The following is a 144,179-nucleotide window of genomic DNA, read 5'->3' as shown; positions in this document are numbered from 1 at the left end:
AGTTCATGCAGAATCAGACAGGGGAAGAGAGAGCTGTAACTTTAATGTACCATTCTTCTTATAGCATGCATTGCTCTGATTAATAAACAGATGGTGACCTTTAATTTTTTATCCTATTCATATCTTCTTCAGTTAAAACACTCTTTATGGCTAGGGATGGTATGAACAAACATTGTGCAGGAGGAGGAAATCATTGTAATCACATCCGTCTCCAACAGATAACGCCATACTGATGTCAACATTCTCAGTCCTTTGCACTTGTAGTGATTCTCATCTTAAGGGTTACATCAACCATACAAATGCAGCATAGCCCACTGTGTACCACCCTGTCTCAAAGTGCAGAGGACCTCTGCAGGTAACACAGGCTTTATGACAATTCATGGAAGGTGACAGTTCACAAATTCAGCAGTTCCTGCTGATCACATCTGTTTTCTAACTATGCTTAAGAATCCTATCTGCTCATGCCACAGAAAAACCTTTGCCTTCATTTTACTCCTGTTAGCATTACACAGACAATACAGCATAAAAAGGGTAAAGCACAATCTACTTTTTCCTTGTGCACCACTAACACTACTTGGATATCATTTTCAGTCTCACAGGCAGTGTGGAAATTATAAATATGAGTGCTCTGAGGAGCCTGCTTTGGCAGTTGATGCTTGTTCTGAGCAGATTATGTAAAACAACTCATCTTTGTTCTCTATTTCCAGGATGAAATCCTGGAGTTAGCAAACAATTTTCAACTAGTAAATGGCCTGTAGTGTTACTGAGCCACAACTATCCTGAAATCTTCATTTCTTGGTTGTAACTACTTGCTTGCTACAATGAGAGTAAGACTGCTGTAAAGCCTGGTGTGAAAGAACCTCAAAGTAAAATGCCCAATACTACATCAATTTGAAGGGGACAAAAAACATGACCAGGCTCTTTCATCTGGGATTCATGTACATTAAAGCTGATAAATATGCAGTCTTGCATAGCTTTATTCTGTAAACAACGTTTACCTTGGTGAATAAAGTCAACACTGGCTTATTTGCGCTGGCTGAACAGAGGTGTCTCCTCAGTGGACTGCATGAATACCTTCCTAGTTCCAGTGCTCTGCTCAGAAAACAAAGCACCATTGTCCTGTTAAGACAAAAATAAAATGTTTAACTGTTTTGTGGCAGGTTATAGCTCATGAAATTTAATGATAACATACATGTGATAATTAAATTGCAGTCCTAAAATACAATCAAACCATTTTCCCAGGATTTTTATGTACACGGTATCAACACCTTAATCAGAAAAATGGTTTACTATACAGCATGCCAGAACCATTACATGGCTCAAAAAGTGTATTCCATTTTAAAAATTACCCCTATGTTTTCTTGCTGAAATGCCTCTTTTAAATTCCCTGACACAAATGCTGAGATAAATGCATTACGCTGTTTCAACTACATAGATGCCAGTAAGAATTACATGATATTAGCAAATTGCAAAATGCTGTGCTTTGAACCTCAGTAATCTTGCTGCAGTGCTTGACATATTCTACTTACTAAAATTATTCCATCAAAAAACTAATCTGTACTTAATCAGAATATAATGCTTTCTGCAGTGAACAAAAAGCTGCAGCCAAGACAACTGAACTTGGTAATATCAAAAGCATGCACATTGCTGAGTCCTTCCTGCAACAGTAAATTAATTTATGAAAGATGTTGATGGGTTTGTAATTTCTGTGGAAGAGTTTAAGTAAATTTAGTGTTGTTGAAGGGTATAATATTGGAGTCTTGAAGTCACCTATTTGTAACACTAATAACAACAGTACTTCCTTTAAATTTCTGTCTTAATGAGAAATTTACATGGCATTTTAGGACTGAAATGGAAAAACCAGAAGCAACAGACAGTCTATATGGAGACCGTTGGCAGATGTGACATTTAACATCAGAGTTTACACTGGGGAAAAATCAAGTCCTTTTTACATAAAGTCAAACTGCTTTTGTTCAGACATGACTTAACCATAGTTCTATTAACTAAAGCTAACCACAAACACACAAGGTAATGGCACAAGTTTAAATAACGTAAGTAGCAGTAGGACTACATTACAACTGATAAGCATGCTTTAGGAAGTTCAGTAAAAAAAGAGCCTAGTGCATTCACTGAATCTCTCAGTACTAACATTATATAGTTTTGTTCAAAGAGAGGCAGTTTAGCCAGCATAACTTCTAAGAAAGAACAAAACATTGCAGTGGACTCTACAGTTAAGGCTACTTGACTGCTGTGTTTCTAAGCAACAACTACAAGATAAACCAAATGGGTAACACAACACTGCTCCACCAGCCTTTCTGCACTGTCAAATACACTTTTTTTTTTTTCTAGAAGACTCTGGTAAAGGTAACTTGCCATGTTTCTAGAAGTCGTTTCAACAGAGAAAATACAAAGAAAAGGTATTACCCTTTGAAAATAATAGCCTGAATTATCAAATTTCAGCTGCTACGAAAGAATCAGAACTTTTTTCTTTGACCACATAAAAAATAAAGTTGTCTAAAACAGAGTACTCCGCAATGAACAGGCTTTGGGTTTACTGTTTAGTTTGGGTCAGAAAAGGTTCTTCATCTGTACACGTCAGGCTTGATACCAGTACGAGCCAGCTGCAAGGGCAGAGCAGTACACATGCTGTCACTGCAAAGTTGCAGGCGACTGGTTCAGCACACACTGCCATAGCCCACAGTCCTGGCAGCTACTTCATTTATTTTACTTAGCCAGGTAGAAATCTAATTGTCTGGGATTTTACATAAGGGATACAAAAATAAGCTTTGAACCTTTTGGAAAAACGCAAATTTGGATGACAGTAAATAGCCTCAGCCACACTTAGAAATGTTTACATCCATAGTAAATAGGTGCCCAGAATGGATGTGGTTTTAGCATAAAAAAATGTAGCATGTTGAACTGCTCACATGCAAGAATAAAATGCCAAAACAAGTAGTCTGCAATCTGGCAACTTTTTAAATGAATGCTTTTGTTGCCAGCCTAGGAAGCCAAATTTTGTGCCTTCAAAACAAGGAAAATGCCTCCAAATTGTTCTGTGAACAGCAGAATGGATAATGGCTAGATTTCAATTTATCTTATTCCTCCATATATACACTTGTACAAAATGGCCCTGGTTCACTCCTTCATATACCCTTTTTTGACCCCTCCATCCTCTAGTAAATTTTAGTCCAGTGGACAACTCCTGCCACAACAGCAACTGAAGGGGAATGGATAAAACAATATCACTATCTAAGCTTCAAGATCTCACAAAAAGAACTAAGCAGTGTCTTACTTCCTCACCAATTTTAACACTGTATGGAATTCAGCAGCAAATCTTCATTGACCAATACTACCACTGAAGCAAGTCTGCTGTTTCCAGAGTTAGCAGAAAACTGGCTGAATGATTTTACAAATAACCTAAGTAAAACAGAGTCCTGGCTGTCAATTTATTCACCCATGTAGAATTATACTAAGGGCATACTGTAAAGCCAGTTACAAAAACACTTGAAGGACTAATCCTGATTTACAAAATGACCCCAGTCTCCACCCAGGGCCCAGTCATGCTCTGCTCTTCCATCAGCATAGAATCATAGAATATCCTGGGTTGGAAGGGACCCACAAGGATCATCGAGTCCAGCTCCTGTCCCTGCACAGGACAACCTCACAATTTGCACCATGTGTCTGAAGACATTGTCCAGTCTCTTCTTGAACACTGTCTGGGGCTTGGGGCTGTGACACCTCCCTGGGAGCCTGTTCCAGTGCTCCACCACCCTCTGGGGGAAGAACCTTTTCCTAATGTCCAACCTAAATCTCCCCTGGCACATCTTCCTGACATTCCCTTGGATTCTGTCGTTGGTCACCAGAGAGAAGAGATCAGCGCCTGTCCCTCCTCCTCCCCTTGTGAGGAACCTGTAGCCACCATGAGGTCTCCCCTCGTCTCCTCCAGGCTGAACAAACCAAGTGACTTTAGCTGCTCCCCACAGTTTCCCCTCCAAACCCTCCACCAACTTTGTAGCCTTCTTCTGGACACTCTCCAGTAGCATAACATATTTTTTATCCTGTGGTGCCCAGAACTGCACACAGTGCTCCAGGTGAGGCCGCACCAGTGCAGAGCAGAGCGGGACAATCACCTTCCTCGCCTGGCTGGCAATGCTGTGCTTGATGCACCTCAGGACACGGGTGGCCCTCTTGGCTGCCAGGGCACTGTTGGCTCACATTCAACTTGCTGTCAACCAGAACCCCCAGATCCTTCTCTGCAGAGCTGCTCTCCAGCATCTCATCCCCCAGTCTGTATGTACAGCCAGGGTTGCCATGTCCCAGGTGCAAAATTCAGCACTTGCCCTTGTTGAACTTCATAAAAAATAAAAACCATTAAAAAAAAAAAGGCGCATAAAAAAGCATAAAGCAGTTTGAGACATCTAGCCCTCAGGGAGGGTGAGATACTGTCAGATGGCATCATGTTCCCACAGTAAACATGATACAGCTTGATTTCCCTAGGCTTCCAAAGCCCACAGTTGCCAGAAAGCATCACTGGGAAGGAGAGCAGTGAGACCTGCTACATTTAACCAGGGATAAAGCATAGTGCAACTTCAGCTTCACAGGACTGCCACTAAGACTCTGCCCCCATAGAAATTTGCTTTTAAATCAGTAGAATTTACTAATCGTATTTTACCGGGTTAAGTAAAATAAGATGTGGAAAAAACTAAATAGCAGTGGTTTTGCACAAACACTGAAGACTTCTAATATTACAAAGGTTTAAGTATAGTCGCTATTGATCAGGAACTGGTGAAAGTGAATATCTAATCACTCACCAGTCAAATCTACTGCAGCAGCTCAATTTGTCTGAATAGCATTCCAGAGCCACACAGGTGTTTCTTGTGCACAAGCAGGTTCCCAACATTGACCTGCACTAAGATGAGGAACATTTCTGGAATGCAGAGCTCCAGCCTCAGAGGTCACTTCCATGCTGGTTTCATCACTGACAAAAAGTGTTGCACAGATGCCCCACGACATTCAAGTCCTATTCACATCTGTATCATATCTGTCTTTTGTTATGAAGAGACTAACATGCTACGAACACACACAGAATTTTTCAACATGATTTTTCAGGAGCTCTCCTTAGCCTGTCCCCAAACAACTATAAAGATTTGTCTGAGGAACAAAATTAATATTTAAAAACGATGCTTGCAAACTTCTGAACTTACCCTTTTGTATACTACAGAATGATTTAACAAATGATGCTTCTAAGTCTGGACTTGGCCCATGCTCTGCTTTGCAGAGCCAAATTGGACTAATTTCCTGGTAAAAGAATTTCCATCACCTAATAAATCCTCATCTGCTGGAAAAATAAAATGTGACACTAAAACTAGCCATTATTTAGATGAGATAATAATCTGTATAAACCTTATTTTAGCATCAATCAAGGAGAGGTAAGCATGGCTGTTTTTTTCTCCAACTCTGTCCCCAGCGATGTTATATACTCTTAAATAATCTCACCTTCAAATCACTGATATGCTATTGTCTGTGGTTCTGAATGTTTTATATGCCAAATGATCAACATATATGGACAGGATTATGTCTTATTTTCCATGGATTTGTATACATATACAACAGGATGAAATTATTATGACTTTGCAGGCATTTGTCTGTATACAGTTGACATTCATGCAGAATTTGATTTTGGAACCTTAACCTGGGTACGACAGCAAAAAGGGATTGCCTGACAAATCACAACACCTCTTTCTGCAAGGTAACGGTAATACATCAGGAACATCGAAAACATTACATTGAAAATGTCCTAGACATTTTTTAGCCATTTGTCTTAAAGAAACTTAGTCTCTATTAAACTGACCCTTACCCGCCATTTGATGCTCATTCTAGTACGACAGACAATGAGGAAAGCAACCATATGCAAATGTAAGAATATGTGCTGATGGCCCACATCAGTGGTGGTTTAAAACAGCCTTTTTTTGTTGTCCTTTATTCAAAACCAGCTATGGTCATCAAGGAAAACAAACTTGCTGGGTGAATGCTGCTATCATTTTGATTCCTTAGCAGGGAAACACTGAACAAAAAAATGTGGTGCCACAGCAAGAGACCAAGGAGGACGTGTGAGTAAAGACACCAAATCCTGTAGTATTTGAGATCCCCACATGGTTTTTACTCCATCAGCCTCTTTTCAGAGAAGGCATGCAAAATACAGGAGAATCTTGAGCCTCTTTTTGCAAATACACATAACTCTAAAGGTCTTTAAGGAAGAATCAGGTTTTTACATCATCTCAAAATTAAAAAATATCAGCAGTAATACCACTTGTTTCTGTGAGGTAACGTTACATATCAATCAATGCATATTTCTATACATTTTCTCCTCCAAACTGCAGTAATCTGGGGTAAATACCACAAACCCACAGCACTCCATCCCAGAAAATATTAAAAGCATAATTTCATCCCATTGTGCAACCAATTTTTTTTAGTGATCACTCCAGAGGTATCCATTCTGGACCGTGGTCCAGGGCCTGTAGTCCAAATTTCTGACAATATAAAAGGCAGTCAATAGATTGCTGTAATGGCCACAAGTCTATTTCTAAACACTGAAGAATTTGCACGTGCAATGGACCATTAACGTAAAGTAAAATTATAACAGAGTTTGAAAGGCTGTTATACACATCTCCATTTGAAAACTTTTCAGCTAAACGCCAAGGGCCGGGGTGGAGCCAAATCGGGTAAAGAATGTATCCAAACGTCTTCCCATTGTCTCCTGTAACGAGAAAGCCTGATGTATTTTGATGCTATTTTCTAAACCTGTAATGCCCTCTACAGATTCAAAGTACACGCAGAAACGGGAGCGCAGGCGAGTCGCAGCGCCGGCCGCCCGGGGCTCGGCCAGCGGCGCCCGATACCCTCTGCCCGGCTTCTGCTTCCCGGGCGGCCTCCCCAGGCCCGGTGCCGGTAGGGAACTGCGGCCCGGGCCCGCCGGGCCTGCAACGCCAGGGCCGGGGAGGCCCCGCGGCCCGAGCTCGGCACCAGCCGCCGTTAACCCGGGCGGGCCGGGGCCACTCACAAGGCTCCGTACTCCGAGCCGGGCCTGCGGCAAGGGCCCGGGCTGCGCTCACCCACCTGACGCGGGCTGCCGGCGAACGGCGAGGGCGGCGGGCGGAGCCCGGCGCGGGCAAGGCGGTGAGGCCCCGCTGGGCAGGAAGCAGCGCCCGCCGCCGCTGCGGCGCCCCCTGCTGGTCGCCCATCTGCCCCGCCCGCCCCCATGTCTCCCCTACCTCCTGCCGCGGCCGTGTGCCCGGAGCCCCTTCTTGATGGCTCCCAGCTCCCCCCGAAGCCTCTGTCTCGCCGGGTGAGACTCCGTTCTGTGAGATGCAGCCGGCGGAGACGGCTGCCCTGGCTCCCGCGGATGCCCTCCCCGAGCCGGAGCAACTGTGGGTGTAGGGCGTGAAGTAGTGGGGTTTTGGTTTTGGTTTTTTTTTGTCATTTTCATTGCTGTTTTTCTATCAAACCGCATGCCTGGAATTTACTTGTCGCTACAGGAAACGTATGTACTTGGATGGGTATTTTGGCAACCTTTTAAGTTTTGTAAGTGTAGTTTTCGGCTGGAAACTGCGAACATGTGTACCCACAATGGATCTGTATTCAGGGGATCAAAGCTGATGTGCACACGGATGCAGAGAAGCAAGGTGACCGCAGAAAGCCGTCAATGGCAGTGACGGTTTGTAGGTGGGAAGGGTATCCTGGCAGTCATTCTAATTCTCACAGATCAAGAAAAATCACACAGGAAATTTCTTAAGGTGCATGAAGCAAGGAATTTCTGTGCTATTTCCATATTTTGCATGGTAGCTCCTCCTTCTTAAAGCTGCAGAGCCATTTCAAAACACTAGCAAGAGAAGTTCCATATTCACTAATTCCTTCTTTTATCTTTCTCTTTTGAATAACTCTGATTGAGAAGAATGCTGTACTATTTAAATTGAAAACATTCACAGAGCTTGGTGAAAGCAAGTTAAAAGAATAAGTATTCTGAAGTTCTGGAGGTGTCAAAGTAACATTGAGGTGCATAACCTTGGTGCTAGAAAAATGCATACATTATATGGTATATTTTCTTGAGCATATATTTACATGTACCCCTTAGTACATGTTCGATTGCATGCATACCAAGCAGTTAGCAGAAGTAATCCGTATGAAAATGTGTAGTCACCCATTTTCAAAAGTCACATTACAAATTTTGTCTAATAAACGGAGAGTAAAATGCTAACATGCATACTCAGATTTGCTGAATGTGACTCCAGGTCAAATGCTTCTTGCACTGGGTCACACTGGCAATTAGAATATATAATGCGTGAATGCTGAGAAATAAACACCACCATCCATGCCAGACACAGCCTGGAATCTGGATTAGACCACAGGGCCTCTCCACTTGGTCTGACCTCCTAAAATGAGACTGTTTAGAAAATTGCCTTCAAGAGACTACTCCAGGTCCACATGACAGAACTGCACTCACTGGCAAAAACCACAGTGTTGTTCTAAGACCCAGTCTACCTACAGTACAGAAAAAGCAGGACATCACTATCTGATGTAATTTCACTGTCTCAGCACAAATAGGAAAGGATTAGAAGTAAGTGATGCAAGCAGTCATAATTGTACAAGTTATTTTTAAATCCTGGCCTTTGCATCCCTAACTGAAACACTGAACATAATTCCATTTTGGATGGAGGAAGTACATGAGAAACTTTTTTTTTTCCAGAATTATACTGTCAATCATATAATCACAGAATCAAATAATAGTTTGGGTTGGTAGGGACATTCAAAGGTCACCTAGTCCAACCCCCTCTGCAATGAGCTGGGACATCTTCAACAAGATCAGGTTGCTCAGAGCCACATCCAGCCTGGCCTTGAATGTCTCCAGGAATGGCACATCAACCACCTCTCTGGGCAACCTGTTCCAGTGTTTTACTGCCCTCAGTGTAAAAAAATTTTTCTCCATGTCTGACCTGAATCTCCCCTCTTTTATTTTAAAACCATTGCCCCTCATCCTGTCACTACAGGCCCTGCTAAAAAGTCTGTCCTCATCTTTCTTATAGGCCCCTTTTAAGTACTGAAGGGCTGCAATAAAGTCTCGTTCTCTTTTCCAGGCTGAACAACCCCAACTGTCTCAGCCTGTTCTCATAGGAGAGGTGTTCTTTCCCTCTGATCATCTTGGTGATGTCCTCTGGACCCTCTCTAAGAGGTCCATGTCTTTCCTGTGCTGAGGGCTTCAGATCTGGACACAGGGCTCCAGGTGGGGTCTCACCAGAGTGGAGCAGAGGGGCAGCATCTCTTCCCTTGACCAGCTGGCCACACTCCTTTTGATGCAGCCCAATATACAATTTGCCTTCTGGGCCGTGAGGGCACATTGCCAGCTCATGTTCGGTCTTTCATCCACCAGTTCCCCCAAGTCCTTCTTGGTAGGGCTGCTCTGAATCCCTTCATCCCTCAGCCTGTATTGGTACCAGTTGCCTGCCAGGTGCAGGACCCTGCATTTGGCCTTGTTGAACCTCATGAGGTTCTCATGGGCCCACTTCTTGAGTTGTCCAGGTCCCTCTGGATGGCATCCCATCCCTCAGGCCTGTCAACTGCACCACTCAGCTTGGTGCTATCTGCAAGCTTAGTGAGGGTGAACTTGATCCCACTTTCTATGTCGTTGATGAAGATATTAAACAGTAGTGATCCCAATACTGACCCCTGAGGGACACCACTAGTCACTGGTGTCTATCTAGACACTGAGCCATTGACCGTTACTCTCTGGATGGTAAGATCCAGCGGGTTCCTCATGCACCAAACTGTCCACCAATCAAATTCATACCTCTGCAATTTTGAGAGGATATAGTGGCTGATCATGTAAAAGGCTTTGCAGAAGTCCAGATAGACCAGAAAAATAAACATAATCTGTACCGAAAGCATTCTTACCAGCTCGTACAACTGCCCATGATATATTATTTCTGTTAATGGAAGTGGAGATGTGGGATTTTGTTGTTGTTCCCATGTGAACAATTTGTTTTAAAGCTGGGGATTTTTTAATCCTTGAAGACAAGGGCAACACTGGGTAAGTACTCACAAATAAGGTCAAGAGGACTGAACAGTTCCAGCTGGAACTGAAATTAGAAGACCAGCAGAGGAGAGAGAAAATATTTATCCTATAGTGTAATGGTTATGTGTCTTTCCTAGCAGTCCTAGATTTCAGTCCATTTACTTAGTAGCAGAAACAGCACCTGTGTTGTACATCCGCATGTATCCTAGGAAGGCTTATTAGTATAAGCAGAGCAGAATTGTTTCTTTTTTGCTTTCTATGATCAATATGAAGTTATTAGAATAGAGTCTTTACACAACTCACACACTTTCACAGCATCCCAGAAAGGCTGAGGTTGGAAGGGATATCTGGATGTCACCTTGTCAAGGCTGCCTGCTCAAGCAGAGATGGCTGAAGCCGCTTACCCAGGATCACGTTCAGGCTGCTCTTCGATATCCCTTCTCCGGTCACCAGGTGCCGCTGGAAAGAACCTGAATCCATGGTCTGCAGGATTGGGTAGTGAGGTCGACTGTGAAATGGCTGAAGAAAAGAAGCCAGAGAGTTGTGGTCAATGTGGCAGAGTCCAGTTGGAGGCCTGTATCTAGTGGAGTGCCTCAAGGGTCAGTACTGGGGCCTGTATTATTCAATATATTCATCAATTACTTGGATGAGGGAACAGAGTGCACTATCAGCAAGTTTGCTGATGACACCGAGCTGAGAGGAGTGGCTGACACGCCAGAAGGCTGTGCTGCCATCCAGTGAGACCTGGACAGGCTGGACAGTTGAGTGGGGAAAAATTTAATGAAACATAACAAGGACAAGTGTAGAGTCTTGCATCTGGGCAGGAACAACCCCAGGTTCCAGTATAAGTTGGGGAATGACCTGTTAGAGAGCAGTGCAGGGGAAAGGGACCTGGGGGTCCTGGTGGACAGCAAGATGATCACGAGCCCGCACTGTGCCCTTGTGGCCAAGAAGGTCAATGGCATCCTGGGGTGTATTAGAAGAGGGGTGGTTAGTAGGTCCAGAGAGGTTCTCCTTCCCCTCTACTCTGCCCTGGTAAGACCACACGTGGAATATTCTGTCAAGTTCTGGACCCCTCAGAAGGGAAAGGGAACTGCTGGAGAGAGTCCAGCGTAGGGCAACAAAGATGATTAAGGGAGTGGAGCATCTGCCTTATGAGGAAAGGCTGGGGGAGTTGGGGCTCTTTAGCCTGGAGGAGTCTGAGGGGCAACCTCATTAATGTTTGCAAATATATAACAGGAGAGTGTCACAAGGATGGAGCCAGGCTCTTCTCAGTGACAACCAATGATAAGACAAGGGCCAAAGTGTGCAAACTGGAACATAGGAGGTTCTGCTTAAATATGAGAAGAAACTTCTTCACAGTGAGGGTGACAGAGCACTGGAACAGGCTGCCCAGGGAAGTTGTGGAGTCTCCTACTCTGGAGACATTCAAAACCTGCCTGGACACATTCCTGTGTAACCTCATCTAGGTGTTCCTGCTCCGGCAGGGGGATTGGACTAGATAATCTTTCAAGGTCCCTTCCAATCGCTAACATTCTGTGATTCTGTGATTCTTTGCAGCCTCCCTTCAGACCCTTTTTATACATTGATCTAATCCCTTCTTCACGAGGCTAAACAGTCCCAGCTTGCTGAGCCTTTCCTCGGAGGAGTTGCTCTGGTGCCTTAAACATCTTCATGGCCCTTTGCTGGACTCTGTCCAGTGCGAGCATCTCTCTTTTGCACTGGGGAGCCCAGAACCAGACACAGTGCTCCAGATGTGGCATCACTAGTGCCAGGGAGAGAGGAAGACTCACCTTCCTCAACCTGCTGGCAAAACTCCTCCTAGTGCAGCCCCTGAGACTGTTATTCTTCTTTGTGGCAAGGACACATTATTGGCTCATGATCAGCTTGTTGTCCACCAGGAGCTCCAGGATGTTTTCTGTAAAGCTGCTTTCCAGCCAGCCCCTCAAGGCATGTGCTGGTGCCCGAGGCTGTCACTCCCCAGGTGCAGGGACTTTGTGCTTCCCCTTGTTGAACTTCTTGGGGCTCCTGCCTTGGCAGGGTACAACCCTGGGGTGATGCAGAGAGCAGCACCAAGTTGTGACTCTTACGCAGGAGGAGGGAATTGGGCGCTGCTGTAGTAAGGTTGCACCGTCAGTGCAGGCGGGTAGGAGAGCAGAGCCCCGAGATGTGGGGGCAGAGGCTACGGTGAGGAGACGGACAGGCCAGGGGTGACCAGCGGTGGGGCACAGGCTGGCCCTGGAGATCCCCCAGCTGGAAACATTTGCCCCAGGACCAGCTGCAGAGATGAAGGCCTGAAGCTGGGCACCACTTGCCTTCTTGGGGAGCCGTGAAATAGTACCCAGCACATGTTAACCCCTCAGTGTTAACATTCCACCCCTCCTGGGCAGGGGCTGCACCACTGCACTCCCTCTCCCACCACACTGTCCCCACGGGGTCCAGCAGAGATGTGAGGAAAGGGTGGGTATAGCACCAGGAAAAAGGGGAGAAAGCACAGGTGGTGAAAGTAACACCAGTTGCAATGTTAGTGACGCGAAGGCTCTTTCTGTGATTTTCAAGCATTTATTTTCTTCATAGATCTAGAGCACAGAGAGCCTCCTGATGGACTTTCAGGCCAGCATGTGCTCCAGATGCTGCACAGCCCTGGTTGTGGCAGCTCCTCAGGCTTGGTTCTACTTTTGCCATTGGTGTGGCCTCTTGGGAGTCTGGGAAGAGTCCTGGGAGCTGCCGACCCTTCTGTTCAGGGCTCGCCACCTCCTCCCAGGTGAGTGATTTCTGTCCCAGCTGGGAGTGGAGGGACCTGCTGCAGCCTCCCACAAATCCTCATGTGGCTCTTCCTGCTCCCCACGGGTGGGAACAGGGGCCTCGGGCGGGCTTCTGGGACCCCCATGGAGAACAGCAGTTGAGGTGCTGGGTCGCTCCTCTTGGTTGCCTCCAGCAGGGCTGCCAGAGGGGTCTGGGCCATGGGCAGGAGACCCCCTCTGGGAGGCAGCAGGATGGGGAGCTGGGGGGCTGCTCTCCCGCTCCTCGGCAGCTTGCCCATCCTCGAGGGCCAGCAGACGGTAGGCCTCCCCGCTGCAGCGTTGCACAGCGATGTTGATAAGCTGCGGTACAAATGTCGCTGTCTGGTTTTGGAGGCTGTCATGCAGCACCTGGAGCAGGATCTCTTCGTGCAGCCCAAAGAGGCTCAGGGCAGACACAAGGGCATCTTCCACCATGGCTACACGTGGAGACCTGTTCCCAAAGATCTGTCGTAGCTCCTGACGCACCCATGGCAGAAGGGGCTGGAGGAGAGCTGGTTGGTCCCGAAAGAGGAATGCCCAGGTGATGGGCTGAAGGTTGCCCAGAGAAGCCCCATGCAGCTGCTGCTCCACAGGCTGTTGTTGTGTTGCTGCAGAGGTGTGGGCATGTGGATGCCCAGGACCTCCTTCTGCCTGGTGGCCAATAACTGACGCCACTGCAGATGATGTGATGACATATTCTTCAAAGTCATTGTCTGCCAACACTGAGTGTAAGATGGAAAGGATCCTCCTCTTGCAGAGGGGACACTCAGGCTTACTCTGTGCCCACCGCAGGATGCATGCGTAACAGAATTGGTGGAGGCATGGCATCACGTAGCTGGCCTCCTCCCAGCTGTCCAGGCAGATGGGACATCGGTTGTGCAGCTCCACGGCCATGCTGTCCACTTGCTGCGGTGGGCTGGGGGGAGCTGGGGATGTGGAGCTGCTCCCTCGCACCAGTGCTGCAGCAGCCGGTGTTGTGCTGGAAAAGGAAGAGAGGCCACGGTCACTGGCTGGCCCGATGAGGGGTGGAAGGAATGCCCAGGTGCTTCCAGAAGGAAACCCTCCCAGCTCCCCAGGGTGAGGTGTCCCTGCCCAGCTCACCTCTGCTGCTGCGAGCTGTCTCCTGGGTGCCCCGGCTGCCTGAACCTGGCAGGGCCGGGGAAAATCCTCCAGTGGCTCTGGGGTTGTGCACTGAGAGCTGCAAGAACAACTGCCCAAGCACAGCACCAGCACCGACAACAGCCTCGCTCAACACTCCAAACCTTGCAGACTCGCTTGGCTGGAGTGCGGTCACAAGACGGCTGGGTGAGACTCAACGCCCAGATATAAGCAGTGAGGGCTGCCTGGTCACAATTGATTACTCGGGAATGTCATAGTCCATCACTAGGTGACATCAGAACTTGTCGCTGAGGGATGTCACTGTCTATCTCTTGGGGACACCATGACAGACCATCTTTGCCCACAGCACTCACCCAGCAGCACTGAGGCCCCAGCACGCGTGTCTGGGGTTGCCACAGAGCCACTGCCCACTCTGTTCTCCCATCTCTTGTCTTGTGCTTGGCATCTGTGTTTCACACCAGTCACTGAGACCTTGGCCATGTCTTCCCATGGCCCCATCAGGTTGCTTTGGTTGTGACATGCGTCTCCATAAGGCAAGAGGGTTCACTCAGTAAAACCTCGTGCCTCCCTGGGAGGCTGCAGGACAAAGTCACACAGGCTTTCCCCACAGCCCAGCCCTGCTGGCCAGCCCTCTGGGCTCCCCTGATTCCTCCCGCGGGGGTATTCCATCCCATTAGTGTCATGCTTCATATTTAAGGAGAGCTGGGAGTTGTACTCTTCTGTTTTCTCTTCTGCTCTTTCTCTTGCCCTTGCTTGCTCTGGGGCGCAGCCGAGCAAGTCCGGTCCAGATGTTTAGCTCAGCCTTTTGCCATTTTGCAGAGGCCTCTACGCTTTTCTGCCTTTTTCCTCTCTTTTATCTCTCTGGGATTGGCTTTGGGACCAGGTGCTGTTTCCTGGGACTGGCTGCTCAGCGTGTTTGTGAGGAATTGCCTTGAGTATCTTTTATTTCTATTATATATATATATATATATTTACTAGTAGTGTATTAGTATTTTGTTATTTTATTAAACTGTTTATCTCAATCCAGGTTTCTCCCTTCCCTTTTGATTCTCTCCCCTATTCGGAGGGGTAAAGGAGGGAATGAGTGAGTGGCTGTTGTGGTTGTATTGCTTGCTTGGGTTAAACCACAACAATGTGATGGTACTAGAATTTTTTCATAGATGAAGGGTCTGACCTTTTGTATAAAGTTTGTGTTACCAAAAAATGTTTTGAGCTGTATGATCTTAATTGTATAGGCATCACAAGGGTCTGGTTTCACAGCTGCAAAAATCAGTTTTGGTATGCTGCATGGAGCACTGAGTGGGCTGGTTGTTCAACAGTATTCAAAGCAAAACTTCTAATAACGGGTACCTCCCTAACATGCAGGGCAATACTGCCCTGATACTACAGAGAGGCACAGGATGGACTAACTCATACATTGGGTGTTGCTGTAATTATGACGCCATGGCAAAGAAGTTGCGAAGTGACAATGATGGTGACACCTGATTGTTGCAGCTGATGTAAAGCTTCTCATTATGCTTTGTCAGTTGCCCTGAGATTGTTCAGAAAGTAAATACACAGAAAAGATGCCAGCTTTATTTCAGCAAGATTGCGTAATTAAAGCAATCCTGTGGTAATTTGTGCACAGATGCTATCAAATACGAGCTTTTCATTCTATTCCTAATCAGCGCAGGTATGTCAACCCCCACTATTCTTTCTGTTTGACTTAATTTCACTGTACTTCTGTGACTCCCTTAATTGCTCTCATTGAACTGTTAGAATAAACTGGCTAACCTACAACTTAAAAAAACAGCATGCATATGCTCAGAGTAGGCATTTTGTCCTTTTCATCCAAAAGTCAGGATTCTATCCAACAGTAAGATTCAGCAAGACTGTTGTTTTTTTCAGTACCCATGAGGGAGGATGGGAGAAAGAATTTATTGTTTTCTAATCACTCTTTCAGCATTGGCTGTTCATCTCCTGATCAGCTTGTGCGTTTATGCATGTGTGCATGTGCTAGCACGTTGAAAATAGGTAAGATCCCGCAGTATTCACCGCTTTGTTTCTCAGCACTAGTTTCTCTGTGAGTGATTGAATCCTCAAACACAGATGCAGCTACTGTTTAAAATGGAAAATTATTTCTTCTGGACCTCTTTCTACTGTCTCAATGAAATCGTAGCTGGTTAAGTAACTTTTTTCCCCCTATTTGTTTAGTTGTTAGTTCTGCATGAGTAACGCAACATTAATCTCCCGCTGAGTTTTCCATTACCGTATTTTTTCCGCTGTCCCTGTGGAATATCACCACAGTGTGTGTTACTCAGGCTGATAACTAGGAAAACACTTCAGACCTCTCAGTTGTTACTTCTCTGGTCTGTCTAGACCTGATCACACATGTTTGTCTAGTCCATGGCCGTTCCTATTTGTATTTGTAGCTATGATTCTTGCCAATTTACGGCTTGGTTTCTGCAAATGCTTTTCTTTGTACTTGAAAAGATGAAAGATGCAGTCTTGTCTCCTATGCATCTATTCTCAATGTAAATAGTATTTTCTTAGTCTATTATTTTCATCATGTCACCTGTCTAGTTTCATTTAACCCATGACTCTTGCTCTCTGACATGTGAAATACAAGTGTTCTCCTTACTTACGCAGTCCTCAAAGCTTACCTGTCATCTCTGATTTTAAATATAATTTAATATTTTATATGTAGTCAGTATTCACTTTATTGTGAAGATGGCCTGTTCAGTCATTGTCCATGCTTTTCCAGCTATCCATATTTATTTATTTACTTATGTCTAGGGATGCAGCTTCTGCTGACAATCAAAGTTCCGTCGTCTTCTGTCTGGAACCAAGTCTAGGGCCCTTCTTTCCTGAACTAGGCAGAAAGTTCAAAATTCACAGCTTGTGGCCTAAGGCTTACAGCAAATATAGTTACTCATGCAAAGTGAGTTATGCTAAGTAAGATCTACATGAGTGGTTTCTAAGCAAATTCTATAGGCAGCAGTATATCAAATAGTTCAATAAGCTAAGGTCTGAATATAGGCTGACAGCTTGTATGTCCTTACTGTAATGTTCTCACAGCAGTCAGTTTCTCAACTCTGCTTAAGACAATAATGCAGTTCATTAGAACTACTTTCTAAAGAACAGCCTATTTGTGTTGAAGACAGCTATTTTCATTGTTTCAGAAACTAACCAGGCATATCTATTCATATCTGTACCCTCATTTTCCATGGTTTTCTTCCACTTCCTTCAACTGTTGTTTCGTATTCAAGAAAAAAAGAACCCTGCTGTTAGGCACCTTGTAGCTTCAAGAAAAATTTTGGCTATCTTCTTGGTCCAGCTGTATGATGCGAAACACAGCTGGAATGTGGCTGCATCTAAATAATACAGTAGATATTCAACAAGATTGATATCTGAGAACACTTGCAGAGGCTTCTTGCAGTTACAAGACTTCATTTCAATATGGTATGTTACATTTTACTTATTTTTGGTGAGAGGAAGAGAGGGAAGGATATTGAGTTGTTCTTAATAAGTAAAAGTATCCTGAAGTAGGGAATGGAAGATTAATTAGCTACATTTTAGTGCAGCAATTGAAAGGACAAGCTAACTTTATCTAAGCAATACAGGCAGAAAGATGTAAAAGAAAATGCATGACTCTTACTTTGGCTTCAGTGGGGCTGTGTAGGTAGGGATTTGATAAGTGAGACTACACAGAAAAGGAGTTCCATTAGGGCTTCCTCATGAAAAATTGTTTACCTACTTGATTTTTTATTTATCTAATTTATTAATCTCTCAGACATGATGCAAAACTTATTATTTTGGGTCCATTTTTTGAAGAACTCCAGTCTTGTTTTCTTAACTTTACTAACTTAACTAACTAGTGGAAAACCAGTATGCAGGGAAAACAGTGGTAAATATGTAAAGAAGGAGTTCAGGCTGCTTTACATATTTTTAATTCATAATTAGGTACTAAGGATAGTGCGTGAGTACTTACATGATCAATGTAATATTACTGATCAAAGAAATTAAATAACAGATGATCTAGCAACTCTGGATTTATAATGATAAACTTCAAGTGCAGTATTAGTAATTTCTTGTAGCCACTTCTTTCTTTGCTGGTGTGAGTGAGATAAAGCATTCAGAATCTCTTTTAAAAAGTTTTCCTTATGTTTCAAGAAAGTTCAGTTTTGATTTGGAAGATATGCTCTGATATTCCTTTGGTTTCAGCTAAGTGGAGTGCTGCTCAGGAAGGAAAATTGAGCCTCAGGGCTTTGTATATAATTATCTGTTCAAGGACTTCCAGTTTGTCAGAACAGAAAAATACACCATTATTCAAAGGCTGTAGCCAGTACAGATATAAGTATTTTAAAATGTGCTTATGATTCTTTAGGCAGGCAGTATAAATCCATCAAATACTTTGAAACAAGGAGTCAAAGTTTGCAGGTGCAATATTTCATTTTGATTAACAGTTCGTCACTGTAATGAGCTTCTGAAAGTTTCTTGTATTTGTTGAGTTTTCGTAGAGCCATAGAAAGTTTGAAGTACTTTAAATCTTAACCTTTAAATCATCATTACAGTGTGCTAGCATGGATATAGAATTACATCAGCCTTGCAGACATTTCATTTGGTTATAAATTAACATTTTCTGAAAAACTGGACAATTAAATAGTTGGCAATGAAATAATCTTGAAAGTCTTTGAGTTCTTATTTTTAATCCTTAAAATCTTAAGTTCAGTAGCATCACTAGAAAACATTATTTGAACTTGTGGAAAATATCTGAAACAAATTATAGTGTTCCAAACAAATTCAGATGCGGAGTGCCTGCCTGAAGAGCTAAATCTTAACACCAAAGTAGACCAGTTCACAAATTAAAAGAAAATGTGAAGTTTCAGCTTCTTGTAAAAAATATCAAATCAACGGCTATATAAACAGAAATGGGAAGAGTTCTGAAAACTGCGAAACTCCAGCTCTTTGAACAAGGATTTTTATGCACTGGCTGTGCTAAACTGTATTTTTTTTCCAAAGTGTTGACAGAAATGCCTCAACACTAGTGAGGACAAAGAACTGAGTAATGCGTTGTTTAAGATGTGTTCTAAACACTATAGTAGTTTCAGGAAACCTGTAACACCCTTCTTTGTTGGTAATTATATTAGGCATTTTGAGGGCATTTTGCTATGCCTGTGGGATATTTGTCCTTAATTAAGACACTCATTCCGTTTGAAAAAAATTACAGTCTATGAGATAAATTGGAAGCTGGAAGCTAAACAATCTCTTAAAAATCCAGTTTGGATATTGGATCCACTTAAAAATTCAAACTGAGCGTATTTTGTACCAGATCAGTAAGCTATGAACCGAATCTCCATTAATTTCCTGCCTTGGCTTCTAAAAATAAGTCTTTGCATTGTAACTGGCAGCAACTGAATTTACTGGGAAATGCCCAAGTAATTTGGAGGAGATTAAATTGATGTGAGGGAGATGACTGAGACAAGAGGCTTCAATATTTGAGAGTGTAGCACATCAAAGTAGACTCTCTTGACAATTGTTATATGTAGTTGAACAGACAGGTGGGACTTTTGTGATGAGGATGTTTATGTATTAATATAGGAATGAGTAAAAGATTAAAATAACCTTATTCATTTATGCTTCAATACTTATTCTAGTGATTGCCACTTACAAATTTTTTAATATAAAATTCTACATAGGTCATTCTAACATTTTTTAACTCAGCTAATCTCTCTCTGCTGCACTCCATGTTTTCTTCCTAGCATCTATTTTGGAAATAAATGTATTGCATTGTTCAACCCTTAATAAAGTTAGTTGATATGTAATTTTTTACTTAGATTTGCAGTTGGTTTTGCATTGCAACAAGGAAGTGCAGATGACTGATTTCCATTCATATGTTAGAACCTCAGAAAGAGGTACAGGAGGTAGGTTCCAGTTCCTAGCTGGGAACTAAGGTGAGAAGTGTAGGCAACAGAAACTAATAAATTAAAAAAAAAATTAGATTCTTCAGTGAGCTGAAGTAGGAGAGTTTTTTGTTTGTCATGTTTCTACAGCCTCTGATGGAGAAGAAATAAAATTATCCTCAGCAAGGTAGCTACTAAAACCCAGGAGGATCTGTTACTCTTGAGAAGCTATTACAAAGTCAGCATACATTTCAGCAAGCACTTCAGCATTTTGGGGTTACTACCAGAAATTACTGAAAAGCATTATAATTTCCTTAACAAGGAACTGACAACTTTCCTTACAAAAGAAATGAATCAATAATTTCTATTGATTAAGGCAAGCTAATAATCACAGAATCACAGAATGTTTGGGATTGGAAGGGACCTTGAAAGATCATCTAGTCCAATATCCCTGCCGGAGCAGGAACACCTAGGTGAGGTTACACAGGAATGTGTCCAGGCAGGTCTTGAATGCCTCCAGAGTAGGAGATTCCACAGCCTCCCTGGGCAGCCTGTTCCAGTGTTCTGTCACCCTCACTGAGAAGTTTCCTCTCAAATGTAAGTGGAACCTTTTGTGTTCCAGTTTGTACCCATTACCCCTTGTCCTATCATTAGTTGTCACCAAGAAGAGCCTGACTCCATCCTTGTGACACTCTCCCTTTATATATTTGCAAACATTAATGATGTCACCCCTCAGTCTCCTCTTCTCCAACCTAAGGAGACCCAGCTCCCTCAGCCTTTCCTCATAAGGGAGATGCTCCACTCCCTTAATCATCTTTGTTGCCCTGCGCTGGACTCTCTCCAGCAGTTCCCTGTCCTTCTTGAACTGAGGGGCCCAGAACTGAACACAGTATTCCAGGTGTGGTCTCACCAGGGCAGAGTAGAGGGGAAGGAGAACCTCTCTGGACCTACTAACCACCCCCCTTCTAATACACCCCAGGATGCCATTGACCTTCTTGGCCACAAGGGCACAGTGCTGGCTCATGATCATCTTGCTGTCCACCAGGACCCCCAGGTCCCTTTCCCCTGCACTGCTCTCTAACAGGTCATTCCCCAACTTATACTGGAACCTGGGGTTGTTCCTGCCCAGATGCAGGACTCTACACTTATCCTTGTTATGTTTCATTAAATTTTTCCCCACTCAACTGTCCAGCCTGTCCAGGTCCCGCTGGATGGCAGCACAGCCCTCTGGCGTGTCAACCACTCCTCCCAGCTTGGTGTCATCAGCAAACTTGCTGATAGTACACTCTATTCCCTCATCCTAATCATTGATTAATATATTGAATAATACAGGCCCCAGTACTGACCCTTGAGGCACTCCACTAGATACAGGCCTCCAACTGGACTCCACACCATTGACGACGACTCTCTGGCTTCTTCCCTTCAGCCACTTCACAGTCAACCTCACTACCCGATCATCCAGACTGCACTCCCTCAATTTAGCTGTGAGGATGCTGTGGGAGACTGTGTCAAATGCCTTACTCAAGTCATGGTAGACCACATCCACTGCTCTGTCATCATCCATCCATCTTGCTATGTCTTCATGAGCTTTTCTTGAAGCAAGCATTGGGAAGAGCCACTAACTACTTTATCTCATATACTTTACAGGTACAGAAGGACAAGGCTGCCAGAAGGCATTTGTAGCTGAAGAATGAGACAGACTTTACATAAAGGAGAAGTCAGTGCATAACACCGTAACAGGTGTAGCACTATGATCTTGGGAGATCAACTCCAAAATGTTAAGAGCCTGTCTATATATGGTACCAGCTAATTGCTCCATAGACTGAAGCATCTGAACAGAATTTTGTGTGAGGATGGAGTGGAAAGAAATAAAGAATTGTTCAGAGTTTGGCTCTGTCACTGTGTTGTACTCTCTTCTGTTCATGCTGAATTTAATTCCTTGTTGTAATGGGATTGCAGTGAAACAATTATAATGTACCTTTTAAGTCCTCAAGGAAAGTCATCAGGATTCAAAATATTTCCTTAGCTCTTCTAATTGCATTTCTAGATATCATTACAACTTTTCCTATTGTCCTAAATTTTATTAAGTAAAATGCAGAAAAATGTCTGTCATTTGACAGTGAGTATAGCGGCACCCTGTGGCTTGTGTGTGACTTTGCTTTGCAACATATAAAATCCGACGAAAATCTCTCTGATCGACTCCCAATGCATGCTGATTACTATTATAACACACATATAAGTATTGTCTTTTAGTTTATGAAAGATAGTATATTTTTGTTTTAGAAATCTTGGTTCTCTGTGTATGAGACAGAGTGTATTCAGGGCAAGAATATGACTACAACTTCGAAAAGTTATTAAAACTTCTAACCCTCAGCTGTTAATCCTCACTACTGTGTGTCTACTTCTCAAATGAGAAGCACCATTTTGGAGTTAGCAACTGAAGTCTGACTGTGGTTGGGATGAAGGCAGCAGTACTGAAGTAGGAAATCCAAGAGCAGCTTGACAGGCAAACGTAAGGAAACAAAGAGGAAAAGGGCAGAGAAAACTAGTTGGTGGGTGAACCTATGGATGAATGAGAGGAAGGAAGATTGCTTTGTTTTTCACCTTTAGCAGCTATCCGATTATCCTTCCATGCAGAAAAATGACAGCAACAAAACAGAGATACCTGACCTTGCTTTAAGCTGACTACACTGAATACCTAACAGCTTAGCTACATCATTATAGAGCTCAGTGGGGCATTTGCCCTAATGAGAAGTTAATTAGCACATTTATGTATTAATAGCTGTTTAGTGTTGTTATCAATAATACCACTGGTACTTATTATCAATACTCAATGATGCCAATAATGTCTTTCGGGTTTGAGCTATTAGATATTCTGTCAATGGCTGAGGAACGAACTCCTTTAGAATGACACAATTATATAGCAGGAAGTTTAATGAAGAGATCTTGGGAAAAAGTTGCATTGCCTCAACATCTCAAGCGAATTTGTGAAAGGAAGGCATGGGTTTGACCTCTGAAATAAACATCAGATTTGATTTCCAATCATTTATCCACGTAAATTCTAATGTAGAACAGTAGCAATAGTTTTTACACATTAGAAGAGATTAGACTGAAATCTGTCAGTATGACGTTTCAGTAACTGTGCTACATGTCATCTGTAGTTAGTGCTGGATAGAGTTGTTTGCAGTTCAAGACCTATAATTAGGTAATTTGAACATTTTCAAAAGCCTGAAAGTGTTGTAAATAATGTAGAGGTTTTTAGGTCAAATCTGCTTGTAATCAAACTGTACAAAGGTGACAGTGAAAAATATCTAAATATTCAAAATATGGTATGTTTGATATGCGTGATTGTTTTTTTTTTGTTTGTTTGTTTTTTGTTTTTTTTTTTTTTTAATATGTGTTGCAAAGATATCTTGCCATTTACAAGGATGCACATCTTCCAGTGGTGTGCAACATGCAAGGCGGATCTAGCTAAGAGGCTGGCTAGGTTATTGCAAAAGATTTTTGAAACTTAAACAAAGGTTCTTAAACTACCTAATATATAAGCATACTTACTGAAAATATCTATTATAATTTTATGATAACCTGATTTTATATACATGCAGCGATTAGGAACGATGCATACCAGGACGCAGACAGAAATTCACGCAGAGGCAGAGATCTTGTTCAGGAAGGAGTGCAGAAGCCTTCTTTATTCACCATTGACAATTTATAGTATTTACAGGTACAGACCTGGACTAAGATGTTTACAAAAAGGTGTTTTTCCACTAATTGTTATTAAGAACGCACTAAACTCATGTGATGTTTGTCTCACTTGTTTTTCCACTCATTCACAGTCCAGGCCCAAGGACATTCACACATCCCATGCACTTGGGGGCGGTTATCCGGCCCAAGATACCGTTCTCACAAGTCTGGGCTATAACTTTTTACAATTATGAGAAACATACTTCCAAGTAATCTGTCCAAGGCCCTTTATATATTATTATGTTAGTATTATGTCTTCGACCATCCGGATGGTCATGTTAGTATTGATCTTCCTTTATCATCCAGGTGGCTGGAACCGCACATCTTGCTTTCCCACATTTTACTTTCCAACCTCTACATATATATATTTGCATATGTATTCCATAAACCTAACAGCTGCTTTCTTCAGGCATTTTTTAATAACAGAAAAAAAATGTATAAACTTTATTCTGTCTTACATGTTCTCTCCAAAAATTTCATGATTGATAATAAAACTGCAGAAGTATTACTTTTGCTTCCTTCATAATCTCACCTATTTTTGAGCATGTTATTCTTTGGAAAAAATATTGAGCTCTCTAAAGGACCACTATCTCACCAATTTGGTCTTAACAATATATACTACAGTAATGGGTTGTATGCTTTATAACTAGAAGAAGCCTACACACTTGCAATTGTTTGTGGAAAGTAGCTCTCAATTCAAGTCTGGATGTCTAGTTTTAGGAAAACTAACAACGAATTGAATGAAGGAGATGGATATTTCATCAACACAGAATTATTTTAGGTAGAATAAGCTTTTCTTTTTACACACTATATGGCACAGAAAACTTTTCTGAAGGAGGAAAGGAAAACCTTCTTAAGCCTCTGGTTGCTTTGAAAAGTCTTGTCTTAAATTAAAATATCTCTCCACAAGAACTTTACTAAGGAGAAGACTATGCCTCAGAAATGTCAAGAGGAAAAAAATAATTTTGAAAAGTTGAAGGTAAACACTTGCTTAAGAGAGTATAATTTTATCTATAGACTCATTCCTGTTTCACCATAACTCTGGTTTTATAAGAATCAGTATATTTCCTTATCAGTAGTAATATTCTGTTCATAAATTCTTGCAGAGAATAGACACTAAAGCTGTGTAAGTGTTCTTTTGCTGTAGGTATCAAAATGTTAAAAAAATGTCTTTCAAAATAAGAACGCTAGGTCTCAAGTGCCTTTTCTTCATCTAGGCTTCCACAGGAGAAAGGAATATCTGCTTCAAAGCACATTTTGGAAGCATACAGCCCAAAAGGCATGTGTTAATTTACAAAATGCAGATTATGGGTAATCCTTTTGGTGTCACTATGGAAAAGGCTGTGACAAAATTGGCATTAGACTATATGGTGTTCTCACCAGGTGTTCTCACCAGCCAAGTCCTGTTGCAAGTGCATGACTGCAGGTTCAGCTCATGCTTGCTGCCTTGCTTGGTCCCCTAGTGAGGGACAAGGACCAAGGCATGTTTTCCATTGTCGGTTCAGGCTCATGCACACATACCTAGGGCAGCTCTGGACAGATGCTTGCATTTTCATCTGATGCTCTGCTTAGTCAAACATATCTCATTGCAGATGGTGCTCTTCGCAAAGCTCTATGCTGATGTGCACATCCAGATGACCCTTAAAGCTGTCATTCAGACATACCCTGAGCAGCCTTACATTAGCCTCATCTAAACTGTCTCTGAGAGTGTGGCCAGGAGAAAGAAGGTATGGAGACAGTGTCCCTGTTGTTGACTATCTCTGGGTTTCCATCAGCTCACTCCTAACTGTCCACTGCAATGGCAGAGGAGAGCAATTTCCATTTAAGGTTTGGCTTTCAGTGCAGGTTACTGGAACCTAAAAGTCAACACACAGATGTTCATACTGTTAGATGCTTTTGATTGTAATGTGGGGTATGAAGTGATACTTTCTCTGGAAGTGCCTAAAACTGCACAATAACCGTGACACCTTTTTTTTTTTTTGTGGAAAGACCTACAGAAAGAGTCTCCTTTGTCCCTAAGACATGTGGTTTCCGTTTACTTTGCTTGATATGTGCACCTGTAGAATAAAGTATCATGAAAAGTGTTCCCCTGCTACAGTATTATGTCTTTTCTGGTTGTTGATCTATAACAGAATTAGAGGACCACACATTAACAGGCACCATATCTGCTTCTGCATCTTTCAAATGGTGAAGTGTAAAGATAATTCGTCATTTCTGCCTTATTACGTGGAATTAAGCGAAGGTTACGGTATGGTTTCCAGTGAGATGTGTAGATAGAGTATATAATTTAGAAACAAACAAACAACCCAAACAAGCAAACCAACCAACCACAGAATAAAGAAGCCCCAAATGAAACCATAAGTAAACCCCAAAGGTAGTTAATAATGCTATAAATGCATTCTGAGCTGCTGTGTCCAGTCTGAGACACATTGAAGCTTCTGTGCCTGATCTGTTGCCCTCAACAGCACAGGGATTTTGCTAGCAAGACTGCGAAGCTGCAAATATAATTGCCTTATTGATTCTCTCCCCTTAGATATCAACATGTGCAGCAGTAGAGCTGGGCTGAACACAGACACACCTTCAATGTCTCAGAGTTGCAGGCAACATCTGCATGTTTTCTTTGCAATCCTATTTCCATATACCTGTTGCAGTACAGCCATCCCTGGTGTGCTGCACTTGGGGCAGTGGGCCACACTTTGTGATGTCCACCCTATCAAAAAATTTGAAATGCACAACTCCAAAAAGAAATGAACATTCAGGACTTGAGATAGAGTGCTGGTAGCAAATAACCCTTGGCACCTAAGTGAACTTCAGGCTATGGAATTAGATTGGAAGAAATGCAGCAGTATTTCCTGCTTCCATTTTTCTAGCCTGGTAGGTTTTTCTGATCTTTTAAATTCCCAGCTCTGCCAGAAAATGTAGCTTCTAATACAGTGGACATTAACTTTGAAGAACATCCCTTCAGTGGGGAAGACTAATAAACTGTTTAAGCTAAATTTGCAGTTCAAAAGAAGTAATCTCCAAGCACAGTTTTCTTTAAAAAGTAAACAAGAAAGCACTATCTTTAAGGAGGGTTAATTAAACACTCCTCTCTTTTAAATGCTACAGAATCTGTTCTGTTTAAACTCTGAGCTAAACATATTGGCATCTCTGATGATTCCCAATGCAAACTGGTAGGGCAACATGCAGCACATAGCACTCCAGAGATTGTGGACCTAATTGAGTGATACTTTTCTTCTCTTTGCTGCATATAAGAGGTGTGATTGATTTAAATTGCACTTAGTTTTATGACTGTCTGAACATCTTAATTTTCTTCTCCAAAATCTGAGGATGAATTTGCTTAAAAGGATATAACTTATCTTGTTTCTAGTTGTCTGTAAAGCAGATTAGATTTAAAAAACAAAACAAAACAAAACAACCACAAACCCATAAACCGAAGAAATTCTTAACAACAAATTTACATATGGGTTGACCTAATTTATATCTTTGCTAAGTTCCTTTTGATGTTAAATTACTCAACACACCAACTTCATGGTTTTTGTAGCAGAGTTGTGTGTCAAGATTTTTATGTGAATACTTCTGCCACCAAATCTCAGTTTTATCTGCTTTCATATGCAAAAGAAACCTACCTTATCAAGAGGTCAACAAGAACTGGAAAATTTAATTTTATGTTCTTCTAAGGTACTAAAACTTATGAGAGAAACACTATGTTCTTCTTGTGGGTTTAAGAAAACCATTCACCTTTATGTAGTGCAACAAACATCATGTTTGAAAGTTACACAAATCAGATCTAACTTAAAATAAGGCTCTTCATTTATGTGAATGTCTTTTTTTTTTCCTTACTGTGTGATCTAAATACAAGTATGGCAACACTGATTTCACATTCTGTGTTGAAAACTGTATTACAGAGCCACATCTGAGAACTTTTTGAAAAGTATGTTTATTTCTGTCACCTTAAACAGATATACTAATAGGTACCATTCATACACATAAGATTTAATATTTGAACAGGAGATATTATAGTTTTACACTAGACATTGAATATATAAAATTGTATGCCTTGACTGTTTTGACTATAGGCACTTCTCCCAGAGGATGTGAGCCAGTGTTTCTGTAGTGTAGTGGTTACCACGTGCAGAAGGCCCCTGTTTTGTAACTGGGCAGACAACACTTAATTATTTCTATTAAGTTGTACTCAGTGGTTTTAAGGGTCTTTTCCTGCCTAAATGATTCTATGATTCTAAGTACAGAGAGTGGTGGTTCATCTATTCTTACCACGCAAATGAAAGTGATTGGATTGAAGCTTTGTCTTGGTATGACTGACCTTTACATATATTATTTTTCATTAATGTGTATCAGGCTCAAACTCCACAATTATTGCTGCAGAAGAGCAAGCATTTTCCAATAAATGAAATTTGAAGACTTTATTGGCAACCTTCAGAATGTGAAGTGGCAGGTTATCAGAGCCTAGTGCAATCAGCGCTTTTGGGCTATGTTTTTTAAAGCGTCGAAATTTACTTTTAATAAGGGGAAGAGCTATTTTTAAGAAACTATATTGGGAAACTGTGAAATGAAAAAATTAGTATCTTCATTTTCTGCAATGTTGATAATAGGTTGTATTTCTTTCTACTTAGTGGTGTGCTAATTTACATGATGTTAGATTTTAAAAAAAAGTTTTAACTAAGAAGTAACATCAGAGTCATCCCTTTAAACTGAGAGACTCAAAATAGGAGATTACCAAAAGAGTTATTGAAATTTTGATTGTTGTTTTCTTTTCTGCATGTGGTTAGCTAGTGTTTAAGTAGCTATTTCATTGAAAGTGGTACTGGTTTGTATTAATTTTCTGTATCAGGACTGTGAATTCAAAAGCATATTTGAAATCCATAGATGCTGCATTGATGGAGAGAGAAATTATCTTCAGAAATATTATGCATGTATAACATAATTAATATTATATATTAATATTATTATATATCAACACAATATAACAACATTAAGCATGATATAATAAATAATGTATGTAAAATTATTTATAGAATAATTTTATATATATATATATATATATACACATATATTCACACACATATATATATACATAATCTTGGATTCCTATGACCTAAAATCAAATTCTAGTGAACATTTGGACCTTATAGATAGTGGTTTCTGTTACAGTACAAGTATAATACCATTTATTAAATGAAGAAGATTATAGCTTTACTTTCAACAGTATGTACAAACATGTGGTAAAGCACATTTGATTGATTATGTCAGTGATTGTGTGCTATTTACAGCTTAATTGCTCCAAGGGACATAACTGGGTTGGTTGCATAAGCTAGAAATAGTTTGTTTCTTACACAAGCCTTCTATGCTTTTATTGACTTGACTGCTCTACACAACAGAAACTAGTTTAAAAACTAGCACAGAAAAATAACAAATCAAGTCTGTTAAAAGATGCTCAGCCTTCACAAATGAATTAGTGTCATTTAGTATGTTATGTGGGAGTACTGAACTTAAATGAAACTGAACTCATGCTTTTGTATTTAATAGATTTCAGGGAATAAGTAACAAATCAGCAGTGAGTCTTATCGACTTTTTTTTTTTTTTTTTTTTTTTTTTTTTTTTTTTTTTGATGCCAGACCTTGCTTTACAAATAGTTTTTGTACAACTGTAAACTTTGCTGTGAAGCTGTTTATCTGGTATGTTGTATCTCTTTTGTGCTACAGCAGAACCTCATCCTTAGCTAAGCTGAACATTTTGGGACTGTATAATTATTTAGAGCAGAGGAAGTTTAATACGTTGCACATTGTATATTCATTAAAAGTGTTGTTTTGATGTTTAAGAGGAAATGAGTGCTGTAAGTCTGAAGTAAAAAAGAGAAGCAGAAAAGTTAAACCATTTTGCTAGAGTTGAAGACCTGAAACATTGTTAATAGAGGTGATACTGAGTTGTTGGGATTATTTTATCATTGTTTGCCTCTTACAGGAGATAAATGCAAAATTATATTGATATATTTAGAAGGTCCTTGCTTGACAACTGTGCTAGGCTTGACCATATTTTGGAGTGGTAGGAAGAAATCACTTTCAGGCTTCTGTCACCAGCCTCTCTGCACTATTCTGAACAGTAGTACACAGGCAGAAAAGCTTTATCCTGTTGTGAGAGTGATGTGAACTGCTCTGATCTTCTTTCACAAAGTCAATGGCAGAGAGATGTGAGAAGATAAGGAAGGGAACAGCTTGTGGGGAGCATCCCATGGGGATGGGGCTGCTGCAAGGCAGAAGTGTCCCTGAATGGTGTTGCTTCTGAATGGACTGTAATAGCTCTTCCGACAGGCATTACGATTTCCACGGAGTGGAAAGTTACATAATGTAATCTTATTTTAAAAAATAAAAAGCATTGCCCTTAGGCTGCTCTAGTTGTTTGTTTGTTTGTTTGAACAGAGTGTATGTCCATTGTTAAGAGTGAAGATGCTGTTACAGCTGTTCTTTTTCTCAGCGTGTGAAAATTTCAGGTTTACTGAGAAGCACACAAGGTAATTTATTTCATCCTGAGATTTCAGAGCATAAGACTAACTAATTCTGAGCTCCGGGCGAAAAATTACACTTGGAGCAGTTTAAAGGTGTCTTCTGGTATTGTCAAGCAGGGAACAACAACTTAAAACATCTAAGGCCCATTTTAAGATCTGTCAGTTAGCCAACATGAGCCTTGGTTTATCAACGTATATAAGAAATGTAAGTATCTCAGCACTTACTGAATTAATGTTTACAAGAAGCTGTGAGTTTTTAGATAAATTGTGTTATAAAAGATTAAAGAGTAATTTTGGAAAACTATATTTAAGCTATTTCTGTTTGTCCTTTCATGGGCGGTAGAATAAACAATCCTGGATTTTCCTATTGCATTACCTCACATAACTCAAGCACGGCAACACTATTAGTTTTCTAAAGAGGATTGTTGCAATGTAAAGGTAATTTTTATACACAGTGTAAGTTTATATTATTTCAGTTTAATTTATTTTAATTGGATGATCTTACACAGTTCGTGTCTGCTGTGTGTATTTCATTGTGCCTGGAATGTTAAGTAGTTGTCTGTTGGCCAGAGCAGGTATTCTTTTCCACCCAATAGTGTCCTTGGGTGTTATTCAAGGTCACTATTATAAAGTGAAGAAAGATTGTTTTAAAAGGTAACTCTTACGCAGCAGAAAACTTAAAAATTCTAATACTGAATGTCTTTCTTGTTTACCTATGTCTTCAAATCATAGATCATTCCATTTTCATACTTGTTTTCATAATTTTTTTCACTTACAGATTGATTAGAAAACCTGTCATATGTCCATGAATCCACAACAGAAAGAAATGGAGAGTCAGTGATTTTTTAATTGTGATGTTTTTCTATGGTATCACATCATTATCACACAAAATAGCAGAATCACCACCAGTGTCCATGCCTAGAACTAGGCCTCAAATATTTTTGTTATAAAATTATAAGGAATGTTTAAAAATATTGCCTGTCTTGAAATGCGGGATGGATGTCTTTGAAGAACCTGACAGTTAAAAAAACAATCCTGCATGATCTCTTTTATGTAATTTTGCTTTTTTTTTTTTTTCTTTCTCCATTCTGTTTGTTATTTTGGATTATTCTTCTTAGTATCTTTGTGTTTTTTCCATGCTTGCTTACTTTCTTTTCTTGATTTTGTGCTCCAGTCCCCTTTCTCTACTCCCCAGGACCTTTTAATTTGAAGCCCAGGGTCAGCCTATGATCACTGCTTCATTCCACCTCTACCTTCTGAAGGCCAAAGCACAAATAGGAAGAGTCAGCCTGACTTCAGTGTTCTTTCTCTTTTGTTTTTTTTTTTTCCTTCTGCCTTTCCTCTTCCCTGCAAGCCTAGTTTGAAAGCAAACAGCACTCCTCTTATCACTGGAAAACAGCCTATGCATGAGGTACTTGGGGAACGCAGCAGCATTATTCTGTGCTCCTGTCCTTTCAAAGTTAAGAGAATGATGAAACCATCTGAAACTCATAATTACATCACTTCTCTCCTTCATACCTGATTTTCTGAGGAATAATATCAACCTGAAATCCTGATGATGTGAAACTGTAGACATGGTCTGGACTGTGAGCGCAAATTTTGTATTAAAATACCGTTATGCTTCTGTGTATCACCTGAATGCGTCATGTTACATATATTCACATTGTTATTTTCTGATCAAATAATTTGGCTGGAAAAGTGGTAAATAGGAATGCAAAATATTGGATAAGTATATCTGTACATAACAGTCTGTGCTTTTAATAAACACGCATATTTTATATAGCTCTTTTTCTCAGCAGATAGTGTTTAATACCTTTCCCCTTCTGGACTTACACTCTTCCTTTTGAAACTTTACTTCTACCCAATGTCCCTTAATGTGTGTTCATAACCTCTTGTGGGTGTACTTGAAGGCCTTCAGATGCTGATATGGTCGAAGACCATCTCTTCCTGTGATTTCTGCTCAGTGTCTAGAATTCAGATATTCCACACAGTAATTTAAAAGCTTTGCTTGCTCAAAGAGAAACCAGATAAAAGACATCATCATACAATTAGTTTTTCTTAGGGAGTCAAGAGAGTGAGACAGGCTCCTACTTATTTTAAAGTGTTACTTATGTAGGGAAATAATTGTGTAGGCAACTTAGGTAGCTTTTATCTCATGGCACTCATTGCAGTCTAAAAGTTAAGATATCTAATCTAAGTCATGGTTAGGCAGGAGTAACAGACAAACATCTTTAGAGGCCAGTTCATCCTGACATCACAGATGTCTTACCACAGTTAAGCTTAATCTCCCTTTGCAATTATGACTAGCTTAACTTGATGCTTAACTTTTAGGGATGACTACATTTTAGTATAGTGTCTGATCATCTACAAATGCACCCCACTCACCCACCCCCCCAAAAAAAAAAGAAAAAAAAAAAAGAAGGAATTTCTTGTTAAAGGTCATCCATTTAATTGGTAGAACATCTTTTATTTGCATAATTTGTTGCTAAGGTTGTTAATTTTCTACCTGCTATGTCTATTTCCATGACAAGTGTACTACATTGGAAGTTATATTCAAACAGGCACTTAGGACCACACTCTTGTAATGTAGTTCCTTATTCTTCCACAATTTCCCTTAACGAAAATGAGGGAATTCACAGAAGAATGTGGTTCTTGGTGCAAAAGAGGATGAAATATATATTTTCTTAGTATTTCACATTTATATGCACACCTTACAGATGAACAAATGATTAAAAGAAGCAGAAGTTCTTGAAGTTGTAAGAGATGTCAAAAAGGAGTAACACACAATTGGCATAACTTAATTTGATTGGTTAATTGGGGATCTGAGACTGAATATATCTTTCTGACACCAAAAGCAGAGGAATGGTGATGTGCAACTAAATTACAGAATTACTGCTTTAGGAAAACTGCAGTGTTTTAAAACGCTAATAAATTCTAAGGAACACACATTGAGAAGGGGCATATGGATATATTCTCCCATGAAGGATAAGGAAGTTAACCAAATTTATGCAACAAGCATACGATCGATACTAGTGATCTTCAGTTGGCTAGATCAACCTCTTGTGCAGACAATTACCGTTTCATACTGGATTGTCTTAAAAAATCTGTCTGTAACTAGCATAGTTAACCTGAATCGGCTTGTTTTTTTTGTTGTTGTTGTTTAATTTATGTTTTTATTTTTTTGTATTTGCCATTTCTTAGTGGTTTTTATCCATTCATGCTTAAGATCTGAGCGAAACTGCCATTAGTTCTAGGAGGGTTAGATTCAGCGGTCAATAATACACGTGACAAGAAAACTTGGGTTCTCGCACTTCCCCCTCCCCACACCCTGTGCTAAATGGAAGATACTGTGTGCAGACAGCTGTTGCAGTGCCGTAGCTGCCGTACTGTGAACTCCACGGAGTGTCGCGGCCCCGCCGCCGGTAGCGACAGCAGGTGTCTCTGCTGCCCCGCGCGTCCGCGCTGCGCAGCCCCCGCCCCCCCGCACTGGGGGCTGCTTGCGCACCCCAGCGTGCGCTACCGCCTGCAGTAAAACCTGCTCCCTTTTCTGTGAAGAAAAAAAAGATGCTTTAACGGCACAACTGCCTAGTATGCGAAGCGCAAAGCGCAAAATTCCATCTATAAACAAAGCACTACTTAACAGTTACGCAAGACAGATTTCACCGTGCAAAATCTCATTTGTTTGATTAGCTACTGTCTTCATTATTTTAATATTTAAAACGTATTTTTTTTTTAATCGTGCGAAGTCTGTTTTAAACGTAGTGGGGAAGGATGGGATGACATTTGTCAAGTCTCTTTTGGGCTCTCTTTTGTTTAAAGACCCAAGTGAGTAGTGGTTGCTTAGTTTCACAAAACATTTTCCTTCCTGTGCTCCATACTGCAACTTCAGTCACGAAGCAGGCTCACAGGTCTCATTTACCTGAAATATTTTGGGAATAACAAGTATCTCCACCTAAATATGCAAAAATACATAGAAGTGGAAAACTAATGATGCTCTTCTTTAGCAAGCTTTACGGGAGGGGAGTACATGACATCTGTTTTCCTGTGGGTTTGGGTCTCCTGACGGAGCCGGGGACCAGCGCCCCTGAGACCTAAGGAGTTTCGACGATTTTATTCCTCGGTTACCTACTGGGTGGATGTCCATCCTTCACGGGACTAAACAAAATTACCTCTGCAGCTTTCGCTTTGCCTGCAAGTGACTGGAGGGAGGCTATTTTGGGGGGTGGGAAGAGGGCGGACGGAGGGGGAAGGAAATATCCCCGTCGGCGACCTCCCCACGGGAAACACCAGACTTAAAAACCTCTAAGTGGTTAAGTGCCTTGTCTGTCTCTCTGCCCGTCGTGGTTACGCGCCGCTAATCAGACTCCACCGCCCACCCCAGCAGCAGGGCCGGAGGCCGGGGCCAGGGGCGGGCCGGGCCGGGCGGAGGAGGGGCTGCGTCCCACCGGCCCCCAGGCACACACCGCCCCTCGCTCGGCGCAGCGGCGGCGGCACCCGGCGGCTCTTGGCGTCCGGGCGTCCGGGGAGGGTGCCAGCGGAAGAGGTAGGCAGGGACCCGTGCCATCCCATCCCGTCCCGTCCCGTCCCGCCCCGCAGGTGCGGCGCCGGGAAGCCGGGCGCGGGTGCGGCGGAGCAGCGTGGCGGCATTCCCGGTCGGGTGGCGGCATCCCGGGTCAGGCGGCACCCCGGGGAGGGCAAGGCGCTATTGCCCCCGGAGCGGAGATTGCCCTGGGCAAAGGTGTCCTGGGGGCACCGGTGGGGCGCCGACCCCTCTGGTCGGTCGCACCACTTTTGCAGCGCAGCCAGGCGCCCGTGGCATATGCCACTCCGCGTTGTCGCTGGTGGGTGACCGGGCTGGTGGTGCGGCTCTGGGACTCCGGGCAGGCTCCTCTCGCTCTCCCCAACTCGCATCGCCTTCGTCTCTCCGCGCCAGCGGTCCGAAGCCGGGACGAGTCAGTTCAGGCTCTCCGTAGAGTAGAAAATTTGAGCGAAAGGTTGTGGTTTGTTGGTTTTTTTTTTTGTTTTTTTTTTTTTTTTGTTTTTTTTTTTTTTTTTTAAGGTTACTGTTCGTTTTCACGGAAAGCTTCCGGCGGTCCTAAACAGAGACTTGGATGAGGGTACATACTAAGATAGAGGGATGTTTGTGTATATATGTAAATAAGCATGACCTGCACGTCAAAATGCACATCTGTTTAATAATCTGACTTTGTTCCAGCATATGTCTCTCAGCAGAAGCTGCCTAGAGAAATTCTTAGTTGTGTGGTATCCTGTACAGATTTTCTATTTTGTGTTTTAGCCAAGAAGTAGGTTGGATCTGGAAATGTGGGCACAAATCAATTAGGGAAATTAAACGGCTGCTTTTCTTAGAATGAACTGGGAATGCAGGGCTTTTTTGGTAATCTTATGTGTAACTTAAATATTGCTGCCAGTCTTTGAGTAATTAAATGTAGTCAAAGCAGCAGACGTGTTTCCTGGAATCATATACAGTTCTGCAGATTTTCTCAAGTACCAACTTTTGATGATGAAATGAGTTTAAAACCACAGTTTATAATATGCTATTGGTAGTGAAGATGTTTCATGGGATGCTTTCTCAGGTTTGTAACTGAGCTTTGGCAGCAGCAGTTTGGACATCAGATTAACATAAAGACTCTGTTTAGGAAAAAGGGTTTTTATTCAGCAACTTTGAAGAACAAAAACCCCACCAAATCTGGAGAGTGTCATTTATTTCCCAGCTGATAAGTCTGAGATGCTTTGAGCAGCATGTCTGCTGTGAGATTGAAACTGAAAGCTGGCTTCAGTCTTCAGTTTCCTTGTCAACACCCCTAAATGGCATTTGTGCCCAATAACACAATATTGGGTGGGAAGCATACACAATTAGGTATGTGCATTCCTCTTGAAGTGCAGGGGGGTGTGCAACTGTCTGAGCTGGAGACAGAATTTAGGAATATAACAGCCTGGGTGGCCAAATTACCTGTATCTGTTGCTATTCAAAGGCCCTGTAAACGAAATGTTATTAGGAATTTATTTTCTGTCTCAAGTCAGAGAAGCCAGTAGGGCAGGTGTGCTCTGGATTTTTAATAAGCTTGACAAACAATGTAATGTAGGCCCCAGTTTCTACTTGTTTGCTCATATAATTCATGCACCTGCACGGCATCAAAACATGGGACCTCATCTAGTGAAAGTTATTTGATTTTCTTACACAGACAACTGTAATCACCATGTAGCCATGTCATACAATTTAATTTAAATGTGTATTGCTCCCACAAGAGGTGTATCAGTTACATCATTTTAGTATTGATTGTTAATATGCTGCGGAGGTGGCATGGTTTTATCTTTGGCTTCTTAAGATGGTGCAGTTTTAAGTCTGGAGTGTTACAAGTCTCTGCTAGAAGATGAGCAGTTCACAGTGTTGGCAATGAGTTTCCTGTGTCTTGCTCACTGATTACAATCCATATCTTGCAAAAAAATTCTCAACTGCTGTCTACTCAGTGACTGGTGCAAAGTAAACTGGAAATCACTTGTCAGACTTCCCCTGTTTTGAGTATCAGGTGGTGAAACCATCCAAGGTCTGCACTGTTCTCCAGGCCAGGGCTGTGGACACCAGTTTCAACTCTACGTGGACATCCCCAGTAGACAGAAACCGTACTGCTTTTCCCTCAACATCATGATGCTTTAGCTGTTTGTATACCATAAATTTTACCACGTAGCTGTCCTAGCTAAAATACACGTAGCTAATGCCAACACTTTAAATGCGACTGGGTGGGTGTGAGGTTGTGTCCTCAGAGGGCGGGCACCAGGAGGACCTGTCCAGTGGTTACAGTGTTAAATGAGCTTTTCCTGCCCGGCCGGTGGCGAGAGGAGTTTGTCCAAGGGAACAGTTCTTCCCTGACTCTCATTATGACATTTTCTGCAACATGATGTATTCTGCTGTATGGGTCACACACCTAGGGAAGCAAATGCACTTCAACAAAAGTGGTTAACTCATCTATGCAAAGAATGTAGGAACCATGCATTAGCATACTTAATTTTGATTAACATCTAACAGAATATGGAGTGGGCTTTTGAGTGCAGCTGGTAAGGATCGCTTGAATTTATATTCAGATTACTTGGCAGGAGTACTACACCGTGTCTCCACATCCCCTTTTCTTGTCTAGGCATTTTCACTTCTTCTCATTAAGGAAAGTAAGTGGCTTCTAAGGAAGGAAAAAATTAAACAGATTATTTGCATATGTGCTGCAATTTTAGGCAAAACAAAGATATACTGATTCTTCCATAGGGAATACTATAACATGAATGTGATCCAGTATATTCATTTTTTGAATGGAACACAGTGTATAGCAGTAAAAATCCACTATAAGCCTTTATTTAGATACTAAGTGGAACGGTGTAGTGGAATTGCAGTCACAGTTCTTACATGCTTATTCCCATTAAACAGTGTCTTCCCTGATCAATTATGGCAGCATCTCTAGATTTCACTATAGCGTAGTTATGTTACCAACTCATTGTCAGCAATGGAATTTGACCCTAATTTTTAACATTAAGACATGAGTTTCCCAGTAACTGGTACTCATATTCCCCTTAGAAGATTTGAAATATACACTAGGATTGGTGTATCATGGACATATAACTGTGTTTTTTTATCTATGAGAAGAATCTGTGTCTTGATATTCCAAATGTTTTTCTGATGAAGAGAGTATGTATCATCTAAAGCCATCTGAGAGTATTTTGGGGATGGATTTGCTTTACTAGAATAGCTTTATTGATTGTGTCAGCATTCTTGTTAATTAACCTATTCAAACTGTCTCGTCTTTAGTTGATGTTTTGCTTATGTAAGGATTTGTGCTTCATGCCTTTGGATGTACACATTAGGTTTACATTAAAATGTACACAACCAGCTCTTAATGTTTTATCTGTGTTTTGCATCTGATTGTCAGAAAAATTAGCCCATAGCCAGCAATGAGGTACTAATTCTGAGCCCTTTTGATGTGCAACACAATGAAAGAATATAGATTGGAAAGCAGAAAGCATAATTTTAACTTTGACACTGACTCGCTGTGTGATTTCAGGAATGTTAATATTATTTTTTTCCTGCTGCTGTGAAAGAATACTCTTCTAAGCCTACTAAATTATTTTTGTTCAATGCACAGAGATGCAACTTAACTCTTTCAAATAAACTTGAATATAAAGACTTCATATCAATGTTTCTTATATTTAAAATGGTAACAGTAGCACTAAGAACTGTAGGTTATACGGCTCTGGTGTCCTACAAGTCACAGTACCTGTACAACAGCACAAAAACAACAGCAAAAGTGACCTTACCTTTTATCATCTAAAATTTAAACCAAAAGACAATACAAAATATGGAGGGGCAATGAAATAATGAAATTGGCTGTCAAGCCACAGTCATATTATTAATAAAAATATGTAAATTAAAATGTTTAAGGGGATTTAATGATGGGTTTTTTTTTTTCTAGTGTGAGTCTTCAAGTAGGAGACAGTGTAGAACTACTTCTCTGAAACACCGGTATATTACCTTTGAGGGCTGGTACCATGGCCCTGCCAAAGAAGGGGTCAGCATCTTGTGAAGAATGAGAAATGCTGTGCATGAGAGGAGACCGTGAAAGGCAAAGGGAAGTCATGACCTTAGGATGATGGAGAAGGTGGACTTATCAGGGGACAAGAGAAGATCATCAGGGTTTTATGGTGTGGGTGAAGTTGTCCAGGCGTGACACTGGGGGGCCCTGACCCAGCCTGGTGGTGTCTCTGATGGGCAGTGCTGGTCTGGGAGGGCGTGCTTGAAATAGTGGTGGAGGATGTGGAGTAGCAGAAGGGCTGGTCAAGGCTGCTCAAGAAAGGAAAACTATCAAGACAGCGATAATGTCTGTTTAGGGCAACTGACATGTCTTCAAGCAGTAGCAGGGTGGAATACCAAACCAGAGTTTAGCAAAAGATATGTTGCTTTGGTGAACTGCAAAGGAAAGAAAAATGAACTGGACAGAAGACACTAAGCAAGCTGGTACTTCGTTGTTCCATGCACACCCTTGTTTCTTTTTGGAAGGAAACCTTTGCTTTGGAAAGTTTTCTGTACATTTCAAGCATTATTCTGTGAGTTCTTGCTGCATCGCATAGGGGTAGATGCTGTAAAACCTGTTCAAAGTAAGTAGTGCTGTATTCCCTAAGCAACTGTATGAGATAAATATGTGCAACACAAAGTGATTTGGAGAGACAGTAAGGGCAGGAGGATGTTGTTCTTAACATATTTTAGACTTAGCCCTATGAGAATATTTTCCATTAATATAAACAAAGACATCCGTGCAGGGTCTCAATGAGTTCAGTGTGTTCACAGCATCTTTTGAAGATTCTCTTATACAGAAATCCTGTTTATCTACTTTTCAGGAGTCTTTTTGGGTACTTGATGAATTTAAAGGATTTACAGAGCAGGTAATAACATTGTCACCTGATAAGTTACTCATCTTCGTCTTGTGGAAATGTTTTGATTTTATCTTGCAGACATTTTCCCGAAGTGCAAGAGAAAAATATTCAAGGGGGCAATAACTTTGACTTGGGATTTTTCCTGTCCCCAACTGTTATTTGGAACAAAATACTCTGCTATCGAAGGGCTTAGGAAAAGTCATGATGAGATCCTCACCCATGGTTCACAGGGGACCTGGCAGTGACATGCACTGCCCGTATTCTGCAGTCAGGCTGAAGCTCTGCACCAGTGCCAGCCCAAGGTGCAGAAGCTGCCCAAGAGCTCCCTGGCTCTCACTCTGTCTGCGCTGTGGGGTTTCCCATGGGCAGCCAGCATGTGCTGGGGAAAGCTGTACACGGCAGTCTTGTTTTGACACGCAGTTTTGACTGTATTAATATCTAAAGATCAGGGCTACGGGGTGCACCTGCCTTGCATTGTAGACACAGGTGGAAACAGTGAGGTGGCGAGCTGGTGGAACAAAGGAGAGGAATTTGCAGGTGCAGTGCTATGCTGGTCTTCTCCTAAACTGGGTTTTAGGGGGATCCCACTAGCATGGTGGTATCGTTCTTCCCTCTCATACTGCAAAGGTGGACTGAATCAAACTTATTTCTATGTTTTCACTATTGTTAGTTTCACTCAGACCTTTTGTACTATGGCAGTCTATTTTTTATTGTGTTGCTCAACGCATGAGTTTGGTGTTGATTCGTGCATAGTGATTGCTATTTTATGTTACTTGCCCTTTTTTTGCATGTGACCCATAGAGAATTTTTAGATTCAGGTGATTTGTGTGAGAGCTTTTGAATCCTGACTTTTTAAAGTTTCAGCATTGCTGAACTGATTAACTAAAGAGGAACTAAAGAGTTTCGATCACAGGGCTCTGCCAAAAGGAGCCCCCAAAGTGAATGTTTAGTGTGAAAGCATGCCTTGCAGTTTAAGCCCAGAGTGACAATGATTGTAACACAACGCTGTTCATGTGACAGCCAGACAAAGAGGCCATTATGCATGGCTGGCTGGCATCATATCCTCCCAAAGCCAATAGTCAGACTAAGCTTGGTTGCCCCGAGAACGTGAATACACTGGAACCACTTGTATGTTAAAAAAGAAGAAAAATACATGAGTGTCTGTGTGTGCATGCTCACGTGTGTGCTAAGGTCCAGCTAAGTTTTGAGTACAAAATTATATACTTGATTTGTTTATGGCTTTTTTTTGGAGTTGCTGTCGGGAATCAGCAGAAGCCATGTAACATAGCACTGAGGACAGACATGGTGGGAATAAAAAAAGAGTATGTCAACAGACCAAGTAGATCTTCCAGTTCTTTGGCTCCATGCTAGAAGACTGCTTCCTTCAGTGTGCTTTTGAGCATGAATAACTGAGTTGTAGTTTCCTCTAAAGTGTTTACAAAATCTTCGACTCACTGGTCTGTCAACACACACGTTATGATCATTGGAACTAAGTGTGATTGTGGGAAGCATTTGTTTGGTTACTTATAAACCCTCTTCAAAGGGTTCAAGACCACCAGCAAGAATCAGAGCACTTGATACATGAAGAAATGTTGCTGATGACTTGTGAGCTGAGGCCGTTCTGGCCCCAAAGGCAGCATACTTGAGTCAGCCATTGTAAATCTACTTAAAAAATAGGTTATGGCAGCTGGAGTGGAAAGCTCTTCAATTAGAAATGCATTTGTTTAAAAACAACTGTTTTGCCTTTGCCCCGAGGGCTGGATTGTCTTACCCAGCACACAGGGGGTGCCACCCATTGAGGACCTGAGTCCAGCAAAGGCACTTTGGCCTCATTCTCTAGCTACTGCTGTACATTTCTTATTTTTCTTTTTTTTTTTTTTTCATTTTTTCTTCTTTGTTGTTTTCTTTTTCTCTCTCCCTCCCAGCCCCCTTTTTCCTTTTCCCCTTTCTTATTTTTTTCTTTCCTTTTTTACTTCTGTTTTCCTTTATTTTATATTTTAATATTTTTTATCTTTTTGCTTTTCCCCCCTCTTTTAATCTTTTTTCTCCTCTCTTTTCTTCTTTTTTTTTCCTCTCTTCCCCTCTCTTCCTTCCTCTTCCCTCCCTTTGCCTCCTCTTTCCTTCTCTTTTTTTTTCTTCATTTGATTGAGGACCTCATTAAACTAGTATTTGCTTTTGACTGATATTTGCTTCTAAACGCTTACGGGAAACATGTAGTTTATTAGTATATTTGGACTGGTATTAAAAAAAAAAGGCACCAAGAGTTCAATTTCTTTAATTTCACATGAGGTTCAAATCTCTTTTTTCATTTTGCTCTGACTGTTACACTTTCTGAATACAAAAATTTGAAATATGAAATTATTTCATATTCTTCAGTTAGGTTTTGTTTATACTAACACATTTTTCTTACTTTAGTTTCACTCTCCTAGTGAATGTTTTACTTCAGAGAAGTTTTTGAAGTGCAAAGAGGGCCAGAAAGCATTTTTTGCAACTTGTGACAGCATAGTATTAAATAATTCATATTTTTATTTATTCAGTTCTCTGTCATTAGGCTTTTCTTTGGAGGGTTTTTTGTGTATATTTTGGGGAGAGACAATGACCGAAATTACTTATGCCTGTATTAAGAGTTTCGTGTCAGCAAGAATCAATCTGAAGAGGGTCAGGCCTTATTTTGTGTTTGGGGTACAACTCTGCATTGGTGAGGCCACACCTGGAGTATTGTGTTCAGTTCTGGGCCCCTCAGTCCAGGAAAGATACTGAGGTGCTGGAGCGGGTCCAGAGAAGAGCAACAAGACTGGTGAAGGGACTTGAGCACAAGACCTATGGGGAGAGGCTGAGGGAGCTGGGGTTGTTCAGTCTGGAGAAGAGGAGGCTTAGAGGTGACCTCATCACTCTCTATAACTACCTGAAGGGAAGTTATAGCCAGGTGGGAACTGGTCTCTTCTCCCAGGCAGTTAGCAATAGGACAAGGGGACATGGGCTTAAACTCTGCCAGGGGAAGTTTAGGCTGGATATTAGGAAGAAATTCTTTACGGAGAGAGTGATCAGGCATTGGAATGGCCTGCCCAGGGAGGTGGTGGACTCACCGTCCCTGGAGATTTTTAAACTGAGATTGGACATAGCTCTTAGTGCCATGATCTAGTAAATGGGCTGAAGTTGGACCAAGGGTTGGACTTGATGATCTCTGAGGTCTTTTCCAACCTAGCCAATTCTGTGATTCTGTGATTCTGTATATTGGTAGCTCTATTTAAATACACAACAGAAGTGCCTGAAGAGCTGGTGATTTTGTTACTCCTGCCTGCACCAACAAAGGGCCAAGCTCAGTCCTGCTCCATCCAGCATGTGCTGAGGGATGTCCTGAGCAGCTGACCCTTCCCTGCACTCACCCCCCCACTCCAAAAATGTGGCTCTCAAGGCTTGTTACAGACTCTGTGTGAACTTGGCACTTCTACGCACACACCCCTTTTTATGCCAAGTTGCTTGTGGTTGAGGATTGAAACTAGAGAGCTTAATAATTTTGCCTGGATTTTACATGTCAGTAAAAATGCCAGCCAATTTTGACCTGGCACTTGGATGTTTTTTTGGTGGTGGTTGCTTCTTTCTTTAATTATGATGTGTTTGAAGAGTCTTACTGCTCCTGGGAAAAATCCGGGAGGTGTTTGGTTTGGGGAGCAAGGTTGGCAGTTAGACAGGTGGGCAGCTTCTTCCTCCAGTGTTTATGTTATATGTTTTAGTAAATCTTTTAAATAGAAAGAAATAGTGAGGATACAGTGCAGCTGGTGTCAGTGTAAGGCCGAGCTGTTGGTCTAAGAAATTTGGTTATATAAGTTAGGTGAATAAATGCTTGTGGAGGGTACAGCTGGGCTAGACAGGCTATTTTTTTCAAACCTCAACATAAGGATTGGTACCTGATTTTTTTTCAACTTGTGTTAGAAGGGTCCCAGACTCCATAGAGTTAGGATTTCCTTTTTCTCTTGCAAGCGCTTTGGAAATGCTTGTGATCTCTGTGTGCGCTGTCATTAAAGGATGATTGTAGGCTACTGCACAGTCTTACGACAGCAGTGGATTTTAATTATCCATATAATTACTGTTTTATGCATAAGAATCACTTCAATTATGATGTCTCGATGAATGTCCTAAAAGTACGTGTCATGTAAAACAGCACATTGTCTATCTCCTGAAGACAGCAAAGCAAACAACCTCTCCAGATTTGAAATCCCACCTCACATGTGGTCCTTTTACTCATGAAAGGAAATTATTACTTCCAAATACTAATGTTTGGATTGCTTGGATTTGTCCAAATTAACTGATGTCCCATGTGTGCCTTACTGTTCAAATCACATCTGCCTGTGCTGTGTTTGGTTTTGGGACCACAAAGGACAAGGACATTTGCAGAGATGACACTGTATGATTCTTGGCTGTTATATACAGTTTGGTGTGGGTGTCACTCCCTCTCATGATGTAAGCTTTCATGGTCCTGTTTGATGTTGTCAGCTCCTCCCATTCTTTTGTTATTTTCTGATGAATTGTAAGTATCCAAATTACTGTATTCAGTGACATCAAAATACAGGAACTTCAGAACTTGCGAAATGTGGGGTTTTTTACGATGCAACTAGGAGACTTTCAGGAATCTAAATACTTCAAGAAGATTCAATGGAATATTGTGGCCAGTTTTGGGCCCCTCAGTTCAAGAAGGACAGGAACTGCTGGAGAGAGTCCAGCACAGGGCAACAAAGATAATTAAGGGAGTGGAGCATCTCCCTTATGAGGAAAGGCTGAGGGAGCTGGGTCTTCTTAGGTTGGAGAAGAGGAGACTGAGGGGTGACCTCATTAACGTTTACAAATATGTAAAGGGTGAGTGTCACGAGGATGGAGCCAGGCTCTTCTCAGTGACAACCAAAGATAAGACAAGGGGTAATGGGTGCAAACTGGAACACAAGAGGTTCCACTTAAACTTGAGAAGAAACTTCTCAGTGAGGGTGCCAGAACACTGGAACAGGCTGCCCAGGGAGGTTGTGGAGTCTCCTTCTCGGGAGACATTCAAAACCCGCCTGGGCACCTTCCTGTGTAACCTCATCTGGGTGTTCTTGCTCCAGCAGGGGGATTGGACTAGATGATCTTTCGAGGTCCCTTCCAATCCCTAACATTCTGTGATTCTGTGATCCCTGTGCAGGGAGCCTCTGTGCCACATACTCAGGTGCTTGACACAGGGACTGGTTTTCAGTTTTGACAATGATGTTTCTAAAGAAAATTTCACAATTTGTGCAGGCTGCCTGGCTCAATTGCTCTGTCACCACCAAAATCATGGGTATCCTCTTCACTATCCTCTTTTTGCCCACAACAACCCCTCTTAACACGCTCGTCTCCTCTTCACTGACTTCCCTCTGCTTAGACAGTGAAAAAGTAAGAGCAGAAAAATCACTTGGGTCATTTTTTCCATCCTGGCCAAGGACTGTGTGAGGGCACCTCCGACACCGGGGGAGACCCCTCGGGGCTGATCGCCTGATAGGGGCATTTACCGGAGGCACCGTCGGCTCCTGCCGTTAACTCGAAGCTCTGCCTGCTCTGTAATGGAGCTTTGGTGTGGCTTTAATCCACGCCACATGCGGGTGACCCGAGCAAACCCTGTGGGAAGACAGAAGCCCTGTTGTGTGTTTGTGGAGCAGTTGCTCGGAAGCTGATGTACAGCTGTGGCCAGGCTTGTTTGGAAGTGCAGAGTAACTTGATATTTTAATCTTTTTTTTTTTTTTTTTTTTTTTTTCCTTCCACAGACTGATATTGTAAATAACAACTGTTTCAGAAAGGTACCTGCCAGGGAGTTTGAAATGCGTATTTTAAACTGAGGGGTGGATTTCATGAAGATTTTAGCTGAGTGCAAAGAATGTGCTTTTTTTTTTTTAAAAATAATAATTTTAGCTAGTTTCATTTCTTTTAAAATAAAATGTGTAAGAGAAGACAGGCTGAGGGCCCAATTTTCTTGCTTACATTGAGTAAACCAGGAATAACTCAACTGAAATAATTGAACTTTCAGAGTAAGTGAGGTGATGTCCATGAATACAGAACCCTCATGCATTGCCTGTGCAATACTTCGTAGGATCTCTGAACACACATATTCTGTGTTGTCCAGACATCCCAAAGTTGCCTCCACTGAAGTCAAAACAATTGGCCTCTTTTAATAGATTATTAAATTTTCTTTCAGCAGAAAGCTAGATTTTGAGCTGTGTAATGGATTCTGCTGAAATGCATAGCAACATTAATGTCCTTTATGCTTTAGGGTTCTTTTGGATTGAAGTCACCACACATTGCAAATACTGCTGTGCAGGTATGCCACAGGGCTTCATCACCTGAAGACAGGAGATGGTGCTGAACAGAATGAGTTTCACTAGTTCTGCGGAAGTTGTTGAAACTCTGAACCCATAAAAGAGTGCATATTTAATTATTGAATAAGGAGACTGGTTGAGTAGTTGTTGAAAAATGAAGCAAAAACATGGCAAGAGATGCTTCCTTGCTGCTGTCAGTAAATTTTTCCATCTCCATAACCCATTTCGTAGAACTTGGAGACATCTCTGGAACAATATTGTTCCTCTGCGACTTTAATGCGCTTTTAAGATATGTTCCATTCTTTCTTGCCGAACATGCCAATTTGCATTATGTATGAATAATGACAGCCACGATATGCATTCATGGTGAGTGAACCTCAAAGGATTTGGGGTTCTGCTCTGTGCCACTAAAATACAGAAGAACTTTTTGTGTCTTTGCAGACTATCAACCTTGTTCTGTGTACCACACCCTTTTACAAGTTCCTTTTTATTTTGACAGTGGATCCACTTCAGAAAAGTCATTTTGTTTGGTTTGGTTTGGTTTGCCAAAGTAGTGCTGGAATGCAGGGAGGAAATGCTCTTTCCCATCTAGTGGTAAAAGAAGATATAAAAAACAGTCTGAGGATGCTGCCTCCTGGCCTTCAGTAGGAGGTTTTTGAAATGAAGTTTAAATTAATTGCAGTCACTCCAAGAATGTCTAGTGGCATTCAAAAACATCTTTGGAGGTAGTGTCCTGGGACGTACACTTCTAAAAATTACCCTGCTTTCTGTTGCATTGCCTATGTCCAGGGAAATACCAAAGTTTTAGTACATTGAGGCTTTCTCTTATGCATATATCTGTGTTTTTCTTCGTTGCAGTTTACAACATGAATACCAATAGGAAAAATAAAGAAATGAAAAACCAGAGAGACAAGAGGGCATTATTGGCCTCTTCAGAGCTGACCCAAATCTGTTAAAATTTTTTTCAGTTGTGATTTTATGTATGGTGCTTCCTTTGTAAATGTCTAAGACCCAAAAGTCTGTATTTCATTATTCTGATGCTACACCCATGGTAAGCACTGTAAGCATGATGTGCATGTTATTGCCACTGGCAAAATGTTGAACTGGAGGCATGAGTCCTAAGAGTAGGTTTAAACTGGAGACCAGGAGACCTAAATTTTGTTCTCAGCTCTGCTGTTGATTTGTTTTATGAGATAAACTATATAGACAGGAGTCTAAATACTTTCCATGTACAATTTGGTTATTAAGAGCAGGCTTAATAACAAAAAGCCTTACAACATTAGGTAAGGTTTTGTAAATCTTATATAGATTTACGTTGATAAAAATACTGTATATGAGATTATTTCATAACATATATCTAAAAATAAATGTGCTTAAGTAAGTTAATCTTATATTTTTCTGTATAAAAGAGACTGAGGGAGATCAGATATTTGCAGAAGGCACATGAGAGGAAGGAGACCCCACAGTTAGAGAGCTACATGGAAACTTGCTGGACCCCCTTGCAGCATGGAGCAGCCTTGGACTCCTGAGAGCACTACAAAGACCTTCAGACAGTGACAGAGAGCATCTGCCCTGGCTCATCTAACCCGTCGGGGTAGACAGCAGTCACTTGCTCTCCTGGAGGGAGGGAATTAGAGTGTCCCAGTCTGCCCTCCAGAGAGAAGAAAGATTTATTCATGGATTAGTTCACTGGGCAGCTGAATGGTTGGGTCAGATGAAGTGCCCATCACTTGCCCGAGCCCGTGGTAGGCGGCTTTTCTTTCGCTTTCAACACAAGGGCATCCTTCTGCCTTTCAGGAGCGGATGCAATGGATATCTGTACAGTTTTATTGCTCTTCTACACATTCCTACCTTTCTTCACAGTCTCTAGAGCAGTGCAGAAAATTCGTAAGGAAGGTCAAATAATCTCTTGCTTGTTACTGGATGAAATAGATGAAAAGAAGTAATTTTAAGCAGTATGGCAGCTGGCCTGTCCATCTTCCTTGCTGACAATAGGAACATACATTTTTGTGCTCCTATTCAAAACCCTGTGTGAAATTGGAAAGAAGCAGTTAGTTGAGGGAGAAGGTGTGTCTAAGCTCAGAGTCCTTTTGCTGTGTCAGGACTGGGAGATGCTAAGAGCTTGGGTTTTAGCATCAAAAGCAGATCCGCTGGTAGTAGAAACAGTGTAATAGTAGTTAGCCAGCCCAGGCATGGAGTTTTCACCAGGTTTTTTAATCACGAATCTGAGCCTTTAGTCATCAAAAATCAATTGTCAGCACCACCCAGCATACAGCCATGGGCAGGATGAGAGATGCACTTTTTCCCAGCTGGGACCAGTACTGTTTAGCATCTTCATCAATGACATAGAAAATGGGATTGAGTGCACCTTCTGCAAGAGTGTGGATGACAGCAGGCTGAGTGGTGCAGTTGACACACCTGAGGGATGGGATGCCATCCAGAGGGAACTGGACAAGCTCCAGAAGTAGGCCCATGACAACCTCATGAGGTTCAACAAGGCCAAGTGCAGGGTCCTGCACCTGGCTCAAGGCAACCCCCGGCACCAATACAGGCTGAGGGATGAGGAGGCTCAGAGCAGCCCTGCAGAGAAGGGCTTGGGGCAACAGGTGGATGAAAGATTGGACATCAGCCGGCAATGTGCACTTGCAGCCCAGAAAGCAAATTGTATCTTGGGCTGCATCAAAAGGAGTGTGGGCAGCAGGTCAAGAGAGGTGGTTCTGCCCCTCTGCTCTGCTCTGGTAAGACCCCACCTGGAGTGCTGTGTCCAGCTCTGGAGCCCTCAGTACAGGAAAGACATGGACCTGTTGGAGAGGAGCCAGAGGAGGCCAGATGATCTGAGGGCTGGAACACCTCTGCTGTGAGGACAGGCTGAGAGAGTTGGGGTTGTCCAGTCTGGAGAAGGCTCCCGGGAGACTTTATTGAGGTGTTTCAGTACTTAAAAGGAGCCTCTAAGAAAGATGGGGGCAGACTTTTTAGTAAGGCTTGTCATAATAAGGCAAGCGGTATGGTTTTAAACTAAAGGAGGGGAGATTCAGGCTAGGCATGGGGAAGAAATTTATTATGATGAGGGTGGTAAAACACTGGAACAGGTTTCCCTGAGAGGTGGTAGATGCCACACCCCTGGAGATGTTCAAGGCCAGGCTGGATGAGGCTCTGACCAACCTGGTCGCGGTTGAAGCTCATTGCAGACTTTCGAAGGTCTCTTCCCACCCAATCTGTTACATGATTCCGTGATCACGCAATCTCTTGTGCGGGTTCCTCTGATCTCTCCCTCTTACATGGGCTTTGCTTTCCTCTACTTGTTTGCACTGTCTGCTGCCAGGGACCTGCATTTGGGTTTGCTATTTCTGCAGCAAGCCCCCAGCTAAGCTGCCTGGAGTGTCCCCGCTGCAGCCAGGGAGGTGATACGGCAAATGCTGGCAGCATTGATCTGTTGGGCTCTGAATTTCAGAGAGAACAAGCAGTTTAGTGAGTTCACGTTTCATCCCAGATTTCCATGTGGATCTGAGGAGAGCATCCGTTCCATTTTGGCTCTTCCCAGAAGCTCCTGCACCATGAATGTCTACAGATGCTGTGCTGCTTTTCACTGTCTCCTCAGCTGGTTGCTGCTGTGCTAGCAAAATAAAGTTGCAGATGTACTACTGAAGGTGAAATTTCTTCCTGTGCAATTTACAAACACTGGATTGCATAAGTCTGTCATCCGTTAATGAGAGATGACACATTCACGCATTCAGATTTCACTGCATTTCCTTCTGAAAATAGTGAATGCTTTTAATTTCCCTTAAAAAATGCACAATTTGCAATATGTGTTTTTATTCTTAAGGAATGAACTAAAGCCAATGTTCCTGTAGGATTAACTGAGCGGCAGCAGAAATTGTAACAGCGATGCTGCTAATGCCAGTTGGGCTAGAAGTTAGAAGTCTGCTTTAAAAGTTTCCCTGTTTTCTGGCACAGTCTCTGACACATACACTCCAGTCAATCACAGTAAAGTGCCTAATAACAGATGTGGCAATTAAGCTGAAGAACTCTGTCTCCCTCTTTTAATTTTTATTACAGAGAATACCTCATTACAGAGAGTACCTCATTAAACCCACCATCGTAGAGATTTTTTTAATTTGGCATACTAATGTCTGCAAAAATAAGATCTCTGAATAGGGTGCCTTGTTGCTAAACGTGCTGTGTCAGACAATGCTATGAATAGACCATTTTTGTAGTGATATGAGCTCGTACTACTGCAGTCCTTTTACAACCCATGTTGCAAAGAACTACAAGTTTAAAGAAGGCAACACGTGTCCTGAAGGATAACATTTTGGGGGATATAGGGCCTTGTGCTCAAGTTAATAAAAATATGGTCTTGATTCTTCTGGGTTCAAATTACTCTGCCTTCAACTGGAATTAGCAGCAGACATTTAGGAAGGTTTCAGATAACCCGTAACCAAGTAAATTAACATATTTTAATAAGAGAAGTTATCTTGAAAGAAGACATTAATTGTGACCAAAAAGTCTTCTTTTGATTGTTAGAGCTTCTGAGGCATTTGCCTTCATTAGTTTCTTTTAATGATGTACCAGGCACTCTTTTAAAGGAGAATCTGATTCATCATTCAAAAAAATTAATTTAAGAATGTAATGATTGAAATGTCTTAAAAAATATGGTAAGAGAAAACTAAAACTCATAAATCAGAACTGGAAACTTTGATATTAAATTACTCTTTCAGTATCAAAATGGTTTCATGCGTAAAATACAAAGTTGTTTACTTCATCATTTTTGGAAAGAATATGTGTTTTTTAATGCCCATTACAAATGTTGGTAGCTGGTTTATTTCTTAGAGTTATTATTTATTCACCAAAGCACAGTGTCTTGTCTTACAGATTCAGGTATTCATCCAGGAGTGTATTGAACCTGTCTGTGTACATTTACCTGCATTTATGTACATGCAACAGTGTGCAGGTGCTTGCGTGTGCATACACACACACACATACACAAACATATGAAAGAGAGAAAACCTGCAGACACTGTTGGCAGCTGGCAGGCTGCATTTCTCCCTAGGAATATTGTTTGTTCTCTGCTGACCGATAGGGAGTCTAAACATTAAAATTATATAACTGCAATCATGGTTTTAAGTTTGTAATATCATTTTAAAATAATGTAATGTTGAGTTTAGGTGTCTTAAATGTTCAACTGCTCCTTAACCTGTTGTTCATATTGTGTCTGTAGATATTCCAGGCCACAGATGGGAAAATGAGGCCACATTGTCACTCTGTAATGTCAAAGAGCAGTGCAGATCAAACAAGCTAGTAAGTAAAGGTCAGGGAGAAGGCTCACAGATGTAAGCATAGTTTCCATAACTGCACATGCTTACGATTGTTATGAAAGGTGTACAGATAGAATAAAACTTAAGTGTTGCTCCAGTTCTTCTCGGGCAGTAGCAATGATATGCAGCTGTCACCAGTGTAATGGACATGGTATGATGACTTGATGGCATCTCGTTAGGGCCTTCAGCAGTATTAAATTAACCGTGGTGGAGAGAGACAGGTGAAAAATGAAAAGAGTAGGTGGGAAAATGGGTCTGGTCTCATACATGTTGGTCTGTAGAGCTCTTTCCATTTATTCCAGCTAGTAGTGACACCAAAAAGATGCATTGAAAGGATCTCCCAATGTTGTTGAGCCAGTTTACTGGGAAAATCACACTCTTACATGTTGCTCACTCTGCAGGATGGTGTCATCAGGTTGCATTTTAGTATCACTGAAAGTTGTTCAGGGCAAAATTCCTCTCAACTTTAATGGAAATAGGATTTGTCCCTTTACTGTGGTTTTATTTAAGAAGTAGAATTAACCAGTCTCTTTTAGTTTTGCATTATGATCTTCCATTTTCCCCCTTGGAGAAAGAATGTGGGAGTACTACATCCATTCTGACCTTTGCAAATGCCAAAATAAAAGACGGAAGTAGTGAATGAATGAAGTGTCACAGGAAACGCTTCTAGGTTCCTCATTCTTCTACCAGAAAGTTTTGGATTTACTGTCCTGGGGGTGGAGTGGGGTGATGGTGTGGGGATGTGGGAGGCTTGTGCAATGAATTGTAGATACTTTGAACTAGATTTCTATAGGTGAAAAAGAAAATATGAGAAGTAATGCATTGATATGTCAAGATGCCATTAAAATGAGATGGCATCAGAGTTAATGAACTCTTTTTGGTCTTGTTTTAAAGTAGATAATTTGAAAAATTAAGTCTGTAACAAAGTACTGTAATAGGGATTTGCAGCAGTGAAATGCTCAATCTTAATCATTAAAAAGGAGCTAACTGGAACGACAACTTTATTTTGTGTAGAATGTTATATGCAAAATGGCATTTGCTTGGATGATTTACAAAGATAAATATACTGAAGCAGTGTTACCAACAAGTTTGTTGGCAAATTATAAAAACTTGTTAGCAACTAGAAGATATAAATAAATGAGGGTGTTCATATGTCTGATTTTTATAATGAAAGGGTCCAGTGAAAGACTGTGACATGCGTGGGGAGCTGTAGACTGAAGAATCTTGCCAGTGATAACAGAGGATGTGTCTGGGAAGGGGGAGAATGGAATGTATGATGGAAATGTATGTGGAAAAGGGGAACATGCATGTAACCGGGGAAGGAAAGAAACAGAGGCAGTCTTTGAAGGGAGCTGAAAAAAGAAGCAGAAAACTTTTAAAGGAAGGCGAGCACATTTGAAATGGATCCTGAACTGCATAGGAAGCTAAAGGAATTGTCTGAGTCCTGTGATCATACTCTTTTATAGGCTGGCAATAAACTGGAAGTGACACAGTGTCTGGAAGACTGGTACTTGAGATAATAGGAAAAGAGAGGTCACAAAAGCTACAGGCAAGACAGAGTAAAGCCATGAATGAGAATTTCCACACCAGTGGAAACAGGGCATTGGTGTATTTAGGCAACCACAGGATTGTCCCAGGCAACTTGTCAACAACCACAAAGTTTTCACAGTTACAGCCATGAGTACAGTATCCTTTCTTGTGATTCCTGTTAGAAAAAAATGAAATACCAGATGTCTGGTGGTGCTATCTGCTTAAAGGACTATGCTAAAAAATTTGATACAGATTCTTACTGTGTTATTCTCTAATAAACAGAGCTTTAATACATGCCACTAATGTCTAACTTGAGAATTAAGTTTCCTTAAACGCATGCATCCAGTTATTTTTACTCTTAGCCTTTTAGCCTTTACCAGTACTATTAAAACAGCCTGGGGATTAATATACAGACTGGTCACCCAGTAAGCAACACATTATTTGATTAAAAAAAAAGAGGAAGGAGGGGAAAGGAAGTCTCTGTGGATATGATTTTTGTATCAAGTCCTGTACTGTACAGCCTCTCTTTAAATATGAGTTGCTGTTAACTGACTGGTAACTGTCAACAGCCACTTTGGTAAAGACGCCCAGGACTGATAGATGCCATCTGTGTATGGACCGAAGGCTGCTGGTGCCTGTGTCAGTAGCCTCATCCCAGCCGGGTAACATCACCAGCCATCCCTTGGCTCCCACATGCCTCTGCATCCCACCGCTGTGGCTTCCGTGGGGGCAGCTGGCCAGCCCCAGGGCAATCTGCAGCTCTGGAAAGGGGCTGGAAGGGGAGGAGGAAGACCTTGAAGCTCTGGCTAGAGAGTGCAGGAAACAAACAGCTGCAATAACTTGCCCACAAATGGCAGTCAGCTGGGAAACAGTGAACTCCAAAGATCTACAGATGCTTAAGAGATGGTGGTTGAGGGCGGCCTTTCAAAAACCGGACTCCTATATGCCCTTCCTTATGCATGGAAGGGGGAACTACTCTTGGTCTTGAGTTTTCTCCTGGTGACAAGCTGCATGTTGCCTTTGACTGAAAATATGACCCTGATACAACACTACCATCAACAGTACAGGCACAGTTGGTGAAGATTTTCAGTGGTCTGTGTTTACAAAATTTGTTTATTATAAATTATTTTTAGAAACAATTTCCTTTTGTTTGGCCTTCCTCATCTCACATATAGCTTCTCTGTCCATCACTTACTCTTGTTTCATTGTTTGGTTTGGGATGAATGCATATTAAGCATCCTGAGGAATTTTCCTTTTTTTATTTTTGGTAGGAGAACCTGAAGTTAAAGCAATAAACATTTGCCCACTGACACACAGAACAGAACTAGATAGTAAGTATACTTACCTGACATCATTTTCTATGGTTCACTTAAAGTGTCTTGTGTAAAAGAAGTGCATCCGGGTTTATGTTCTAGCTGCCATTTCATCTTCTGAAAGTGTGCTTTTCAGATACTTTGATTTGGATTCTAGACAGCTTTAGCTGTATTGGGTAACTTTTCATCTGGGTGGAAAATAACTGCACAGCACACTTAGCCAAAGATTTTTTTAACAGTTCACCTTCTTGACTTCCTGTGTGAATCTTTAAACATACAAAACCATGTAACCTTAATGATCACAGGTTTGCATGTTCAAGACCTATACTTGTTATTTGCCTGAAAAAAAAATCTTTTCACGTGAACAGTGCTCTGATTTAGTGGACAATTACAGCTACAGTGAAGTGACCCCATGCTTGTGATGTTTGGCAGCCTGCCTCAGAGGAATAATAATGAGTCCATCTGCAAAGGATCTGGCGTGCTGGCATTTGTCTTTACCATGCCTCCTTGCCTCATGCAAACTTGACTTTCACTGAACTTCCTTTCCCTCTCCTTTTAATACTGATTTGAGGGAGAAGAGGACTGATAAATGGATATATCATCCTTGCCAACTTAGTGGCTATGGAAGCTCCTACTGTACTCTGAGAGTGTTGCATGGCAGTAAGTGAAGTTGGTGGGCCAAAAAGAGTCTTGCTTTTCAAGAGGCCAGAAAATCTTAGGGAAACTCTCATCTCATCTTTTACAGTAAGAACAGATCTTGTAAAAGACACTGCTGAGTGACTTGCAGGGAAATACAGAATCCTTTAGGACCCGCTTTATGCTGGTGATGGAATAGCGTTGTGCTTTTGGGTCTGTACTGCAGTGTGATGCTGGGGCATACAGTCCTATGGAGGGGCCAGCTACCTGGGACCGTGCTGCAGTGCTGGTTGGCATTGCTAGTATAGACCTACATGTTGGCTGAGAGCTAAAGATTTTTGTTTCCTCCAGTGTTTCTAGTAACATTATTTCATTCTGGAAACGGAACTGTCCCTATAATTGCAGTGCGAGAGATAGTTTGACACTTGTAAAATGATGTGTGACGGCTCCCAGCCTCTCTAGCCTTCTGCCTGAACATTTTCATGTTGAAGTAGAAGGTGCCTACTCCAAAATACAGTTTAACATGTTCTTTCTGCTATTTAAAATCAGATTATGTGTTGTTATTTATATTTAGAAGGAATGGTACAGATATGCAGCCTTTGAAATTATAATGTTACATAAAGGATTGTGATGCCGTAGCTTTTGAAACAGATATTTCCATGACTTATGGGCAGATAAAGCCTGGTACTCTCCAGACTTGTGGTTTATTAGTGGGTTCTTGGGAACTTGACATTTCAAGATTTCTTTGCTTCTGTTAACTTGCGTTTGAATGACCAATGGATCTGGAAGTTATTGGGCATGAGTCCAGAACACATACACATACATTGTGATTACTTAAACCTCATTTTCCTACAATCGTCTGATAATTAAAGACACAGAAAAATAAAAATAATATAATCTACGAAATGAAGAAAAATGGAAATTAATTAATGATTTGTTTTTCTTAATAATATGGCCCGTGTTAAAAGTAGCACTATATCTGTCCCCATAAAGGAAACTTATTCCAGCACACTTAGCTTCTGATGTGGTTATTCTTCAGGTACTGGTCTACATTATTTTTTTCCCATTTCATGTGCTTAGTGCATGTTAAACACCTCTGGTGTCTGTTTCACTTTGGATCTTAGGTACTAACTAAAAATTTGAGATTTTGTCCACAGTAAAACTGTTTTTGAGTGGCTTAAAGGTACTCTCATTTTCATGTAAGAACTCCTAGTGTTTGAGAAGGGAAACCTGTGATGTGGCTGCATTGGCTTGTGAGCCCAACCTTGTCTACATTGGCCTAAATGGCTGCTACCCCCAGAGGTACCTCAGAAGTGAAAGAGCTTGCAGAAGAACAAACATGTGAAGAGGAGAACTGGAGGGGTTGTTACTTTTGAGTACTAGGGTATGAAATAAGGAAGTGAATACTGTGTTTTGAGGGGGGACTTGGGGATTGAGTTAGTATAGTTTGTGGCTAGTCATATATTGAGCAAATTCACCAGCAAGGTCAGGGTGTCAGTCAGTGTGTGGCTAAGGCAATACCTGTCAGTTAGCACACATTTGGATGAGCAGTGGGGTTTAAAGGTAAAGAAGCATGAGCTAAGAGGCTCAGATTTTACTAAACTGCATCAAGAAGGACCCTTGTAATCTCTGATCATGGGAGATGTGAAAGGGTCATTCAATTAATGGCACTATTAGGTTACCATTTAGAAAACTGTCATATTAGCTGTCCAGATCCCTCACATTTTCTGTCAAGCAGAGTCTCAGCCTTGCCAGATGGGTTGCATGTTGGTTTCTTCTGAGTTCCCCTAACTGGTGGTGATGCCTTTGAAGTGACATATTTTGAGGATTTGAGAAGAGACCGATCACTTTATTTACACTTGCTGTGATTTGTACTTCTTCAGCCAGCCTTGGGTCTGTGTGATAATGCTCCTATTAACGTTAATTTGTATTCGTCTTATGAGTGAGGTTTGATGTGACACAGCATCAAACTGATTTACTGATTTCCAAAGGAAAAATACCTTCTGCGCTTCACCCATTAATTCTCTAATGTAATCAATACAAGCAATCATCTTTTTTCACGGAAGTTAACATGGGACTAATCATCATTGACAGGATTAGGTCTGGTTCAAATTGTGCTTTGCCTTACATCAGTAGTGTGAGAGATTATTTTATAAACAAATTGCACCCCTTGTAGAGGAGCTGAACCTCAGGAGTGAGGAGGCTATGATGTTATGAAAAACAATACACAGGAAATGAAAGACCAAACAATTCTTCACCAGAAAATCTTTAGAAAAAGTCTTTATCTTGTCTGGAGCTATGATTTCTATTTGTCACCAAGCCTGTTATGGGGTGCTAGCTTTGTCATGCTCTGGGGAATGTGAAGGCAGAGATACCAGCCAGGGACCCCTCAGTAATGACTGTGTGGTTTACAGTTCAGTCTGCAAGTTCAACTGTGATGGGCAGAATGAAGATTTTTTAAAATAGCATTTGCTGTGTGTGGCAGGTTAATGCAATGTAAGTGTAATTAAGAACAGCCCATGTGATTGCAACCCAGAGAACAGTTTGATATACTCGCACAGTATCACTGCAGAAGGGCAGAAATGAGTGTTGTAAAACCTTACGGATACCATGACAGAGTATGAAAAGCTCTTACTATTCTGAAGTTCATCTTCTATCTAAGTGGCATGTTCCTGCTGCATTTTTTATGTTACAGTGGTAAAAATCCTTTTGCAACAGTAATGAGAAAGCTGCATCAGCATTTCCCTTGGTCTTGGGTCCATTATGTCATGTTAGCAACTGTGTCGTACTATTCTCTGTTGCTCATGCAGTTCTAATCCTACTTAATTCACCGGCAGCACTTGATTTTGCTGACCAAAAAGGACTTGTTTGCAGCCTTAAGCAACCTTAATTTCTTTTACATTTTGCATTGTTTTACCTTTCCCTGCTCCCCCAGGTCCACTGGTGTTAATTTACCTTTAGCTACAACAAATCTGAGGGAGAGCTCAGTGTCCTGAGTTCTGCTTGTGGCTCTGCTCTGGGTGGGTGGAGAGATTAACTTTTAATGGTGTCTTGAGTTTTCACTACCTAGAGAAGAAACATTTGTTTTTCTTTTTTAGCTTTCTGTTCTTTCCCTGGTTTTGATCCTGAACTCTATAGGAAAAAACTCCAAACCAAAGCAAAAGCCGTCGACACAGTGGTGGCAGAGAAAGTGTCTACAAATCTCAGATGATGGGTAGTGATAGTTAACTATCTGTGTCCATATGGTGTGCATACAGGCTTTTTCATCTACTTACTACTGAGATTAATGTAGTTCATGTAGTTCATGCAGTTGCTCACAGTAAAATGTGTTTGAGGGAGTACCTGGAATTTATGGGAATATATTTTTGGGATACCTGTACACCTGCTACACTGTTTAAAAATAACCTGTTAGTAATTATGCCTTGGGATGATCTGATTAATTTTTTAATATTACTATTTTTTATGACTATTAATATATTCCTTTGATATAATAAATGTATAATGAGCTAAATTTCCTTAATTAGATTACAGAAACTTAGGGGAGTATTCTATAGTTGCTTCATGCAGCTGCACTGCTTTGCTGTTAATATTTTGAAACCATGGGCTTGTATTAAAGTCCAGGGAAGCAGACAAGTCTCTGAAGTGAACAGACCTCATATTGCAGAGGGCCTGCCTTAAAGATCCTGCCCAAATGAGGGTCAATATGCGGCTTTGTAAACCAAAGTTTTTGCCTCAAATAGTACAAAAAATGCTAAGAGGCAAAAAGATTTTAGTGTTCTGTTGAGATGTATGTGTTCTACTGTGTACGTCAGTGGGAGAAAGACCTGGCAGTCGAACACCGTGAGCTAGATTAAATTTTCTGTGTGGTCAGTTGAGTGGTGAAGTCAGAGACTTCGCCTGCACTGAGAGCATCGTACATATTGGTTAACACTAAAAATGATTGAAAAATGTATTTTGCTAACTCCCATATGAAGTCTGAAAAATATCTTCTGCCCCCTGCCCCACCCCTTATACCCCCCATATATGCAAACATGTTGCTGATAGTGGAGAGTATTCTGGGAACAACCATTTGCCTCTTTGAAGTTCTTTTTCATGGAGGTCAGTAGTGCTACACACAGTAAAAAGCTTGATGCCTGCTAGCAAATTCCTTTTTATGACTCAGAAACATAAATTAATCTGCTGTAGTATGTCAGAAGAGCTTTCTGTCTTAGCCTGAGTTATTTACTCTCTGATTCACTAATTTGCATAGAGAAGGTCTTCTCCAAAATGAGCATTTTCAGTGCTTAAATCGGGGTGCTATGTATATGTAGATAGTGAAGATACTGATGTATTATTGGGTGAGATAATTTAAGCAATATATAATAAGAAAAACTAATCTCTGTTCAGGGTATCTCAGTGCAAACTGTAGACAGCAAGGGTTAAATTAGTCATCTACATTTTATATTGCTAATATAAACACCTTAGCAATGCTAATCAGTTGTACTGATTTTCTGTTTTGATTTTCCTTAATAATTAAGCAAAAGATCTGGAATGCAATCAAGTTTTACACTAGGGGGTTCATGCAAATGATTTTTTTTTAATTTTAAAATTTGTTAAATGTATCCAAAAGGAAAGTTACTGAAGTTGAGAATAAAAGGGAAAAAAGGAAATAAAGTTTACAGTGTAAATAATCAAAGTGACTATTTTCAGTGGGAGAAATAGCCACTTTGTTGAAATTATTGCCTGAAAATACAGATGCTTTTACTGCTCTTTAAACAACTGTACACTGACTACTCTACTGTGCAGTGTGCATACAGGGTAGCAGTTACAGACCATGAAATGTCTTTTAGCAGCGCTGATTTTTCAAGAGGGATTTAACAAAATGAGATCATCTCTGTATCCTCAGATATTTCAAATATAATAGTTTCTTTTTGTGAGCTTTTTAATGTTGACTTCTGAAGAAGGTATTGTAAAGTAAGACTATTTCATGTCTATTTTTTTCTCATGGCCCAGTGGACTTTTGTTCTCTTAAAATAAAATTATCGGTGTGGTTTGCTTTATTTTGTTCCATAATATTTGAAGTAAGAAAATTCTATTTCTGATTAATTTCCTTTGTTAAAATTATTTGCATTATTTCAAAACAAACATATTTATTAGAAATTATTTTCTTATACTATCCATTAGACTAAATTATTTCATTTTTATTTGATGATCTCTGTAGCAACATAGTCTTAAAATATGTGTGTAAATGAGGATATAGTGTCAAATGTTCTCTGAAAGGGAAATAAGTAGTTTAAGTCTTCACAAATTACCTATTACCAACATTCATTCTGGCATTTGTGGATTAAGAGCAGGTTGGATTAAAAGTATCTCAGTATGCAAATTAATGTGCCTGAAAACAAAGACCTAGTCAAAGTTTTAGGACAATCTTTTAGATTTTTATGTTATTATAATAACTTTTTTATGAACAGAATTTGTACTCTGTTTGGGAACTCTATGATTGGCAGAGGAGGGGGTATTTTTGCAAACTATGTTAGGAATTCAACTCTAAAGATAGGTAACAGTGCAGGATAACATGTGACACTGTCAACAATGCAAAGCAAAGTCATTTAAACCCTTCCCCTGATTAACTAATTTGTTTGCATAAGTGCTATAGGTTAGCTAGTAAAAGCCATTTTTTGCAAGTCCTGAGCTCACATTGGATCTTCCAATAGTGTTGTCTAACATCTTGAAGAACTGATAAGGAGTATTCATGCATATTTATGATTCCATTAAAATATTTGCACTAAAAAAATAAGCTACACCACCCCCTAAGTCCTGCAGAATGTCTTTATAACGCTTTTTGTTCCTCTGACTTGCATCTTTCCACGTGATGCTGTTGCCTGGGCACTGTAAGAAGGCAGTTTATGGAAGCACGCAGGTCAAGGCAGTGACCAAGTGTTGGGGCGCAGCATTTTGCAAGCAGACCTTGGGCATCACCCCCCTTGCTGGCCTGTGCCTCGGGTGCTTACACATAGCTTTCACGTAGTGAAAGCAGCATGTAGTTTTGGGGAAGAGCCTTTTTATGAAAGATGCTGCTTGATATGAGGTGGCATCTGGGGTTTTTAAGAGGTCACCATAGGCTGCAGGAATTGGGGGTGCTGCTGGCAATGAATGGGGTAGCACAATATCCCCCTGTGCCTGAGTGATGTGCAGGGTTTCTGGCATTGTGTCATCGGCTGAACCTTTCTGGTCCTGTGGTCTTCAGCAAAAGCCAGCCTTTAAATTGCAGCTCTGTCACTTGGTGTGGACAAAGCATCACTGAACAGACTAAGCCTGTCTGCCTGCAATTTGATGGGGCAGTGGGACCTCTAAAATGTAGTTTGTTCACCACCTGACTGCCCTACCACTTGTGTGAAACTGTTCCATTTGGGTTCTTTTTTCAAATTAGGCATGATACTGCTTCTGCTAGGCAACCAGTGTGTGTTTCTTGAAGTATCTGTTGCTTTATGTCATTAATATTGATTAGTTTTGGTTCAATAGTTGTAACTCCTTTATAATTTTTATAATATGGTTTAGCTGTTATAAATACTTTTTCTTACAGCAACCTTTTAGGAAAGATGGTTCTTCATTTGAACTCCTTTTTTGGCCTCCCTGTCATACTCCTGTACCACTGGATGGGAACAACTTTATCTTTGAATCTGGAAGATCCCAATGTGTGTAGCCACTGGGAAAGGTAATATTTTTGTCTGGAAAAGTACATGACATTAATTATGATTGTAATAATTTAGTTTTGTTTTACATGGTATTTCTTAAATTATTTAAAACTTTTAGTTGAGTAATGAACTGGGAAAAAAATCTCATTACTGCATGGGCAAGGTAAGTTCATGGATAAGTAAAAGATTATTTCACACTGGGCTGAAATGCAGTCATCTTTGCAGTAGGGATTAGGATGCAAAAAACATTACAGTGACACCAGCAATACTACACAGCCATCTGGGTGCCAGAAGTGAATAAAAAAAAAAGCTTTTTTTTCAATTTAAATGAGAAGAAGCTTTTACTTACGCGAAATATAATCAACCGTATTGGAGTTTGGCCAAATTTGATTATGCTGATTCTTTCCTGTTCAACATTCACAGAATCTGAATTAAGACTTGTTGTTTAATTTTTTTTATGAGGTTCAGAAATTTGTAGCATACATAAAGAAATTCATCGATTTGATTTGTCTGTTCATTCACTCAGTTTCATGTTAACTGCAAGGAAAACACCACAATGGGTAGGAGAGGTTGAGCCACAAGCATTTGCTGCTTTTCTTGTGTAAAGTTTATTATAGTAGTGAAACCAAGCCTTATGGTCTCATATGTATTACCCCCATGTCCTTGAGACAGTCTGTTTTTTTTGAGGACATCAGTATTTCCTGCACTTAAGGTAAACTGTGTTTTATGATTAATCACTGGATGTGCTACTATGCCACTGCATATATATTTCCCTGTGTTATGGCTGAATTTTTATAAAGAAAATCGAAGCTTGTATTCACTTTCTAATAGTCTCTCTATGAAAAAAAAAAAAAAGCAAGCAACAATATACTTAAGGGATTTCCCTAGAAATTTATCCGAGCTTCATGTGAAGCATTTGGAGTCTCTGTGCCTACCATTGTGCATGATTTGACTTGTACAACATTGTGTATATTAAGCATTACTCTACTAAACACCTGTTTATAGTATTCAGGCACATATCTGCAATGTTACTGGATATTGCTCTACATTTTGTATGTTTTGTTTACTCTTTTTATAGATAAAAGTTTTTTTGAAGGGAGCCTTGATCTAGGAAAGCAAAATGGGAAAAAAACTCCGAATATAACTATTTACATCGCATAATGTATTTTAAAACAAACTAATCAAATTCTGTGGCAAGAAAAATATATCTAGAAAGCATGCCTATTTTGTTGCATGAGCTTTTTTCCTTCTTCTTCTGAGTCTTAGAAATGGGGAAGAACACTAAGTAAACTTAATGAAACATTCATGCTATTCCTCAAAGCAGGCAACAAAGGTATCTAAGTATGAAAGAGTAAGTCGGAGATAAACGGAGTTAGTTCTAGGCGGTTTGAGTAAGCGGGTCTGGATGTGTTTTCCTTCAGTATAGGTGATGACAGCAGGAAGAGGAGATTGTGGCTGTTACTGTGCAGCAGGCACTAAGAGGTCAAACAGGGTGTGTGTGAAAGTGAGTGAAAGCCGAACGGGCTACACACTGAGTAAGTGTTTTGGCTGGTCCTGGGAATTAGTCCTACTGCAGGAACTTGCCATGCATTCCTGTATTTTCCAGCCCTCTTGCGCAATCAAGAACTGACTGACTGCCAGTGCAAACAGCCTGCTGGAGTGTTTTCTAGGGTGATTCAATATTTTTCCCTTTTGCAACAGGGCTCTGTTCCTCTTGCCCCGCTGACAGCTTTGGAGGCTCTGGACTTAAGATTATAGATTTATTTCTAGGATTTATTCTTCAGAGTGGAGATTTATTTCTGCTTATAATTTGGCAGAAAGCAGTAGCAGGACTTAAGCACAGTATTTCTAAAAACAAATTAAATGTTTCTCTCTTAAGAATTAGCCAGTAAACAGAATAAGGTATTGACTTTAATATTTTATAGTTTATGATTGCTGAATAGGCTGATGGCATAATAGCTGTATCGTTTTTCAGTAATCATTAGTTAGGTGTATTTCTATGCTAACACTCAATATCTAAATACACTGGCAGACCTTTCAGCTACCAAACAAGACATTTTGCTGTGGATACAGCTTCAGTTTTAAAAAGATATTTCTCTGAAAATCCAGCGAGATCTTTCTGTTTTGTATGATAGCAGAAGCCACCTCATTTTCTGGCTCTTAACTAGTTTTCCAGCTGTCTGATGATGTTAGTAAAAGTTTATTGCCACAAGAGAACATGAACAACATATTACTTCAATTTACTGCTCATTTGAGACACAGGTGTTTTTTTGTTTGGTTGGTTGTTTTTTTTTTTAATATTTATTTATTTATTTAGTTGTTTTGGGTTTGTTTGTTTTAAATTTAGGCTTACATTACTTTCCTTGAAATGTCTAGTAGTACTGTTTCATCAAATGTTTTACACAGGAGAGACATGATGGTTTTCCACAAAGCTATTTTTCTTTTGTTGGTGGAAGATCAATATTTCAATTTATGTCTTCTGTTCTACAAAGTTAGTTGGTTAATGTTTTACCTAAATTTGAACCTTCTGTGTGTTTTTGTCCCACATGAGTATTTTGTTATATTTATTAATTTCTGTACCAGGACTCTGTAAAAGAATTAATTAATTCAGACTGTACTATAAAGGACTTGCTTGATAATCTGTCTGCTTTCTCTGTCTCTCCCCAGTTATTCAGTTACAGTGCAAGAGTCATATCCGCATCCTTTTGATCAAATCTACTACACCAGTTGTACCGACATCCTAAACTGGTTCAAGTGCACACGACACAGGTGATGTATAACTGCTAATATTGTCAAACTGCTTATGTTGTTGGTATTTGTAAAGATTTTATGTATATACTGACTAACTGTAGTCTAACTGTTACAGTCTGCGTCAACTGGAAAATGCTTGTCCAACCGATGTCACATGTTTTATTAGCAGGTTGAGTTGTATCTTCCCATAAGTGCTAACATGAAACAAACAGGTTGGGAAAAAGCATGCAATGCACAAAATTGAATTCCCCAGACCCTGTGAGGTGTACTGGTTCAGAAATGTCGTGAGAGTCCCCTTGCTGCTTGCAACCTTATGTTCCAGGGAAAGTGTATGCCACTTGAAAAGGAAAAGAATTTGTTAAAGGAAACTACTTGTGCTTGCAGAAAGTAAGGAGAGGTTGAATGATTGAAAACTAGTGATAGCTGTAAAAAGCGTTTTCCTTAGAGGAATATGCCTATGAGTATGAACCATCAGAAGCTGGAAAGGCTCCCTGGGGCACAGCAGCTGGAGGAGACAGGTCAGTATGGAGAGTGTGTTAAAAGCAGATACTGAGTTCAAAGAGATATTGCACTTTGTTTACCTGTGACACGATTAATATACAAGCTGTTTTTTGCTGGAGTTCAGACTGTCTCAGGTGTTTTGGGGATGTATTTACTGCTTGGTGGACAATGTGGTCAGCAGCCAGGAGAGCTCGGGGAAGACATTTATGGACATGGTGAGGAGCAGAGGGGAGGAAGCAGTGGGTGAGCCTACTTCTGATAAACACTACTTGCTTGTGTCAGAAGGAAACTATTAACGGCAGTTCTTGACGTGTTTATGTGCTGATTTCTCTGTGTGCTGCTCACTACCACCCTGCAGGGCTGTGCTCGGCAAGACGCATCCGCCCTGGTGGCAAGAGGTGTGCAGCACTGCCGGCTGCCCGGGAGGTCTGAGCAATCCCATGAGCCCTCACATCTCTTGCCTTATCCAGAAATTCTCATCCCACAATATGTCTGTCCTGAGAAAACTGACTCAGCCTTGGGAGCATGATCCCCAGAAGTCCTTCCCTTGGAAACTGATAGCTGTAATTACCCAGCAAACTGATTTGTATTGCCAGCCTTTAGTCTCCATAGGGGATGGTAATGGAAAAGGCAGTGATGCTCTAGTTTGCATGTTAGTTAAGTAGCCAAAATCCTTAACTTTTTTTCCAGTGGGGAATCACTAGGACTCTTGGACTCATCAACAGATAAATCAAGGTCTCCTTGAGCTTTTTTGTCTCAATGATACCGGAATGTTTTTTAAAATTTGTAAGAATGTATATTGTTTTGTTTCTGAAACATGAATTATGTGTAACAACCATTCATTCTTTCTCTTAGGATCAGTTACCGTACTGCCTACAGACATGGTGAAAAGACAATGTACAGGCGTAAATCCCAGTGCTGCCCTGGATTTTATGAAAGCAGGGAAATGTGTGTCCGTAAGTTTAGCTTCTTTTTGCTTTGAAATTCCATACATTTATCACAATACCAGTTTGACTCCCCTTTGATGGGTGACTTGTGGAAGCTGTGCTATGGGGGCTCAGTTATTTATCAGTGGTGCACATGCAGCTCTCATTGAAGCCAACTGGCGTTGTGCATATGCAAATTACAGGGTAATTGGATCTCAGATGTCTAAGTAACCAGCCTCAATGTGATTCTAACTAATGATCAAATGAAAAATGCACAGCACAAGTGTCAGTGCATTTTCCAACACAGTAAATAAATATGAGGTTCAGAAGGGAAATATAAGGTTTTTCTCCATAGTGTGGGCTCTGGTTGATCCCTGTGCTTAGTTTCTCTTGCAGATGCAGAAATCTGTAACAACTAATTGAAGGGAGCAGCAACACCTTTTTGTGTGGCACATACCCCTGTGTCCACGGCTTCCTAAGTCTAAAGAGGGAAGAGTTGTGTCCAGGGCCTGATGGTGGCCTTGGCCCAGCATTCATTCTGTCTTGTATGGCCTTATGCAGACCTAGGAAGGTGTGATTCTTAACATGGTATTCATTCAAGAGTGTAGTAAACGGCAGAATGAAAATAGATCTGGTGTTAATCCAGAGATCTGGAAAGTGTGTGTTTGGTAGTTTAACATAGGTTTGTTCAAAGTCATATAGCAGGTTGGGTAGCTAGATGGTTTGTGTTGGCAGGACTGACAATAGAGAACTTTTTATAGGTAAGCAATTGTGAAGGACAGCATATCCTTGGAGACGGGCAAATGTGTAGGCATAAAAAAAAATTAATTCAATTACATTTCAAGTTATTTGTCCCTGGGAATGTATATGCACAGCACAGACTGCAACGGTAAGTTTTCCAGAAGGCAGTGAACTAAATCTCTTCATCTTTTCATCTCCTTGAAAAACTGGGCTCATCGGGGCAATCTTATGTCTGTCACGTCATCTGTGATGTTGACCTGTGCATAAACTTTTATTAATTTAGAAGACAGAAGGGGCATGTATTATAGTGGAAAACAGCTATGTCCTGAAAAACCTTAATGAGCAACGTCAGAGGGACTGAGGCAGTAGAGTTAATTTTTTTCTGGAAATGCAGGACCCTGTAAGAGCAGACTGGCGAGAGGCTGGAGCATCTGGATGGCATGTGGGCTGTGGGCTTGCTGCCCAGTTTCTGAACAGGCAACCAATTGGCAAACCTTGCCAAGAGAAAAAAGTGAAAAGCCCAGCTTATTGGGAAGGCCACAGCGTGTGAGCTGTTTCAGTCACTGCTTTGGCTCCTCTTGTGTGAAGCCCTGTGTCACGTCCCCCAGTCAAACCCCGACTGGGCTGGCCTGTGCGGGGAGCCCACCAGCACGTTCTCACCACCCCAGAGTGGGACCTGGACCGAGGCACCTGCGAAAGGCTGGCTCTGCAATGGCACATTTTCAGCCTAACTCAGGCATGCTGCTCTACCTGGTGTTTGTTTTTCTCAGCTGAGAATGAGAAAAATGAAGGTACTTTCATTGCTTTATTTTTTGTCTTATGGCTATAATAACAGTGGTGAAGCATAGCACTCAAGGTATGGAGAAGCTTGTCCGGGAAACATTCTCTGAAATAACAAATAACAAGAGATTTGTCATTGCCACTGGATTTTGCAACCCAGTTTAGGAGGCAGCAGTGCAGTGGATCAGTCTTTGGTCTTCACCAATAAATGAGACTCTGAAAATCAATATCAGGATGTACGTCAGATTTACTTATTCAAGACAAATGCAAAATACTTTCTTAAGTGGTGCCTTTCTGCTTGTTGTGAGGTGCATACTGGAAGTGACTGACAGGATTTATTTGTATCCCTGGAAAATTATACCCTGTGAATGTCATAACACATCGTACTATTCTCATTTATATTTTTGCTTTACAGCACTTCCTGGAATTTGAAAATGCAGGAGTAGGATATTTGATTTGTTGTCTGCACATGAAAAAGCAAATTCAAAATGATATGTTTAAAAAACATTTTTTTTTTAATGGATCTGAGATCAAACTGGCATTTTTTTAACCTTTTTGTTTTTCACATGTATGTATTAGACCTATAAAAAAAAATTTCTAGCTACATTTGGTTATTATACAGCTTAGATGAATAATATTTAATATTTTTATTAGGTAGTATACTTTTTGAAGTATATAACAGTTTGACTGATCATGTGAGAAGTGTGGTGATGAATCTGTTATGTGACTACAGCTTTTACATAGCTATAGTGTATGTAGTGAATTCATTCCATATATGCATATTAATACTCAGAAACAAGTAAATTCAGATCACACTGTATGTACTATTATTTTACTTTTATTACACATAAAAATGCCAAATGCTGATATTCAGGACATAATCTGCTCTGACTTTTGAAGTGATTTTGAAGTGCCTCAGACTTCAAACTATGTAAAAATAAACATCCTTCAGTGGAGGTAACTTTGCATTTATTTGATTCTGTAATGGTGGACCCTGGAAAGCATTGAGACACCTTCAGTCCTCAGGAGCTTCAATTGGAGCTGAGGATTCAGGGCAAAGGAGGAGCTCAGCAGTTAAGAGAAGGTGGCAAATATTTAATGCTTTCTGTTTTTTCAACCAGCTTTCTTTGTAGTCATCTTGTGCATACTTGTGTAGATGATACCTGCATACACTGTAATAATACTAGTCATCCAGTTTAATTTGGAAAACAAGTGGGATGCTGTCAGCTGAGATCAAATGGTAAGAGATAGTGATAGGGGGAGGACTCTCCTCCTATGGCATCACAGCAGAAATATCACTGGTAGAAAGCCAGCACAAAATCTTTTTTTGCAAGAAAACGGCAATCATATTGAGAAACACACAAGCACCTCCACCCTTTCTTATACACAAAGATAGAAGAGAATCAAAGCAATTTGAAGTGTTGTGGATATCTCCCGTTGCTGCTCCATAATGTGCACTGCATTTCCACTAGGGTAGTTTAATTTTTCATTTGGATTATTTTTTAGATGTAGGGTGCTTCTAAAAGGCTAAAATGTTTGTGGTGCTCTTGATGTTTTGTTGTTTGTTTGTTCCTTTGTTTGACTTATTGATTTAGAAAGCTCAATTAAAATAATCTACTGGTAGATGATTTTGGTATGGCTCAAAACGTCAGTGCATACAATGATGAATTGAAATCTTGTGACTTCCTTACTAAACTAACAATTAGGAATGTACAGCAGGAATACTCACCAGTCACCGTTCCCCTAGAGGTAGTACTTACTAGTGGCAGTGCCACTGGAAAGAGGATTATTTGTCAGTGCATAAAGAATTGCAGGAATGTGCCAGCCTTATGTCACTAAAGTCTATAAAAGTTATACAAGTTCTCAAAGGAAAAGACTGACCAACAGCCAGAGAAAAGCACTGGCTCAAATGTAAGTGGTTTTTTTGAATTAATCTTAAGCTACAAGATTACTGTAGAATTGCAAATCTTCCGTACTTGCTCCTGAAAACTTCCAGAAGGTGAAACTTGTGTTATAGTTTCACTTTTTGATAAAAATCACTTTTGTGTTTTGTCTTTGGATTCAGTACATATATATATATGGAAAATATGCAAACAGGTCTTTTTATCACTCATATGGAAATTTTTGGTTTGTTTTTTCTTCTCCAAATTAAAAATAACTGTTGTACTGTAAACTGTTCAAACTCTGGTACAGAATTTTAGCATCCTTTATTTTGAGTAATGCCATTGATAAGAAGACAGTCACACTGAAAGTAGTTAACTGTTAAGAGTTTCATGGAAAAGACCACCTCACTACAGCCATCATAAGTTTAAAAAAAGTCTGTTGACCAACTCAGATAGCTGTCTTCCCGATGTTTCTGAGTTTGTTGAAATGATGCTTCATTTACATCACTATTAGTAAACAACAAAGTGGCATCAGAAGTCAGGCTCCATCTGCAGACCTTCAACGCTTTTCAGGGAGCCTCTTGGGGCAGTTTAAATGATGTTAAGAAATATTATAATAGGCACCTTTTTAATGTAATGTCTGGCCAGTATAGATACAGTATCTTGCAGATTGAATTTATTATGGCAAGCAGGTCTCAGTCATGATGAATAGAAAAATTCTTCTGTGTTTTATTAATTGTGCTATTTCGGTTTGTCTTCAGGTGGGTAAAAAAAATTACATTTTTATTTTAATTCCAACATTATATGGGGTCAGTACTTGAACTGTTTTGTAAGCATGAAGATACCTGTTAGTACTTCTAGTTTGCCCACTCTTCATATAACTGCTTTTTATAAAGAATAGGAATAATGTGCAAATTTCTGACTGAGGTCTTCACTATTGCCAGGATCTCTGCAGAAGAGTAGGGTAACTGTAGGCCAGGTGATTGTTTTTGCTCTTAAAAATTACAGTGACTGTAATTAATGTTTAGATCTGACAGTGTAGCACATTTCTGAGAACATGAAAGGCGAATTATGCCTGTTGAATTTCCTTTAGAAATGAAATAGAAAATGAACCATCTATCTTAATGTATAACTGAATATCGCTCACTTCAATAGCAACTCATCATCAAGCATAAGATAAAAGGATTAATCAAAGGATATGTTCTAGCATACAGTATGGAAGTGAAGAATTTATTTGAAAAAAACACATTTATAATGTAGTTTAAAAGATATGTGAATTTTATTTTGCATGATAAGTGCTGAGGAGCCTTATTTAATTTTGAGGAAACTGAAGTTAAACCTTGTGGAATATGTAGAAGAGGTTTTTTTTCTGTTTCCTGTCTGAAATGGTTCATGCTTTAAAATTCAATTCACAAAGTTTTGGGAATTTTACCAGCTAAAGAAGTGTGGTTTTCTTTCTTCCCACCCACCCCCTTCTTTTCCTTCTTCTTTGTTTGTTTTAATGGATATATTTCCTCAATTTGCTCTTTTCAAAGACTAAGTATCTGAATCAGGATAGAGTGGTATTAGCAGAAATACTAAACATGAAGCACAGTTAGGCATGTGGTAACACTTTTTTTTGTTGAAAGTAATCTGAAATAAATAATTTGGACATCTATTTACAGTCCAAAAGTAGTCTCATTTCACATACTATTCCAATCTTCTGATATGAATTATCTGTAAAGTTGATAGGAATTTTATTTAACAGATTTCATGTATGAAATCTCATGAAATCAGGTATTCTTTCAGGTATCTGTTAATTTGATGAATTGACTAATTTGTTTAAAAGGTGGAAGTCTAATTGCAGAACTGTAGTTGATTCTCCTGATCATTTAGTTACGTGCATAATTACAGGCAAATTATTTCAAGCTTTGTTTATGTTAATTGATTTATGTCTGGCTTTTCAAAATGAAAAAGCAACAGATCCTAAAATGCATACATAAACTTTTACTGAAGATAAAAATATATCTTTTTAAGAATTTTATTACTGGACGTTCTTCTGTATCTTCTTTTGACACAAGATAATGCAATGCACAGCTGTCTAAATGTCGTCTATGGTGACTTATAATGAAAGAACTTTGTGACACTTTCTTAATCACAGAGAGCAGTTTCATAGAGTGTTATTCAGAAATTCCAAGTCTTGCGATGTTCCACTCTTCATATGCACCCTAGTTCAGAAGTGGAAGTAGAAGTTGTGTGAGGCACAGGAGTTATGCTGCACAGCTGTAATAACACTTTCAGTAGGCATAGCAGTGGAGGAACAATCTGTGTTGAGCTGTAGGGGATATGCTGGAGCCCATCAGCATCTAAGTAGGTGTTTGAATTGCAATCTTCTCTTAAGTGGGAGCACTGTCTCCCTCTCCTTGTTGATATCAGTGTGAGACATGTCATCAGCGTTAGAAAGTGGCAGCTTGACCTAAAATGTGTTATACCTTTTATGCCTCTAGCATGACTGGCTTAATCCTTCTGCTATGAGCTCCCCTCCTGAAGCTGCAGTGCTGAGGCGTGTGAGCATGTCAGCCAGGCCCCTGCCCCACATCACTTTCACCTTGCTGTAATAGTGGTATTGATGGCCCAGGTGGGTTACATATGTCTTTACACGTTGATTCACTTTGCTGAGCTTCCTCAGCAGGGCATGTTCATTCAGCTGGTTATTGAAACACCAGTGCCTGCAACTGAGGTGGGAACAGAGCTCAAGCAGGCTGGTGGACTTGTGTCCAGGGGACAGGGCATCTCCTCCTGTGGTGCTGACAGGGCTGCTACAGGAAATTGCACATGCAGCAGCATATATTTTGTAGATACTTCAAGCTGGCTGATACTTTATAATCAGAAAGAGCAGGTCTATCTTTTGGTTTTTTGAGAAAATGAAAGGATATGATTCACTGAAATAGACCTGTAAGTTGAACAAGGCAAGATTTTAGAGAAGATTTTGAAGGAAGCGATAAGATACAGAAGAAAATGGGAAATAAGATGGAGAAGGAAATAGGCAAGAGTAAGCTCAGGTTGCTTTTCATATGATAATTGATTTTTTGCTTACAAAAGAAGATATGACGTATGCAATTTACTGCCTTCAGCAATTTTTTACACTGCTCAGTATCAAAAAGACTTCATGTTAAGGATTTCACCTGCTCTTACACATAAATATTTTCTTATACCACGTCCAGCAATTCCATAGGAAATCAATAGAAAATATGTTCTGTCTCTGATGTCATTAATGTCATCCCAGCTTGTTCTAGTACTTTTCATGTTGTCCTCACCTCACACTTTTTTGTAGGTCAGGTAGTGAATTTGGTTTTCTTATCCTCATCTTCAGTGCAATATTTTTTTTTTTAAGATGGTGTCTCTTAAGGATGTTTAATTAAGGTTCAGTTGCCAAGAATCACTAACCCATAACATTTCTGGAGAATAATTTATTTTGGTTACAAAATAGGTTTTTATCTATATCCAGAGCATAGAAAGAAATCATTCTTTGATCAGATATATTTTGGGGCATTAAGAAACTTAAGGGGAAAAAAAAAAGGAAATATTGGATATCTTTAATTCTTCTGTGTATCTTGAAAATTTTGGGAACATTCTTGGCTTTAGTTTAGCTTCCTCAAAGTAAAGAATTACATGTACTCCTTCTCTGAGAACAAAACAAATTGTATTTGTGTGATATATATATGTGTGTGTATATATATATCTGAAGTTTTCATTGGTCTTCATTGAATTTATTTGGAAGCAGCAATATTTATATTATACATCTTCGTTCAGTGGTTCTTATCCCATATTTCTTTGTTATTAGAGTCAGCAGAGTTTTGGCTGTCAAATCCCTGACATTGTTACCTGTAGATAACTTCTATAGAGACTTAGTAGTGGTAACCTGTTTTGAAGAGTTGTATTTCGTTTATGCTCTACTACTGGAAAAGTAAAACACCACTCAGCGGCTGAAGAGAAGCTACTGTTGATTTAAGCTCTTGTGGCTAAGGAAAGAATACTGCTCTACTTTGTGAGATGCCACTGCATTTGACCCAAAGTTTCACCTGTTGTACTTTTGTTCTAAGACAACTCTGTTTTATTATTGGAAGTAATTGATGATTCTTTGCACAGCACCAGAGCATGCGCTGTTACACAGGGATTGTAGGAAGGACCTATGATGTGTCAGCCTCACACCTGTGCCTGGGAAGATCATGGAACAGACCCTCCTAGAAGCTATGCTAAGGCACATGGAGGACAGGGAGGTGATTGAAGACAGCCAGCATGGCTTCACCAAGGGGAAGTCCTGCCTGACCAACCTAATATCCTTCTGTGATAGAGTAACTACATCAGTGGATAAGTGAAGAGCTATGGTATTGTCTGTCTGGACATCTGTTAAGCCTTTGACATGCTCCCCCACAACATCCTTCTCTCTGAATTGGAGAGATGTGGACTTCATGGGTGGACTGTTCAGTGGATGAGGAAGTGGCTGGATGGTTGCATACAGAGGGTAGTGGATGGGCACCAATAAAAAGTGGTGTCCCTCAGGGGCCTGTGTCGGGACCACTACTGTTTAATATCTTCATCAGTGACACAGAAAGTGGGATCAAGTGCACTCTCACCAAGTTTGTGGATGACAGCAGGCTGAGTGGTGTAGTTGACACACCTGAGGGATGGGATGCCATCCAGAGGGAACTGGACAAGCTCCAGAAGTAGGCCCATGACAGCCTCCTGAGGTTCAACAAGGCCAAGTCCAGGATCCTGCACCTGGCTCAAGGCAACCCCCGGCACCAATACAGGCTGAGGGGGCTCAGAGCAGCCCTGCAGAGAAGGACTTGGGGCAACAGGTGGATGAAAGATTGGACATCAGCCGGCAATGTGCACTTGCAGCCCTGAAAGCAAATTGTATCTTGGGCTGCACCAAAGGGAGTATGGGACGCAGGTCGAGAAAGGTGGTTCTGCCCCTCTGCTCTACTCTGGTAAGATCCCACCTGGAGTCCTGTGTCCAGCTCTAGACCCCTCAGTACAGGAAAGACATGGACCTGTTGGAGAGGGGCCAGAGGAGGCCAGATGGTCTGAGGGCTGGAACACCTCTGCTGTGAGGACAGGCTGAGAGAGCTGGGGTTGTTCAGCCTGGAGAAGAAAAGGCTCCAGGGAGACCTTATTGTGTTGTTTCAGTACTTAAAAGGGCCCTCTAAGAAAGATAGGGGCAGACTTTTTAGTAAGGCTTGTAGTGATAAGACAAGGGCTAATGGTTTTCAACTAAAGGAGGGGAGATTCAGGCTAGGCATGGGGAAGAAATTTTTTATGATGAGAGTCGTAAAACAGTGGCCCAGGTTGCCCAGAGAAGTGGTAGATGCCCCATCCCTGGAGACATTCAAGGCCAGGCTGGATGAGGCTCTGGGCAACCCAATCTAATTAAAAATGTCCTTACTCATTGCAGGGGAGTTGTACTAATGACCTTTAACAGTAGCTTCTAACAAAAACTAGTCTATGATTCTGTGATTGTGTGATTCTATGTGCTCAGCATGGTGTGAGGAGCAGTCCAAGGAGATACTCAAGGAGCTTCTTCTGTACCTCTCTCTGGGTCCAGTTTCTTACAACATTGTGATTTTTATATTTTTTTCCATCTATCTCACAGAGTGTGGGATGGAATGTTGCTTTATTATATTTAGCCTTAGCGCTGAGGAGTTTGTTTTGAGTACGGTGGTATTCACTAAGTCATATATGTGCACATGCAGAGACATGTATGTGTACAGGTACTGTGTTGTCTTATGGTTTACTGGTAAGATTTTTCATGCATTTGGTTTAGGGAGAGCTTCAGTGCCCAAGGCAAGAATCTTCAAAGATACAAATAATTCATGTCTAGTTATAAGACCAATGGAAAATGGTGATGAATTATTTAAAGTCATTCTTTTCATAATAAATAGAGAACAATGAAATAGCTTTGTATTAATATCTTGTATCATCTGACATTTAAAAAATCATACTCTCCCTGTTGATTTCTAATGAAGATCATTTTACTGCACATCTGAAAAGTATCTTATTAGAAATGAAAGTTGAGAATGAAAATTAAAGGCTGTGAAAATGTGGAATTAATGACTGGGATCCCAGATAACGAAAGATTTTAAAAATATATATAGTTAATCTCTGTGTGACTTTCCTTTTCTCTGGCCACACAAAATGTAAAGATGACCAATGTGCTTTATCATGTTTAATTAGGAAGAAACCAGGACATTTTGCAAGATTTTTCCTAATTACTATAGGACATTTTCAGAACCCAAATGGTTCACATATAGTCCCATTAAACTTCTTTTAAACACCTACTTTGAATTTTTCCCATGATTCACCTTGTATTCGTTGATATACTGATCAGATTTCTGTTGTAGTTTCTCTGGAAAAGTTGATACAAAGAGGATTCAAATCCTGTGCACATTTATTAAAGTTTTGTTGTTGTTCAAACTAGCAGGAAAGTATTACAGTGTATGTAGTTTAAATTTGAGGGTATTTTGTGATGAATATAAAGCCAGGAAACTGTTGTTGGTTGCAGGTCTTCCTCTTCAGTATAGTGTATTCTGAATAAGTTACATAAGTTATGTTGGGTATTGAAGCCATTTCAAATTTTTCTTAAAAGTTTCAAATAAAATCCTTATTTAAAAGTAAGCCTTAACTGTAGAAACACATGCTTGCAAATTAAAAAAAAAAAAAAAGAAAAATGTCGAGCAGTTGTGCTTAGCACTTAGAATAAAGGTTGCAATGATTCGTAGGGTTTGTGTGTGCCCAGGTAGCCAAAAAGGCCAACAGCATCTTGGCTTATATCAAGAATATCATGGCCAGCAGGACTAGGGAAGTGATTGTGCCACTGTACTCAGCACTGCTGAGGTCCCACCTTGTATCCTGTGTTCAGTTTTGGGCCCCTCACTACACGAAAGACATTGAGGTGCTGGAGAGAGTTCAGAGAAGGGCAACAAAACTGGTGAGGGGTCTGCAGCACAAGTCTGATGGGGAGTGGTTGAGAGAACTGAGGCTGTTTAGCCCTGAGAAAAGGAGGCTGAGGGGACACCTGATCGCTGTCTACAGCCACCTGAAAGGAGGTTGTAGCATGGATGGTGTTGGTCTCTTCTCTGGAGTAGCAAGTAATGGGACGAGAGGAAATGGCCTCAAGTTGTACCAGGGGAGGTTTAGATTGGATATTAGGAAAACTGTATTAATGGAGAGGGTTGTTAAGCAGTGGAACAGGCTGACCAGGGAACTGGAGGAGTTTAAAAGACACATAGATGAGGTTCTTAGGGACATGGTTTAGTGCTGGAGTTAGGTTATGGTTGAACTGGATGATCTTAAGGGTCTCTTCCAACCTAAATGGTTCTATGATTCTACCTTGTGCCCTATCTTAATCATCACCACTGTTTTGTTGTGCTTCATTTGAACTGTGCAGCCATTCAGAAGAAACAATATTAAAATATTGGTGTATCAAATCATGTTTTATCCATGCTTTTGCCAAAGAACCCCTCTTTTTATGCATGCATAAGTTCTCCTCTTTTTCTTGGAGTGAGGGCTTACTTCCAAGAATCACAGGGTGGTTGAGGTTGGAAGGCACCTGTGAAAGTCATTGTGTCCAATGTACCTCCTCAGGCAGCACCACCTAGAGACTCTTGCCCACAGCCATGTTCAGACTGGTTTCCAACCTATATCATGCCATGACACTTTTTTCATTAAATGTACACAATTTTCATTAAATGCAAAAGTATTTGAGTAGCACCAGCATGGTTTTAACTGGAGCCTTCAAATTTAGGAGAAATAGAAGAGAGTGAAATAAGAAAATTGATTTTGAAGAGATGTCATCAAACATTAATACAGTGATGTTTATTTTGCTTTTAGAATATATTTGAAACATGAAATACATGGATTAGAAATAAGTTTAGGACATTTTTCCTAGTGCTATGAATAATATTGTATTTATTTAATCTTTTCTTTTTTATTTCCTTCTCTGGCAGCTCATTGTGCTGATAAATGTGTCCATGGTCGTTGTATTGCTCCAAACACCTGTCAGTGTGAGCCTGGCTGGGGAGGACCAAACTGCTCCAGTGGTGAGTTTTCACCTGCTTCTGCCTGTCTTGTGCCCTTTCCACAGTGTTGTCCTCTCTTTTGGGCAGATTATCATCAATGCCATGGTTGGGCTTCTGCTCTCTAGTGAGGGGCTTGCTGTGAGTTATCAGGTTACTCTTTGTGACCTGATTTTTCTTTGTTTACTTGCAAGCAATGTTGCCCTGTCACAGCACTAAATGTCATGACCTATTTTGTGCTCAAAAACATGCCAGATAATGCAGAACTTAGTATGTGGAGTAAAGCAGATAAAATTGTATCCTCCTTTTTAGCTTTGCCACTAAATTGTAGGGTTTTTTTTTCCTTATGTTCTCCTCTTCCATGATTAGTCACTCTGGTCTGCTTAGTCTCTTTCTGTGTGTGGTGGGTTGACCTTGGCTGGATGCCAGGTGCCCAGCAAGCTGCTCTATCACTCCCCTCCTCAACAGGACAGTGGGAGGGGGTAAAAGGGTAGAAAACAAGATGGAAGAAAATTCATGGATCAAGATAAAGGCAGTGTAATAAAGCAGAAGCAAAGACCACGTATGGAAGCAAAGGAAAAGATTTATTCTCTGCTTCCCATCAGCAGGCAATGTCCAGCGGCTTCCCAGGAAGTAGGGCTTCATTATGCATGGTGGTTGCTCCAGAAGACAAACATAATAATAATAATGAATGTCTGACCTCCTCCGCCTTTCTCTTAGCTTTTATAGCTGAGCAGGTGTATGGTATGGAATATCCCTTTGGTCAGTTTGGGTCAACTGTCCTAGTTATGTCCCCTCCCAAGATCTTGCCCACCGATAGCTTACTGATGAGGGGGCAACGTTGGAGAGACAGTCTTGATGCTGAGGTAGCACTGCTCAGCAGAAGCCAAAGCACTGGTGTGTTTTCAGCACCTTTCTAGCTAGCAATACAAAGCACAGCACTATGACGGCTGCAATGAAAAAATTAACTCCATCTCAGCCTGATCAAATACACATTTTACTTCACTTACTAGCCACGTTTCTCCAACTTTCTTCTCCTTCCCCTTTGTATGAGATTCTGTTCAGGAGACGATGGGAACAAGAGCGGTGTATTAAGGACACATGCAGAAGGAGACAGGGTCAGGTTGGCACCTTTCCTGCTTGGTCTGTGGGTGCAGTCACATGCAGCGCAGTGAGCAGGTGGTCATGCTTAATAAAGAAATTGTGAAGATCAAGGCAATCACATGCTTAATGCAAGAATGTCAAAATGTCAAAATCACAAAGTGAAGTAGTAAAATAATATCAGTTTATGACCTTGTTAGTCACTGCTATTTTCTAGACTCCTTGAGTGTAAAACCAGGCACAGCAGGCTGCAATGAGGTGACAAGGTCTGGACAGAGGGCAGAAACCCCTTGGGGCAGGGCTGGCGTGTTTGTGCACTGTCCCTTCCTCTGCTAAAGGGAATAAAATGTGCAGACCATGAATTGTTATTTTTTTTCTTCCACTTGCCTGAAATAGTGTTTATCAGAGTAATTCTTGTTTTTGTATTCATTAGAGTTATTTATACCATCTTTCTATTCCCCTCTGTAAGGTCTTTGGAAATGTAATGGTTCGGGTAGCATTCCAACCATATACTTTGTTACGTTAAAGTTCAAAGTGGGTCACTGCTAGTGATGATCCACTTGGAAGGAACATATTTTAGTCAACAATAAAAAGAAATTTACAATTTTAATTGTGTAGAGCACATAAAATTCTAATTCATAAATCAGAGCTTGATGTCTTGCAAAGATATGCTCATCAGCGGGACAAAACCAATGTGGTTGCATTTTCACATTTTCACCTTCATTTTATTCCACTTAACAGTGGGTGTTTTTGTTGTTATTGTTGTTGTTTTTAACAAGCTGCTATAGTGACTTTGCATCTGGAACTGAGCCATTGTTCAGGCAGCATATGTTGTGAAATTTGAGGGAGCGTGAATAAAAATAATTAATTATAAATTACATCAGTAAGAACTTAACCATTTTGAAATTGTTATGTTTGTTGCACAGTCTTTGCATATACTTACAAGTGATTCTTTTAATAAACAGCTCTGAAGCAAAGTCACGTTTTCTATAAGGCATAAAACTGAAAAAGTTAGCAAAGCCATGTTACTGTAATACTGATGTTAATCTATGTGCTGAATAATCAAAATAAATTGTCAAAAAATGTTATCTTTCATTCTGAAATCTTTATGTATTGAGCTTTTCTGTAATTAATCAAACATGCAGAAGTGCATCACTAGATGATGTAGAATGGGGAAATACTGTTATTTATTGGGATTTCCAAGTTCAAAACTCACTGACAGGGCACTGTAGATGAGACAGGAACCTCTAAATCTGTCTTTGGATAAAATCTTTCCTCCCACAGGATTTTCTATAGTCCATTTCCCTTACTTATCTGGTATCATTCATTCTGAATACATGTGCAGATCTTTTCCTCTGCTCCTTCCTCAGCTGGCTGCCTTTGATTACTTGTCACAGCAGCCTCAATAGCAAAAATACTTTCTGGTGTGCATATACAACAGACCAAAGCTGAAAGAGACTTTTTTTGTGAACCTCTGAACAGTGTGATCTCTGGAGAGGTTGGTGATCCTCTAAAGGTTTTTGCGTGACGTTTGAGCTAACTGGAACTGCCAAATTTTTTTCAAATCCCTAGTGTAGTCCTAGGAGAAGGGGAGGTTGGCTGAGGAGGAAGATATTTTTGTGCATGTGCTACAGGGACAATTGGTTTGGAATTTCTCCCATTCCATGTGGACAAACTTAAGAAATATGTTGCTTTCACCGTATTGTCCTTCTGAGTTTGACTGCTGCTGTTTGTTGCTAGCTGTGCATTATTTCCTTATCGGTGTGTCTGAGAGATACAGCGCAGATCAAGTTGAGTTGAAGAGCAGTAGATAGTGTTGGAAAGGCAGTAAATGACAGGGTTTTGGCTCTGTGGCTCTTTGTTGCCTACATAGAAGATTTTAATCTTTTACCTTTATTTTCTGCATGATCCCCAGCTTAATTGGTTTTAGTAACAAAGTTACAATCAGATAAAGTAAAGAGATGCTTGGTTTTATGAATAATTTTGTTGATATGGAAAGTTATTCATTCAAGAAAAATACAGTATATCATAGAAACATTTAAACTATGTAACTATTTAACCAAAGAATAGAGAAAGAAAAATGATTACAAGGCAGACCAGTGTTTTTGTAAGGTGAACACTCAGAGATTTAATCATTAGTGATGAGCAAATAAAATACTGTGATTGAAAGGGAGAGATTGTTCTTGAAGTCTGAGATACTAGGCAAACTTCCAGATTTAGTCATCTGTTTGTTTTCCATGGACACAAAAATGCTGGAAGAAACTGTTCTACCTAGGCACTATATTTTTTGTAAAACTGAAGAATGAAACCTTTTCTTCCAAAGTACTATTCTTTCTCTATTAGGACTGATTATTCTACTTACAAAGGTATTTCATCTCTAAGTATCTGAGAACAGAGTTAGTCCTGTTGCAGCATATGTCCATCTGCCATCCCATAGTTTGATTTTACCTGTTGTTTTTCAGTTGTATAAACCCAGTGTATTTAAAATAAATTTCTAAACCACATGCCACAGCTTCTATGTGACAGTGGCTTTCTGGGTGGTAGGTGCAGACAAGTGCTTCCCAAATGCTATAATGTTCTCTCTAAAAGTGACAGAGTGATTGCATGGACTAAATTAATGCATTGTGCAGTAAAAACTGAATCAGCAAGCTCTGTCACCTGTTTCTGCATATCACTGTGTGCTATGGCCTAATAACCTTTCTAGGGACTAAACAGGAAAACAGGATTGCATTTATTCTGTGAGCAAAACCTGAGTGGTGGCCGTGGAATTTGGCTAACTAAATGTTATCTCCTTGGGAAACATTTATCATGTGAGATTAATTTTTCCTTCAGGCCTTTTCTTTTTACTTAAAGGAAACATACTATATTAAGCAGTGTTTGCTTGCAGTAAATTTCAGCTGGATGTGATGGAAGAGATTATGATAATGAACATATATCTGAAAAGAAATACTACTTGGATTGAGAGATCATTGATTTGTAGAACACTTCAGTTCTAGTGGGAAAGATAACAGTCATCTGAAACAAGTTATTCTGATAAAGATTTATTGACCGAACACAGCAGTCAGGTCAATGGCAAATGAGTGGACAGAAGACATATTTGAACCTGTCCTTTGGAGTGAGCAGATCAGCACAGCACAGCGGTAAGCACCAGTTCAAAGAAGTGTTTGTGAACTTCAGGAGTATAAGTTGATGGGTTCTGGGCTGGGGACAAAGACAAGGTTTAGGAAGAAAGGACACAGTGGTGAAGATAGGTGTGTTTGTAGATTAAAAATATAAACAAACGGATTTTATTGAGAAACAAACAAAGCAGCCCAACCTTTCCATCACAAACTGGATTATTGTTTATATCATATTTTTAACTTACATGTGTCAAATTGGATTGTTACATATTATAAGAGCACTTTTGACTACCGATTGTAAATAAAGCAGTCTTCTGAAAAGTTGCTACATGTAATGATAGTTGCCGGTCTGTGTGCTTAGAGATGGTCAAACGATATTTTAAATTTGTAGATTAAGTTTTCTGCCTGTTTTCTGCTCACAGTCTTGCCACAGTATTTGCTATAATATGTAAAATATGGAGCTGATTGTCAGTTTTGAATGCATGTGCAATATAGATACACATGCAGCCTAACATGGAACCCCACTAAGCAATCAGGACATTCACTTTGTTTTTCTTCTCATGCCTAGTAGTCCACAAATAATTCCTTCAAAATCAATAGGACACTTTCTGAATAAGCTGTAGCAGAGGCAAAAGGCCAAAATCAATACTACACGAACTCGTCTGAAAAGCTTTCGTGATAGCACAGCTGGCCTGACTAGTAAAGCAAAAAGGGAACAATGTCATCTTGGTTTGTGACAAGTATATTAGGATTGTTTGTTCAAATATGAATAGGCATTTTCTATTTTTATTATATTTAAGTGATCTGAGATTTGTTTGAATCACTGTTTTTTAATTTGTAATTTGATTCTGTTGGTGATTAATAGAGTTTCATTTGGACTATAGTTTGAGGGCATAGGGATAGAAAAAGTGGGACTAAGGCGTAATTTGACCCCAGGGTTTTATAAAGCATGAGAAGATAACTGACTTTTTCCTTAATACATTAAGCCGAGTGTTTAAAGCTGGCATCTCAGGGAAACATCTTATCTTTAAATGCACTTGTTAAGGAAACTTTTAAGGTGCAGTAGCTCTGCTACTGTCAGATTTCCTTTTCTGTCCTGGGTGTTTGTAAAGTTCGCAAATTCCACGAAAATCTCACTGTTTTCTTCATGGGACTTGGCAAAGGCAGAATATGGCAGAAACTGGATCCCTTGGCATAGCCTGTGTGAGACGCTCACGTGAGTTACAAGCAGCGCCAGTTACCCAGTGGAGCTTGTAATTTCCATTAACCCTGCAGAGGTGGGTGTGTGACTGTTTTCCACAGACACCCTTGCACACCAAGTGAGACAGCCCCCTTGGTGTGGGGAACCCGACAAGGTCCTGGGGAACATCTTGTAGCCTCTGATGGCACAGCTTGTGAATCTTGAACTGAGCTTCTTTGACCAAGGCATTTCTTCCCTTTTTGTTTGTTGAAAGCATTTTGACTAACCGAGCTTGCAAGAAGAGACGCTTAGAGAGCAAGCTCATCCTTAAGTCTTCCAAGCCATTCAGCTAGCTGTAGAAATAGGTTCTGGCTTTAACCACATGCTTGCAGCAGAAAGGCTTGATTCACAGAACTGAGAAACTGCTAAACACACGAGTGAAACTGCAGAGTATCCTGACAGGGAGCTATTTGCTTTTATGAAGAATGTAGAGAAATAGCTCATTCAAGTAATGCAGAGCTGCCCCTCGCCTCAGCTCCCAAACGTCTGCGTGCACAAATACATCCTTTTAACAACAGTGACAACAAATTGTGAACAGTCTTAAGTTTAACCCCTTCTTATTACATATGTCTTCCCCATAATCTCCATTATCCTTAGTTCTTCTGTATTTTTTACTTCTGTAATTCCCCTGACTTCTCCTCAGTTTTGCCAGTTTTTTCTCCTTCAACAAGGCTGAATATTTATGAGTTAAGAAACTAACCCACCAGCAGCTTAGATCAGGTGCAAATAGGGAAAACAGGTGTTGATGGAAGTTGCCATCACCTTCATTGTCTACAGAGACACTACAAGTGTCACTGTGGTACGTAGTATCAAAATTCTCAGGGCTACATAGCAGCCATACCTTTGTAGAGTCCAGTACAATAACATATTTGAAATTATGTTATTATTGTTTTTAACATAACTTCTGTTCTATAATGAATTTTGATCTTGAAGTTTTATGAAATTGAATAGATTTTATGGACAAACCAGTATTTTGCTGAATTACAAGTCCAATCTTTAAGCAAAAGAAGAAACAAAAATATGTTTTCCACAAAGCTGAGTTATTAAATTTACTTATGTTGAGATTTACTGAAGGAAGACATTGAAGTACATGGTGATAGTTTTATTGATTTAAAAACATTTTCTGGATCAGAGATGCTTTTCATTTCTGCTTTTCACCATATCTTAAACTTGGTATTTTTGTGGTGTTTACTTAAGTTGATTTCTTGATTTTTTTTTTTTTTCCTAGTGGCAGTGCAAAAGTGTTTTTAGTATTGGTTTACTTTAAAACGACATTAGATATTGGCAGACTTATGTATTGTCGGTGTCTCACTTAGCAGGATCTGAAGGACAACATTTGTTCCTAATTTAAAAATTAAGATGACCTTCAAGGCATTGCAGAAAATAAAAAAGTCTAATTTATGGTCCTACAAGGAGATCTGTGCAAAATCAGAATCATAGCATGACAACAGTCCATTTTATACAGTGCAGTCAGATTCTTATAATTTTGTAACTCTTCCTGTAGTAGTGATTATTTTAACAGGTTTTATCTCAGTAGTGGGATAAAATGAACACAGAGAGCCATCTGTGTGTGTTTGCCTTAGCATTTATCTGACCTTGTGTTCTGATGTCCAAAACACTTTAAAGAGTCTTCTGAAATTTATGGCATGTGAAAGGCATATAATTCCAGTCTTTTATAGGATCTGAAAAACACATTTTCATTGTTCTTCCACTTCACGGATCAAAAGACTTTTACAAAGTAAAAAAAGAAAAATCCCTAAATTAAATTAAAGCTTAGCATTTTGAATAAAAATCCTTTCTTATAGCCAAAACAAAAAATAAGAATGAAAAATATGCCACAGGGTAAAAAGCCTACAATATAATCAATCAGATAGAAACAAAAGACTCAAAGAAAATCCAGAGTTAATAGAAAATGCATTCTGAAAAAAAGAAACGCTACTATGCATTTCTGTGTCTGGGATGTTGGTAAAATAAGTCTTTTACTAAAAGTCATTGATATTTTATAATTAATATGAGTGATTCTCTGAAGGAAAAAGATTTGTTTTCTGGTATGCATGTGCTTATGTTTTTGTGACATCCTGAGGTGACTAGAATGGAGTGTATAAAAACTATGTGGAGAACAATCTCATGTTTTTATTAAATAGGACTTGGAATGTTTTCTAAAGGATGTTTTTATTCTACTTTTCAGAATAGCTGGCTTTGTTTTCTGTCTCTTTGGACTAATCTCTGAAATTTCTGTTTGCCATGTTCCACATTAACTGTCTCGCTATCCAGGCTGACATACAGGTTGATGTAACTAGGGGCTTAGTATATTGTTGTGGTTGAGACGGACAAATGACATGGACCAAGTTCTTCCAGGATGAAAGTAGTAGATGCCATTTATTGCCACAAGTGCATTTTTATACAGTTTTACCAATTCATGTGTCTCTTCACTATTGGTTACAAGTTACAGCAGTAGCATCTCATTGGCTAATTTTGCTGTCATCAGTGTTACTCTTCTACTCCCTTCTCTCTCACGGGTACATCCTTAATACCTCCGGATACTCCTTTACTCCCATCTTTCTCATGGGTAGACCTTCATATCTTCAAGGCTAATTTCTGTTCCCATGCCCTCCGTCAGGGAATCCACGGACCCACCATAGTCCCCCACAGTATATCTTGTAGAATTTTAAACACACTTGAGTATTTATAGATTTTTGTTATCAGTGGAAATTTACTTTTATTTGGTTCAAAACCGAGTTGGGAGAATTATTATTTGTTTCCTATCCTGCAGCAGTGTCCTAAGGGAAACGAACACCACCAATTTAGATCTGCAGCTAACCAAATCATAATAGCAGGGAGTAGTTTCAAGAATAATGTCTACATTTTCCAAGAAGGATGATGTGGATTTAGATCAGTGACAAAATTTATATTTTTGTCATGATTTTTGCTTAGTGAATCAATGATTGTTGTTCTGAACACAAGCACACTCAGAAAAGATCATTAAGAGTAGCATCCACATTACTATGAAATTTGTGTCCTTAACAGTAAGAGTAACTTAGAATCCATACAGTATTATCCAAGTTCAGTTTTGCATAGACCAAAGGTACATTATGCCTTAATGTAATATATGTCCTGTTTGACTGTTGTCATGGTATATGAAATACTTTCTTCTGTGTCAAGGACATCAATCCAGTTTTCTGATAAAATTTTAATCTAAAACATTGTGTGTGCCATGTCTTTCCAAGCCTTCATACTTTAATTATGGCACTCTCTCTGGGAAAAACAGTAAATGTATTTCAAGGTATGCAAAATATCCTACACGTGAGTTAGAATTAAATTTCCCTTCTGTTCACACTTGGAAGTTAGATGGGCATCTGCTGTTGATAGAGAAAAGAGAGGATTTGTCCTGGGTATTTCTTTACTGAGGTCATCAGAAAAATAGTTGAGGTGGGTGGCTCCTCTCACATACAAATTTAAATGCCCACTTCATAAAAGGTTATGCTGTTTTATTGTAAAATTCTTGCTGAGATTTGTCGGATTCCACTTACTGCCAGTTAGATACCTGAAGTATTAGTTCCACTAATATATATTGAAGTTAAGGCAAGCATGTTTCTTGCTTCTGGAACAGAGGGAAGAGTAATTCTTCCAAGCACTAAACTGTGGACAGCCTTAGGGAATTTTTTGATAGTAAGATTGTCAGTTGGCTACTCCTTTGGAGATAAATCAAAGTTTTCTCAGTATTGGCCTATTTTACTTACAATGGCTGTGGTTGGTTATTATTGATGGATATTTCCTGATAATGCAAGTCACTTTTGGGCCCTCCTAGAAATGTTAGTAATTTCTTATTTATATTCTCTGCTCAAAAAGACTAGAATAGTTCTTAAACAGGGTATGTTACAATCTGTCTACTTTTAGCTGTAGAGGATGGTCCTTCTTGCTCGTGTCAGTGTGCTGGGGATTTGTGGACTCCTCCTGGAAGTACAGGACAGAAGGTGTCCTCTGCCCTAGAAAATCTGTGGTTGAAGGAAAAGAGATAACACAAAGCTGGAAACACATAGGAAATGAGGAAGAAAGCCAACACTCATAAATTACCGTGGCAGCTAGCGGTTTTGTCATGCTTGCCACATTGGCTTTTTGTGGACTTGACAGGAAGGAGGAGTTATAAGGTAGGCAACGGAGGAGGACAACATGGCAGTTTTAGGGCTTGGATTATGGAGAGCTGTGTCAAGTTGTAGAAGCAACTTGAACAGAAAAGAGGAAGATGATAGTCTGAAAATGCAACAAAGGGGCTAATGTCATGGGCAATGTTGATGTGGGGGGTTGATATTTGCATATTGGACAAGAAATGATAGATGAGGACTAGACCATAAAGGCCATGAAAGTAAGGGCAAGGCAATAGAGATCTGAGAGTCAGAAAAGGATGCAAAGGAAGACACAAAGATTTAGACTTGTCCTTGATGTGACAACCTAGAGAGGAAGAAATGTCAGTCAAAGATCATGTTGAAGTTATGGGAAACTTCAGTTTGTTTTACATGCTGGAGAAAGGAAAATCAGCTTTCAAGTACTAAAGGCTGTGGCTCCTTGAACCTGTCTGAAGAAATTATGTTGGAATTTTGAGGAGACAGAGAGAGGAAATCTGTCTATTTGCCACTGTTTGCTTATTTTGAATTTGTACTTCACAGTATTGCATTCCAAGTAAGGGAGTGTTCACTCTCTTCCTGCTGTCTGTTGTAGGGAATTTTGTTTTCAGTGTTTTTAAAAGACCATAAAAATACATTAGCCAAATGCTGTGGTAAGAATGTCCTCTGTTTTGGTGATAATGGTGCCTATTTTCAGAAAAACACAGCAGTGTGTTCTAGAAAGACGTGTAAGCCAGAATAAAGTCTCATTCTCTTGTCTTGGTGCTACATATAGGACAGCTACAAAAAATTATCGCAAGAAAAGTAAACTGTGATTCTTCACTTTCATCTTCCCATTAGCAAAAAAAGAGAGAGAAGAACAATTTTTTAAAAAGAATTACAATAGACATTGCCTGGCTTGAAGATCATATTACAAAGGAAATTTTAGCATGCTTAAAAGAGAGTTGCAAGTCAGAGTTTCTAAGGAGAATTTCCTTCTGAAATGTTCTTTTGCTTGGTTTGATAGCTTTTTTTCTCATTATAAGCCATTCTTTAGAGGAGTACAGAATCGTAGGTGATCAAGGTGGGTTTGTCAGCAATAAACTTGTACTCATTTACATTCTTCTTTTTGTTGACTTTTAAAGAAGTCAACGACAACGAAAAAAAGGCAGAAAAAATCCTTACAAGTATGTGACCACATTTAATTGAAAATGTCTTTGTTTATAAGGAGCAGTAAAGGAGTTACCAAATTCTTCGTATATTCTTCACATTGTTATAAAAATTCATACCTTGCACTCTAAAATAGAAGAGCTCCCTCCACCACAATTTGCAAATCAGCAGCTGCTCACAGAAGCCATGAGCATAAAGCCACATCTAGGCCAGCATAATAACAATCTGCATTAAAGCTATTGTACTAGGAAATACAGAATTTTAATCTTCCAAGATCCTATAAAAGTCCCCAAAATGGTAGCAATTTGCATCACAGATACTATTTCTTCTTGAAGTTGTTTTTTTCACTATTGAATTCTTGAGCTTCCCTATGTTTCTAGAGTCATCGTTTGGCACTCAGTTTCAGTGAGCATTTCTTTATTATGGTAGGCCTGTATTGTCTTAGAGTATCATACCTTACTTGCTCATTTTAATGAGGATTTATACAATACAGTGGCCTCATTCCCAAAGGCAAACTTTTGCTTTCACTGAGTAGTCTTTTGAGAGAAAAGTTCTCTGTCCTGTGTTTTTAGTGTCGTGTGATGTGCACAGCACTTATTGCAGTGACAAACAAGATATTCCCAGATGAACAGAATATATAAAAAGAAAAACGACAATAAGATGTGGCATTAATGGCATGGGATTTGTTAAACATTTACTTTGATTTTTTAAATTTTTTCCCTCACAGGGTAAGGTGAAGGCAGAAAGGACCCTGTGAGCCTGCTGTAACAGCTGACAGGGAGCAGTACAGCTAGCTGTTTCTGTTTAAAACAGACAAACCTGAGGATGAAAATAATATATGTGAAAAGGGGAAGGAGAAATGACTATTGTAACGAAGAAACTCTGCTTAAAACAGAACAGCATTAGGCCAGTTCTGTATCATCAACACAGAAAATTAACTCTGGTTTACTAACTGGGTTTTGTATTTCTTCAGGATTTAAACTGTTTCCAGGAGTTATTTGGGCTGAGATGCATCATTGTCCCTGTGTTGAAACCATTCTGAACGTGGGGCTCTTGTCTCTATACTTTGGTTCCGTTTCACATATGCCCTGCACTGAGACAGATGATTTATGGCTCCAAATCTGTTCAAAAGCCAGTAGCTGACACTTCTGTGTGTGCGTGCATGTGGTGTTTGCATATATGTGTGTGCCTGTGACCTTGGTGCAGTCAGGACAATCAGAGTAGCTATTCTGATTAAACTCCAGCTGACAGTCTGTAACCTGACGATAGTCATTAACTCAAAGGACTATTCCATTCCACCAGATTAGCAGCTGTGTAATTTCCAGCCTGTGTTTCTTAGTGTCTGAATACTAGGAAGCAGCAGAAATAGTCTGCTGTAATAGTCGGTAAATTTAGCCTCCAAAACTAATTAAAAATAAACCAAACTCGCCACAGGAAACATTTCTACCCTTGGGCCTCTTCTTTCTTAATAGTAAACTGAGCATCAGTTCCTGACAAATCACTTTAATTTTCTATGAGGAACATTATTGATTATCGGTCAGGGGACATAGAGGTAAAATATGGGATTTATCCATCTCATTCAAAGTTATTATTTATTCCTATTAATCCTGCATATTTCTCCACAGTTCTGCCCGTAACTCACAGACAGATGCTAGACTGGTGGCAGACCTTGTGTAAAGGACTATTGTGCAGTTGTGCTGTGGTGGGGCCACTGTTGTCTTTGTCGACATGTTCACCATTGTCCTGTAGTGAAAAATTGAATAGTCGATATTTTTTTACCCACCTGGCCGTTGCCAGGAGAACGGTTATGAGACTGGAAATCCTATTAGCAACCATATGATGCTTTTTATTTTAGTGATTTCCTGCAAACATAATGAGAAGATCACACCAGGAAACTGATAAATTACGATGTACTGTGCAGTACATGCTCTTACAGTAAAATAGTCAAGAAAGGCTCAAGTTCGCAGTCATAGCATGTTAACCTTGGATATCAGTAAATCTCCAGGAGGCATCTGGATGCACCCTAGGGAGGCAAACTGGGGACGGACTTGTAAAAAAGAGAGCAGAGGGAGTATGAGGCCTCCACTGCTTCACTAGTGAAGCAGTTCCTAGCAAGGTAGTCTTGGTGCCTGTGTGTTCGAGGCAGTGGCAGATGTGTGGTACTAGGTGTTTCTGGTCTGTGTGGCTCTGAAACTCCTCATGCTGGGTTTTCAAGCAACTACATGAATGTTGTTGCATTGCACCACACACCCCATGTCCACATATTGGTGAAAGAAAACAAGGTCACGCTTACCAACCAAGAATAACCCTTCTCTTGCCTTTTATGCCTTTGTATCTAGGATGTGTTCAGGCCACATTCATCCTTGACTGAGCTCTGCGCTGAAAGTCATGGTCTGACAATCAGTCTGAATTCTTCTGTTTATCAGACATGCCAGGATGGGGGCTTTATTTTATTTTATTTTTTTAAGTTTTAATTATTCCGTGAGGAATGGCTGAAATTGAAATTGTCTGTTTCGTCTGGAAGCAGGAGGAAGGCTTGTTATCTGAATCCAGATTAATGTGTTAAACAGAAAAAATGTAGGGTTGTCCGCTCAGTCAAGACCGTAGATGTGATTGTCTCAGATGTCTCACCACCCATACATACATTTTTATATATATCCCAAAATAGCTAGTTTCCTGATAACAATTTGAGGACTGGTTAAGCATGAGGATTACACTTTCTATTCCATGCAGACACATTGAAAAGAACCATATATCAGTTCTGAATGAATGTGTGTTGTCATGGGGAAAGGCAACTTGTGAGATGCTGTGTGCTGAAGACAGCAATGTGTTGTAGTGTAGTCCAGAACAAAATCAACACATCTTTGAAGAGAGAGGCCAATGAGATGGGCAGTTGTCCTGTCAGTATTGCTGGGTGTTTATAATACATACAATACATTCTATTGCTCTCTGTTTTATTGTGTGTAGGTGCTCACAGTATCTCCATGATGGATGCATGTTCTAGTGACCTCTCAAGGGAAAAAAAAAAAAGAAAAATCTTAAGGAGTAGATTTTTTAAAAGGCCCTAATCCCTTTTTATTTTTGTAGCTTGAGTGAACAGCTCCTATAGCTGAATAATTCCTACCCTGAGGAGGATTCTTGAATTACTTTGCATTAGTCTAGGAAAGTGTGCCTGTTCTCTGCGTGGCTTTTTTTGCCCTAGGAGAAGGCTGGGAGAACAATGGTTGTCAGTCTCCAAGAGAGCCCAGGCTTCCAGTTGTACTGCAGTTATCAACAAAACATAAAAATAAAATCAGATCATTTGACCGTATGATTAGCACATTCCTGTTGAACTCAAGGTGACCTTAATCTTCTGGCTCTTTACAGAACTCCCATGTTTCTCACTTAAGAAAAATTCCTTCCTTAACATTAAGGTTTTTCTTTTGATGCTGAAATAACCTCTGAGTGGTTTGCTTACAGGGTTTTAATGGGTTGTGTTAGGGCAGACAAGAGAAGATGCATTTGAATGATCATGAAGACTTGTTGGGTAACTGAATTGTTAACATCCAGATGAAATTTAACCACAAAATCAGTAATTTCTATTGCTTGAAAAAATGCTTCTGGTGTTTTCTCTTGCCCTATCAGTATATTTCAAGATTGAAAAGGAAATACTTGCCATTATGGAAATAAGTAGGAACTTCTGGACTTGAAAAAAAATCACAATCTTGCGTTGAGTAAGCTTTGGAACTTCCTTGTGGGATTCAGACAGTTGTTTATGGATTTAGACTACTCTTTTGTACCTTTTTTTAGGTTAGTAACACTTGTCTGTATAAATGTAAGCTCACTGCAAACATAAGAGTTATTTGGCAGTGGAGAGTCATAATGAAGAGTTTTGACAGTGAAGAGTCTCGAACTTGCATTTACTTCGCAGCTTCACATTTTAGAGTGTTTGCTTTTATGCTTAAGAAATCAATTTTATTGTGTGCGTAAATTATATTCTGCCCACCTGCAAAGGTCCTTGAAGACCAAGGTGAACTGAGGATGTACTACATAACTATTTCCATTTTATAACTTTTTTTTTTTTTCCACAGTTGACTCATAGTATCTCCAGTGCTGTAACATGAGCTGTTAATAAAACTGATGTAATTTTTTCCTTCTACTCCTTCAGCATGTGACAGTGACCACTGGGGACCTCACTGCAGCAGCCGCTGCCAGTGCAAAAACGGAGCCTTGTGCAACCCCATCACTGGAGCCTGCCACTGTGCATCAGGTTTCAAAGGCTGGCGCTGCGAGGAGCGCTGTGATCAAGGGACATACGGAAATGATTGCCATCAAAAATGCCAGTGCCAAAATGGAGCTACCTGCAACTATGTGACTGGAGAGTGCAGATGCCCCCCTGGATACACGGGTGCCTTGTAAGCATTGAATGTATTATTTATAGGAGAGAGATACAGGTTTTAAATCATGCTAACAAGAGAAACTAAGGTTAGATTAACTTTTAACACTGCTGTTGGTCTGACTGATATATAATACAGGGAGGCAGGGCTGGTGGCTAAGAAGCAGCTGGGCAAAGTGTGTGTAGCTGAGACAAAGCCCTCTGGATCTGGACTACGGAGTAAAAACCATAAAATGTATGCAGGAGCTTCTTTATGACCACTGTGAAAATAGTTTGGCTACAAGTTTGCAAAAATTTGGCTTTTTCATTACAGAACAGGCTTTGAACTTTGTCAGTAACAATAAATGAGCACCAACTAGTGTAGAAAGAAATATCTTTAGGAGGAAATAATGCCTAGTTTGCCAGGTCTGCTTCCTCGCATTTGTTGCATGGATGCGACACAATAATCAACGTGTGTCTCTTTATGTTGAACTGCTTTCTACTTCATGCTTTTGGCCAGAAAGTTAACAATAGCATTACAAATAAAGAGGTGGCTGGAGACTGGAGTGTGTGCCAAAGTAACGGTTGTCTCTGTTGTCCACCACCATCTCCTCAGCTGCGAGGACCTCTGTCCCCCTGGGAAGCATGGCCCACAGTGCGAGGAGAGGTGCCCCTGCCAGAATGGAGGCGTCTGTCACCACGTCACCGGGGAGTGTGCCTGCCCACCAGGATGGATGGTAAAAACACTTTCTGAAGTTGACACATCCCCATAAAACTTCCATATTTGTAGATTTCGGGCAGCCTCAGAGAAGTGTAGCAAATGAGGATAGCAAATGCAGACTGCCTGTAGCCAGGAGGAATGGGAAGCGTATTTTAGCATAAGGAACTGGAATAAAATACTTGCAAAACCATCTGTTACTGAAAATCCTTCAGTTCTGTGCTGTCTTTTTAACCATAACAAATTCTGGGGAACAAAAGACATAAATGGTACTGTGACGGGGCAGCATCCTTTACATTTTGTCTGAAAGTCAGTCATTTCTAGATATAGTTTGATATTACAGGGAAGTGACACCGTTCTATATTTTAGTAGTGGGTTTTGTGCCTGTTGTTGTATGTATAGCACACGTGGCGAAAACCCCAGAACTTTAGATAGTGTGTTAAATATTGTTGATGGAAATGAGGCATCAGAACTTTGACATTAGCTTTAGGCTTTTTATCCTTTTGTCAGTGGGTAGGGAGAGAAGAATTGACCTCAGAGCTGCAAGTAGCTTCCCTTGCTACCAGACTTCCAACTCCGGGTTGGCAAATAATGTATTTGTATTGTGATCAAAAGTCTGGAAGGTGTTCAAAGCCCAAATAATTTATTTAAATACATTTGGAGATTATATTTATCAATAGTTTTTAAAAATAATGTTTTCTATGAAATTGTCCATTGTGGGTGAAAATCTACATTTACTGAACTTTTAAGTAACTCATTATAATGGAGCTATTATATTGAGATAACCTGTGGCAAAGGTCAGTTTTTTGCCAACCAGAGAACACTGCCATAAATTATCATCTCTGTGTGTTTGAACAGCACCACTCACTTGACAACTTGGATTATGGCCATTTTTACTCTTTATTCCACTTCATGTTAGAAGAATGAAATTATTGGTCATACAATACAAATGTCTGCATAAATTCTTATCCCCTTTTATTTGGCAAAATACAGCTAATGAAAAATGAGATAGAACGTGAAACAGTGATGGGAACTTCATAATAATGTGTGTCTTAACCAAGAAATTACTGTTTAGCTCTTTGAATAATTTTCCATTCCAAGTAGTTATTTCAGCATAACTTTTTATTCTTTTCAATTATTTGAAACACATTTTTGTCAATATAACTTTTTTGGTTTTTCCTATAAGGAAAATTTAAAGTAGCCAGGTATGAATTCTGCAGTATCTTATGTTAACTGAAATATCTGCTGCTTTTTTTTTTTTTTCCTGATGAAATGCCTGTGAATATGTTTTTCTTGCAATGGCTTCTTAAAAGTCTTAAGATCTAATGCTCCCATCCCTGCACATGTGTAATTAAGGACGTAAATAGTAGTGCAGAAATTCAAATCCCGTTGAAGGGAAGCAGACATCCTACCTAAGCTTTCAAGATGCTGCTTTCACAGAAATTGCAAACATCTTTTCCTTTCATCAGAAAAAACCAACTTATCATAAAGTAGTATAACTGGGGAATTACAGCAATTACTGATTTCTGCACCACTACTTACTGGGGGGCATTTCCAAATATCTTTATATATACTACTCCTGATAAATAAATTGAGAAGAGCTTGGTATCAATTAGTCTTAAATGTCTTAGTGTTTTAACTGTTGCTTAGAGATGGTGTTTTTCATTAACTTTGGCTTCAAAAATAGAAATCCTAGAAGATTATTCCTCCAGTGCTGAAAAATACCCCATTTTTAAAGCCTGGCATTTCCAAGGTCAGCATTAGACAACTGACATGAGATCTCCTTGATCTACCTTCATTACAAACCTTTCTTCCTTTTTCATTCAAGCTTTGATAAAACAAATCTAATATTAAAATTCTTTTTCTGCACATGCAGGGCATGGTCTGTGGTCAGCCTTGTCCTGAGGGTCGTTACGGGAAAAATTGTTCCCAGGAGTGCCAGTGCCACAACGGAGGGACTTGTGACTCAGCAATAGGTCAATGCCACTGCAGCCCAGGTTACACAGGGGAACGGTAAGGAAAACATATTTTTGCCAGACTGCTGAAGCTGCACAGGGTGGGCTACGACACAGGAAGTTGAGAATCTGGTAGGAAGAAGAATGAAAACATCTGTGGTATGATCAAAAGACTGTTATTAAATGTTTGCCATATCAGTTAGCTGGGGAGTCACAAGTTAAAAGTGCCTATGTGATTATCCTTCTGCGAGGAACCGCTTGGCTTCTGGGTTTTCTTGCTGTGGTGTGTGCTCTGGCAGCGTCTTGTGGGTCTTCCCTTGAGTGGCTTGCAGAATGACGCAGTTTTGGGTATGGTGAAACGATGAGGAGGGAAGTTCTTGATTTTGTGCAGACTTTTGGCAGTCACAGTAGCAAGGGAGGGTCATTCGGTTCCTCTTCAAAATGAGGCTGGAGAGTTGTCTTCTACAGTATTTCATTCAAATGAAGATGTGAAACTTCTCTCTTTTCTGACTTGATTGTTAAAAATCATCTTTGGTAGACTGGAAAGATAATATAGCAAGGCATCATTTTTGAAGGCAGTGGAAAGTGATGAAAGAAATATTTTCCTGCATGTATTTTTAACAGCTCACAACTCATTTGCTGAAGCCAGCGGTAGCTTAATCGCTGGGGTCAGTCCAGGGGATCTCTGCCAACAATAGTAGGTATTGTAACCATATGCACTTCCCACAGAAGTGTTCACAGGACATGAAGAGAGCTGTGCCAGACATAAAGAAAAAAATAAATGGAAAAGAGACATTTAGTCCAGAACCATTTGGATGCCAAAATTAAATTTGTGTCTGTGAAGAAGCAATGCAAAAGGTGATAGATGTATTTAAAGAAACACACAGATGTCAGCAGAGAAATCAAAGAAATATCCAGATGAGAGAGAGTCTATGCACTGCATGACACTAATGTTTCTAAATGCAATTAATATTTTGTCTGGGAATTTAAGTCAGATTTTAATCTGAAATGCCTTGCAGGCTGCAGCATTTTGATCACTTTTGCAAGTCTGAGCTCCATCTTTTCCTGCAAAACAGGCTGTATTTGTAATTATTTTGTTTTTGATGGTACTCCAAGGGCAGGAATGGGTCAGAAGTAAGATTGTAGACCTGATTCTTATTTCATGTCAACGGACTGGCAAGGAGGGAAGTTAGCATGAACATAGCAGCAGCAAAAGGGACATTTTAAAAAAGTGCATTCTCCACTCTGTGTGTAACTTCAACAGTATTTATCTGAGATTTTGGCATGGTGGTGACTCCTGGAACTTGGTCATACAGCAAGAAAAACAGGACTCCTAGAGCATGTAGCAGTTTCTGAGTGAGCTGAATTAACACAAGGGAATCTAGTTTAAACTACCGTTATCATTGTTCTGCCTAATACTTTTTGATTAATACTTGTCCTCACCACAAAGTGGAAAAGGGTCTTTCAGAAGCTGATGAAAATGCAATGAAACAGCCCCAAAAATTTTTGCAAAGTTAAGTTTTTTCTGTTCTCATACATAAAATCAAACATTTTAAGTGCACTTAGTGCTGGAGTCTTTAGTAAAGCTGTAGTAGTACTGACATTCTGAATTTTAACAATTAATTTACAAAACACAGAGAAGATAAAGCTGAAAACATCAAACTCATTTTGTGTCTCTTAAATACATCACAAAATGAAGTTGCTATCTGGAAACTCATTAGTAAATGAGTTGCAAGTTTTACAAACAGGATACTGAAAATTGACTATTAGTAGTCAGGCCGGACAGCTAAACATACAGTCTGATCATTAGGTTAAATTCATATGTAAAACACTAAGGAAATAAGCTTAAAGTAGCTGTGTTCTAAAAGCTCTGTGAATGAGAGAGGAAAATTTTGGTGAAGTGCCTTTATTAGGATATATTTTCCTTAAGGAGTAACAAAAATCACTGGTACTCTCCCATATGGGTTAAACTCATCTCTTTACTTAATTTTCAGTTTCATCTATTAGAAAAGTAAAAAGAAAAGAAGGGGTGTGGGTTCCTGAATATTTTTCCACCTTATCCTAAGAATTTTTGAAATGAAAAATCAACAACAACAACAAAGGTTTAGAATGAAGTTACGAAAAGGAAGGTATTTTGGAAACATCTTATGTTTGGAAACACAATTGGAAAATACTCTTCTCAGAGGCTACTGAGTGTGATTGCCAGGGAGCTTCCTGGCCTGAGTGTCTGCAGAGATGCCAGTGTCTGCTGCCTCTTCACGTTATTCCTAAGTGGAGAATACAGTTAGCTTTAAAAAGTTACAGATGCATGGCTTTTGAAACAAAATACTTGAAAAATTATTCCTTGATATTTCAGATCTGATTTAAGAGGGTCTGGTTTTGTTCTGATTCCTGAATGTGAAGTACAATTGCCTGTGTATGCACGTTGTCTCTTTTGTTGGAGAGAAGAGAGACCTTTTCCAAAGGAATTTGCAGAGCCAATGTTTCTAAGCCTGTCTAGCTGAGCAGCAAAAGAAGCCAGAGAGACAGCCACTTTTAAATATGAAGTTATATAAATTCCTGCTCTACTGTGCAGGCATTTTAGGCCCATATGAGAGATTCATCTTAAACCTTATTTCCCTTAAATCTCCAAAAGCCATTGTTTATGAAAAATAGTTTTTATTTGTTTTTCTCACAGATGCCAAGATGAGTGTCCTGTGGGGACTTACGGAGTGCAGTGTGCTGAGACCTGCAAGTGTATGAATGGTGGGAAATGTTACCATATTAGTGGTGCCTGTCTCTGTGAACCAGGATACACCGGAGAGCACTGTGAAACAAGGCTTTGCCCTGAGGGAATTTATGGTCTCAAGTGTGATAAAAAGTGCCCCTGCCACATGCCCAATACCTGGAGGTAGGCTTTACACCATTTATCCTGTTTTCTTTTCCTACATAGAACACAGAAATCTGAATATAATCTGAAAAGAAATATTACCTAATTTTTCTAGTATTTTCATGCAAACCAAAACAGCTAAAGACTTCTAAGACTACTTGGTATTCTCTAACCATTTAAGAAAGAAAATATAACCACAAAAGAGCTTCTGAATTTTGTTGCTTGCAGCTATAATTGATCTTAATACACTGTATTTGGTCTCTGACCCATGAAATAGATGTTAAGCCAAGGTGTGACATTTGTCTATATTTACCACATGAATAAATAATTATATTGTTCACTGTATAAGGTCAGCATACATCATACGTCCCTTGCATATTCTGATGTATTGTAGATGAGAAATAACTGAATTGAAAGCAATGGCTCTCTAGTCTTACGAGGTGGGCGTGAGAGGAGAATCTCTCTCTCCCTGAATGCAGATACGAGAATTGGTGTAGAGGACTGTTTTAATACAAAATTTCCAAAGCCTTACCAATTGTAAATCTAGGTTTTAAAAATACTATTTTTTTTTTTCCTCCGTAGAAAGCAGGTAAGATCTGATCCCTGGAAACTGATTTTAAATAGTTTTCCAGTTGGCTTACCTTTTACCATCCCTCCTTATTCAAGCAGTAATGAGTTCTTTTTTTTGAGTTTTTTGTTTTCAGTGTTTCAGCATATTGTTCAGCATCTGAAAACTAGCTATTTGGAGAAAAACTTTGGGCTGTGTGGGAGGAATGTCAGATGTCAGCTGAGGCAAGCCAGCATATTTATAGAACAATTCTAGATAGCTTTCTCTTGCTACAGAACACAGTTCTTCTGATGAAATAATTTGGCCATTGTGCATTCACTTAGACATTCACTTACACTTAATTGTGTTACTAATCACAGTACCCTAGATCAGATTTGTGAACATAGTCTCAGTTTTTGCTGTTGAAAACAGCTGTGAAAGAAATTTGCGGAAACTATTGACTGTCACATAGAACGCTGTTGTATGTTCTATGTAAGATGCACTTTTTCTCATAGATAAAATGAGACTTTAGTCAGAATTAAGCAGTGATGTTAAAGCGCTTGAGCACATACATCTAAGTAACTATTATGTTAGGCCTTTCTGAAAAATTACTTTGTGGATTGTCTGAGTTGTTCAACATACCTTTCATTGACAAACTGTGTGACAGCAAACTGAATTATTTTCTCTTTCCGTTCATATGCTTTTACAGTTGTGTGCTTGCATTTCTGTTTATCCCATTTACTTGAGACATCTTTTGAAGAAATGCAGAGTTTTTTACATAAAATCGTGCAATTCCTTCTTTGGGCAAGGCATCGAAGAATAAGTGGCACCATAATGCTGACCTATCTAGCTCTCAAATTCTGCTAGTAGACTAAATACTATTGTATTATGAATTATGGTTATCTGCTTTCCTGAAAGTTTGTCTGCAGACTGTTGTAGCAGCCTTGTTTGACAGGAATGCATTACACTGTATAGTATTTCTGATATTACAGGGATTACTTCTGATTCATGTTCAACACAGCTGTTCCTTCATTTATACTGCTGGAAGACAGCTTGTGGTCAAATCAGATCACAAATGTTCACATGTAAACAGCAGCATATGGCTGATCTTTTTTTGAGCATTTTCTCCTCTGTATGAGAAATCGAAAGGAACTTAACAGGCCTGTAGATGTGGGTGGATATTTGCAAGAGCATAATGATCTGTGAGGAAAACAAAGACTTTCATGACTCCACAAGTGGATTTTTCTTATACTCCTTCTTATATTTTTCTTATATTCCTTCTCCCTGGGTTAAGATTTGATTAAGACCAGCAAATAACAGAAATCAAAGGGCATAGAGTAATGGTGTAGAAGACAAAGGTCTCTGCAGACACTTCACGCTTTTGAGAATCTTTTGAGAAGCCAGTTTTGTCTCTCTGTCTTCATCTTTCACTAAATATCAGTCAGCCAGGAGATAACTTTTTAAGCATATGAGGGCATATTATCATCGATTACTTTCCTACCTCAAGTACTATTTGGGCTGGCTGTAGCCAAAGGATCTTCTTCATAGCACTAGCAGCAATGTAAGAACTGATAATCCCAGGGCACAAAAAGGGCATACAGTTCCTTCTTCAAATACACTTTGTGTGTCCGTAGGTCTAGGATTCTGTTAGGACTTCTGGGGACCTTGGCATTGTAAAAGCTTTTTTCAGATGATATGACCACTGGTTTAGATACCCTCAAAGAGGAGCTGTTGGTAGGCTTAGAGCCCTACATTACAATTTATGTTCTTAGTATTCACAGATACAGAAATGAACTAAAAGTTGGTTAAAAAGAGACTTAGCACCAAAAAATAGTGCTGTAAAATGTGTACATGAGTTGCAGTATACAAGTATTTGTCTAGCCATTTTCTTCAAATACTTAAACGTACAAAAACCATTATGATACCCCATAGTTCAAAAATGTATTTCTCTTACTGTTTTATGACCGAGGAATTTGTATCAAACCAGCTTTGACAATAATTCATAATTTGCACTTTGGGTAGGCTAAGCTACAGGGATTTCGATGCTGCTGTTGGCTGATGGCAGCTCCTAGAGATAAAAGGCAAGCCCATGCTTGTTCTTGGTTGTATCAGCAGCATTTACTAAATGCTTTGTAAACAGTTAGATATAGATATACTTGAGAGTTTTGGTTGCTTTTTTTTCCAGGGGTCCAGAGGACAGCTGCAGGTAACAACACTCTTGTGCAAAGACTTTTTTCACAAAGGGTTCTTCTCTATTGCATCTTTTGATATATATGAAAGAATTTGAGCTACAGTATAAATCAGACACAAACTGCTGTTCTCTGTGACTAAGTGACACTATTGATTTTTCCTTTTGTACTCAATAGGCAAGAAAAAAAAATAGAGTGAGCACTACTAGGTTGAGATTAAGATCACATAAACATAAAAGTGGGATACAACACCAGTGCTGTGAGCTGGTCTGAGCAGCCCCATGTCTTCCTCCCACTTCCATCCACAATTTGTGGTGCTTAGAGAAACTTGTCATTCTGAAGATCCAGTTTGCAGGAATGAGCAAAAAAGATCGGCCTTTGTTCACATTGTCACTTTGTTTTGTACAGGAATGTTTTTCTAGCCTAGGCTGAGTTTTGTCATGCCTTTATTCCAATGACACCAGATGATTATTCAGAAAATGTAAAAAGGGCAGACTGTAGCTGCATATTTATCTGGAAGGCTTACAAAGGATATCTGTTACACCTGTCTTACAGCATATGCATTGGTTTAAGGTTGATCTCCAAGCTGAATTTGAGATGTCCCTGTTTTGTTGTTGTTGTTGTGTGGTAGAGTTTTGTGTTTGGTTTTTTTTTTTTTTCTTTTCTTGTAAGCTCTTACTGTTGATTTTCCACCACTGTTTCACACCCATAGGTAAGAACAGCTTGGGGGTATTCTGTATCACCAGCTAATTTGGTATAGTTCAGGCTGGAATTAGGGTTTATTCATTACATGAGCTTCAATGGGATTTCTTTTGTCCATGCTTTTTCTGAGATACATACATATGTAATGTGGAATTTGATGAGGTGATACATGCTTAGTTCATTTAGTCTGTGTGTATTTTTAAAGTCAAGTTGAGGGCGTCTTGCAGTTTTTAATTTTTCTAGTGGACTTTTATGAAAATCATTAAGTTCATTTAAGTCCTTCAAATAATTGTCAACTACCCATGAGTATTTTTTTGTCTCTGTACAGAGTAGGGTTGCATTTCCAGAAAGTGTGAACAAAAGACCAGGAGTAAAAGCGAATGTACTGGCAGTATCATCTCTCAACATATCTTTATTTCTCTATCTTAATATATATGTCGTATTGCCAATTAAGTTAGCTGCATGAGAACCCATCAAAAAGCTTCAGAAGTATTCCAGATTCCTGCATCTAATTACAAATTACACAATACTGTTTTTGGTGTCAATCAATATATATGCAAGTATGTCTTAGTAACACTCACTGAGGGGCACAGAATATCAATGCTTCTGCTTCATAACCAATGGTTGCTCATGTGTATGCTGTTCTCCTGTCCTGAAATTAAAAAAACCCCAAACAAACAACAAACAAGGCTGGGATTTTTGTCTTAAAATGACAGTACTACTAATTTTATGTTTTAAAAGTATTATAATTCATATCCTAAAGACTATTCAGTTGTGGATTGAAAGATCTTTTCATATTCTCTGGCTTGTTCTGTTCCACTGGTAAGAAACACAGGAATTGGATCCAGAATACCACTGAGTGCCTACTGGAAGCTGGGAATAGAGGACAAATCTGATCGTCTTGCATCATGTGTTTTCATAACTTTGCATATAGTTGATATGAGAATAGTTCCATTTCAGCATATTTCATGGCAGGTATACTTACAGCTGAACAAATAACCAGGACTGTTGACTATGAGCACCACAAGTTTTGAACCATTTTTACATATATCATTTAGTTGAAAAGACCTTTCCTCTCACTTCATGGAAACCAGCTTAATACTGTCCAAGAGTCTAAGTCCCCCAGATTCTGACGATGTCACACCATATGCGATAATATATAGAGACCAGAATGCATAATGACATTTCAAACAGTATAATTCATACTTTTTTTGATAAGCAGTATGTTGTCAGTTGGTTGTATTATATTTGGCAATGGGAGTCTGTAGTTTGACAAGAGTAGTCCTTGAGTCCCAAGAGCAGTTGCAACTAATATTGTATTCCCTTGTTATGTTGCAACTTTTTCAGATGATATTGCTGTTACGTATGTTATGGCACCTAAAAGTGCAGTAGCTATTTTTTCAAACTTTAAAATGATCAGAAAAATATGCAAATATATCCCATAGAAGGAGTCAGCAAATCTTGCAAAATCAGGCGCTTGTCATGGGTCATTTAATGCGTCTGGGCAAAGCCACTTTTTTTTTTTTTCCAGCACACTTAAAGGAACTTCAATCAGTGGCAGACATATCTTTAAACAGTCTTCCCATTGTAAATATATTGGATTTGGATATTAAGGCTTTCCTTTGGTGAGAATTAAGTGAAGTGCTTTGTCTGCCAGAGTGCTACAGAGTACCCCATTGTGTCCACTTTTCCAGCACATATATCTTTGCACAGCTGATGGAGTCCATTTGTTATCAGGCAACAGCTGTCTGACTGGCCCTTCAATGAAACTGCTGTTCCAGGTAGGGACAGCTGGTCTGCCACCAGGTACGGCCAGCCAGGGCGTATGTTCTCCAAAAGGTCACTGCTCTCATGGTTTATCTGAATTCTGCCCAATGCAAATGATTTTGTATCGTTTTCAGAAATATGCTAATTGTCCTCTTTTCAAGAAAAGAGCGTACTTGCTACTCATTGGGTGCTGTGTTATTATTTTATGTTGGGTGCCACACTATTTTACTGAAGCATCATATTTCTCAGACAGTATGCTTGGGCAGAGTTATGAAAATGATCCCTTTATAAGTGGAGTGGACACCTACCAATACATTTTGTGGAATTTAATGGCTTCATCACCTTGATATTTGTAACCATGGATATATATTTTATGGTAAAAACTGTGTTTCAGATAGGTTTCTTTTCAGCTAGCTATAGAAAAACCATACCTCTGCTTTTCTTTCTGTGTCCTCCCAAAATGTCTATATATTGTATGATGTTACAATTTTTATCTTAATTGGCATACATTTATATACACATATACAGAGCCCTTTTCTTTGTGGTTTGGTGAGTAAAACCATATCTATGCATAGCATGCAAGATCCTTTATGCAACCTATCTATAACAGCATTTTGTTCTCTGGAAAAAAACTAATATTGGTGTCACATTTAGTCCTGAATTATTTATCCTTTCATACCCTCCTGGCAGCTGTCACCCTATGTCTGGGGAATGCTCCTGCAAGCCCGGCTGGTCTGGGCTCTACTGCAATGAGACATGTTCCCCAGGATTCTATGGCGAGTCATGTCAGCAGATCTGCAGCTGCCAAAATGGTGCTGACTGCGATAGTGTGACTGGAAAATGCACCTGTGCCCCTGGATTTAAGGTAAATAAGTCTCACTTTCACAGTCCATTTTTGACTCTGCTTCCTTTGCTAAGTGCCAGATTCTTCAAAATGCCAGAATGCCCTTTATCCACCACAGTAAAATAGAGTTAAGGATATTTTGTACCACTGAGTGTGTTATAAGGTAAGACTCTGAAAAGGCAAAGTTTGTGATTGGTTCTTAGTATTGAAATGGAGCCATTTTAAGAAAGAAAAGTTGGCTGCTTTATAAGACATTGATAAGAATGAGGGTGTAAGGTGTAAATTATGTGTAAATAAAGGAGGAATGCTAGGTTTCAGTCATTATCTTGTTTCACCAACTCCTCATGTTCTATCCAGAGAAACTCTAGACAAAGACAATTGTTTTTACAGTTCAGGACAGATTGCTCTGTGGCTTTCACACATTTGCTGTTACCTGTGCATTGGATGCTAGTGTAATAGAGAAAACATTTTAAAGTATGACTGTTCCTTTAAGAATAATAACTCTGAAAACCTCAGCCAAAATACTTCTTAAAAATATTTTACATATCCACATTATTTTCCACTGAACTGCCGTCTTACTGTGTTTGGGTTTCATAAGGGGCTTCTTTGTTACTGAAAATACTCTCTGTTGCTCTAGCCAGGTTCTGCTAGCTATGTGACCTGAGCTCTCACAGCAACTAATGGAAAACCACTGCTTACTCTAGAAGTAAAAAGCATGAAGGGCTCCCCCTTAAATTCAGGATAACTTAGTGACAGCCTAGGACACTCATGGGCTGTATGTTTTCTGGCTTTTATAGCCCCTGAGTCATCTAGATCGTTTAGTAGTTGTATTGTCTGAACCTATTTTTGTGTAATTAAGGGTGTGACTTGTGGTACTCCTTGTCTTCCGGGGACGTATGGAGTGAACTGTTCATCTGTGTGCAACTGCAAAAATGAAGCCATCTGTTCACCAGTGGATGGTTCTTGTGCCTGCAAAGCAGGTAAGTGTCTCTTCAGAATTATTTTTCTTTTCTGTAATCACAAAATGAAATGAGTTTTTGAAGAAGAGAAGGAGATACAAACTCAGTAAAAAGCAGACCACCTCGAAGGCCATATCACTAGATACTTCATGCTTCTTGCTGCTCAGTGAGGCAAAAACTAGGAATACATCTACTGAGAGAAGGGTACATGTACCTTGTGTTCCTGTTTCTTCAATGCAGTTCTCAGTGGGCTGGATACTGTGGCTGAGTGAATTACTAGTGTTTACCTGAGATGGGCCACCACTTGTATCTTGTGGCAGTGCTGTGGTCTGAGAGACCATCTTATGCCATTTTTCTAATGTTGGCTTTCCCAGTCAAAATCTGTAGTGCAGTTTCCCCTCAGCCTGGGTGAGCCTCACCTCTGGCTGCCTCCCTCGCCCCTCTTAGCATCACAGAGGCACTGACTTCCTCCTGCCAGTTTAGCTCTGATGTTGATACCTACTGGCATTTTTATCTATTCAAATACTCCTTTCCTCAGCAATTACTTGACAAAACCTTGCATAACCCCTTCCCAGCTTGTGCCTCTTCTGTTCCCTACTTCTACAAGAAACTTTCTGAATCTCCCAGTATTAGTGTGAGTAGACTTATGTTCATTGACCCTTCTACCTTGCTGTGTCCTCCCAACAGTGATTTTGGTTGTCAGTGTACCTCCATCAGAAGCTGTATGTGCCTGCCCACCTCTCTATCTCCCAGTATCACATGCGTTTGGCTGCAACAAAGATACATCACACATCCTCCAGCATTGGTTCTGCAGAAGTCTTTTCCCACATAAAGGTCTACAGGTGCACATGGTGTTCCTTTTCAACCCCAAATGTGCTACTAAACTGCGCTTGAAAATCCCCTCTTGCAATACACCTGTTGTCTTTTTCACTTCTGCTGTTAGGAAGGATTTAAAGTCCAGCATCCCTCAGCAGTGATGCTGGCTTGCTGAGAATGGAGGTGCAGGTTGTTGAATGCTCCCATGCAAATCCCATGCCCAGCCTACATTGTAGACCCCCCCATCTAAAAATGTTTTTCTGAAAATACACAAAGGTTGAGTGTAGAGGAGGAGTGTTAGAATTACCTAGACAAATAGCGACTAAATTTGTCAGAGACTGATACAATTAAATCAGTTGCGTAGTGAATGTGTAGTTTCCAGCTTGTACTCTTACCAGAGACAGTGGAGCTGATTTAACTCTCTTAAAGTAGCCAATAGCTACTGCTAAGTAGTAGTTTGTGAGGAGAAAAACTATGCCTTGAGCCACACGTAATCCTATCTTCTTGTGCATCATGCAGTTTTAGTCATACTACACTGAAAAAAGACACCAAATGGTGAAATTAAAACCTTCATGTAAATGAAGGAAATCTATAAATCCTGGAAAGACATTTGATAGAAAGTGTCTCAATTTTCCAGCTAGTATAGTGTAATATTTTTCCTGAAATGACTCCTAAATTCAAAGCTATCAATCCAGGCCATAAGGCAGCTTCATTTCAATACATGTGTTTTGGATGGTCTATTGATTAGATTCAGTGCAGAACTGTTTTCCCTTTGCTTACTGTAAACAAGGTACAAATTTAGAAACTTGGCTTGTGTCACTGCTGATGATAACGTATGACTGGCTCACGCCATTTCTCTTGTATCCAATGGATGATAACATTTTAAAAAATCTATTCACATCTGTGTCTACCCAGTGCGCAGTCTGTGAACCATTAATATCAGGCATAATCAGTGGTGAATGCTGCATTTTAGGACCATTTTCTATTACATTCTTATTTGTATTTGAAGAGAAGTACAGAAGTAATCTGAAAGGTCTTTTATGTATCCTTGGAGAAATCCAACTCGTACACCACTCTTGTGTTTTCTCTTTTTTCTGTGTCTAAGATTTCTGTTGAAACCATATTGCAAAACTGTCTGTGCTGAACACTAGTGAAAGAATCCTGAAAGCAGCAGCTCAAGTCTAAGGAAAATAGTCTCTGTCTTTTTTGTTTGTTTGTTTGTTTTTTCCAGGCTGTGCCTTAAAACTTGCAGTATAGTTTAGTGCTGAGAAATTTCAAGGTGTCTCTGTTTTTGTTTTGGATCTCCTGTCAATTACTTTCGTATGTTGGCAGCCATCTGCAAATGTATGCTGTGCACAGATGTTACAAGGTGCCCTTGAGCACCTTTATTCCAACCTGGACAAGTCCTCAGCTGAAAGTGCTGATACTCACCTGTAGTTAATGTTACACTGGTATTGCGCAGCTCTGAGAGATGCCACACAGTAGGCAGCATGTCCTCAGAGAGGAATGGGAGAAAACCTGATTAATTAGTCACTTTAATTCTTATTTGTTGCAGGTTGGCATGGTGTTGATTGCTCAATAAATTGTCCCAGCGGTACCTGGGGACTTGGCTGCAACCTAACTTGCCAGTGTCTTAATGGAGGGGCTTGCAATGCTCTAGATGGAACCTGTACCTGTGCTCCAGGCTGGAGAGGAGAAAAATGCGAACTCCCTTGCCAGGTAGCTTAATAATTTCACTGAATTTTGCACTGTAGGATGATACTGGGCAGGAGGATGCTCCATGTCATTCTGACTTCATGGGTAAAAGTACCTAAGGAGCACTGCACCTGGTAGCCTGTATACAACTGGGTTCAAGATCAGTGACATGCACCAACAGGTCTTCTGGAAGAACTCTGCTGTGCTGCACATCCAAGCACATGAGAAATTACTACACAAAATGAAGATGCACTGATGAACGCTTTTTCTGCTTTCACACTCAGAAGCTGGATCTCAAACTTTTCACAACTCCTTTAGAATTTGTTGAAAAACACAAAACCAAATTTTTCCCTGTCAGCATCAAATTCTATCCAAACTGCTTCTCTTAAATTACTATAAGTAAAAGTGATGAGAGAAAAAAATGTACCAAAAATGTACTCCACATCAAACAACTTTAATTAAATTAGCTTACATCTATGATTCAGTGTGACAGAAGAGCTTTCATTTCTTCTCAGTCAGACACAAAAAGGCACTCTTCCTGCCCAGTCCCATGACAGGTCTCTGCCCTTCTCTTGGAGCTCTCACTTCTGCTATCTCCCAAAGACTGAGAACTGCAAAATTAGAAATCGCTGTGTTGACAAAGGCACAGTCCTCATCAGTTCTGTTCTACCTTGTAATCTGTAGTTTGGGGAAGCCATAAAAATATACAGTTTCAAAATTCCAGAAATTGTAAGCTTCTCTCTGCTCTGCTTTTCCTCTCTGGTGTCTTTTCTTCTCTTTTGCAAAACTATCTGCATGGCAAGTTTTTGGTTTAATATAATCACAAAGGAATTACCTGAACTAAACATAAACCTTTTGTATTCCCCTCCTGTATCACATTCAGACTTCTCTCAGTGTGGACTAGCTCTACTGAGCAATTACATGGTAGGAGTAGCTGACCTACAATGTAAGACTGAAAGCACACCTTTGTTTTGAATGAAAATCTGGATAGTCAGAAGTGGGGTTTTTTTTGGGAGTTGTTGAGATGAGCAAAAGGCTCCTTATACCCCAGTCATGTAAGATTTTCGTCTGTTTTAGACTTGAAAAACTGGGAACTGCATAGCTAAGTGCTGTGGAACTTGGTTGAAATGTAGGCATGAACATCAAAGAACAGTAGATGAATTTTCATATAGGTTTTGTTTGGGTTTTTAATGTGACTGAGACCAGTTTTTAGCCTCAAATTTAAATTACTTGGTTTCAAACCTGACATGTTTTTTCTTTACTGGAGCAGGAGCACAGTTGTAAGGCAAATGAGCGAAATTAGAGGGACAGTACAAGAAAGCTTTCATTGCCGCCTCTAACAGTGTAGATTACTCTGTTCTGAACCACTATCTCCAGGTCCATTAGTCTGGGATTTTTCAAGAGAATGTAGTGAATTCTTTATCTTCCCCTCTTAAATGAAATAATGAAAATGTAGGGTGCTAAAAATGTTGCAAAATCCACAAGTGTTTTACATTAAGAAAGCAGATTATGGATTCAGGAGAGATCTGTACTTGCTTTTTGAGGCAGAACTGTCCAGAACTTGTTCTCCTCTAACTCACAGTTGTTGTAATTTCTGTGGTTTTTTTGTTTTGTTTTGTTTTGTTGTTGTTGTTGCTACAGGACGGCACATATGGTATGGATTGTGCAGAACGCTGTGACTGCAGCCACGCGGACGGTTGTCATCCCACCACGGGCTACTGTCGCTGTCTACCAGGATGGTCAGGTGCGAAAGAAACCGTCATGAAGAACAATGAGAGTTTCCACTGTGGTGGGACTTCCAGTTTTGTGGGTATAGGAGCAGTATGTGGGGTTGGAAGGAGAAACAGGACAGTTCTGTGGCTGCTGTGTCACTTCTGTGATTCACAGGTGTGGAAACTTTGTCAAATGTGGGATCCAGAGAATACTGGGAATAGAAGGGAAATCTTAAAATCTGGACATCTTCAGAGTATGATTCCTTACAAAGGTGGTAAATAACTAGATATTAAAGGTTGTGCTGGCAGTGTAGGAAGTGGAAATCTGTAGGGGAAACACGTGTGCAGGAAGGACTCCTGCTTTGCTGTGGAAGACCAAATTTATTTCTTACTTGTGCAATTTGTCTGTATGTTAAGCTGCTGCCAAGTTCTTTGAGAAGGCCTGTCTCACTGTTGGGTCTCCCCAGTGTTACCCTTTTCAGTGTGAGAGAGGCTTCCAGAGCCAGCACTTACCTAACTGAGCCAGGAATTTGTTTTATTCTATGTTTATTTTATTCTTTTCCCACAAACTGCAGTGTGACTTATCATTAGCCACACAGATACCTCTAGAAAATGGCTACCACAAGCGTTCAAAAATACTAAAAGTTATCTGAGAGAATTATGAAAAAATACTATTAGTATTATGCCATGTATTACTATTTTGTGAGACACTACTTTGTGTTTATTTTGTTTTGATATTAATGACCTTCAATGACTCTTGTTACTTTCACGTAGTTTCAGGTAATTGTACATGTGTGTTTGGACACACTTTCTCAAACTTATATTTGGATCTGCCCAAAATATGATTTCTTAGTTAATAAATGTATTAAGCAAAGAATACCCACATTAAAAATGTGAACAGTTGCTGATCTTGAGCAACCATTGTGTAGGCAATTAGAACTGTTCACAAGTTCCAAATGTACTGCTCAAAACACATATTGTGACTTTTCTAAACCGGAGACAAGTCTTCAGAGACCAAAAATAGGTTAATGAATGAAGCCAGATTAAAATAGGTAGTTTTGAAAGGCCATACTAAAAATTTAGCAATTTTTGTAACAGGCTATAAAAATTACCTGGCCATAACTAACTGTGGATGTGACAAAGGCTTCAAACATATCACAAACTTTGACTATACGTGAACTCAGATATTAAAAAGGAGATAATATTTTTGTCTTTAGTCAAATCTTACTTTGTCTTCATATTTAGAAAGGAAAAAGATTTCACTAGAAAAAGACTTCAGGCATGATCATTGATAAAACTGAGTATTCGTCTCCGGATGATGTCATCAGAACAATGTGTTTAACAGACTAGTTTCAACATGTTGGTGATGTCTAGACACACAATATGACATAAATGGCATAGTTTGCTTCATATTCTGTCTGGAAAAATCCTCCTCCCACACGTCACATGTCAGAGCAATATACATGAGGAATATGGTCTTTGTGTAGGTACTTATATTTAGAATGATTAAAAAAAGGAGAGACTACTTTACAAACAGGTTCTCAAATAGCTGTACTGTAATGCTACATTGCAGAGATATCATTAGACTGTAGAATTAAGAAAGGAGGCTGTATATATATGTGTATACATAGCAGTTAGAGAAGCAGATTGTGATGGGTTGACCCTGGCTGGATGCCAGGTGCTCACCATATCTGTTCTATTACCCCCACTCCTCAAAAATACAGGGAAGAGAAAATATAATGGAAGGCTCGTGGGTTGAGAAAGGACAGGAAAACACCATTTACTCATCAATTACCATCATGGGCAAAACAGACTTGACTTGGGGAAATTAGTTTGATTTATTACCAGTCAAATCGAAGTAGGATAATGAGAGATAAAACCAAATCTTAAAAATACCTTCCCCTCACCCCTCCTTTCTTCCCAGGCTTAAGTTTACTCCTGATTTCTCCGCATCCTCCCTGCAAACAGTGCAGGGGATGGGGAATGGGGGTTGCAGCCAGTTCATCTCATGTTGTCTCTGTTGCTCCTTCCTCCTCAGGTGCAGGACTCATCGCATTCTCGAGCATGGGATGCCTCCCATGGGAGACAGTTCTCCAAGAACTTCTCCGACATGAATCCTTTCCACAGGCTGCAGTTCTTCATGGACTGCTCCATGGGGTGCAGTCCTTCTCTTCCATGGGGTGCAGTCCTTCAGGAACAGGTTGCTATACAGCCTGGGCCCATCACAGGCTCACAAGTCCTGCCAGAGGACCTGCTCCAGTGTGGGCTTCTCTCTCCACGGGGCCACAGGTCCTGCCAGGAGCCTGCTCCAGCTCCAGAGGCTCCTTTGGGCATCTACCTGCTCTGGCCCATGCCAGAGGTCCACGTCCTCCAGAGGTCCATGCCCAGGTCCTCCCTGGGCTGCAGATGGATTTCTGCTCCACTGTGGACCTCCATGTGCTGCGGGGGGACAGCCGGTCTCACCATGGCCTGCACCACAGATTGCAGGGGAATCTCATCTCCGGTGCTTGGAGCACCTCCTGCCCTCCGTCTTCAGTGGCCCTGGTGTCTGCAGAGTTGTCTCTCTCACATATTCTCACTCTTGTCCTCCAGCTGCTGTTGTGCAACAGTTTTTTCCCCATAAATATGTTATCACAGAAGTGCTACCGTTGCCAATGGGCTTGGCCTTGGCCAGCAGTGGGTCCATCTTGGAGCCAGCTGATGTTGGCTCTGTCAGACATGTGGAAAGCTTCTAGCAGCTTCTCACAGAAGCCACCCCTGTAGCCTCTCTGCTACAAAACCTTGCTATGCAATCCAAATACATTTGTCAAAATATAGCAACAAATTATGTTAGAATAGCTTAGATTTTTTCTATTAGATCTGTTAAAGTAACTCTCACACTTACTAGTTTTTGGTAGTTAGTATTACCCCAAAAAAAAAAAAAAAGGAAGAAGGAGAGAGGAGCTGATTTTGCATCAGTCTTACCTAACCCAAATTAAGGATTTAGTTGTCTAAAAACCACTGGAAGGGTAGTGTTAGAAAATGAATGCATTTGAAGAAGCTTAAAAATGTGAACTTGTGAGCATTTCTTTCTTTTTCAACACAAATAAATTGATGAATCCAGGGTCAACTTCCCCAAATATTTTGATGACACCATAATAACATAAGTCTTCCGAGAATATATTTTAAATGTAGCATTTTTCTCGGCCATTTGAACAGAGCAGTTGTCTACACAATTCCCCAGGGAATTTCATCGGAGGGAATAGTTTCTGTAACTTTTCAGAAATAAATGAAGGGTGGAAGATTTTTCTCTTGCTGGGTGACATGGTTGTACCGTAACTCTGGGGAAGAGGAAGCAGGGTGCACGGGGCGGGGGGTCACTGCCTGGTAAGGTGCCTGTTCTCTCAGCAGGAGGGAGCTCTGAGCTGCTGTGTGGGCAGAAGAACTGTTGTCATGTACCGAAGGGCAGCATAGCTGACATGCTACCCCTTATTTTAGTCTCAAGAAATAGCTGCAGCTGAGCATTGGGTCAACAGTAAGATACTATGTGGTTTAACTTTTTAAAGTAGTTTTTTCTTTGGCTTATAACATGCCAAGTGTCTTATCTTTTGCTTCTTAGGTCCTAGTTATGAACTAAAGTGTAATGTGTTGCCATCAGCTGTTATAAAACTCAAGAAATAATTAAAATGGGTTTTAATTATGTTCCGTTTGAATTTAGGATTTCTGGTTTTAGTTTAAGGTCTGTTACCTAGGTGCATGTCTAGATTCTTCACCCTAGACAAAAGTGACTTTGTTTGTAGGACTCCTGTTAGAAATCCTACCCTGTCTATAGTTTACCTCAAGTACTCCCTGTACAGCAGCTTAATTCTGCTTAGAAAAGCAAGAGTTAAGGCTCATGTTTGTTTTTTTTTTTTTCCTGGCAATCTGACCATTCCATCACGTTCCAGGAGCCACATGACAGGATGGCACAAACAAGAAACATCCTCCCACGCAGAGGATGATGTCTGCCCCAAACACTCTCGTCCCTTGACATTTTCGCTGTATCTTATAAGTTTTCTTCATTTGGAGGGAGTGAAATAGCTGGACAGTGGAAAAGAGTGTGACCCATTAAAATACAAAGCAGAAGAAAGACATACAAAATGTATTCCCCTAATAGGCAATGATAATTAGTGATCCTAAAAATGTATACCAAACTTTTAAGTTAACTTCCATTAAAGACCCACCTCTACTGCCTCTCTCAATGACCACAATCCAGAAAGCACCATGGTAACTGTTAATTTCATCCATTAATCTTATCCGTTCTGCAAGCAGCTGTGAAAATACAGTTTTTCCAAGTTACCTAATAGATCAGAGAATTCATATTCTTGCAAACTGAGATTTTGCAATAAAGCGTTGTAAAAAGGGAGAAGGTTTTTCTCTAGACAGTTTATTCATTACTGTACTACAGTAATGAGGCTGTTACTGATAACCTATTACTGCTGTGCTTTCTTGGGTGCAGTTCTGCTGGACCTTTCTGTTTGTGAAGAGATGTCATATCGTACTGATACACGACATTTGTTATTTTTAAAATCAATTTAAAAGTTATGCAGTGCCAGGCATTATGAAATACCACGAGTCTTGCTTTCTGTACCAAAACAATAGCATTGGTTTATGAAAGCAACATACGCAGTACTATCAGCCTACATTTTAGCAGCGTGTGTAGTATTTACCATACGCTACAGCAGACAGGGTGTTGGTGACTTTTTGCTGTGCTGGACACCTGCCGATGCTAGTCAGATTGCCCATCACCAGATGTGTTGTTTCTGTGAGGAAGTGCTGTGTCTTTCCATGTGCTCCTGATATTATTTGTAAGAGGCACATTTGTTGCTGGATTATAACAGGGAGGACTGTCATCTGATACTCGCCTCACTGAAGCAAATAACCAGGTCCGTTGGGAAACACAAACTAGAATTCTCCCTTGCTGCTTAGCTTTTCATGTGTACACATTTTTTTCCCCTTTGACATAGAAGAAAAAAGGCATAAAAGAATACTGTCATGGGTCTCCGTCATCTCAAGACCCAGAGAAGCAATCTGGTGCTGGAACGGTGTGCTGCTGGTGCCCTGGTGCACCCAAGCCAGGAACCTTTTGCAAGAACATGTGTTTCCTCCACTTTGGCTGATTTCCCCTGGGCTCTTGAAGCACAAGGTCCCGTTGTGATTAAGTGTGCCACAAAATTAAATCATGTGGGCACCGTGTCATGATAAATGGTGTATTTGCTTTCCACATTTAGGGAGATTAATTCTTCAGTAAGAGAAGGCTTGGCCTACCCTACCTCTGGACTTAACTGTGTATGTATGTGGAAGCAATACCACTCTTTTAGAGGAACGGCTTTAAATCAATAGATTAAGTACATTTATTTTCTTCCTATCAAGAAGGTAAGAAAAGGAAAAGTAGTATTTTCTTGTGATTGCCTAAACCATGGTAGATGAAGAGCTCCACTGGAAAGGATGATAGTATGCAGCAACAGTATGCTCTTCAGGAAACTACCAAGGATATCTCAAGAGTGATTCTTCGACTCAGATTTGCAGATCCATATGTTTGCCTTCAAACACACAGCCCTGTGTTGACAAGCTTTTGTAGCTGGCTTCCTACCAAAACTCATGGGCACAAACTCTGCTGCTGCCACAGTGAAGAAGCAGCAGTCGGAACTTCTAGAGAAAAATCTTTGATCCTTTCCTTAGCTTCTTAATATGAGACACTTTTATTTAGTCTTCTGGCTATCTTTATCTAGGGAGCAAGGTGCTTCTCTTCCCTTAAAGACAATGAAGGTCCTTCTAATTAGTGCCTCTGAAATTTTTCACCACTGTCATGTCCTGTTTCTCCCCTTTCTTTGGGCTGCTCATCCACCATTTGGCAGTGAGGGAGGGGAGCAATTCTCACCATCGGAAGTCTCAGCTTCCTTGAACAGAAGTTGTCCAGTGTTTGTTTCTCTCAAAAATGAAGGGTGAGGTCTTGGACGATAATGGAAATATTTCAGTAGTTTTAACGAAACCATGATTTCCCCAGGTTTTGAGATCTTGATCCTTCTCTTGTTTAGGCTGTTGCATATTCAGTTTAGTTTTGACATATGGGAAGTACACCTGTATACAAACAGGTTTTAATTCTGACACTATACTGGGAAGTCCCACGTATTGTGAAGATAAATTTTATAGCAAATACATGTTCTTTGTGGGGAAAAAAAAAAAGTAGAAAGAATTATTTTTGAAGCTCAGATAACTTTTTATCAGACTAATGAAAACACAAAAATCTGGAAAATAGCACTTGGTCCAATAATAAATTTGCCCAGGAAGATCGTAAGAAATAATTGTTAGATTTTTTTCCCCTTTGAGTACTGAAATAAAGCAGCTCTTCGTTCATCAGACATGGATGATTCATTGAGTCTCAGCTTAAAAATGTAGCATAGGGAGTATGTAAACACTCTGCTAGTATGGGCAGAAACACTGGTATCCCTGAAGAATTATTTACTTCATTCATGCAATTACAAATGCTGGGGGAACGCTGATTTAGATGTGAGGCCCCCAGCATAAAGCACTGGGCATTAAATGCATGAGCATTTCTTCAGAACAGCTTAGCTGAAGTTTATCATGACCATTCAGTGATTGCCTAGCAACTTGTGAAGGCCATCAAAGAGCTCTTTGTCCATAGCTCTGGCAAAAACATTTCCTTGCAGATATCCTTATCAGTATCAAAATCAACATGAAAACTTATCAAAAGCAATTTTATTGCATAAGAGATTAACTGGAGCAATCATAAGAAGAACACTGTTGATACCATTGTTGTAAAAGCTGAGTCTAGTCTTGCTTTGTAAGTTCTAGTAAAAAATGTTTTTTTCCTCACTGATTTCTAGCTTTTCTGTAAAAGCATGGCTTTCTTTGCTGAAAGTTCATATAAAGCATCAGAGTCTGGAAAACTAGTTCTCTTTTTTTTTAATCATTTAAATGTTTCTAGCATATTCTTTCTCAAAAATAGACATATTTGATTCTTACAGCTAAAAATGTGAAACTCAGTTGCTCATTTTAAGCACCTTGTGAACTTACCTAAACAGTGGGTGAATGAAATGTAAAACTATTTTTTTAAGTAAAGACAGAATAAATCACTAAATGAATTAGTGTTTCTCCTTTGCTACATTCATTCTTGACATTCACACATGGGAGTGAAATTAATTTTGCTTATGATCAATAGTGAATATAATAAAATTCCTTTTATAGTGAAACAGGAGTACTATTAGGCACTCTTTCAGTATTTTATACTGCCATAATTATTACTCAGTGATATGTGGGATACACTCTTTGTTAAGTAGGGGGATATAATGCTTTACCTGACCACCTCCTCATAAGGGCTGAAAGTGAAAAATGAAAGGTAATTTTTTCAGTTTCCCCAATGGATAATTTTCTCTGATATGTACTGGAAGAACTTTTTCCTTTTTCATTTCTTAATGGTAGTTGTGGGCTCTCTCAAGTATCATGGCTCTGTGTAGCATAGGGCCCATTGTCTTTTCTATCCCAGTGTGCCCAGTATCACCCTTTGACACCATGCTGTCATAAAGCATCCTCTGTGCACAGATCAAGACGATATAATTGAGCCTAGTGTTGTTGCATGTCACTGGTCTACATAATCTCAGATAATGCACTATGGTAACTCTTGGCAACGGCTGACTTGTTAATAGTGACTGTTGTGCACTGAACACCACGGAAACCCGTCAAAATTCCGTGAAAAATGTCTTTTCTCTAGCAGGGTTCACTGAGTGAAGCTCTGTGTGATATCACAGATAACACTCATGTGAACAGAATGCCAGACTCAATCCTGAAATCCTCTGCCTGTGTCTGCTTGTGCTTTCACAGATTTATAAACTCAAATTCGAGAATTCGAGAATGTCAAGCAGAGCAATCTTATGCATCTGAAATAAGTGGTCTTGTTTCTAAAAAAAAATGCCATGATCTCATCCTGCTTATGTGCATCTCTCAGAATCAAAGCAGTCTCTTTTATCTATTTATCTACAAATAGGAAGTAAGTGAAAAAGGTGACCCTGGCTACTGAGAAGCAAGTCTACTCTGTCTCTCAAATGTAAATGAAGATAGGAAAATTACATTTCCTATGCAGGAAAAGATGAAAAAGTAATAATACAAGAAGTCTTTAATTTTCTGACAACAATCAGTATTAACCAATGATCATTGTACAATTAGGGCTTTTAGGTGGCCCGGGTACTGTCTTGCTGCTGGTTAGCATCTGGATTCTAAAAAGCAAGTGTTTTTTCTCTTGCTGGTGTTAGTTTGTGTAATCTGTTGAACCACATATTTGATTATTCAGTCTGTTGATTGTCTTGCAGAGAAACAAACAATTGAGAGTCTGGAGTTTCACCTTTCCTCTAAATAGAGAGTTAGTCTTTGGATATAGGCAGCTTTACAAGGTACATACTGTGGGTGTTGAAGAATCACCTCTGCGTCTGGTCTATCAGTGAACAGTGTAATTATTTTTTAGTAATGTTCTGAACAGTAGGTTTTGTTCTTCAAAATTCAAAGATTTTTTTCTTGTCACATGTGAAACTGTTCTGCTTTTTTAGGACTTTGGCAGCCAGTGAGCCTGTGGCATATTTTGCTGGAAATACTTACAAAGCGAGACATGCTTGTGGCTGCATTCAGTCCACTTTTCCCTTACCGAAGAGCTTCATTCAGTAGAGGCACTACAATAATACTTAATTGTTAATGCAAAGTACTGTAGACACAATATGGTCTGAGTTCCACAGTGGTGCCTGCTGGCATTTAACATGCAGCATGCTTTTTAAAAGCAGATAGTGGAAAAAACAAACAGGAAAGTTATATTGAATGTTGCTGCATTACAAAGAGAAAAACTATCCCATGACTGGATTATTATAATTAGTGATTTGTGTTATGGTTTAAATATAGGGGTTCAGGTTGTGGCTGTTTTGTAATAAATTTTGTGACAAAAATGGTTAGACAAAGCACTGACTGACCAGCATCCTTAACACTGTTGCAGCTAAGCATTTTGGAATGCTTACATGGTGTGTTTGGAAACCCTTTGTGTGCATTACATTTTTCCGTTTGGTAGAGGCTTACCAGTAATCAGCTCACCACTAATTAGAAATCATTCTGTGTCCTGCACCCCATTATTACAGAAAATTATGTCAGACCTTAAGAATTTTTACATTCAGAAGGAAAAGTTTCTGCAATACCTTTTGTCTTGCATTTCCCTAACATAAAATTTGAAAATAAACTTTTGCTGTTTTGAAACAGCCATTATGGAGGAAGCAAAAGCCATAATTTTGCTGCATTTGAATTACTTTCCTCTTTAAAATCTCCTTGTTGATAGCAGTGGTGAAAGTGAGAGGAATTAAAAAGCTTTTTAAATTTTTATGTGTATAAAGATGTTGGAAAATTATGGAACTCTTTATATTGATGAAGGGTTGATGTTTATCTTTGTAGATCTTAAAGTATTAGTGAGCAAGAAACCTGAAGGTATCATCCCATGGAGCACTTCTGTTCCATGTGAATCTGCAGAAATGCAGGATCAGCCCTTATTTACATCTCATCAAAACTAGAATATGAAAGAAATTTACTGTTCTAAAGGAAGGCAGGAGCAGAGATGCAAGTTTACCTTGTTCTGTTTTCCTAATGTTAGTGCTATTTTCAAAACAGGTTTTATGATCTGCATTTTAAAAATGAGACCTCTGAGAACCAAAAGTTCAAACTAACTATGCAGAAGAGTTTTTTACAAAGGCTGACAGTTTTGTTCGTTTATGGTTGCAGGTATTCACTGTGACAGTGTGTGTGCAGAGGGACAGTGGGGTCCAAATTGCTCGTTGTCGTGTTACTGTAAGAATGGAGCATCCTGCTCTCCAGATGATGGAATCTGTGAGTGTGCGCCAGGATACAGAGGCACTACTTGTCAGAGAAGTAAGGACAAAATAAATACTTTAAACTTTCTGTTTCTTCCTCCTCTACTTGGAATATGTATTATACAATAACATCATCCTTTGTTAATTGCAGTATGAAGTACTGTGAAACACTCCTTGATTGTGTATTGGGTCAAAATGCATGAGTATACTGAAACAAGTGTTATCTAAAATTAACAAATGTTTCTGATTAATAGTGCATTTTTTGTTATGGTAAAACTTTTCTTCACTGTCTGTACTGTGATGTTGTCATGCACATGATTTTCAAAGAAACAAATTTAGCAGGGCATTCCATTCTCAAGGCAAGCATTTCCAAACGTGGTTGATGAATGTGAATTTTGTAATGATTACTAGAAGGCAGAGGGAGAACCAGAGGAAGATGAAGTCCTAACACTCCAGGAATGGCAAGATTTCAGGCTGAAGAGTGTGATTGTCTGTGACACTATTAAATCCCACATTATTGTGGCATTAGTATTCCCATATCATTTCTAACTAACTGCAGTAATTATTCTCACTATCTAATCTCTGAAGGCCTTGCAGTTAATCAGTTAATCCAAAAGCAGACTAAGTGTAATGCTACTTGTGTTGCCTGTGTTTTGGAACTGTGCCTGTGAACTGGACAAGAGGCTTCCAGTCCAGTGGCTCTCAGAGACCCTCTCTGATGTGTGGCCTGAAGGCTGGGAAGACAAAGGTTGTACAAATAATTTGGATCCCAGTCAGAAAGTGCCTTTTCAGTAAGCAGGAAGACCTTTTGGTGCTGTTTCACTTGGAAAAGTTAATCTCTCTAGAGAGATCTGCCCACATAACTTGTATCAAGTGTATAATTAGAAGACTGAATTTTGAATGAAATTAAAATATTGAAAAGATTCCAAGTTAGTTTTCATCAGTACTAATTGCTGCTGTGCAGCAGGTATTTCTCTCGATGCATTACCTAATACTCTAATCTATCTGGAAATAAATGCCAAACAGGATTAGAGCAACAATGAAGGAGATTTAATTCATCAGCCTTTTTCCTGCCCCAACCTTTAGCATAAGAAGTGGACAACTCTGTATTTCTTGTCTCAGGTTCTCTTAAAGTTACGTGATGTGTAGCTGTGTGTACCATGTAATGAGTACGTGAGTACCTAAATGAAAGGATGACTGAAAAACATTTGTATGTTTTTCTCAGTGAATTAATGTCTGTTTGTCTTCCAAGTTAGAAACATTTAAGAAGTCAAGGTCTAAGATGACCCTAGGCATGTACAGATAAAACTATCCACTCTATTTTTTTAACTTACTTGTCTTCAAAAATGCTTTAAAAGAAGCTAATATTGTAGAGGATGTAAAATGTATAGCCAAATATGTGTAATATATAAAGTACATGTACATTTCAAACCAGAGTCTGGTGTGCCCTGACAAGTGATAGAATGTCAACTAAGTCGTTACAAACTAGAATATAGTAAACCCTTGATAAAGATAAGCAAATCTCCTTCCATTAATGTAAAGCATTGACCTGTATGAAGAGTAACAACTACCATTGTAACTCTTGTGTATTTAGAAAGCAGAACTAATTCAAAGTCAGGAATAAACATGCTGAAGAGTAGATCATGGCTGTATAGAAAGGGCAGGAAGCAATGACATTTTGTTCTTTCTGATTCCAGTTTGTTCCCCTGGGTTTTATGGACACCGTTGCAGCCAGACATGTCCCCAGTGTGTACACAGCAGTGGTCCCTGCCACCATATTACTGGCTTATGTGACTGCTTACCTGGATTTACAGGAGCTCTCTGTAATGAAGGTACAAGTTGTAATAAAGACTCTATGGGCTGCAGAGACCGAGCACTGTAATAATTTTTATTCCGTCACTTGGAAACTATAAAACCAAAAATAGTTTCTGTTGCAATATGTGTGGTTTATAAATTAGGAATCTTAAGCAGATTTAAACTGTTTGAACAATTGATCCTTAAGTGTGAAACCCACTGTATTCTTACTTGTACTATTTGTATAATGAGTATGCACAATGGGTTTACTGGAATTCATAATGTATCACTTTAAGGTTATACTAAGCAATACATTTCTTGATCCTAATATCGGTTGCTTTCTCTTGAAATAAAGAAAATACAATCTTGTTCTGTTTACTAAGGAGTTCTAATTCTGACGACTTGTTCTCAGTATGTCCCAGTGGCAGATTTGGCAAGAACTGCATTGGAATATGCACCTGCACCAATAATGGAACATGTAATCCTATTGATAGGTCTTGTCAGTGTTACCCTGGCTGGATTGGTAGTGACTGCTCTCAGCGTAAGTATCAGCTTTTTTTCCTTTTTTTTTTTTAAGAATTAATGAGGGTTCAGCTATTTAAATAATCTACTTTTTGGTAAAGAAACACAGTTTAGGTCAGAAATGAGGAGTTTATGGTATATAATGAAAAGATCCTAAACTTTTTTTTATTTCATCAGCACTACCAGAAATGCATTTGCACTATGATTTTTCTAGTAAGTGGGCTGCAGCATGTGACAGGAGGGATTGATTTTCAGTCTTCCACTGCCCTATTAGACTTATTTCAGAAGTGCACTGTGAAAAGACAAGTCTATGCTTACAGGCTGCAGCAGAGGTGACTTTTACTAGGTACAACAGAAAAAATCTTTACTGTGAAAGTGGTCAAGAACAGCAACTGTCCAGAGAGCCTCTGAAGTCTCCCAATCTAGAAGAGGTTGTGAAATTATCATTCTTGAAAATCCTTTGAGTAGGATGTTGGACTAGCTGATGCTAGAGATCTCATCCAACATGAAAAAGTATGTGACCTGATGAATCTTGCATTGCAGAGGGAGTTTTTGACCTGTTGTTTGCTTGCCTGTAATTATTTAATCTTATCACAGGGCTGTGAACATCCCAGGGCTTGTATCCTCAGGATAGTCTTATGAATAACAGAGTTATTATTTTACAAATAAGAAGCTAAGGCACTGAAATACAAGGTGTTTTTTCTTACTGCAGTTGCATAGAGAGCTACTGGCAAGGCTCAGAACAAAGCCAAGATTTTCTGATACAAGTTTGTGCTCTGGTTGGAAGACCATATTTATTCTTGTTGAACATTTTGTTAAGAAATTTTTCAGCATGACTGTTTTTTGAATGCCTATAACTTTCTGAAGGAGTTTTCGCTTTCTTCCTTTTATAAACATTTCACAGATAGGTGATTTTAGTGTAATTCTGCCTCACTTGTTGAGTACTGTCTTGGTATGCTAAACTTGTTGAAGACTCTGTTAGTGACTTCAATTGGAGAAGGGCTAGGCCCTAATTGTATTATGTTTCGTAGAGTTATTTTATTAAATAATTAGGCATTGTCCAGATGCCTTGCTGGGTCTATGCACATTACTAACGACAGGAAAAAAACATCTGAGGCAAAATTCTCACATGAAGCATATACAGTTCCATGAGTACCAAAATCTGCACAGTCTGAAACATATGCATGCCAGAATTTCAGTCAACCCCTTTTTTATTACTAAAAGAAGCTATACCAGACCCTGATATGTCAAAATTCAAAAGACATTGTGCTGGGGTTTCCAGGGATGTCCGTTTCCTAATAACATGCCTCATTGGTTTATATAATTTACGGTTTGACTGGTCCAGGTTAACTGGCTCTGTACCAGTGCAATGTAACAGCTGGTCAATTTGGAAAAAAACCTTTGCTGGCTAAATTCTGTGAAGTGATTAGCATGCACTCAATATGATACCAAAATAAATCTTGGGCCTATTCCTGTGGAAGCCAGTATCAACAAAGGTCCCTGTTTTTATGGTAAAATAAGTAGGTAGTTGGAAGAGTAGCAGAATAGGGGTATTTAGGAGGAGGAGGGACTTACTCATTGAATCAATAACAAGAAAATGGTGCCAGCAATATGAATGGAAGCGTCTATTGAGGCTGTGCTCATGGACCGTAACAGAGGAAGTTTATTTGCTTTGTATAAAGGCCTTTCGTTCACATAGAAAATAATGATTCCATTAATTTCTTTTGGAACTAGCGACCTTTTTGAAACTTCGAACCTTTCATCTGTATGTGATTTACATTCCTTCTTAGTTGACCACTTATTTCAAACAAAAAACAATAATGAAAATCATTACAAGGCACAACTGAGGTGGAAAAAAACCAAACTTAATAGTTTTTTTCAATACGATGTTGTGTATTTCTTGATGAAGTGAAATTTGGGCAAAGATTACACTTTGTAAAAATAGAGCCCCCACAGATGAGTCATTTTGCAAACATTTAAATGATTCAAGAGTTTTTACTGCTCTCAGACAGGCCTGTGGACAACCAAATCAGTACACAACAACAACGAGTCATCAGCCTTTTAAAATTTACACAGGAATAAAGCTAAGGGTTCCATGTCTGACCTCTTTCTTCTCTCCTGTGAAATACTCATGTTGTACTGCCAGAAAACTATTTTAAAATTATGCATCTCTTTACTAGAGGAACAAGTAAAAACCTCAAGATGTGAATCCTAATCAATAGAAAGGGGCTATTCTTAGCCTACCCCGTCGACTTAGTGATATTCTGACATGAAGAAAATTATCTTTTGCTGTGTCTGAATAGTAATTTGCATTTTGGAACCACTTCGCTATTCTAATGGAAGCACGTAGTATCAGATTCACTCACCATGGCAGTTTCACAGCAGTCGGTAAAATTCTGTCTCATAATGTGTTGGCATGATAGTGAGTGAAAAAATCTCCACTGTATAGATGATTACTTGTTTTTTAGAGATACTATATTGATCAATGGACCCACGAAAGCAGCTGAGTTAACTTGATTAAGGTATAGTCCTGATTACACGCACTGTAATTATTTAGTATCTAACAACGGAAATACAAGAAGTAAGGTTAGGATTGGGTCTAAAGCTCTAGGCTGCAAAATGTGTTTCAACCTTCTCTGTTTGTTCTTCACTTTTGGGGCTTTAAAGGCTTATCCTCTTGTCTTTGTTCAATTGAACTGCTTCCAGATTGAAAAATAAATTAAGAAAGGAAATTTACATGGCTTTCTCTGTGAGAAAGATGGTATGAATGTCCTAGTTACTGAGTATCAAGTATGTATCAATTTCTTTCACACATTTAATCTTTTTCAGCACTTTTAATCTAGAGCAAAATGATTCCTTGGTTTAAAAAAAAAAAAAAAAAAAGTGTCTGTGGCTGTTTTCTCAGAGTGGAGGAGCCCAAAAATGTGTTTAAAAGAAAAACAACAAACCTCAAATGAATGAGTGCTCACATGTGATTGTAAGCAGCTCCGTTCACAGGTATCAAGGATCTTTGACATTTGAGATTAATTAATTGTTCTGGGTTCTTCTAGCTTGCCCACCTTCTCACTGGGGACCAAACTGCATCCACACATGCAACTGCCATAACGGAGCTTACTGCAGTGCCTACGATGGGGAGTGCAAATGTACCCCAGGATGGACTGGCCTTTACTGTACGCAAAGTGAGTGACTTCTGTTATCTTGTGTTAGTCTACGAATCAGTGACAGAACTGTCCTTCAGTGTTTTCACACTTTATTCATTGATTTCTTCCCACTCTGCTGAACATTTTTGATCAGGAAGATGCAACTCCATTACCTACATGGTTGCAGTAGAGGCCCCCATATAAGCACTGGCAGAGTACTGGCCACTACATTCATGTTCCTCTTTATCCTTTCTTCAGAAGAAGACAACTTTTGGCTGTAGATGGACATCCTTCTGGAATGGTTTGTCATATGAACATGCAGAATGAATGACCCTGACGTTCAGATGCTGCCACTGCACATGTGCAGTTCTGGCTGCAGTCTGTAGCATGAACAGTATCAACTCTGCAGGCATTCCCCACCTTACCATCTGATGTTTTCCCTTTCTGAAACATCCCCAGGAGGCACTATAGTGTCAGGGACCCAACAACCAAGACTGTAAGATAACACAGAGCTGACTGAAGCCATGAGAAAAGCATAGCTGTAGCTGTAGTCTACTGAGGCGCAGTCTCTGTTATTACAACAGAGTGATCATACAGTACATCTCATACCTGTAATTGCTACCGCTCAGGGGCAAATGCAACAACACCGCTAGCTCAGCACCTCTAGTTCCAATACTGATGCAGAAGCTATTTTATTAGGAACTTAGAAACTTCACTAGACTGTGATGTTAGAATATTTTTTTCATTTTCTTTATGTGTTTTATTAAAATAAAAATACAAGCAGTGCAGTGACTGGGTATATGACACTCATTATATGGTGGGTAAGAGTTCACACGAAGTTTAAGAAATAAACATTTGTTAGAGATAGGTATTGACCAAGTTGCCTTCTTACCTGTATCGTATTACAGCGTCAATTTGGTTTATCTTAATCCAGGCACCCCGATTGTCTATAACCTGTGCACAACCATTGCCTTTAAACTCAAGAAAAATAAGACTACTCACTGTGTTTTGCATTCAGTGTTTAAATAAATTTTTCATAAAATTAGAGCTCTCTGTTTTCAACGGAATAGTGTCATGGTGGCAGGAAATAACAGATACATTATAGTGCCATATGGATGCAGCTCTGGAAGACATTCACTATATTGGTTCAGCTGTCAGCTAACATGCTTATTTTGCTTCCTGCTGGTGAATAATGACCTCTTTGCAGTGATATGTCTTCTTCATACTGAAATAGTATCTTTGTGAGGAGCTGAGATACAATATGTTTTGATTCTGTGTGTTTTTTTTTTCCTTCTTCAACTTTGTGCAGAAAATATGTCCAAAGGTTCATTCATCACAGAACAGACTCCCTGCTCTGATTCACAAACTCCTCTCTTTCAAATATTTTCTTGAACCCATTTCTTTGAGGAGCCCTTCTTGCTGCCTTATTCTGAACATCTGCTGTCCACAGAGTTTCCCAACCTCTTTTTTGTGTAGTTTTTGCCTAATGTGTATTTTAAACCACTTAAAATAAGGTAGATCTTGATCTACTGTTTGTAGAATTCCATGTTGAGTAGCGGGGCTAGAGAAATTACTTCTCAATAACACACTTAACCAGAATATTTGTATTTTATTTCTAGAGCAGTTGTTTTACTCCTTTTCCCCTCCCACTCCTTGTCTTGCAGGATGTCCCCTAGGGTTTTATGGGAAGGACTGTGCATCGATATGCCAGTGTCAGAATGGAGCGGACTGTGACCACATCAGCGGGCAGTGCACCTGCCGGACGGGGTTCATGGGGAAGCACTGCGAGCAGAGTGAGTACAGGCAGGAATTGCTCATGCCCAGTAGCAAACACAAAACCCTGAGCTGACTCTGTTGTTTTGGCCAGCGCTGTGATACAGCCTCTTGACTTCACTGGGAATTTTGATGGGGAGCGACCTTTGGGAGCTGGATCTAGGCTTTTTCCAAACAGATAAAAAGCACACAGAATTACTTATTAAGACTGATTATGATTGTGATACCTGTTTCTTTCAATTTGCAGCTACATATATGAGGCATTTGTACTACATTCTACTTGCTTTGGACATAATGCTAAAAAACCCCAACAATTCTGTCATGTAAAAGTAACGAATGCAAGTAATTGTCATTAGCATAAACCACGATGAAAACTGATAGAAAACTAAAGAAGTACCACATCAATCCTAGTGGATAAAATTAATCTTTGCAATGTGGTTTTACAACACAATTAGATTACAAAAGCGTAAGAGATGGCATTTTGGTTTTGTATGTTTGTGATTCATTACTCAGAAATATCAAGACTAGCACTACTGAAATCAATGGTGGTGTAACGCTGTACAACATTAGAGGAATAATCAGGCTCATAAGCACAGAACTGTTAGTCCAGCTTTTGTTAACGTTGCAGAGCGGTGCTCCGACTCTTCATGCATTGTACTGCAGTGCAAAACAATCCATTCCACCTGCTGTTGTGCAGGTTTAAACCTGTACAGCGCTTTGCTTCTCCTGGGCAGAGGACACTATGTATTACCTATAGCCAGGACTGATTTAGCTGCATCTGGCTCTGAAGGGCTGTGCAGTGGCCAGGACAACATGTGTCACACCTGGCAGCACTGTTGCAGAAGGGAGGGGAGGTTACATCCCTATAGACACACTTCATTCCCTCAGCAGTGGGTCTCTCCCACAGCTGCAACAGGAGTTATGTTTTTAAGGCTCATCGACATCTATGGTAGAACCACTAAAAATAGGGTAGTAGATTTTTTTTTTTCCTAGGAAAAATACAGTTGCAGCAAAATCTGAGTTATTTAGAGGAATATATTTATTTCAATGAAATAATAGCTGGCAACATCTAATTATTAGCTATTCAAATTTTCTTATTCTACTCTGTTGATTTAAATGTTTTACTTCAAAAGAGCAGTAATATTTAGGAAAAGATAAACTTTTCAAGATCCTCTCTTGATGCCATGATATTAAAAAATCATCTTGAATACGTTGGCAAATCTAACTCTATTATTAAGTTTTAGAGCTGTTATATTTTATCCTATAATTTGATTGTGATGATTTAACAATATTAAACTAAGTGTTTTGGTATTTCTGAATTTGAATGTCAGTTTTAAAAACTGACTTTTCATTCCAATCTGAATTTCAAAATGCCAAAACATATTATGGCATGATGGTTTTTGCCAGCCATTGACTTCAGTGGTTAGAATCTTGTTTTATTGAGTGTAACCAAGAAAAGGAGAAAGCATGTAAGAATGACATTCCACTTGAGTCTGAATTTATCGAGACTTCAGGAACTTTTCTCTGGCACCTATTGTGTTATTCACCAATTGTGAGTTATACTCTTTAAAAAAAAAAAAAGAAAAAATAGTTACAAAACTTCTGATAGATTTCAGAAAATTGAGTGTCAGAGAGTGAAGTAATATGACAGTCCCTCAAACCATCAGAGCTACAATCAGGTAGCAAGCCACACAGTAACAGAAGTGGCAGTTTAAAAGAAGTAATTTTTATCAGTGTAGGATAATTCTCTACTGTGCAGTTACATGATCTAGGATATGCTTTGATCAGTAATTAATTATTGTATTCAAATCATTCTGGGAGAGAAAAAATAATGTAAAACTCTTCCAATTAGTTCTTAATAATTTAGCATTTTCTTCTGTAAGTAGTTCCTCAGTGTAACAGTCTCAAAGTATGCCATAAGCAGCCTAAGACCAGTTTCATTTTTATATAGATGTGTATATTAGACTCATTCTTATGGCATTCATCTCTTGCTCTTTTTCCACATCAGCACATCTGTCATATGACATGACACCAGCCAGATGTCTGGCTCCACTCATATGACTATGTGAGTTTTTAAGCCCTGGTATCTGAGTAACCTGGGAGGCTTGACATTCTGGTGTAGAACTGGCACTTTGTTTACATTTTGTCCATTTCATCGCTGTCTTCTGCCCTTTATTTTTTTTTTTTTTCCTTGCTAATTTCACCGCCTTAGTGGCAGCAACATTACAGTAAAGGAAAATCACTTCTGAATACAACTTCCTTCTCCTTTTCCTTCTCCTTCCCCCCCCCCCCCCCCCACGAAGTCCTCTTAACAAAATCTTTTCCACAGAAGCCTACCACTAATAAGATATTGCCATCTGCTGGCCGTATAGGAAAAGAAACAAATCCTGGCCCATATGGTGCTGTGGATCTGTAACACCAAAATATTTAAGAAGTACTGACTATGGCTGATTTTTGTTTGTACTTATTTTGTGCAGAATGCCCCCAAGGTACATATGGGTATGGATGCCGGCAGATATGTGACTGTCTGAACAACTCAACCTGCGACCACATCACAGGAACATGTTACTGCAGCCCCGGCTGGAAAGGGGCCAGGTGTGATCAAGGTGAAGCCTAGATGCAATAAAATTATGGCAATCGTTTTATATAAATATTGGATTAAGATATTAAATGCCATCTTTATTTCATTCCTTAAATGAATGTGATGAGGCATGTGTGTTCAAGTAGTCCATTCTATTAAATGTATTAGATGTTCTGTAGATTTTGTAAGTATTAGATGCCTCAGTGGTAGTTTATTGGAACAAAGCACTCAAGTGTAGATTGCATGGCATGTTTTACAGTACTGTGCTCTGCTGTCTAAAGCTGCTGACAGAGCATCTGCTTTACCTGCACTGTGCTTTTGCCTAGAGAATGTTATTACTTTTTCAGCTCCCTGAAAATATGTCTTTATATAAAGAAGATGAATGCTCTTCCTTAAGGCTAGGATTGTCTTCACATTGGTTTCTGACATAGTTCTATTTTGGAATTATTACATTCAGTTCAATTAGCAGGAAGATTTAGAAGTGAACTACTGTCTTCTGCTCCTGACATACAAGCCTCTGAATTTATGCCACGTATTTTTATTTCTTCTTGTATTTCAGCTGGTGTAATTATAGTGGGAAACTTGAACAGCTTAAGCCGTACCAGTGCCGCCATCCCTGCTGATTCTTACCAGATAGGGGCTATAGCAGGCATCATCATTCTTGTCCTGATTGTGCTTTTCCTGCTAGTGCTGTTCATCATTTACAGACATAAGCAGAAAGGAAAAGAAACAAATATGCCTGCAGTGACCTATACCCCTGCTATGAGGGTCATCAATGCAGATTACACCGTTTCAGGTAAGTGACAGTTAGAACAGATCTTTTTCTCTCTGTGTCTTGACTTTGTGCTCTTTTACCAGAGCTCTGCAGGGGTTCAAATCTGCACGTAACAGGGCACGACTGTGCATGTTTCACCTTTTTGCATTAGTGAGAGCTGCTGTGAGCAGGAACATATTCCATTTCAAAAAGGGTATCTGCAGATCTGCCTTGGAAGCCTTCCTGGAAGGACAGGCAGGAGGGGCTTTCCCTCTTCGAAGAGGAAGGCTGAGACTCTGATCTCAAGTGCTTTTGGCAGGGGAGGAGCCCCTGAGACCACACTGGCAGTGGTGTTGGTGAACTGCCACACGAGACCGGTGGGATGCGATGATAGACTTGTGTGCTTACCTTTCATCTACCAGAGACAGTTCACTTGAGTTAAGAAGGATGCTTGCCCAGTATCTAGAGCTGCTTAGTTTGTTCTGCATCACAGTCTTTTAATCTGTGCTTTTGATACTCTGAAGGTGGCTTACCCTGGTAAAATGTGTCAATTGTAAGGAACAAGTGATGATATACCTTGCTTTTTTGTGTAACATTTTGCACCCTCAAATGTTTTTCTGCATTAAACAGCTGAAGAAAGGATATTTCTGTTCCTCTGTGCCTATTTTTAAACAGAACTGTGAAGTATGGCAAAAGAAGATTTCTACTGAGGTTTTAAATTCAATGCCAACAGCTTGAATACAAAAAGACTGCTACAGATGTAGCAAATCAGAATTTCTCACTAGCTGTGGCAAGATTCTGTAGAGAGGCAGATACCAGAGAGGCTCCAGTTTGAAACAAATGAAGGGAAGGAGCAATGTTCCTGAAACAAAAGAGGAGTTTTGTTCAGCCTAATAAAGTGCATGTGAGTTGTGATGCAATGGGTACATGAAATCTGAGGCAGTGCTGTCTTTTGCACACAACTCTTAAGGAAGGCAGCAGGTAAAGAAGCCAGAATAAACAGTTGCCAGAGACAAGAAAGGTGTATCAGCAAAAGTGATGGTTCTCTTGAAGCACCAGAAAATGTTGCTGTGAACTCGATGGTAAAAATGTCCATAATTGGGACAACACTATCACTACAGAGGTAGAGAGCAAGGGACCACAGCAGAAAGAAGTTAGCAAGTAACACTTGTGAATGCTCTTTGCTGAAAGTGAGGACATGACTAGTCAGTTGTTGCTCTGTATCTCTAATTTCTTTAAATGAATGCAAGATTTTTACCTTTTTTTTCCAAGAAACTCTAAATCAGATTCTGAAATAGTGCAGCACTGTCAAAAACATCCGAAGAAAGAAATGCCATGTTAGTTTTAGTTGCTTATTTTCCTTTATTTTTCTTTTCAGAAACCATCCCTCACAGTAATGGTGGAAATGCTAACAATCACTATTTCTCTAACCCTAGTTATCATACTCTAACTCAATGCACTACACCACCTCCTGTCGACAACATGGACAGACTGACCGTGGCAAAGGTAAAACATAAAAATCTGGATGTTTCTGTCTAAATTAGTCTTTGGTTTCTTTTACTTTCTCCTCTAATATTTCATATTTGTTGGGGTTTTTTTTGCTTTCCCTGATTATCACCTGGGAATTCAGCAACTTCCCATCAGTTTCAGTTTTTATTACCTGTCTTTCTTTGAAATAGGCAAAAAACAATCAGCTGTTTGTGAACCTTAAAAATGTGGAACCTGGAAAACGAGGCACTGTCATGGACCACACAGGAACACTGCCTGCAGATTGGAAACATGGTGGCTACCTCAATGAGCTTGGTAAGGGGAAAAGAAGGAGGAGAATGTGAATGTTATTCATTGCCTTTGGGATGGATGGCAAAGCAGGGATGTTTCCCTGTCTCTCCACTCAGCGTAATGCCAGGCTTGTGAGACTGTGTTTGAGTTTCAGGGTTATGGGTTTGGCCTTTCTTTAAGGCCATACCCCTAGAAATACAAAAGTGACTCCTTGTGAGGAATGGTAAATCAGTCTGATGCCCAGTGCAGAACATGACAGGCAAAATAATCCCATATTATTTTTCTAAAAAGATTTGCTTATTGATTAGTTTCATAAAACAATAGGCATGGTACAATAAGGGTCTGCTCTTATTAAATAAAGTAGAGGCTGCATATATTATGGGTTGGTTTGTTTGTTTGTTTTTTATTTTTAATTCTCACCAAATGGCATCAGTGCTTTAAAATCTAGTTTCTTATCATCTGAGTTGCTTCAGGTGTAAATTCTAGGAGCATCTTCCAAGCTAAGCCTCCTGTTTGCTTAGGAGAAAAATTTCTTAAAAGACCTCAAGGAGAAAAATTTCTGCGGCGTGGTGAGAGTTGCTGTGTTCTGCTTGATGCCATCTTTTGCTGTTTCTTCATCCTTTCCAAATCTCATGCATTCCAAAAAAGCTAGTTTGCATTGACCATATCTCTGACCAGTGAAACCCTTAAAAGGGACTTTCAGTGCCTGTATAATTTAGACCAGTTAATTACCTTCATTTCTGGTCCTTATCAGTATCAGATTCTGGGAATCAGAACAACAATATGTAGTATTATTTTTTTCCTGCTCACCCCCAGTCTTGATCTAGCCACAATTCAGGCTCAGATCTGTTTTTTCTTAGAAAAGGTTTCAGTCATAATGCTTAATGCTCAACTTTCCATTTTCTTAGAGCATTTGTACTAGTACTTAAGACTCCTAAGAGATACTGGCTGTGATTCTAGAGGACTGCATGAATGATGATAGTAGGTTGGTTTTATAGAAATCAAATGGGATTACTTGAGGCATTCTGAGCTGGTGACCTGGGCATTAGTCTTAGTAAAAACAACAGAATAGCTGACATGAGATCTAATACACAAAGATGGGTAGGAATAAAATGAATTGGTTTAGGTCTCCTCAAATAACACAATTTCGTTCTTGGAAGCTCTGAAGTTTATTTATAGAGATATTGTCTAGATAAAATTATTTTAGGCTTTTGTGAGGCTTTTACCATAGTACCACAATACAATCTGATTAAAAAATTAACACTCCATAATATCAATCAAAGCTATTTGAATGGATTAATAACCAAGTTAAGTGCCAGGTCTCTGAAGACAGTTGTCAGGCATTGTTCATTGCTGATGTTTATATTGGGATATGTATCTTGAGAGAAATCTATTACTAACAGACAATTGCAAAGCTGTAGAGTTAGGCACTAGGTGTTTAGGCCATTCCTGCAGGTCAAGGAACTGGAACAGAGTGACCTTGGACAACACAATGGGAGTGATGAACTTTGGAAGCAAAGTAGCAAGAATTGGAGTGAACTTTGCATACCCTGAGATTCTTAAGTCAAGATGGGATGACTTTCTGGAAGATATGGTTTAACCAGACAAAAAATATACTTTAATTAAACAGCAGTTATTAGGCTCATTCTAGAGTAACTGGTGGAAACATAACGGCCTGTGACGTATGTGAGGTCAAATGAGATAACTGAATGGTCCCTTGTGACCTTAACCACCTTCCCTATTCAGGAAACCACTGTTTGAAAAATCTGCAAGCAAACAGTAACAATGCTTCTGTATCCTATACTGGGCAGTTTCACAGTGCTTATAAAAGAATTAATCTGCTAAGGTAGAAATTGGTCCCAAAGCAATTTTTAAAGCTTTGGAAGCCATTATCTAATAACTTTTCTTTGATTTTAAACCTACTTTGGTTTTTATATCATTTTTCTCAGGTGCTTTTGGACTTGATAGAGGATATTTGGGAAAGTCATTGAAAGGTGAGTTTATTTTCTGATCTCTTTAGATGAAATTATGTAAATATTCAGTTTACTCTTCTAAATTCTCTTTGATTTCTGTGTGAAGATAATATAAAATAATTTTGGACTAAATTATTCCTAGACACTGAATCAATGCATGAAGTTCATTTGTTAGTTTTTCTTTTTTGAGGAGAGGGTTTATAAACAAAGCAAAACAAAACAAAACAAAACAAGCCTCTGTGAGTCCCCTGTGTGGCACATACATCAAATGTTTCTGTAATGCCTGAGTTATGACATGGCTCTGCTCTAGAGAGCCCAAGGCGAATGGCCCTTGAATTCAGCCTAGTGAGACAAGGAAGGATGCATGCTGCCTCTGATGAAAAGCTTTAAAAGACGGTCCTCTCACAACTGGCATGGTCAATATAGGACTGTATGACTACAAGCCTGCAGTGCTTCACCACATTTACTGCAGGCCTTTGGAAAGGATATAAAAACATTAATACATAAAGAGGAAATAAAAGCTTCAGAAATTCAGGGTAGTGGTGATATTTTTGGTCTTTTGAATTATCCAGTTTTCTCATCAGACTTTATAATGGACCGTACTGGTGTGTGTCACTATTTTTGTTATATGAGGCAAGAGTGACTGGAATGCCTGGGTATCCGAACAATGAAAAATGCCCGGCAAAGTCCATAGGAATAATGAGTTAAATATGTAGACAAAAGCAGCTGGTTTGTCACCTTGTGTATAATACAGAACAATTAAGATGAAGGAGTGATTTATTATACTTGACATGGTTTTAGAGGATTAAGGGAAGCCCAATTTAAAATATCTCAAAGGAGTCATAAAGTTATAAGGATCTAACTGCTGACAGGTTTACCACTGTCAGTCTCATGCTGGGTACTCAGGGTTGGGAACAAGCTGAGAAAGTCTCAGCTCTAAAGCTTAAATAACACAACATATCACACACACAAAAGAAAAAAAAAAAAGAAAAAGAAAAACAAGGGCAACAAAACAAACAAACCAAAAAAACCCAACCCCAAAACACCCAGAGAGAACAAAGTAACACAGACACCATAAAATATCTTCCCAGCATAAGAAAATACATCTCTTAAACTAGTTATTTATCCTTCAGTTAAATCCTGAAATGATGAGCCATGTGATGATTCCTTTTCAGTTCTCTTACGTGCACATTACAGAATCTTGTAAAAAGTTGGTTACTCTTTTAGTGTGGCTGCAGATTCAGACCTTGTACCAGCTAAACCATCCCTAGAAATCACCTTACCATCTGCCTAGACATTACTACTGGGAACAAGCTTAGATCACTTATTTTAATAGTGTCCTGAGTTCAGCACTTGGAAAGGCAGAAAGTATTCTGAAGTGCCTCTTAAAAACTGATTCTACACATTATCTGTATTTAATGCTAGCTACTATTTTAACCAGAATTGAAGGTACTCAGACTTTGCAACAGGAATTTTCTGATGGTAAGACCAATAATGTGAAAGAGCATGGCAGTAAAGGTGCTTTCATTAATTGCTGTGTAACGATGTTGAGGTGTTATGACTGGTTTCCATTTAGATACTCATTTATGAGTGAATTTTTAGAACTCAAAAGAAAAGAATACTGTGTTAAGTAGCAATGTCCATAGGATGTAGCTTACTTGAGAGAAATAGATGCTTTTCCTTTCTGCAGATCTAGTGAAGAACTCAGAATACAATTTAAGTAATTGCTCACTAAGTAGTTCAGAGAATCCATATGCTACTATAAAAGACCCACCGGCTCTTGTACCAAAAAGTTCAGAATGTGGATATGTTGAAATGAAATCACCAGCACGCAGGGACTCCCCCTACGCTGAGATCGCTGGCTCTACTTCTGTCAATAAGAATGTTTATGAAGTCGGTAAGTACAAAATCTACTTTGAATGTTGAAGGCTAAGAACAAAGAACACACAACTTTTTAATCTTTTGAACTGTTTAATCAAAACACATGAAAAATCACTGAAAAAAATGATGCATTCAGATTTTATTTTCTGTTCAAAAGCTGTAACAACAATCTCATTCTTTCGAGCTAAGTGGTGCAATTCACAAGAACAGAGTGAAATACCTTCATCTCTGTTCTGTAACCTAGAGGTACCTCTGAATTTCCCTGATTTGAAAGCCTTTCTTTAAAGAACAGCATCATATAAACGTAGCATTTGATTGCAATGTAATTCAACTCTACATTAGGCTGTTAAGTACTGAACGCAGTTGGAGTAAGTCTATGAGAGGGACAAAAGAGATGTTTCCTCTTCCTGACTAGAAAAAAAACCAGCATCTTCATTCACCCACAGACATATTATTTCACTGATATGTGCCCCATCTGGTTACTGTATTACTGTAGTTGCTGTAGTTACAGAAAACTTTCAGGTCTTGTAGAATGGTAGTTAACCTAATGGTCTCTGGACTGGAATAAAGTGAATGTCACATGTCATAGGATACCATTTTCCTTTTCTGTTCCCTATTAGAGATTCCTCTGAAATCTATCAATATCTCCATTGTGCTTCTGAGGATTTTTATAAAATCTTGATTAAAAGCCCCAAATTTGGGCTTTCTTTTAGCTTGTCCACACAAAACGAACAGATGCTGGTCCACTTGCTTCTGTCAGTAGATCTGCTCATGGCAGAGCCCTGATGCAAGCCTGCAGGTGTAACTTAGTGTGAAGCCAAAACACCTCAATATCAGCCTTTCTTTCTATGCCTGTGTTTCAGCACTCAATCATTATATTGAAGCAGAAAGGAGAGGATATTTTGTCATGCAAACTGCAATGAAATACAGTCTTTGCCTTCTGTTTGCCACTTCTAGTGTTCCTTACATGTGCTCTCTTTTGTCACAGAACCTACAGTGAGCGTTGTCCAGGGAGCATTCAGCAGCGGTGGACGTTTCAGCCAGGATCCTTATGATCTTCCAAAAAACAGCCATATTCCATGCCATTATGATTTGTTACCAGTTCGAGATAGCCCCACATCCTCTATGAAGGAGGTCAGCAGTGAATGACCCCAAAAGCTGATGTGTAGCACAGTGGGACTCTCAAGGGGCAAAGTGGCATGGTTGTGCTCCTCCCTAAGGTTTAACATCCTATTTGGCTCCTAATCTGTCCAGCAGACAATTGCTGTACATTAAACAGAATCTCAACATGAGGTTTGTATTGTGTATACAAGTGACAGATGGACAAATGCCACACTCTGGGGATCCTGATAATTCTTTTTTTTCACGGCAGTGAATTTTATAGAAACAGGTATGCAACACATTTATATTGTAATATAGTGGCTTAAAAATATTAGTTAGCAGATCAGTTTTGATAACATCCCATTTCAGTGACTTTAAATATAGACTTCAAGTTTGTCATGTTTCAGAATAGAAATATTCCCAGGACAGTGCAGTTTACCAAATACCACTTCATACAGGTAATCTGATTCACTAGTTATGTAGAAGAAAAACTGCTTTGCCAAATTTTACCTTCCTTTCTGATCTTTAGTCAGGACATATTAAGAAACAAGATCTGATGGGGATAAGTAAGCACAATACTACAGTTGTTTGGGAAATCCACCATCAGGCTTTTTTTGTCCATTACTGGTGGTGTGTGTACCTTGCTTGAATAGTTTTGGAGACGAAAGCATTGCATACATCGATATTATATGATGCCTCAAGATCTCTTGGTACTGGAGACCCAGCACCAGCCTTCAACAAATCTTTTGCTACAGTCAACTCCATATGTTGCAGTTCTGACTACTATTTCTGCCATACACAACTAATAATCCATAACATATCAGTAATTACTTCATAAAATATGTCAGTTAAATCAGTTTATTTTTGACACCATGGACTGATTATATAAGGAGTGGACAAAGGTGATGACTGCTGTAAATCTTAATTGCAAGGAAAGGTTTACATTTTATAAACAGGTAGTAATAATGACTGTAATATAGGATAAAAAGAGTAAAGTGTTCTGATTTTTTTTCATAGAAATAACTAAGCAATCTCTGTGCATACTTGCTAAAAAAGCACCTTTTCTTTTTTATAGTTGATGTAGGGAAACACATGCTTAAGCTGGTCTTTTGCATTGCTAATAATGTGACACATGTACCCCCCAGTCTTCATTAACTTGTGTCTCCATTTTTACACCGTGTGTCTGTGTTTCTAGAGAACTAGCTTGTAAGTGCAAAAATATTCTACGCCATGTCCATTTATTTTGCGTTTTTGCCAACTGGCCTTTATTTTGTCTGATTAAAGGGACCTCTGGGCAGAGGGAGAGGATTAAAGTAAGAATTCATGTCATACTGATGTCTATAAATCATAGTTAATTAATTAATTGCAAAAAAAAAAAATCAAGGTGTTTTTGTCTAGAATAATAACAGGAATGCAGAAATAAAAAACGGTCCCTCTTCTATGTATAGCTTATTCTCTTGACTGTATGGATGGAGTCCATCTTTCCAAAAAGCTCCTTTATCTCCCTCCAAAACAGTCTGTTACGAGCTGCACATTTCAGTGTAAGTTAAATTTGTCAAGGTATCCATCCACTGAAGCAAAATTGTCCCTCAGACACATCGGCCTAAAAATTAAATGGTTGATAGGGACCCGACATTCTCTTTCAGTGGAGTGTTACCTTTAGGAACGTAAAAATGATGTTGCAGTATGACCTCCAGCTGCTGCTGCTGCCGCCAGTGATGCTACCTGCTAACATGCTTGTAACATCAACAAAACAGGCTTTTTCACCCTGCCCTGGTGGAAACTCTGTAGCTTCTTGTGAATAGATTGCCTCGAGGCTTGGTATATCCCTGATTGATGGGGAAAGGATACAGATGGTTGCATCCCATGGCATGTAATGGCAGGCACTAGTCCTCTTCTTTCTGTGTTAGGGTCCCATTTTGGCACATGAGACCTGTGACATGCTCTAACAATGCAAGGGGCAGTTGATCAGTCAAGAGCTTGGTATATTTGCTGTCTTAGCATAGGGAGTGCCAAAACCGTTTTTATCTTGAAAAAGTCTGAGACAAGGAATTGCCACTACTGTGATAGCACTGATATATTCCTAAGAAAATCTCAGCCAGTTGCCTTTGGAATACTAAATGTGGCAGAGGATCAACTGGAAGAAAAACTGAAAAAACTTCTGTAAGCCTTTTAAAAAGGAACTCCAGAGCTGAAATGGAAATAAAATTTGCTTTTATTTGTTGTCACTTAAATGGTGACAAATGAGAGATCTGCATCCGAAGATGTTGTTGTGGACACGCTCAAGCCTGAGAAAGTATGTGCCTGTGTAAGTGCCCCAGAATATTCTTGGTTCTTGCTGGCCATGAGCGCTGTCTGTTTGCAATTCCTTGGGCATTTCTTGTATATCCTTGGAATAAATAATTTGAGTAGTTTTGGATTTTGCAAGTACAGAAATTAACTACAAGATTTCAAAAGTCAGTTACCATTTAATCTCTCCGTAAGACAAAGTACTGATTTGGTTTGTGCGTGTATAGATAACATGTAGTGCTACTGGTATATACATGTGTTTGTACTGTGTGAAAGAGACTTTAAAATAAAACCTTTCTTCTCTGAAGCCATGAATAGCAAATGCTGTATTTAGCAATTGTGAGCTCACGAAAAATTATTTTCTTACTCTGTGTAAAATTTGGACATCACTAGATAAATTAATCTTCATAATATAAACAGTTCTCTTTATAAGGAAAAATTAAGAGCTGAATAAATTATATTTGTTTGAAATTTTCGAGTCTATCACATATCCTCAAGTGTTGTATTCAGCCAAATACTCATGAAAACAGATGAGTTTCTGATAATTCTGCCTATTGTGCATATTCTAAATATACATATTACCAAAGTCTGTTTTTCTAGACGTGGGTAAAACTCCTGCTGTGTAGTCAGCAAAAGCAATGTCTGCATCCGAGCCAGATTTACAATACATATAGATCAGGTAAATGACTTGTGAATTTACTTCAGTGAATGATCCTTGGTAGACACTCAGAAAACAGATTTCATGCAGGGGTAACACATTCTTGCTAAATGACAGCCATGTATCTTTCCAGAGGAAAAAAGCACCTGGGATTTCCATGACCAGTCCTGCTGCCTCCTGTACTGCTAGGAAGGCTTCGTCTGGAGTACAATCTGCTGTCAATTTAAGAGATCCCCAAAGCAATCCTCATGACTGTCACATAGCCCTTTTTCTACATCCCAGTACGCTTTTTAGGGAACTTAAATACTTCTGAACGTGCATACTACATTGTGGTGTGAACTTAATAAGCAAGTTGATACAATAATTTTAACGAACGCCACCGACTCAGAGAATTGGGTTCACTACAGATTGGAATGGAAAGAGATGCCTTGCCTCTATATATTCACATGACAACAGTGAGAAACATAGCATTGAAATGGAGATAGCTATCCCTTAGCAACTTGTGCAAAATGCCGCACAGTGTTAATACCTGGTTTTAAAATACGTAGTGAGCATAAACTTTAGCTTTTAAATAATGCAGGCATATTAATTCTGGTCATTTAGAAGCATAATGAACCTGTTTTTACTGTATCAAAGATTTTTCATCACAACACACTGTTACACATAAACTTTGTCCTTATCTTGATATACCCAGAGGACTCCCATAAATTTGGATTGGAGATGCACATGCAGATTACACGGGAAAGTATATTTCAGTGTACTCATACTTTCTGCTGAGACAATCTGCAGAGTCAAGTTAATATTGAAGTGTAGTTAGAATAAAAATCAAAAGTGAGGAATGTGTTTTTTAAAACATACTGGATTTTCCAAGTACTGTGACTCCGATTTTTTTATTAGATATGTTTCTGAATAATAATCCTTATACTGGAGCTCTAAAGTCCAGAATGAAGAATACAGAGCTAATTTTGACAAAAACGCTTTCTATTAAAGACTGTATATATAGTAGTTTAAATGACTGAAAACAAATGAGTGCATGTTCATTAATTACTGTACAGAAAATCTTGTCATTTGGTACACTCATACTAGTGCTAGAACACTGAACCTATCTCTTCTATATTTAGTTTTTTAGCCCAGAGGACTTCACTTTGATATGATTGATCTGTAATATATTTTTAAAGAAAACCTTTCAAGTATGCCTGGCTTTTTTTCTTAGCTGTAACAAAAAAGTGTTTCGTTGTGAAAATATATCTATTTTCCAAAGACGACTGATGTTCATCCCTCTGTCCTTCACTACCATTTATTTCACTTCACATACTTGTAGGTTACTGTAATAAAGTTTCTAATGAAAGATGGGAAATGCTTTGAAATTTTTTCCTTTGTTTCTCATTTGCTTAGGATGGATCTTGAAATAGGATGGGAAATATAAAACTGTTATGCCTCCCCATGCTGGACCACCAAGTAATGTGTTAATATTTTATTTTCCCTCATACAGAAGGCAAGTAGTTCATGAGATGCTTTGTGGAAGATCAAGGCTGATTTTTAACTGCTGAACTTGTACGATTACTGTCTGTAAACTGTACTATGATTCTGTAAACGGGCTGATTCTTTCAAGGCTGTCTCTTGAATGCTTAAAGCTTTGAGAAGGATGGGGAGCTGAGTTGCCAAAAGCAAGGCACTTCTCCTCCTAAGTGGAGTAGCCTTGGCTCAACCATTAAAAAGCCAGTAAACAAACAGGACATAAACAAACATGGCTAACCAGGGAGGTCCCAGATGACAGAAGGTTAGCAAATGTGACGCCCATCTACATGAAGGGCCACAGGAGGATCTGAGGAACTACAGGCCTGTCAGTCTGACCTTGGTGCCAGGGAAGATAATGGAACCGATGATCCTGAGTGCCATCACAGCACATATAGGACAAGCAGGTGACCAGGTACAGTCAGCATGGGTGTATGTAAGGCAGTTCTTGCTTGACCAGCCTGATCTCCTTGTATGACAAGGTGACTCCCCTAGTGGATTGGTGTTTCCAATGTATAGTATCTCCTGTTTGGGACTGCAAAGATAATGTAGTGCCTGGATGAGGCCTGAGGAGTGCTGAGCAAAGGGATCACCCCTGCCTACCCTCCCACTCTGGATATGATAAAAAATAGAATATGACTGGCAAGAATGAGTCAAGTGCTGCCTCTGAGCCCCTGTAGGAGGCTGGCAAGTGGGGCTGGGCTGTGGGGAGAGCTTGTGGGTCGTTCTTCCAGGGAGGCACAAGGTGTGACCAAGTGAACCTCTCTTGCCATATGGGCCTGGACACGCCTGTCCTGACCAAAGCAACCTGATGGGGCCCTGGGAAGACACAGCCGAGACCTCAGTGACTGGCATGAAACACCGATGCCAAGCACAAGACAAGAAATGGGGGAATGGAGTGGGGAGTGGCTCTGTGGCAACCCCAGACACGTGTGCTGGGGCCTCAGTGTTGCTGGGTGAGTGCTGTGGGCAAGGATGGTCTGTCATGGTGTCCCCAAGCGATGGACAGTGATGCCCCTCAGTGGTGGGTTCTGATGTCACCTAGTGATGGACTATGACACTCCCGAGCAATCAATTGTGACCAGGCATCCCTCACTGCTTATATCCGGGCGTTGAGTCTAACCCAGCCGTCTTGTGACCGCACTCCAGCCGAGCGAGTCTGCAAGGTTTGGAGTGTTGAGCGAGGCTGTTGTCGGTGCTGGTGCTGTGCTTGGGCAGTTGTTCTTGCAGCTCTCAGTGCACAACCCCAGAGCCACTGGAGGATTTTCCCCGGCCCTGCCAGGTTCAGGCAGCCGGGGCACCCAGGAGACAGCTCGCAGCAGCAGCAGTGAGCTGGGCAGGGACACCTCACCCTGGGGAGCTGGAAGGGTTTCCTTCTGGAAGCACCTGGGCATTCCTTCCACCCCTCATCGGGCCAGCCAGTGACTGTGGCCTCTCTTCCTTTTCCAGCACAACACTGGCTGCTGCAGCACCGGTGCGAGGGAGCAGCTCCACATCCCCAGCTTCCCCCCAGCCCACCGCAGCAAGTGGACAGCATGGCCGTGGAGCTGCACAACCAGTGTCCCATCTGCCTGGACAGCTGGGAGGAGGCCAGCTACGTGATGCCATGCCTCCACCAATTCTGTTACGGGTGCATCCTGCGGTGGGCACAGAGCAAGCCTCAGTGCCCAATCTGCAAGGGGAGGATCCACTCCATCATACACTCAGTGCAAGGGGATGACGACTTTCAGGAGCACGTCATCTCTCCACCTGCAGCACCATACGTTGACGCCCACAATCAACATGGTCCTGCAGCATCCCAGCCATCAGCTGTGAGGCTGGTACCCAGGGCCCCTGTGGGCGGCCTCCACCCCCACGTCTGGGCGTTGCTCTTCCAACAGCACCCGGTTCTGTTCCGGCACCTGGTGCTCTGGCTGCGATACCAGCTGCGGCGGATCTTCGAGGGTGCCCGCCGGGAAGCAGCATCGGTGCAGAGGCTGGTCGTGTCCAGCCTGAGACTCTTTGGCCCGGACGAGGAAGCCCTGTGCCAGCTGCTGTGGGCTGCCATGGGCCTGCACACGGTCAGCTTTGTGCGCCGGCTGATTGACACCGTGGTGGCACGGTGCACCAACGAGGCCCAACGCTGGATGGGCCTGAGGGACAACTGGGCTGCCGAGGAGCGAGAGGGCAGCCCCGAAGCTGCCCCCGGCCCTGCTGCCTCCCAAAGGGGCTCTCCTGCCCCCAGTCCAGCCCCCTCCAGCAGCCCTGAGAGATCTGCGGCAGAAGAGCTCCCCAGCACCTCCTCGGCTGCCCTTCGTGGGGGTCCCAGCAGCACCCGCTCTGTCCTCGGCCATGCTGCCTCCCAAAGGGGCTCTCTTGCCCCCAGTCCAGCTCCCTCCATCAACCCTGAGAGATCTGCGGCAGAAGAGCTCCCCAGCACCTCCTCGTCTGCCCTTCCTGAGAGTCCCAGCAGCATCCGCTCTGTCCCCATCCCCACCCACGGGGACCCAGAGGAGCTGCGGGAGGACCCAGAGGAGCCACGGGAGGACCCAGAGGAGCCGCAGAAGGACCCAGAGGAGCCACGGGAGGACCCAGAGGAGCCGCAGAAGGACCCAGAGGAGCCACGGGAGGACCCAGAGGAGGCTGGGCCCACGGCCTCCACTCCCATCCAGGGCAGCCAGTGCTCCCCTGGGAGGGGCCGGCGAGCCCCGAAGAGGAAGGCCAGCAGCCCCGAGGAGTCGTCTCCAGCCATCAAGAGGCCACGCCACCAGTAGCACTAGTATGGCCCAGGCTCTGCCAAAACCAGGGCTGGGCCAGCAGCTGAGGCTTGTGCCAGCCCCCAAGGGGACTGAGAGACTAATAATCAAATAATACAATAAATGTATGAAAACTACAGAAATAGGCTTGGTGTTTCTAACAATGAGGTTGCCGTTGTTGTCACCACTTGTATTGGTTTCTCATGTGGCCAGAAATGGCCACCAAGAGGACTTGGTCCATACTTTCCCCTGGAGCAGAAGTGTGGATGACTGTCCTGCGGCCATGCCAGCCTCCTGAGCATGATGGGTGCCTCCACCAATTCTGCTACATATGCATCCTGCAGTGGGCACAGAGCAAGCCTGAGTGCCCCTTCTTCAAGAGGAGGATCCTTTCCATCTTGGCACTTGGTGCGAGGAGACAGCAACTTTGAGCACCATGTCATCCCTCCACCTGCAGCACGGTCCTTGGCCACCCACGCAGAAGGAGCTCCTGGCCATCCAGCTGTGCACAGCCCAGCAGCAGCTGTCCTGGTTTTGTTAAAAACAAGACGATTTCTCTTTCAGTGGTTTTTCTTTTAGCTAAGTTCTTCTAGGTGGCGGTACTTTTCTGAGTTTTAGCCTGCATATTTTTTTCCTAGGATGCTGCACTCAGTGCTGATAAGAACAACGGAATGCTGAAGAAGCTCATGTTTAGATTTATTACTATGGTAGCCAAGAAAGACTGGTAAGTTTGCCCACGTTCCGTTGTGAGAGGGGCGTGTTTGAGGAGGGGTGAATGGAACAGGTGACTAGAACTGACCAACTGAGGACCAATTAAGTATTCCATCCCATAATCGTCATACCCCCTATATAAGAGGGTGATCATGAGGGTCACGCTCTCTTCAACCATGTCCGGCATCTAGAGAGGACCCTGTCTGTCTGCCTGCGATCTACAGGCCTCAAGCCCTGCATCCTTGCAACCAGGTTCCGGTTTGCTGTGCAG

The 144,179-nt window shown here is 40.1% G+C and overlaps 2 protein-coding genes across 6 annotated transcripts in view; one reads left to right on the top strand and one right to left on the bottom strand.

Moving 5' to 3' along the window:
- Window positions 1–7,540, bottom strand: part of CZH5orf63 (chromosome Z C5orf63 homolog) — a 14,248-nt gene extending 6,708 nt beyond the window's left edge. The window contains exons 1-2 of one of the 2 annotated variants that reach the window (XM_065860813.2): window positions 7,272–7,540; window positions 999–1,119 (exon numbers count right to left, since the gene is read on the bottom strand). In XM_065860813.2, coding sequence (XP_065716885.2) covers window positions 999–1,119; window positions 7,272–7,510 — 360 coding nt within the window. In that variant the 5' untranslated portion in view covers window positions 7,511–7,540. Of the gene's footprint in view, window positions 1–998; window positions 1,120–7,116; window positions 7,216–7,271 lie in introns of those variants that run through there. The other variant, XM_065860812.2, reaches the window with a different exon arrangement.
- Window positions 7,541–34,543: 27,003 nt separating this feature from the next.
- MEGF10 (multiple EGF like domains 10) lies at window positions 34,544–138,760 on the top strand. 4 transcript variants are annotated; one of them, XM_071801780.1, is made up of 26 exons: window positions 34,550–34,660; window positions 53,983–54,042; window positions 61,223–61,354; window positions 64,002–64,103; window positions 65,442–65,542; window positions 76,905–76,997; window positions 91,851–92,097; window positions 92,674–92,794; window positions 94,652–94,788; window positions 97,408–97,620; window positions 103,495–103,669; window positions 104,508–104,628; window positions 106,979–107,142; window positions 108,760–108,862; window positions 118,614–118,760; window positions 120,400–120,534; window positions 120,909–121,037; window positions 124,069–124,197; window positions 125,823–125,951; window positions 128,409–128,537; window positions 129,072–129,308; window positions 130,645–130,772; window positions 130,946–131,069; window positions 132,995–133,039; window positions 134,709–134,915; window positions 135,888–138,760. In XM_071801780.1, the coding sequence occupies exons 3-26, from the start codon at window positions 61,239–61,241 to the stop codon at window positions 136,046–136,048; spliced, it is 3,393 nt and encodes a 1,130-aa protein (XP_071657881.1). In that variant the 5' UTR covers window positions 34,550–34,660; window positions 53,983–54,042; window positions 61,223–61,238; the 3' UTR covers window positions 136,049–138,760. The 4 variants fall into 4 exon arrangements, 3 of the variants coding, with proteins under 3 accessions (XP_065717112.1, XP_071657881.1, XP_071657882.1); XM_065861040.2 differs by lacking the exon at window positions 53,983–54,042 and having other exon boundaries at window positions 34,544–34,660; XM_071801781.1 differs by lacking the exons at window positions 34,550–34,660; window positions 53,983–54,042 and adding an exon at window positions 39,253–39,273.
- The last annotated feature ends 5,419 nt before the right edge of the window (window positions 138,761–144,179 follow it).

This window comes from Patagioenas fasciata, chromosome Z (assembly GCF_037038585.1).
Source record: "Patagioenas fasciata isolate bPatFas1 chromosome Z, bPatFas1.hap1, whole genome shotgun sequence".
NCBI lineage: Eukaryota > Metazoa > Chordata > Aves > Columbiformes > Columbidae > Patagioenas > Patagioenas fasciata.
This window is presented reverse-complemented; position numbering and strand designations above follow the sequence as displayed.

Excerpts from the sequence above, each read along its gene's own strand:
- MEGF10 (XM_065861040.2), top strand. The coding sequence starts at position 61,239 with ATGGTTCTTCATTTGAACTCCTTTTTTGGCCTCCCTGTCATACTCCTG. Across the intron at positions 97,621-103,494 it reads CACATGCCCAATACCTGGAG|CTGTCACCCTATGTCTGGGG; the intron begins GTAGGCTTTACA and ends CCCTCCTGGCAG. Across the intron at positions 103,670-104,507 it reads CCTGTGCCCCTGGATTTAAG|GGTGTGACTTGTGGTACTCC; the intron begins GTAAATAAGTCT and ends TGTGTAATTAAG.